This window comes from Molossus molossus, unplaced genomic scaffold (assembly GCF_014108415.1).
Source record: "Molossus molossus isolate mMolMol1 unplaced genomic scaffold, mMolMol1.p scaffold_m16_p_17, whole genome shotgun sequence".
In the NCBI taxonomy this organism is placed as follows: domain Eukaryota; kingdom Metazoa; phylum Chordata; class Mammalia; order Chiroptera; family Molossidae; genus Molossus; species Molossus molossus.
In genome coordinates, this window is record NW_023425352.1 from 16570914 (window position 1) to 16715092 (window position 144179).

The following is a 144179-nucleotide window of genomic DNA, read 5'->3' on the forward strand; positions in this document are numbered from 1 at the left end:
CCCGCTCTATCTGAAGATAAATGCAAAAATGTCCTCTGGTGAGGATAAAAAAAAAAGTTTTACTGCATCAAGACTCTTACATGTTGCCTGATGGGCACCAAGCTATTTTGTGTCCTTACAAATTTATTTTCGTCATGCAGAACACTGTGAACGTTCTCCAAATCTCATGCTACAACAAGGTAAAGTGGACAACCTCTAAAGAAGTTGCACGTGGGATCCGGGGTTCAGCCCCCGCTGTTGAGGGCTGAGGCTGACTGGCCCAGGGCAGTTCTTGCTTTTTCTCTCTCAGTCTCTCTTTTCTCCCAGGACATTGCTGCTTTGGAACCCCGGGTCATGGGAAGGAGAGGCAGAAAGATCCTCCTTTTCCTCACTGTGTCTCTTTTGGATGCAAGGTTGGGATAGAAAAACTAGAAGAATTCTGAAAAGAGGAGGTTCAGAAAAGTCAGAAAACACAGGCAATGAAGTACCTATAAAGGGGTTAAAGGATGATACAGGGGCATGAATATAATACTTACGATCTGTGCCGATCAGCACAGAAAACTAAAAACAGGAAAATGAGTCCAGCTGCTGGTTTCCAGGAAGTGGACTCAGGCGGGGCACAGTGCAATGCAACGTTGTTGCATTTTGTTATAAACTCAACTCGAATTTCATGTAACCATGTGCATGTATAACTTTGATATAAATAATTAAGGAGGAATAATAGAAATATGGCCTGGACGAAAAGGACATACGTTGAAATGGAGTGTGAGCTAAGCCCCTAACCCCTGGTTTGGGGTCCACGAATCTCCGTTTTACAGAGCTCCCCAGAAAGTAATGATAGCTAATGGGTATTGAGTTCTTACTATGTATCAGGCATTGTTTTTAGTGCTCTATGTATATCCACTTATTTAATTTTCAAGAAGCCCTTTGTTTTTTTTCTTTTTTTTATCCTCACGCGAGGACATTTTTCCATTTTTTGTTCAGGTAGAGTGGGAGGGAGAGAGAGGAAGAGAGAGAGAGAGAGAAACATCGACGTGAAAGGGACACATCAAGTGGTTGCTACACGCACAACCCAACCAGGGCCGGGGACAAACTGCAACCGAGGTACGTGCCCTTAGCGGGAACCGAACCCGGGTCTCTCTGGACCATAGGCCGATGTTCTAACTGCTGAGCCAAACCGGCCAGGGCTCAAGAAGCCCTTTGAATTAGGTTCTATCATCCCCATTTTATGGAGGAGGAGACCGGGAAACAGGCAGTGCAGTACGTTGCTCAAATTCTCACCACGAACCCCAGAGCTGGGATTCAAACCCAGCACTTGCTCACTCTGCTGCGCCGGGTGGCTCCGAGGCACACGAGGTCGAGAGCAGAGGTACAGCATGGGCTGTGGAAGCTTCTGACGCGGAAGGTCAAGGCACACGTCAGGAAACCAGAGGATATTTTTAATGGTCCTCACTTTTCCTCCTAAACTTAGACCGCCGACCCTTATATTTCCACCCAACTCCACACCCTTAGAGCCCACAACCTACTTTGCATGTCTCAAATGCAAACTTCTTAGATCAAATTCACAAAATTCTGGCTCTTCTTTTGCTTGTTTAATGAAGAGTACTGCCTTCCACGCAGCTGAGCGAGTCTGAAAACTCAGTAACCACCCCCTCTCCTTTTCCCTCATCATTTGCCATCACTTTGCAATCACCAAATAATGCCCATCACTCTTACCTGCCAAATCTCTCGCAAAAGCACACACTTGCCCCTTCCCTGGACACCCTTGGCCCTCAATCCTTCTGACCATAATCCTCCGAGGACTATCGCAACTGCCCCTCCACTGCGCTCCTCACACTACAGCCTCAGCATTTCTGCTAAACCAGCCCGGGCAGCACTGCTTGCCTGCTGGGCCTCAGCTCAGACTGCTCGCCCCCGTCCCAGGCTGCAGCCATCGGGCTGGTTCCTCCACCTGCCTGCGTTCCTTTGGCTTCAGCTGCTCACCACCTGCTGCCTGGAAGGCTCCCACCCACCTGGCTTAGGAAAACGACTTAACCACCCAGAGCCTTGGTTATCTTATCTGCCACGTGGGCATTAGAGTGCCATGGATCAGAGTTGTTAAACATATGAAACAAAAATGAATACATAATGTTCCTGGCACAAACTAGGTATTCAATACATTGGTTTCCCTAAGTATAGCCCAGAATTAAAACACAAACACTTCCTATAAGGATAAATCCGTTTGCACATGTTCTCTAATTGTGATTTCTAAAACTTCAAAGTAGAAAAGAACCTTTAAAGGTTTGTTTATCTCATTTTCGGAAGTTATTACAATCATAATGCATCTCTCAGCGAAGCGGTCATGCCGCAGTTTTTAATTGCTGTCAAGTCAGTCATATCTCTCAGAGCGGGGAGTCTATTAAATGTAGGTGTTATATGGCTTATCATTTCCAAAATTACTGCTTTGTTCTATTTAAACAGTCAGCAAAAATAATTAATAAAATGCATACACCTTTAGAGGTAATGACATGAAAAAGGATTTCAAATAAGTGAGCAAATAAAGAAAATAAATTAGCATCTAATTTGTAATTAGAGATTGTAATCCTTGATAATTGCAAAATGAGTTGAACCTTTATGTTAATGGATAAATTGGTAACACAGTCACATTTCCACTGAGATTAAATTTACTTTAATAAAAATACTATCAAATAGGGGGTGGGGAGGGACTAATAGGTGGAGCACAGAGAACTTTAAGGGCAATGAAACTTTTCTGTATGATACTATAATGATGGATCGTGTCATGCATTTGTCCAATTGAAATGACTGTGGAAATAGTATGTAATACTATTAGTATGTAATAGCTGAGAAATAATATGAGATTTTAATACACAGACACACAAACACAGTGGGGAAGAAGGTGGACCAGTTGTGGTGTACAATAGTAAAGTTCTATTTCAAGATTTTGTTTTTAAATCTATGATTATGGGTAAGTTCCACTGTATTCTCTAACAGTCAGAAATATCTGCCCTCTCTCTACTTTTTGGAGCTGCTACAAAATATATCGATTTAAACATAAATATCTAGAAACTATTTAGCCATCCGACGAAAGAGGTATATCATAAATACCAAGCAGCGTCATTGGTACTGCTGAGAGGTTTACAAAGTTGAATGAACTTTTATGGCACTTTTTGAATCAGGTAGATAAACTTTCCCCCACTTAACAGGAGAGAGTTCTTTTTTTTTTTTTTTTTTAATTTTTTTTTTTTCTTTATTGATTTTAGAGAGAGAGGAAGAGAGATAGAAACATGGATGAGAGAGAACATTGATTGGCTGCCTCCTGCATGCTCTCCACTGGGGATTGGGCCCACAACCTGGGCATGTGCCCTGACTGGGAATCGAACTGGCGACCTGTTGGTACATGGGTCGATGCTCAACCACTGAGCCACACCAGCCGGGCCAGGAGAGAGTTCTTAAGTCCTTTATCCAAAGCCACTCAGAGAAGGTCAAGAAGCTAAGACTTAAGAGTTGAGAAGAAGCCAATGAGAATGAGGACGAGCACTCCAGATAGGTGGACCAGTAGCACAAAGACCACGAGCTGGGAATAAACATGATGAAGGGTTTACAAGGCCGGTGTGGCTGGGGCATAGTGCTGCGGTGAGACAGCCATGTCAGACCAGGGCAAGACACAGCCAGGGGCCGGCTCACTCATGCCCACGGCCCATTCTTGATTTCATCTGAGTACAAGGAGAAACTGACAATGGTTATTAACCAGGAGTTGCATGATGTTTTCATGTGTTTAAAACATGTTTTTTTTTTTCTGCTTTGTAGGGAAGGGTTTCTGTACTGGTTTGATCAACTGCCTCATTGAACAGAAAGAACTTTGAGCATGTGCTTTCCACATATTTATATTTGCTCATAAATTGGGTTGCTATTCTTCAGTAATTAGACATTGGTGAAGATAAATTGCTAGCTTTCAAATACACAAATTAAGGATATATCAAAATGAATTATTTTTCCCCTTCTCCCTGCACTGTATCATTATCTGGTCCTACTGGGCACGCAAGCTCACTTTGAGTATAAATTTTGTAGACAGAGATAGGAAGGGAGGGTCTGAGAAGCAGGGACTGTAGTGTGGACCTGCTGGAGTAGAAAGGGTGAGATGTGGGAAGAGATAAGATTTATGAGTTGAGATATATTTATCATGTTTTGAGTCTTCAGACTTCTTATGGGAATTACCCATATGTACCCACTGCCTGGCTCCTGACATCAGCTCTCCTTCCTTACCTGCTGGATGGCTCAACCTGTTAGCATTCCATCAATGAAATCTGTTCAAAAACCTTAAGGAAATGCTGGATTGGAAACCACTTAATGAGATTAGTCCACCTTGCTGCCTGAGTTGGCTATTTCCTTGGCAATTTTGTTAAAGGGATGGGTCTGAGGAATTAGTGGTATTTTTATACTTCTGACTGGTGATAGAGGCCAACTGCGAGCAGTTTTATGAGTTAAAAGATAATAACCAAAAGACAAACAAAAATAACAACAATCAACAGATCAACCTTGGAACCAATTTAATCTAGATCTTCCTGGCCAAACCCTTCCTCAAATGGAAAACTAAAATTGGAGAGTAAAATAATGATCAAGCTCAGTGAATTCCTCTTAAATGGATTTCAAACATCTTCTCTCCAAGGGGATAATTGGGTAAGTTATTTCAGAAAGAAAGGAGATGTAACCTTTATGGGGAGAAAAAGGTGTTATTTTCACCAAGTTTTTGCAGAAAGTGCTTCGTGATGGAAAAATGATTTAAGGTAGTAATAGTCCTAGGTCAAAATGTAAATGCATTAAGGCAAAATTAGTATTGGCTCATAGCCTCCCAATATTCTGATTTCTTCTCTCCTACCCCTTTTCAATTTGCTTTCCCCAGTCCTATATTTGGGTAGGGATCTATTTGGTTTCTGACATTTTAATCTGCTTTCCCTCTCCTGGATGAACTCCAGCACACTTATCCAGGTTGGAAGGGAGCTTAGCAGAGCATGAAGAGAAGGCATTAAGCAAATGATCCTGCAAATCTCTGGAAACTTTCCGAGGAGAAGGGGATGGCTGACCTGGATTTCACAAAGAGCACTTGCAATCTGGGATGAGGGAGGCGCTGCACTCTCCTTCCTCCTCTCTGGAGATCTTTGTGGAGGGGGACAGAGCCAGGCTCCAAGGGTGAGCCACTAGTCAAGGGCCACATCTGGATATTTCTGGAAGGGCGTTCCAGGCTCCTTCCATGTTAGACATCTCTCAATTAAACATCGACACACTCAACTCCAGTGGCTGAGCAGACCGATCTCCTCCTGTTCCTGCTTATCTTGGAGTGGTCTTAAGACGATGACTTTGTAATCATTCTGCCATGGGAAAGTTTGTGAAAGAGAAGTTTTCTTGAACCCTATTGGAAACGTCAATGAGGAACCATTCTTATGTTGTATTCAAGGTGAGCCTGTCATAGACACAGGGATCATATTTTCAGTGATGTTACCATACAAATAGCAATGGGAAACACACACATATATATTGGAATTAGTACTACTATTTTTTTCTTGTAAAGAGCATTAATTGTTCTGGTATTCATTTACCTACATGGATATTTAGTCTTTAAATTACTATGTATAGAGAGCAGTGTCATAAAGTCTGTAAGGACTTGGGAATTTGAAGATATTTTAGCCTTTTAAAAATTTTGGCTGTTTAAGACAAACAATAATTTAAAACAAAAATTCACCCACCATATAGATCTTCATCTGAACTTTTGAAATAGCAGCTGAGGTGCTGGGCTATCATGCAAGTCAGAACGTTAGATCCCTAGGGGCTTTGTCATCCCGGTAACCCCTGCATTTTAAAACCCAGTTAGCCGAGAGGGGGACTGAGCAAGGAACCCCGACAAACTAGTGGCAGCCAGTACTCGAGCTGAAGTTGCTTCCTTTGCGTTCATTCCAAAACATACACACCAGCTTGGGCGCAGCCTGAAGGTGAAGACAATGTTGATCTCTTTTGGGGACACGCGTGTCTCATGCTCATGTCAGGAGGGTGTTGGGCACGTTTCTAGTACCAGGGCTTTAAAGGAGAGGAAACTCCCACAAGGTGCAGGATCACAGTCTGCGATTCGCATTGTTTTCTGCCCCGGCCGGGACACAGGTCTGTGCTCTGGAACCTGCCATCCGCCACGCAGTGCAGGCTTTGGGCTCCCAGAGGCAGGGGGATCCCGGGAACTGGAGGCAGAGGCCCCGGCTTTGGGTGGGGGGCCCGTGGAGGTGGTGCATTCGCTGTCTCCGCAGCGGTGCAGCGGGAGAGTGGCACAGGGAGCCCGAACCGCGGCTCCCGGGCCTGCTCCTGGGCTCTGCGGGCAGCCGCTCCGGGTCCGAGATTCCAGCGTCTGCCGTCCGGGTGGCGCCTCCCTCCGGCCCGCGCCGCCCCCGCCCGCCCCACCGCGGCCCAGCTTGGATGGAGTCGGGTCCGAGCGCCTGTGCCTGCCGGCAGCGGAGAGCCCGCGCCGCCACCTCGGTCCGCTCCCCTCCACTGCTCTCCGGCCGATGGGAACAGGTGCCCGGAGGGGCTCCCCAGCCGGCTGGGCACGCTCCTCGCCCTGGGTCCCCGCGCCCCGGCGCCTCCTGCGGAGGCTCCTGCTGGGTCTCCGGGTCCCAGGGACCCACCCGGGGGGTTTCCCTTGCCCACGGCCGCAAAGCCCAGCTCCTGCTACCCCTTGGCCTCTCTGTGTTCTCCCTGTACTGAGGGGCCACGCGGGGGCAGGAACTGCGGATTCCGAAGTTTCTGGAGCTCACCTCCCGTAGCTGGAGGAACTATCAATCAGCGTCGTATTTCCATTTGACGGGCGACCCCGCACTCGTCTCGCCTTGACCCACAGCAGCTGCAAGAGGAGAGAGGGTTGGAGGCAGGTGCGTGAAGGGTGGAAAGGGTTAGAGCCAGCTTGGCGATTTACGGAGAATGGGACCCAGGAGATGCTGCAAATTAGAGCTTGTGCCCCTCTCCCCACAGGAATGATATCTTTCTGCAAGACCGACCTTCGTGCCACCCAATCCCCATCTTCGTTTCAAACCCCAACCTTGTGACTTGTCCCCTGCCCACAGGTGAATGTGTGTGTGTGTGTGTGTGTGTGTGTGTGTTGCTGAAGACCTGACAAAGAATTGGGAGCAACAAAGTGTCAAGACTGTGGAGATGGGTTAAATTTCAGCAAGACTTTCCCTTCATTTGCTAGACTTTGTAATAGGCTCAGGTGAGATTAAAAAAAGAAAAAGGCTGTGTTTGTAGGGTAATTTCTATGGGGAGTCCACTATTTATCTCTTCTTCCCTCAGAGAATGGCAATGGACGACCTGTCCTTAGAAGATCTCCTGTTCCTGGTACTCACCACAAGCATTGCAGGGAGAGAACTCTGCAGACTTTTCTCAGCCCTGGAGACAGTGGTCAGACCTGGATCCTTCCAGCCTGTGGATGAGCCATTGTTCTCTGGTGTAAGCAGTGGTAGGAAGATAAGATGTTCCAGCCGTAGCATCGCCTCTAGGCCCCATTGCTTGACTTCCTCCAGTGCAGCCCCCAAGAGCACACAGGAAGATGTGGTCCTTTTCGCACTTTGTGAAGGTAGGGGAGGGACTGCTCTGGGCTTTTGCTAGATACAGAGCAGGTGGAAGCCAGTGATCTTCGGCCTTTTCAGGATGGAGGGGTTAGGTTTTTGACAAAATTCTGCATCTTTTAAATCTGAAAGAACTGTTGCAATTTAAACTGATCCTGGAAACTTCAACTTTCTGGAAACAAAACAAAAGAAAACACAACACAACTTGGGTACAATAGCTAAAGATGGATTTAAAATGTTCTCCAGGCACTGAGAACATTAACAGCAAAGAAAGGCACCTTTCATGGTGTTTTCTGTTGTCAGTCGCCAGAAACATACCCAGAGAGGTGTCACTTTTACGCTCATTGTCAACTGACAATGAAATTTGTGACCATTAAACATATGGGTTTGCTTCTTCTGACTCTTTTTGGTATAGAATGCATGAAAACAAATCATAATAGCAGTTCTTACATCATCGGTTAATTTTGCTTATTTTTGAATTCAGGTACATATGTGCTATTTTGGATTTGGCCTCTTTTGCTCAAGATTATGTTTGTGAGATTTACTTGCAACTGTCTTTTTAGCAAGCACATACTTGCTAAAGAGTAACATAATCTTATGAATATCTTAGTTTGTCTTTAACATGTTGGTATGGTATAACAGAAATAAAATGCCAGACATATTTTACCAAACCCCTGCTTTAAAGCTTGGCTTTGTGCTGGCACTGGGGAGACAGAGAAGTCAGACTCAGGGAAACTGTTCTCCAGGGATTATCAGTTGAATATGAGAGCCTTATTAACCAAAGACCATTATGTAAGGAATCGGAGGCGCCGCCGAATAAAACAGAGAAGAGACTGGAGAGCCAATCAGCCGAATAAACAGGGATCAGGCTTTATTGGGTGCACTCCGGGCGGGTTCACAGACTCCGGGGGTCGAGTCCTAGAAGCCGCACTCAATGTAGGGGCTTGTGTCTTTTATATCTGCCGGTTGTAGCTGGAATTTGTCTCTTAGAGTTTGGCCCTGCGGGGGTTATGCATGGAGCCTATGGAATATGAATAGATAAGATGGGAGTTAATCTATAGCCTCGAGGCAGGCCATTCAGGGTGGGAGACAAGGCTGAGCAAGGAGACAATGGTCGAGCACTTTGCCTGGTGCCAGTTCCCCAGGCCATCGGACATTCCCGACTCTGTGATAATGACAAAGGGGCGCAGATGTCTTTCTGGCTGCTTCGAGCTGGACAGGGGCGGCGTAAGGGGAGGGGGCCCATGTCGGCATGATCCGGGCCTGAGGATCTGGTGAGAGGTTGATAATGGCTTAGCATCATGATCTCGTGCACCGTCTGGCTGGTGAAGGCCTTCAGTCGGTTTTGTAGTAGGGAGGAGAGTAGTCGCAGGAGACAGGGTCCGAAGGCTAGGGCTAGAAAAAGGAGAGTTAGGGGACCCATAAGCGGCAAAACCCAGTGTGCCCAGTTGGAATCGAACCAGGTGCTCCAAGATTGACCTCGCCTTTCCCGAATGTGTTGTGCTCTTTATCAGGGTGACGTCGGGAACAGGCAGGGAGGCGTCCTGGGGGACTATATTGATGTTGGGAGTGAGATATACCAAGGTGCAGGTGCCGGTCCAGTTAGTGGGGAGACACATATAGGTGGTGGAACCACACATATGGCAGAGTAGGCTGAGGAGGACAGGGATAGGCAGACCCAACAGTCAGGCGCAAATGTGGAGTTGGCCTTATAGAGGAGGCGTTGGGTCAAATTCAGGGTACGGAACAGATGGGAGGATTCCAGAAGCAAAGGAGAGAAGGTGGCAAGAATGAGTGGGCAACCAGGGGCGAGGCCCAGAGTCAGAAAGATGTATAGCAGAATCATAATGACTTATCGTGGATGATCCAATTAGGGCGTCTTGTGTATTCTGATTTTCGTCGGCCCTAATGGAGTGCAGGTGAGGCAAGGCTCCAGGACTGGTTGCTCTTCTGGAATCGGGGCTTTCTTTATCCTAGAGAGATGGATCCAGGCAGAGATCCCCAACACCTTAACTGCAGAGGGAGTAGTCAGAACCACGGTGTACAGTCCCTCCCATTTAGGGTGTAGGGGTCGGGGAGAGAGGGTCCTGATTAGTACCCGGTCTCCGGGTGAAATGGGTTGGGAGAGCTCTGATCCCAGGTCAGGTCCAGGTTTAGGAAGGGTACGGTTAGCATGTTCTCGGAGGAAGGAGCGAAGGAGGGAGAGGTAGGGCAGGTATGAGGCCAGAGGGGGTGGGGAGTCTATAGACGGAGTAGGAAGGAGGAAGGGTCTTCCATATAGAAGTTCAAATGGACTGAGGTGAGAGGGTCCCCGAGGCGCGGCTCGAAGACGGGTAAGGGCCATGGGTAGCAGGTCAGGCCAGGACTGTCGGAGTTCCAGGTTGAGTTTGGTTAGATGTTCCTTGATGAGGCCGTTGGCCCGCTCAACCTTACCCGAGGACTGGGGGTGATAGGCCGCATGTAGTTTCCATCTGATGTCAGGAGAGACCGAGACCACTTCAGTGACCTTGGAGATGAAAGCTGGCCCGTTGTCTGATTGTATGGAGTTTGGCAGCCCAAAGCGAGGGATGATGTCTTTCAGTAGGTGAGTGGCTACGGTTTCTGCAGTCTCTGAGGCGGTTGGGAGGGCCTCGATCCAACCTGAAAAAGTATCAACCATGGTTAAAAGATATTTTAGTTGTTTGTGTTTAGGCATATGAGTGAAGTCCATCTGCCAGTCTTGTCCTGGCAGGTGACCCCGCATTTGGTGTAGGGGCCTGCGCACATGGCAGGCTCCTTGGCTGTTGGACCTGGAACAGACAGAACATGAGGCATGTGCAGCCTGGATAGCCGGCCGGAGTTTGTCGGGGTGGAGGATTGGGGATAAGAATCGGTGAAGGGCGTCGGGGCCTATGTGGAGAGACTTGTGGATCTCCGACAGTATTTGCAGTCTTTGGGCGTCTGGAAGAATTAGGAGGTCGTCTTGAAAGGCCCATCCATCCTTGAAGTGGACCCCGGGAGAAGACTGGAGAGACTTTAATTCTGTGGCTGAGTATTGGGGAATATAGGAGCCTGAAAGAAAACAGATAGCAGGAGCCCGCCCCAGGCGAGCGGTGGATCGGGCCGTTTTATCAGCGAAAGCATTTCCCTTAGCTACAGGAGAGTTCGAAGTCTGGTGGCCCCGGCAGTGAATAACAGCTACCTGCAGGGGGAGCTGGATGGCTCGGATGAGTTTTTCGATGAGTTTTCCATTTAGGACCGGGGTGCCTTTGGTGGTGAGGAAGCCTCGTTCCTTCCAGATCATACAGTGGGAATGTGCGATCAGAAAGGAATATTTGGAATCAGTGTAGATGTTGACTATTTTATCTTTAGCCCATATGAGAGCACGGGTTAAAGCAATCAATTCAGCCTGTTGTGAGGTGGTCCCCGTGGGGAGCTGTCGGGCATCAATGATGTTAGAGTCAGTAACTACAGCATAGGCCGCCTGTCTGGTCCTGGAGGGGTCCAGGATGGAACTGCCATCAATATAGAGAGTGTGGTGGGCGTTAGGCAAGGGATGGTCAGCCAGGTCAGGCCGGGGAGACTGATGATGTTCCAGGATTTCTAAGCAGGAGTGTGTGGGGACTTGCTGGTCTGAGGCAGGCAGAAGGGTTGCTGGGTTGAGGGAGCCACAGCTTGAAAGAGAGACTGAAGGGTTTTCTATAAAGAGGAGATGGTATAATTGAAGTCTAGAGGGCCCAAGGTGGGCCAGGGCCTGATGCGAGAGGAGGTCGGTAAGGCGGTGGGGGGAGAAAACCTGGAGAGGCTGTTGCAGGTTGATCTTCAGAGCCTCCGTGGTGAGTTCTGCCGCTGCTGCGAGGGCCCGGAGGCAAGGCTGCCATCCACGAACAGTGGGGTCCAGCTGCTTTGAGAGGTAAGCAACAGGGATCAGGGTGGGGCCCAGTGGCTGAACCAGGACCCCTATGGCTAAGTGATGTTTTTCGTCTGTATAGAGGAGAAAAGTCCTTGGGGATTGGGGAGAGCAAGAGCTGAGGCAGAGCACAAAGCCTCAAGGAGGGTCTGGAAAGCCCAGCAGACCTCCTTAGGGGAGGTCAGGGGTCCCTCGGGGGTGTCTCTGGCTGCCTGGTAGAGTGGTCTGGCTAGGAGGGCAAAATTGGGGATCCAGTGCCTGAAGAACCCCATAAGCCCAAGAAAGGACTGAATTTCCATTGCCGAGGTTGGGGGTTGTAAGTCCCTAAGGGCCTGCAACCTGTCGGAGGTGATTGCCCGGTGTGTCGGAGTGACAAGGAGCCCTAAATAGGTCACCGAGGGAGTCGCGATCTGGGCTTTCTGTGCAGACACCCGGTAAACCTTGGTGTAAAGAAAATTGAGGAGAGTGGTGGTGGCTGAGATATTATCTCCTTCAGAGGGGGAGCAGATGAGAAGATCGTCTACATATTGGAGAAGAGTGCATGGGGACAGATCACATTCCCTTAAGTCCTGAGCAAGAGCCTGACCAAAGAGGTGCGGACTGTCTCGGAATCCTTGAGGGAGGACAGTCCATGTTAACTGTTGGGAAATATTGGAGACCGGATCTTCCCAGGTAAAAGCAAAGAGAAAATAGGAATCAGGATGTAGCGGGATGGTAAAGAAAGCATCCTTTAGGTCAAGAACCGAGAAATGAGTAGTATGGGGGGGAATATGAGAGAGGAGGGTGTAGGGGTTTGGGACTACAGGGGAGATGGGTATGACTGCTGAATTAATTATGCGAAGGTCTTGGACAAGGCGGTACTGCCCCGAGGGTTTCTTAACAGGCAGAATGGGGGAGTTACAGGGGGAGTTGGTAGGAATGAGGAGGCCCTGGCTTCTGAGTTTAGATATAATGGGGTGGAGTCCTAGTCGGTGAGCCTGAGAGATGGGAAATTGGGGGCGATTGGGGTAAGATGATGGGTTTTTTAATTTGATGAGGATGGGGGCGTGATGTGAGGCAACCGAGGGGGTGTTTGTGTCCCAGACCCCAGGGTGGACTGCCGGTAAGAGCTGGACCGCGGAAGCTGAGGCAGTAGCCTGGGTAGGGCCAGAGAGTAAAGCTATTAAATGGGGCTGCTGGGGGAGGAAAGAGATGGTAGTATGGAGTTTAGATAAGATATCTCTCCCCAAGAGTGGAACTGGGCAGGCAGGCATTACTAAAAAGGAATGGGAGAACGGGTAGCCTTCGAAGATGCAGTTAAGTAGGGCCGTTCGTTTGGGGGTTGTAGGGAGCCCATCAATTCCCATAACCGAGACCTGGGAAGGAAAAGTGAGGCCCAAATGGGAGGGGAGGACAGAGTAGGTAGCCCCCGTGTCTATTAAGAAGGAAATAGACTTACCCGCTACCTGGAGCGTGACCCTGGGCTCGGCGAGGGTGACCGGAGTCGCAGAACCAGGGCCGCCTCAGTCGTCCATGAGCCCTAGTAGCTCCAATGCTGGGAAATCCTGGGTCTCATTTCCCCCGCATTGAGGTGCTGAGGATTGAGCCAGGGTCGGGCAGTCCGACTTCCAGTGTCCCATTTGTTTGCATTGGGGGCAGGGCTTGGTAGGTGGTCTGGGCTGTGGGCAGGCTTTGGCCCAGTGGCCTTCCTTGCCGCATTTGAAACAGGCGCCTGGAGGCGAGCGAGGTCCCCCTTTTGGGGCCTGGTGTCTTTTCGGGTTCCCTGCCGGCCGTAGGGCAGCTACCAGAGCCTGGGTTTGGAGGCTTACCTTCTGCTGGAGCCTCGCCTGGCGGGCTGCTTCAGCCGTCTCCTCCCGGGCATTAAAAACCTTAAAGGCCATTTTTACCAGGTCTTGGATGGGAGTTTCAGGGCCCTCCTCAACTTTCTTGAGCTTTTTTCTGATATCAGGGGCGGACTGGGAGATGAAGTGGGAGGCAAGGACAGTGGCCCCGTGGGTGTGTGGGACCAGGTGTGGGCAGCGACAGGGGAACTGAGGGACTGAGGAAATTATCTGGAGGGGAGGGGCGGAGTGCATCCAACAAAGCCTGAATATAAGGGACTACAGAATCTTTTCTGGTGCCTTGTGTAGACTCTGAGAATATCCCAATTTGGAAAAATTTTCGAGGAGACACCTGAGAGGGGTCTTATGGTTAAGTCTGGATTCGGAATTGCCCATGGCGACAGATTAGAGGGGCTTTGAGTGTCGGGAGTGTGGACATACAAAAGGCGTCCCTTTTGAATGCCCGTCCCTGGACGGATGTCTGTCCTGGATGGACAGGGTGGTCGTGAAGAAGCCTCAGGCGTCCCTCGAAGCAGCTTCAGACCGGGAGTTCCTGGAACTCTGGCGGAGAGGCGGGGGCGTCCTGACTTGGCCAAGGTTTGGACGGGAGACCGGAGCCCCGGACGGACGACAGATCAAAACCCCAGAAAAAAGCGAAACGGTTTTGGAGCCTGGCTCCGATGGGTTTGGAGACTGGCTCTGAAAACCCTAGAGAAGGAGTGAAATGACTTACGGTTTGGGAGCCTGGCTCCGAAGTCGGTGCTGGGTGATTTCTCTCATGTTATCATAGTTGACTACCTTGTTGGAAACCGTGTCCATGCCTCGAAGGAGATATCGGAGCATGAGGTTCCGGCGCGGGATGTTAGACCCAGGGCCGGCCTGATAATTCCAGGCAGGATCGTCCTGGGGAACCGCTTCATTGCCAAGGGGGACAGTATTGTCCACCAGGTGGTCCCTATCTGCCTGCTGCCGGGCCGCCGCAGAAATGCGCTCATATTCCTCAGGAGTTAGGGTGGAGGCGCAAATGACCCGAATATCATGCCAGGTCAGGTCATATGTCTGGGTGAGATAGCGGAATTCACGGATGTAAAGGGAAGGTTCCGCCGAAAAAGAGCCCAGGCGCCTCTCGATTTGGGAAAGGTCTTGCAAGGAAAAGGGAACGTGAACCCGTACAAGGCCCTCAGCGCCCGCGACTTCTCGAAGAGGGGCAAGGAGAGAGGGCCCTTGGGAGCGAGTATGAGCGGAGACAGGGGACCCAAGGGGATCCTCGGGAAGAGGGGCTGTGGGAGAGGAGGGAGGTGGGTCCTGAGGAGGCTGGCGAACCGGGGGCGGCGCTAGGTGATCTGGGAGATCATCAGGAGGGGGGTAGGGAGGAGAATCAGTGGGGGTAGTTTTAGATGAATGAGGGGCTGTCTGAGCCAGGAGGATCTGCAGGGTACCACAGGTCGGGGCGGGAACGGAGGTCCCAAAAGGCCTGAATATAAGGGATCTCAGAGCCCTTCTTTGTGCGCCGGCAAAAGTCATCTAAGTCACGAAGGACATTGAAATCAAAGGTGCCCATCGGGGGCCATCGCGACTGATTGTCTAGAGTATATTGGGGCCAGGCGACCTGGGATAGGAAGATTAATTTTTTCTTCCGGAGAGTCTGAGTATATCCCAATTTGGCGAAATTTTGGAGTAGACATCCCAGAGGGGTCTTGGGGTCAGGCTTGGATTCGGAATTACCCATGAGGCAAATTTAGTAGGGGGACTGATTCTCGGGGAGCAGACGTTTGTAAGGCGTCCCTGACAAACGTTCGTTCCCGGACGGAATCGGGTGAGAAGCAACCCTATGGGCGTCCCCAAGGGAAGCTTCTACCCTGGGACGAAGGAGTCCCGGAGAGAAGCCGGGGTCGTCCTGGCTTGGCCAAGTCTAGGACAGGAGACCCGGAGAGGAGAACCAGTACCCTTAGAGAGCCAAAAATGACTTACAGTCTGTTGTATTCAGAGGGCAACTCCGGATTCGAGCCTGGAAATCGGTGGCGGCGCTGGGAGAGGAGGGGGACTCTCGGCCCTGGGGTGGGCCGGGTCGCCAATTCCTCCTCCCGGGTTTCGGCACCAGATGTAAGGAATCGGGGGTGCCGCCGAATAAAACAGAGAAGAGACTGGAGAGCCAATCAGCCGAATAAACAGGGATCAGGCTTTATTGGGTGCACTCCGGGCGGGTTCACAGACTCCGGGGGTCGAGTCCTAGAAGCCGCACTCAATGTAGGGGCTTGTGTCTTTTATATCTGCCGGTTGTAGCTGGAATTTGTCTCTTAGAGTTTGGCCCTGCGGGGGTTATGCATGGAGCCTATGGAATATGAATAGATAAGATGGGAGTTAATCTATAGCCTCGAGGCAGGCCATTCAGGGTGGGAGACAAGGCTGAGCAAGGAGACAATGGTCGAGCACTTTGCCTGGTGCCAGTTCCCCAGGCCATCGGACACATTACATTGTTTTTTATTTTGATATTGTCCCACTTTTTATTTTTTTAATTTTTACTTACGTTGCCTATGCTTTTGGTGTCAAATCCAAAACAGTCATTGCCAAGACCAGTGTCAAGGACCTTACAGCCTATGTGTTTCTAGGTGTTTCATAATTTCTGGTCTCACATGTAAGTCTTTAATCCATTTGGTGTTCATTGGTGTGTGTGTTTCAGTCTGCTGTCTGTGCAGTGTCCTGCAGTGCTAGCCTGCCAAGAACTGACTGTTACAGTCTCATGGGATCCAGAAACACACCTGCCCTGGCCCCAGAGCCAATCAAGGGGCATCCCCTGGGCAGCAGCCGCAAAGACTGCTGCACCAGACACTTGGAAAAACTCCCTTCTGGGAGGTACAGGGACTCTGGAGAGTAGCAGAGGAGAGCACGCAGACAGCACCAGCCCTCTGAAGTCTCAGGAAGGACAGCCAGCCTTTACACACGTGTTTAATTAGAAGCCTGCCCCTCAGGCTCAGCTGTGATAATAAGCTAATAGGCCTTTTTGTAGAAAGACTGACCTGCTGGGTCTGTTGCCTCTTGCTGTGACCTGGAGGTGGCGGGCACTCTTTCTTCCTTGGATAGAGTCCTGTGGGGCCTGGAGCACAAGCCTTGCTGGCCACCAGAGCCAAGTGATATAGAGGTGTCCTTGGTGGCAGGCACAGAGCTGGGCAGTATCTGCGTGTACAAGCTCCCCTCGGGGGTGGTACTGATGATCCGGACCTCAGCAGAGGGGGACTGTGAGGATGGTGTCCAGTGGAAGGAAGGAAGAAAGGAAGGGAGGGAGGGAAAGGAGGAAAGTCTCCTAGAGTTTAGAAAAAGAAGGTGCCTGCTGGCTGGAGAAGGCACAGGAAAAGCCCAAGGACGGTGCCTGCCAGTCGCTGTCCCGGGGGATTGACATACACGTGTGTCAATCAGATGCCTGACCCCCAGGTCAAAGCTCCAAGATAAGCAGATGAACCCCTCCGCCACCAAGTCCGGTGATCCTGGATCGGCCCCTTCCACGCGGCCCTGGGCCTGGAGGTAAGTCGCAGCCCTTCAAGCGTCTCTTCTCAGATGGAAGAGCCTGTGGGTCTCCTGGACCCGAGCCGCGCTGGCTTTATAAACTAGATGCTCTGGGGCTTGTCTCTAGGAGCTGGTCTTAAAAGTCGTGGTGCTCGATGTGGGGTTTAAACCCTTCCCTCCCTGGGGAGCCCTGGCTTTTCATCCCCCTCAGGGCCGGGGTCAGCGCACACGTGGTGGGGTTTAAGGGACTCTGTCCCGGCCTGTCCTGGCTGCTCCAATGTGGCTGTTGTTGAAGTAGGAGTTGCTCAGCCGGTTTTTCGTTTTCCCCCCACAGGAAGTTGTCCACACGTAGCTGTGGATTCTGTGTGATCGTGGGGGGAAGTGGGTTCAGGGTTCTCGCAGATCATCTTCAGCTGAAACTGATTAGGCTTTTAATTTAACTTGATATTGAATCCTTGCTTAAAGTTTGTCCGAAATGTGCCTTTGAAATGGCCAAGGGAGCTTGGGAGTTGGCCTGCTTTTGATAGTTATGTTTCAGGGTCTCCCTCCTTCCCTGTCAGCGATGCTTCTCTCTTCATGTGTGTTTTGGTGGTGCCCATGTGACATGAGGGCGTGTGTGCCCCCTGTGTTCTCTGGGGGTCCCAGCAGTGAGGGGTGGAGAATGGTGCTCTGAGCTCCAACCAGCTGGGTGAGTAGCACAATTTACCTCTTGCTAGGGCAAAGGCCAGATGAGGCAGTGAGGAGCATCGCATGGGATTTGAAGTCCTTCAGACAGACCTGTGTTCACACCCCGGCTTACTGACAAGCCAGGTTTCCTGGAGAAGCCCTTAAACCCCTGTGAAGTAAGAGGTGGAAGGAACAGGGGAAGCTTTTTGCAAGAGCTGAGTGTATGTGAAGATGACTATGAGTGAGCAGAGAGAGAAGAAGTAGATTTTCAAATGCCACGTTAATGAGCTGGTAGGATGGATCCAGGTGGCATGGATGCTCTGAGATGGGGAAAAACAGCTAGGAAGGTTGGTCACCTTAGTGGTGAGAACGGAATTCAAATTCTTGCCATATTTGCCTTCCTAACACGTGTCCCCTGGACTTCTACCAGTTCCAGGGGGCTTTAGCCATGTGTGACTGTCCAGTTTGCCCCCAGAGCCCAATACCAGGTTGAGGGAGATGACCCCTGGGAGGAGGCAAAGGAGGGAAGACAAAGAAAGTAGTTCTGAGTGAGCACTTGGATTATATGTCCCTGGAGGAAAGAGACGCATATGAAATTTTCCATACTGGAGTCTGAGCTCTGAAACTCAGTCGCACTAGGCTGCCTACTGTTAGAACTATAGAAAAATGTGGCTGAGCCCAAAGAGGGAGGTTTGTGTTCGACTGACATGGGCCAGACCTTGTTGTTTGTTGGAAAACGTACCAGCTTTGATGACGTGTCTGGTGCCTCGGTGTACATTGCTGTTTCTGTTCAAAGAACATCAGACTGTGTCTTCCAAAGGATCATTGCAGCGTTGAGAAAACCCTTAGGGACCAGGACATTCTGTGGTAATCACTTCTGAACCCAACTTTTACTCATGGATATACCATGATTGTCTCTCTCCCTATGCGAACAGATGATAGCGGTAGGACTGTGGAAAGGGAAGTTAGTATATTCAGAAAAGAGCATGGTTTCTGTCCACTAGCACGCTGGGCCTCCCCAGGTTGGGATCAGTGTCACTGAGCTCCCTGACATGTGTCTTTCTGACTGTAGTTTCATGCCTCAGCTTGCAAGGACACTAGATGGTGGGATCAAGAAGGGAGGTAGGAGGAGAGTCAGACGGCTGGAAAGACATTCTTCCCATCCCTCTAACTCCATGCTCTTTTTCTTTCTGAAAACCATTTTCATAACCAAAACTTGGATAAGAACCTGATTAAAGTCGCTTCAATGAAAGCTTTCATCGGAATAATCACAACCTGAATTGGCACTGTTCACTTCTCAACAATCTCTCTAGATCTTACTGAGTAATGTTATTTTCGCTTCTTTATAGTTGAAGGTGCCAGTGGCTTTGTGTTCAGTTTTGACTCTGCACGGTTGCATTCTGCATTCTTGTGAACTGAATAGGATTGAAGATGGCTCACTTTCTCCAGCTTGATTCATAACTTGGTTGGTCTTAGAGAAGGAGAAAAGTAATAAGTACTTTAATTAGCAGCACAGTTATCAGTGAGCTGAACTATCTGCAGTATAATCAGAATATCTCTTCTTAGAAAAGTAATAAGTCCATTTTCTAGGGTAATGGAGATACTATAATTGACTTGACAACCTTAATCAAAGTGTATACTGTAGGATATTGCTAGATGTTACATAAAGTTATATATAACTATATATGTATATTTACCTATAGATATACATCTATATCTATCTATCGTGGTGGTGGTTTGGACAAAATGAGTTAAACAATGCTTATTTACTGCATTACTTATCATAGTCTTTAGTATTCCAATGCTCATTGAGAGTTCTCAAATGTGTATGAAAACATGAGCTTTCCCCCCATACCATCTAGGCAGACTGTCTTCTGGGAAACCCATTTGGAAAGGTCCCTGGGTGTTAAATTAACAGGTGATATGGGAAACAGTGTTTACTTTTAGAGGCAGACATCATGGAGGGCCATCACTCAATCTTAAAAATTTCACTTCTGTAGCTCTGACAGAGACATTTTCGGTATGTCTGGTTCAAGGGACAGATTGAAGGGTGACTGTCCTGTTGGCATTGCTAGTTGCTGTCCCAGCAGGGAATCTCTGTCTCAGCTCCCCTTCTCCTTGCTGTTATTTATTTATTTATTTTTTTGAGTGGGGAGTGGGGAGTGGGGAGTGGGGAGTGGGGAGTGGGGAGTGGAGAGTGAGGACTGGAGTTATGGTAACAACTTTGTTGTTCCTTGTCAGCTATTTATTTTCCCAGCTTTCCTTGCAGCTAAGGGTGGCCTTGTACCCAAGTGGCCAATGAGAAAAAAGAAGAGCTCTAGGGGTGGGGGTTGGGGGTAGAGGAGACAGGAATTTTCTGGATAATATTTGGAAAAGCTACCTAGTAGTTTACAGATATGAATGAACTATCCTTTAGTTGACCTTAAGACTAGAGACATTTGTTAGGTCCATAGATGGTTTTATTGTCCTTTCATCTTGAGTTTGGAGCTTTGGACGCCATCTTTTGATGGTGAAGGCACAATCCTAAGAATGAAAGGCCAGTACTCCGAGGATGGTGGAACAGGTACAAAGGACTTAGATTGTGCAGATCTTAATTGAGTTGCTGCACTGAATTGCCCATCTTCAAACTCCTTGTTCAGTAAACCATGCATGTCATTATTATCTCAGCCTCTGTTAATAAGTTTTTAAAAAGTTAACTTGCTGTTGAACACACCCTAATTGACACGTGTTTTGTTCTTTTGAAATGGGCTTTTATCTTATTTTCTTAATCCAATGTCTGATCGTGAGACTATGTGTAGCTCAAGGGAAGCAAGAACCTATCTGAGTATTTTGAACCGCATCTGATTATGCTAATAACTTTTTATTGGTTGCAAAACTAATATGTTGGTCTGTTTTGAGTCAATTTTACCTTCTCTTGATTTAGTCAAACAGGACAGGAGCTTCTATGAAAATATTCCCTGATCCTCAGTGGCATCTGAGGTGAACCTGTGTTTATAATTAAAAAAGGGGGGGTATATTCTGTCAAATACCGTTAATAAATTAGGACAGTTCTTCACTATACAAAAGTAATCACTGCTGGGTTAAACTGTGAGCTTCCTGGGAGAACTTCAAATAGGATTTTAGTAGCAAAAATGAAGTAACTCTGAGCCTTTGAGGAAGTGTCATTTGAATTGATAGAGGTCCTTCCTTTTTCTCTTTGCTGCCGATCTCTGTTCACAAATAGCTGGGCAGCTCAACTGGTAAGAGAGTCCCTAGGAGCTGGATTTCAGGCTCCCTGGGAAGGTAGTTAACAGAATCTCTATGAAGAATCAAAGTGCCTGCACAGTGATGGGTAATTAAGGATTCTGACAATGAAGAACTGAGATGTGCAGTGTGTCAGGGTGTGAGATTTCAAATGCTTTCAATTTATCGACTCTTAGTGCACAGTGGCTGGTGTTCTCCTTTCTGCTTTCTACTAGAGTTAACCTATTAAATCTCAGGTTCCCAAACCTCAACATGTCATAGTGTAGCCCTTTCTGATTTTGTGGTTGTGTTTCAGTGTATTGTCATCTAGGAGTTTAAGAAACTCGGAAAATGGAAAATGCAAACAGGTCCACTGGTAAATTTTTTCTACCTACCTAACTCTTCTACTTAGCTACCCTACATATCTGTTCACCTACATACATGCACATCCTCCCAAGGTTCTCAACACTTTTAAACTGCCCACTTTGCCTAATCTGCATTCTTAACATAGTTACCCACTGACCATCTTTTCAAAACATAAAGAATCCTAGCAATGACATGCTTCATTTTATGATTTTGCTTAATGTTATCTGGAACTTGAGTTGAAAGGCTTTAGCTCACATTAATGGATTCTTTTGTTGTTTTTGTTTTATTTAGAAAATAGTCTTTACTGTGCTACTCATGAGGAAGACAGGTAGATGTGATTTTGTCAGAATCTTTCATAGATGATTATGACAATGATAGCGAATTGATTATGAAGAGGTTTAAGAAATTGTCTCTGAGGTTATGGAGATTTTAAAATTAGCCCCATAGAGAATGATTCATTTATTTATCTCTTTTTAATTTATATGTTTTTCCTCTATCCCTGACATTTTTCTTCTCTCTGTTACTTATCAAATGTTCACTAAATGTCAATATGTACTAAGCCCTATGGGAGGTGATACGATAAAAGGAATGTTTGGATTCCAAAGAAATAAAGTTATAGTCCATAATGACAGCACCTTGATCTTTGTCTCAACAAAAGGAAGAAACTTCTAAAATATTGTAGAGGGTTGAATAGTGTACCCTATATTCATGTCTATCTGGAACCTGTGAATGTGACCTTATTGGGAAATAAAGTCTTTCCAGATGTAATTAAGATGAAGTCACACCATATGGGAAGGCAATCTGGGCACAGGCAGAGAGCGAAGAAGTCTTCTGACACAGAAGTAGAGACTGGAGTGGCCCAGCGGTGAGCCCAGCATGCCAAAGATCGCCAGCCAGCCCTAGGACCTAGGAAGAGGCAGGGAGGATTTCCCCCTCGGACCTCCAGAGGGAGCACAGCCCCAGTTGGCAGCTTAATTTCAAACTTCTGGACTCCAGACTGTGAGAGAATACATTTCTGCAGTTTTAAGGGATCCTCCTACCACATACGCAAATGCTAAAGCCTCTCTTTCCCAACCTTCCTTAAAGCTTATGAACAGTCAGACACGCTCACCTGAGACCTGAACCGGAAGCTGCTGATGGGAGGATGCAGGGACTGCACTGGGGGCAGCCATGGGATGTTCAGGACAGATGCACCCAGGCTCTGGAGGCGGTGGTGCTGGTGACTCTGGGTCCAAGCGCCTCGACCTGCAGGGCTGGTAGCTTCAGGGCCAGAGCCTGGTTTTCTGGGTCCCAGTAAAATATCTAATGTTGTTCTCATATAATTTTTTTGGGGTAGAATTGACCAGAGCAGATTCCTAGTGCTTATTAGGAAATTCTGGCTGATAGAGCATTTTGCTTTTTAAATTTAACATTATATTGTAAGCAAACTCCATCATGTTATACGTCTCTGACCATCCTTTACAATGGCTGGATAATATGCAGTTGTGTTGGTGTACAATGATAGACATAGTGATTCTTCTGTTAGAAAAGTAGGTCATTTCCAAACAAACCGCAATGGATATGTTTGTGTGTATAGCTTGTTTTGCCCTTGTATTATTTGTTAATGAAAACTCTAAGAAATATGTCTAGTGGGTCAAAGAGTGTAACTCTGTATATCACTGTGCCTTCCTGTGAAGTAATCACCATTCATACTGCCACCAGCAGGATAGGAAAATGATAATTTTATTGCACCTTTATTTTCATGAAGGAGTATTATCAATGATAAGTAATTTCTACTATCTTCCTGGGTGAAAAATAGTACCTCGAGGTTTAAAATTTTAATTCTCGGATTACTAGTGAGAACAACATTGTTCTCTTATTCTTTTTACTAGTTGGCATTTCCACTGACCTTTCTGTTAACCATGCAGGAACTTGAAACAGACACATGTAAGCATGGGATGAGCATCTCAGCAAGGTTACAAGTCCAAAATCACTACGCCTGTTTGAGCAGAGCGGAAAACTTGATGAGGTTGTGATGGGGTGGGAGGTAAAAGAGGTACAGATACAAACAAGTCTTTCAATCCTGAGATTTAAAAATTAAAAAAAATTCTTTTATTTTATTTTTTTATCCTCACCCAAGGACATTTTTCCTTTTTTTGTTCAGGTAGAGTGGGAGGGAGAGAGAGGAACAGAGAGAGAGAGAGAAACATCGATGTGAAGGGACACATTGAATGGCTGCCACCGCACGACCAACCAGGGTCGGGGACAAACTGCAACTGAGGTACGTGCCCTTAGCGGGAACCGAACCCTACGGTCTCTCAGGACCGTAGGCCGACGCTCTAACCGCTGAGCCAAACCGGCCAGGGCATAAGTTCTCTGGTGTATCTCTGAGATTTAAAATTTCTTTTTGGGAGAAAAGAAATGCAGAAGCATGCTATGCCTGCAAGTGCTAAATTCAGAGTGGCAGAATCATCAAGGAGAAAATCTTTCTCTTTTAGGTTTTGCCCCAATGTCCTTGCTGCTTCTTTTTCAAAAAATATATTTTCTTTTTACCATCCTAGGGAACTAAAATCTTTGTACCATTTTTCTAATGGTCACTTTCTGATTAGCCTCTTTGAAGAACTGCCAAGTTTTAACCTGACATTTTCTTTCTTTCATCTCAAAGGTCTTAAGATCCAACCTTGTATTTTGTGGTTTCTCAAAATTGATTCCTCACCAGTGGGTGGCAACCTATTGCTTTCAAGAGAAGTAGCTACAAGTGTCTGTCTGTGGAGGACCAGTAGGGGGAGTATGATGTGTAAGACAGAACTGGAGTTCTGGGGCAGATAAAGGGCTATTGAATCTACTCCATAGCAGGATCAATTTGGCAGTTTGCTTGAACAACTTCGAATAAAGAGTAATGTATAAAACCATGTATTGCATAAACTTTAGGATTATTTCTGGGAAGTTCTGGGGGACACCCTACAGAAAAAAGTGTTGGCTTGATAAGTATTTTTTGTTTGTTTGCTTCCAAACTGTCACAAAGAGATTTGATTTCATTAGAGAATACGCGCACTTGCCCCTCCCCCACAACTTCCCCAGGAGTCTAGCACCCTGAGTCAGAGGGTGCATAATAATGGGGTCATCTCAGACTCTTCTTGCTAAGGATACTATTTGCATAATGCTTGTGACCATTGCACTCATGTTCTAAATAGTGGGTCTGGGTAAGAGGAGGGGGTTCTTCTTAATTTTTGAAGGAAAATTAATTTTGATCACTCTATTAAAAAGTGTTGGTGAATCGGGGAAGCAGAAGCCCCAGGGCTATGATATTCCATACACTGGTTAGTGAGATCAGCCAGTTTGTCTTTAACCCCAAACAGCTCAAGCTGGGAGGTAGGGAGCCGAGAGCATGGACAGAGCAGCAGATGATGGGAAAACAAGCTGGGTTCTCGCTGCTCACAATCTGTCCCTCCTTAGCTGAGGGGTTGGATGCCTGCCTTAAGGCCTTGGGTGGCAGTTTTTTAACTACAGAATGAAAGGGCTGGACCAGACAGCCACAGGGGCCATTCCGGTCTCCACAATTCTGGGAGGCTTCTCTTTCCTGTTTTAAACTTCTCCAGGCAATCTAAACCCACATCTTTTAAAACGAATCTTTTTTTTGAAATGGACTTAGGATACATAATGTGCTTTGTAGTTTCTTCACATTTCTCTCACTGGGTACACCAGCATATTCCTTACCTGGATCCCTCTCCCTGAGTGTTTTGCTACACAGGAGGGTATCCCTCATGAGAGTGCCCATGACCTCAGAAAGTACCCTCATCGACATTTGTGTTTCTTTTACTTGGCTGAGGGAGCCCTCGAAGCTGCCTGCGTAGGTCCATCAGATTGCTAAAAGGCAACGCATTCATTCAATAAATATTCCGTGAGCACCTGCTGAGTTCCAGGTTCGCTGCCAGGTGCACCGGCGCTTTCCAAGGACTATCTGAGAATCGACCTTTCTCTTGCCTACGAGTCTGTCTGCGCAGGTGGCAGGTGCCAGAGTCTCAGAACTTCTCTAGAGGCGTGAGTTGCAAGTTGGGAATAACCCGTCCCTCCTTAGAACTTTCCCCACAGACTCCCGCTTTAGGTGGCAGGATGTTACATCAGTGGCACCCTGCTCCAAGGGTGAGTGGGGACACCTCCCGAGCCCCGATTCGCACAAAAGCATCCTATGGGATGTGGTGCCTGCTTCCCAGGGTCGAAGCGGAGGAGGTTTGTTTCTTCCCCTCCCCCTCCTTGGCTTCCTTCTGCTTTCATCTTTAGATCACTACTCCCCCAAATGAGAGATTTCCCCCTCATTCTGGACTTCTCCTCTTTTAATTTTCTCCTTTGTAAAGAAAGCTCAAAATGCATTAAATTTTTATGAAGCACTTGGTTTATTATACTAATAAATCCTCTTTTGGTTCGCGAGACGTTTGCAGTGAATGTGATGAGTTTATATGGAAATTAAGGGAGCACTGCATCTTTTTAATTAGACAGACATGTATGTAAAAGGAAACAAATGTCTGCTGGCGTGGAAGAAGGATCGGGCTTGGAGAGTTTCTCCTCCGCTGTTTTCACAGGTTAATTCAGACACTGTCGGCTCACAGGATCCATCGTAGTACTGTGCCTCCCTCTTCAGAAAGGAAGAGGAAGGTCTGTCCTTTTCTGCATCACGTCACTTATTTATTTATCTTCAGATAGAGCGGGAGGGAGAGAGGAAGGAAGAGAGAGAGAAACATCGACGTGAGAGACACATTGAGTGGTTGCCACCTACACGCAGGGGACAATCTGCAACCGAGGTACGAGCCCTTAGTGGGAACCGAACCCGGGACTCTCCGGTCCGTGGGCTGAGGCTCTAACCGCTGAGCCAAATCGGCCAGGGCCACGTCATTTATTCAAAATTCCTCCTTCTCCTACTGATATTATCGATGTCATGGGCCGGGAAAGCAGTTTGTGGCTTTCTAAGAATAGCAGACATTGCCTGGCGTAGTCATTCTCAACCATCATACACGGAGACATGCCTGGGTGCTTTAGGTGTGCTCTCCACTGCAGAGTGATACATGGCAACTCTAATCTCTGCCAGGAGAGGTGCGGCATCAGTATTTCTTCATAAGCTGCCTAGAAGCTGCGCTTGAGAACAAATGGCCTGTGTCTTTCAAGGGTTATAGCACAGAGTAACTTAGGAGCATTGATGGGTCAGATCGAAGTCGCTCCGTTCTGTCCCTGGTCACACAAACACACATGCCTGTGGCTTATCTAGTATGGGATACAAGGAAGGAGTTTCACGGACAGGCACAATCCAGAGAGAACACTGGTACACACACAATCCTGACTAGAGACACATCACAGAGGCATGTGCACACACACATACACACACACACCCCCATAGTTAGAGATTAGGGCTCCTGACACACATATAGATGTATGTCTGGCAAAGAGACATACTCCTAGAACTTCACAGAAACAGGCAACAGGCACAGACATAAATATAAGTCCATGGAGAGATGTACACAGGAGCTCACATGTACAGATGTTGCCCAGGCTACACACACACACACAGAGGCTGACACAGAGACCTATGTTTACAAAGACATGAAGAGGCACTTAGGGGCACATTTGAACCCCCTGCAGTGAATTGTACTCTGAGGAACTTGTGGGAGTTGTTGTAAGATCTCGAAGCACCGTTGAGCATCTGCTTCCTTGGCCTATTTTCCAGTCGCATGAGGCGTGGCGGGTGAAGGCTGTGTAGCCTCAGAGGAGGAGACACATTGGCAGAAATAGATGCTGCTGAGAAATGTTCCTTGGCATGGCCCCGCAATCTTGGGGAAGGAACAAGAACAACACAACAATGGGGTCCACCACTTTGGGGTGCTGACAGTTCTGGAGACTGGAACAAAAGATCCTGTAATAATGACACCTGATAGTCTACTCATTTCTCTCCTGCCCATGACTTCAGACCTTCCATTTGTAGTGAGCTTTACATGTATAATGTCTCTTGATCTTCAGGAGAATTCTGTGGGCTAAGTGCTACTATTCATCCTCATTTTGTAGGTGTGGAAACTCAGGCACACAGAGGCGAGTTAAGTAACTTTCTCTGGGTCACTGAGCTAGTAGGTCCCATTTCAGGTCGGTCTGGAGTCCGATCCTGCTCCTTCTCCCACCGAGCGGGGCTTACAACCTGTCTGTTCTCGCAGATGAGAAGACAGAGGGTCAGAGACGCTAAGCACTCCACCTAGGCTCTTCAGGGATATGCTCAGGCTTTGAATCTGAGTGTCTGGTCCTGGGCCAAGCCTGCCTTCACTACCAGACAGACCTCTGTTCACTCCCTAGGCTGCATGTGAACTTGACGGTGTGGGGCTGGCGATTCTGAGAGCAAGGACCCAGGACTGCGAATAAACAACAGCGGCCATGCCACAGCTTTCTTCAGTGTCAGCGTCTTATTCTCCTACAAGATGTGGGCGTTGGAGGCCCTTTACTCCTGTTTGCTTCTGAGGGCTGGGCATGTGCTCTTTGTACTACACAGGCCACTGGCACTTCAAACACTCTGGAATTGAAATTGGTCTTGGCAGAGTTTCCAAAATATATCCTGGCACCTCACCCCTGGGGAGGAATGACCTCAGCTTTGGGAGGATTATTTTCTGTGTGTGTGTGCCTCACTGGGATGACCAGTGCTCCCTGGATGGGCAGCCGTCTTGGTCACAGAGCCTCGCTGTGGGACCTTCTCCCTAGCACCTGACTGCGCAGCGGACAGTGGCCCAGCGTGTGCATGTGCTGTCTCCTGTCACTCAAGGGCTGTTTGAGCATGTATCAACAGTCACTCAAGGGCTGTTTGAGCATGTATCACAGGCTTCTCCCTGTGACAGCTGCTGAGTGGGTACAGAGGTGGTGTTTCTGTCCTCAAGGTTTTGTTTTGTTTTGTTTTTTTTTAACTGAGGAGACAAACTGATCAACTGATGAGAAACAAACCAGAGGCTAGAGATTGGAAGCGGCATGGACTGAATCTGACCAGGAGATAAGTCCTGCCATCTCCCACCCCAAACACATATACACAATGCTTTAAACATATCTCTAAACGAGTTGGAACTACTTAAATGTAAGACTATTTCACATAACAATCTTGAATTTTCTGTGGTTCTACAGGGAGACTCTGAGCGTAGGTACATAGGATGTGCCATTCCAGTCCCCACCCTCTGGTAGTCTTCAGTCCTGGCCCCTCTAATGTATTAAGATCATCTGCCCGAGTGCTGCAGCTCTCTCATCCACTACCATGCACAGGCATAAATTAGTATCAAAGTTCAGGGATGAATGTCTTGGGAAGTTGAGGAGGGAAGGCATTGCGGGCTGGAGTGGCCAAGCCCCGTGAAGGAGATGGTAACAAAGCTGAACTATGGAAAAGTCAAGGTCGAGGTGAGGGGATGGAGGGTTGCAGTGTGATTGTGTGTAAGGTACACATAAAAGGAGCAAAAGGGAGTACATTACATTCTGAATGGATTAAAGGTCTAAATGTGAAAAGTAAAATCTTTGAACATTTGGAAGACAATACATAGACTGTTTATTTTATCAGAAATAGGGAGAATTTATCTTAATGACCTAAATAGCCCAACCCATAAAGAAAAATATTCAGAAGTTTGACTTCACTAAATTTAAAAAACAAACCAAAAAATACACACTTGTTTCTATAAAAACACAGGAAATGGAATCAAAAGCAAGCTGAAAATAGGGAGGATATTTGCAATGCATAAAATGGAAGCGAAATAGCCAGAGTTTGTGATATAAAAACTCCAACAAATCCACAAGAAAAAGACAGACAACTGAATGGAAAAATGTATAAAAATATAGGAACATTCAATTGATAGAAAGGAAACAAAATGGCCAATAAATCATGAAAAGAGGTTCAGCCTCAAACATTTTATCTGTGAAATGCAAAGTAAAAGACTCCTAATAAATATAAACAATCATTTCATAAATACTACGCTGGCACAAATTTAAAAATGTGGCAGTTGCAAGGGGTTGGTAAGGATGGTGACATTGTCATGTTCATATACTATTTACAGGAGGACTTTGCACAAAGCTTGGGGAGAATATGCCTTGCATTAAATTGTTAAAATGAACAACAGAATAAAGGACTAAGAAAGGAATGGAAGTATGTGGTCAAAAGTTCTCATGTTACACATGAAGAAGTATGATATTATTTGAAGATAGATCATAAGTTAAAGATGCAGATTTTAACCACAGAGCAACCACTAACAAACAAAATAAGAATGTAGAGTTAAGGAGTCAAAGGGGGGCTATAATGAAATATAATAGTATTCTATTCATCCAAAGAAAGGCAAGAAAAAAGGGACAAAGACAAGATTAAATGTGTAGAAAATGAAAAGCAAGATAGTATATTTAAACATAAATGACCTAAATACACAGTTAAAAGTAGAAATGGTAAAACTGGATTTAAAAAGAAGATCCAGCCCTGGCCAGTTTGGCTCAGTAGTTAGAACGTTGGCCCATGGACCAGAAAGTCCTGGGTTCGGTTCCCGCTAAGGGCATGTACCTCGGTTGTGGTTTGTCCCTGGCCCCGGCTGGGGTCGTGTAGGTGGCAGCCAGTCAATGTGTCTCTCTCACATCGATGTTTCTCTCTCTCTCTTCCTCCCTTCCTCCCTCCTGCTCTATCTGAAAATAAATGAAAAAATGTCCTCAGGTGAGGATAAAAAAAAAAAGATTCAGTTATATTGAATTTATAAGAAATACATTATAAATAAAAGACAGAGATAAGTTTAATGAAAAGAACTGAAAATACATTAAAAATATATTTAGTTCAATGAGTAATCATGAAAGAGCTAAAGTAGCCATGTAATACAAAAAAATAGTCTTCTTAACAAGGAAGATTTCAAGGAATAAAGAGGAAAATTCCATAATGACAAAAGGGTCGGTTCATGAACAAAACATAACAACCCTAGATGGGCCTGCACAGTAACATCGTTTCAAAATGCATAAAGCAAAATTTGGCATTACTGAAGGGAGAAATAGATAAACCTATAATTATAATTGGAGATTTCAAAACATTGCTCTAAAATTTGATTTAATAATTGCCACAGAAAAACAGTAATACTATGGAAGGCTCGCGCAGCACTGCTAACCACCTGGAACTAATTGGCGTTTATAGAACACAGCATCAGCGAGAGCAGAAAACAATTCTTTCAAGTGCTCACGGAACACTCAAGATGACCACATGCTGAGCCATGAAACAATTTCCAGTAAATTATGAAGATTGCAGTCATACAGAATGTGTTCTGTGACCACCACAGACACCAATAAAGGAAGATGACTTGGAAAGTCCTGAAACTTGGAACTGAATAACACAAATAAATGGGTCTAGGAGGAAATCACCAGGGAAAAGAGTGTTAACGGAATGAAAATGACAGAAAACTTCAAAATCTGTGGCTTGCAAACAGATGTGAGCTCGGCTATGTCTCAGGGGACCCACATCTTCCCACTGTGCTGTGCTATTTCCCTGTGATAATTTCTGGAGAAACACTTGTCTTAGTTAAGCACACCCATAGTACACAGCCACTCAAATGTGCCACCTCTTGTCCATCCACAAGGAGCAGGGCAAGTGAGGAAGCCAGGAATCCCACTCTCTTGTCTTAGAATGAGTATTCCTGTTCTACACCTTGGGCATTTGTGAATATTTTAGTACTGCTGCGTATGTGAGCCTTGGGTGATACTTATCAATACAACGTACTCAGCATAACGTATCTGTATTACAAGAGTTCAAAGTGGGGGTATATGTTAGACTTGATCTCCAGTGGGTATCTCAGCAGGAACCAAGTTGCTCTGATGGCACAGCCCAAGAAAAGAAGATCTACCAAGTTCATCTGAGGAGGTCTCCACCCTTCCTATGATCTGGTTATTGAACTATTTCTTGGAGTTTATAGAATACCCTGGTATTTTTTTCTATTTGCTTAAGTTGGTTTTTGTGACTCCAGAGCAAAAGAACCTGGTATCTGCAATCAAGCTTACCCAGGTAATAGAAGGCTGTTGGGGATTCAAATACAGATCGGATGAACTCTAGCACAAGCAGCTGTTTATATTCATGTTCAATAGCACAGATGGTAATTGCTGTCCGATAAGAAATTTTAATCTATAGATATTTGGTGTTTGAAGAATAAAATGAACATTTGAGTAACTTTTCCCTCCTTCATATTTGATTTAAGTGATTTTTCTTTTTTTTCTCCCCTAAATCACATTTAGCTTATTTTTAATGATAAATAAGAGCGACATCTTATTCATTTAGGAATGGTTGCTTCTCCCCTTCTCCACTTTCCTATTGCGCGTTCCTTCTGGTTCCCTCACAGGGAACGGAGCTGGTTCTCACACGTAATCAGTTCCACTGCGTCCAGGGATGCTGCAGAGGAGACTGACAACAGGAAGATTTTCTGCGTTGCAGAAGATCATGCACCCTGGGAACTGAAACCACGAGTCCCAGCTCCCCTGCAACATCTGCTCTTCATCGATAGCACCGTCGGGTGCTCATTTCAGCTCCTCGCTCTGTTGTGAAAGCATCTTTGTAGCTCCTTTCTGAAGCTGTTTATTTCCAAATGACATGCTGGAAGCAAAGGCCAACCGTCGGTTTGCTGAAAGCTGTAAGTTAATTTGGTGGGTTTTCTGTGTTTGAATGAACTTTTTGATACCGCCACCTTGTCATGGTCTGAAGCGTATCAGTTCATTACATTCAGAAAAAATACATATTCATGTGTTCAGGAAGTACTGTGTTTATGTTATTGCGCCAAAAGCCAATGGGCATGCACTTCCTGACCTGAATAATTGAGTTAGAGGTGGGTGATTATGATCACAGAGCTTGGACTACATCTGTCCCGGGCACTGCTGCACGGCTTGAAGTAGTAGTTATTTCGAAGACATCCATACCCTTTGCCTTGTTCAATTTTTAGCCCCTTGAGTTATTGATTTGATAGTTTACTTTGCAATGGTGTCATCCGGGTCAGCTTCCTGGGCATGCAACCTGTGCTGTTACTTAGAAGGGCCCACACTCGGGTTAATCTCAGTTGCTATGTGAAAAAAAATTTTGAACAAGGAGCTCTGACTTTTTCTTTTGCATTAGTCCCCACAGATATATAGCCAGACACAGGTGTGATTGAACCACAGAAACTGAAGTGGGCCAGTCAGAGTTAACTCATGAAATGAGCACAGAGCTTGGCCACTGGTTAGCTGTGTGGCCTGCAGTAAGTTTGTCCTTGGTTTTCTCACTGGAAATGAATAGGTAAATAAATAAATAAATACGTAACATACCCACTTACTCCCAAATAATTGTGATGCTTAAAATGAAAGGATGCTTGTGAAGAGACAATGTATATAGTAGTATTATCTATTTATTTACTTTTTCTTTAGAGAACTGAAGACTTTGATTAACACTGAAGTCTTTGTGACTGGGACACATCTGTTTAGGGCAAGTTGTTTCACCCCAGCTTACCTGCTAGAAATTTTCACACTCACACTTTCATAATATGTGTATTTTCAGTATTTGGGACACGCAATAGCTGTTGTTTCAGTTCAGGTCTCCTCCTTGGCTGCATGACATCCTAAATCAAGGTATCAAAGGCCAGACCTGAACCGAAAAAGAACCTGAAGAGAAACTCAGAATTTTACATTTGCTTTGTTTTGAGTAGAAAGAGCTTTGGTGTCAGATAGACTTGGCTGTGCCCAGTTTGCTAACTTAGAAAATGGGGGGAAAAATAGGTGGGAACTTTCGAAGTCTTTGTGAAGCTGCAAAATCACTTTTGAAAAGTGCCGAGATTTGTGGGGCCTCAATAGGTGGTGACTATTATTATTTATTTTTCATCTTTCATTTGTACTCATTTCATGAATGTTGTGTGTGTGTGTGTGTGTGTGTGTGTGTGTACGTGCATGCGCACAACTGGATTGTAACATCTTTGAGTCTTTTTAATCTTCTATAACTTCTAGTACAGTGCTGAACATTTTGCAAATAGGTTCATAAAATGATTTTTTGATGGAAATATAATTAAAAATCAACTCAGGTCTGTCAAATGCATTTAAAAACACCAAACTTGCATTCTGGCAGACTTACCACAATGAAGTTAATTAACACATTTGTCTCCTCACATAGTTACCTTTTTTATCTTTCTTTCTTTTTTTTTTTTGTGATGGAAACACTTAAGAGCTACTCTTTTAGGAAATTTTAAGTATACACTACAGCATTATTAACTATAGTCACCACGTAATACATTAGGTACCCAGAACTTATTTCTCTTGGAATTGAAGGTTGGTACCCTTTGCTTAAGCTCTCCCATTCCTCTCCCTCAGACCCTGGGAACCACTGTTCTACGCTCTGATTCTATGAGTCTGACATTTTTAGATTTCGCATATAAATAAAATCACACAGCATTTGTCTTTCTCTGTCTGGCTTATTTCACTTAGCACAATGTCCTCCAGAATCATATATGTTGCAAATGGCAGGATTTCCTTCTTCTTTCATAACTGAAATAAATATCTATATCTATATCTATATCTATATCTATATCTATATCTATATCTATACCTATACCTATACCTATACCTATACCTATACCTATACCTATACCTATACCTATACCTATACCTATATCTATATATAAATTGAAGGTACAAACAACTGCCATAAGCAATATTGTTTTATTTTTGTTACTGTAGTTTAGTTCTGCTGTGATCAGAGAACATCTTTCTTTCATACTTTTCAGGGTTTGAAGTCACATTTCACCCAAGACACTTGATGTTTATGCTCTCCTGGCATCTCAGCTACTTAGCATCCCTTTTCCCTCTCTCATAATTGTCCCTGTTTGGATGATAAAACGTTAGGCCATACTATACAGAAGGAACAGACTGTTTGCTATTCTCATGCACAATCCCAAAAAGCCCAGAGCAAATTGATGCTTCAACCTTCCAGAAAGAGATTTGGCTAATAAGAAAACATCATTGAACTTTTGCAAACTTTGGTTCTCTTATTTGGAAATGGGGAAATGATTTTCCTTGCTTCACTACGTTTTCAGAGGAATAAAGGAGAAAATGTTTGAGATATAGTAGTTTCTTAATTAATTAATTTTTATTACAGATGTTTCTCCTTTTTACCCCATTGACACCCTCCTTCCCCTCTCTCCCTGCCCTATCTCCAGTTTTGTTGTCCATGTCCATTGTTCATGCATACATGTGTATAAGTTCTGTGGTTTATCTCTCCCCCACCCCTCTTCTGGGGATTGTCAGTCTGTACCCTACTTCCACGTCTCTGGGACTACCCTGTTCCTCAGACTGTTATGTTCACTATATTCCACAAATAGGTGAGATCATATGATATTTGTCTTTCTCTGCTTGGCTTGTTTCGCCTAGAATAATGCTTTCTAGGTCCTTCCATGTCGTCTCAAAGGATAAGAGATCTTTCTTTCTTACAGCTGCATAGTACTCTATTGTGTAAATGTACCACTGTTTCTTTATCCATTCGTCTACTGATGGACATTTGGGCTGTTTCCAGATCTTAGCTATTGCAAATAGTGCTGCTACAAACATGGGGGTATATATATTCTTTCTAATTGGTGTTTCAGGTTTCTTAGGGCATATTCCTAGAAGTGGGATCACTAGGTCAAATGGCAGTTGAATTTTTAATTTTTTGAGGTAACACCATATTGTTTTCCATAGTGGCTGCACCAGTCTGCATTCCCTCCAGCAGTGCATTAGAGTCCCCTTTCCTCCACACCCTCACCAACACTTTTTGTTTGATGATTTGTTGATGGTGGCCATTCTGACAGGTGTGAGGTGATACCTCATTGTTGTTTTAATTTGCATCTCTCTGATGATTAGTGGATGTTGAGCATTTCTTCATATTCTCTTGGCCATTGGTATGTCCTGTTTGGAGAGGTGTCTATTTAGCTCCTCTGCCCATTTTTAATTTTTGTTTGATCCTGGGAGATCGTCTCTGTAGCTTCCATTCACTTCGCCACCATTTTCCCAACTTCCACCCCCTCTGCCCATTTTTAAATTGGGTTCTTTGTCTTCCTTTTGTTGAGTTGTATGAGCACTCTATATATTTTGGAAATTAACCCCTTATCTGATGTATCATTGGCAATTATGCTCTCCTATACAGTGGGTTGCCTTTCTATTTTGATGGTTGTTTCTTTTGCTGTGCAGAAGCTTTTGAGTTTGATATAGTCCCATGTGTTCATTTTTTCCTTTGTTTTTGTTCCTTTAGGTAAAAATTCTGCTGGGTATAATGTGCGAAATTTTGTTGCCTACATTTTCTTCTAGGATTTTTATGGATTCACGAGTCACATTTAGGTCTTTTATTTATTTTGAGTTTATTCTTGTGTATGGTGTAAGTTGATGGTCTAGTCTTATTTTTTTGCATATAGCTATCTAATTTTCCCAACACCATTTATTAAAGAGGCTGTCTTGACTCCATTGTATGCTTTTGCCACCTTTGTTGAATATTAATTAAGCATAATGTTTTGAGTCAATTTCTGGGTTCTCAGTTCTGTTCTATTGATCTATGTACCTGTTCTTGTGCCAGCTCTAGGCTGTTTTGATTATAGTAGCTTTGTAGTATAACCTGATATCCGGTATTGTGATTCCTCCTACTTTGTCCTTTTCTTCAAGATTGCTGTGGCTATTCGAGGTCTTCTTTGCTTCCATATGAACTTTTGAAGTATTTGTTCTAGTTCTGTGAAGAATGTCGTTGGTATTTTGATGGGGATTGCATTGAATCTATAGACTGCTTTGGGTAGTATGGATATTTTAATGATGTTAATTCTTCCAATCGATGAACAAGGTATATGCTTCCACTCTTTTATATCTTCCTCTATTTCTTTTTTCAATGTCCTGCAGTTTTTTGCAAATAGATCCGTTACTTCTTTGGTTAAGTTTATTCCTAGGTATCTTAATTTTTTTGTTGTGATGGTAAATGGGATTGTTTTTTAGTTTCTCTTTCTGTGATTTTATCAGTGGTGTATAAGAATGCCAATTTCTTTATGTTAATTTTGTATCCTGCTACTTTGCCAAATTCATTTATTAAGGCTAGTAGATTTTTGATTGAGTCTTTGGGATTTTCTATGTATAGTATCATGCTATCTGCGAATAATGACAGTTTCACGTTCTCCTTTCCAATTTGGATCCCTTTTATTTTTTCTTCCTGTCTGATTGCTGTGGCTAAGACTTCCAGTACTATGTTAAATAAGAGTGGCGAAAGTGGGCATCCCTGTCTTGTTCCTGTTCTTAAGGGAAATGCTTTTAGTTTCTGCCCATTGAGTATGATGTTGGCTGTAAGTCTTTCATATATGGCCTTTATTATGTCAAAATATGATCCCTCTATTCCCACATTGCTGAGCATTTTTATCAGAAATGGATGCTGAACTTTGTTGAAGGCTTTTTCGGCATCTATTGATATGATCATGTGGTTTTTATTCTTCATTTTATTCATGTGGTGTATCACATTTATGGATTTGTGAATATTGTACCAGCCTTGCATCCCTGGGATGAATCCCACTTGGTCATGGTGAATAATTTTTTTGATGTATTGCTGGATCTGATTTGCTAGTATTTTGTTCAGGATTTTGGCGTCTATGTTCATCAGAAATATTGGCCTATAGTTTTCTTTCTTTGTAGTGTCTTTTTCTGGTTTTGGAATTAGGATTATGCTGGCCTCATAAAACAAGTTTGGAAGTCTTCCTTCTTCTTGAATCTTTTGGAATAGTTTGAGGAGAATGGGTGTTAGTTCTTCTTTGAATGTTCGGTAAAACTCCCCTATGAAGCCATCCGGGCCTGGGCTTTTGTTTGCTGGGAGAGTCTTGATTACATCTTCAGTTTCTTTTGTTGTTATTGGTCTGTTCAAGTTTTCTATTTCTTCCCGGTTCAGTTTTGGGAGACTATGTGTTTCTAGAAATTAGTCCATTTCACTTAGATTGTTCAATTTGTTGCTGTATAATTGTTCATAGTATTTGTTAATGATTTTTTGTATTTCTGTGGTGTCAGTTATTACTTCTCCTCTTTCATTTCTGATTTTGTGTGTTTTGGGTTCTCTCTCTTTGTTTCTTGGTGCGTCTAGCTAAGGGTCCATCGATCTTGTTTATCTTTTCAAAAAAGTAGCTTTGTTTCATTGATCCTTTGAATTGTTTCTTTGGTCTCCATGTTGTTTATTTCTGTTCTGATCTTTACTATTCCCTTCCTTCTACTTGCTCTAGGGTTTTCTTTTTGTTTGCTTTCTAGTTCTTTAAGTTGTGAGGTTAGGTAGTCAATTAGAAATTTTTCTGGTTTCTTGAGGTGGGTCTGTAATGCCATGAACTTTCCTCTCAGAACTGGTTTTGCTGCATCCCATAGATTTTGTGTTGTGTGTTTATTTTCATTGATATCCAGGAAGTTTTTAATTTCTTTATTGATATCCATGGTAACCCATTTATTGTTCAATAACATGCTATTTAGCCTCCATGTTTTCAAATGTCTTTGCATGTTCTTGTTGCAGTTGATTTCTAGTTACATGCCATTGTGATCTGAGAAGATGCTTGATATGACTCCAATCTTCTTGAACTTGTACAGACTTAGTTTGTGCCCTAACATGTGGTCTATTTTTGAGAATGTCCCATGTGCACTTGAGAAGAATGTGAATTCTACAGTTTTGGGGTGTAATTAATTCTCTGTAGATATCTATTAAATCCATTTGCTCTAATGCTTTATTTAGAATCTCTGTTTCCTTGTTAATTTTTTGTGTAGAAGATCTATTCAGTGATGTCAGCAGGGTGTTGAAGTCCCCTGCTATGATTGTATTGCTGTCGATTTCTCCTCTGAAGTCCTCCAAAAGATTTTAAATATATTTTGGTGCTTCTATATTGGGTGCATATATGTTTACCAAGGTTATATCTTTCTATTGGATAGATTCTTTCAATATTATGTAATAGCCTTCTTTGTCTCTAGTTACGGCCTTCATTTTGAAATCTAATTTATCAGATATGAGTATTGTTCCCCCAACTTTTTTTTCCTTTTTGTTTGCTTGGAAGATTTTTTTCCATCCCTTTACTTTCAACCTATGTGAGTCTTTTGTTGTGAGGTGGGTCTCTTGTAAACAACATTTATGTGAGTCATACTTTCTTATCCAGTCAGCTAGTCTGTGTCTTTTTATTAGAGCAGTCAGTCCATTTAAATTTAAGGTGATAATTGATATTTATTGCCATTTTTGTTTAGTGTGGTTATATTTTTATTGCTATTTTTGTTCTACTAATTACAGCAGTCCTTTTGACTTTTCTTGCAGTGCTGGTTTGGTGTTAACATATTTCCTTAGCCTTGTTTTGTGTGGAAATCTCTTCATTTGACTTTCTATTTTGAATGATAGCCTTGCTGGATAGAGTAGTCTTGGATTCAGATCCTTGTTTTTCATGACCGTGATTACTTCATGCCAATCCCTTCTGGCTTGTAGTGTTTCTGTTGAGAAGTCAGCTCAGAGCCTTATGGGGGTTCCTTTGTAGGTAACCTGTTGCTTGTCTCTTGCTGCCTTTAGGATTCTCTCTTTGTCTTTAATTTTTGTCATTTTAATTATTAGGTGTCTTGATGTGGGCCTGTTTGGGTTCTTCTTACTTGGGGCTCTCTGTGCTTCTTGAACTTGAATGCCTCCTTCCTTCATCAAGTTAGGAAAGTTTTCTGTCACTATTTCTTCAAATATATTCTCTAACCCTTTCTTATTTTTTATTCCCCTTTGGAGACTCCTATGATGCAAATGTTATTACGTTTCCAGTTGTCCCGCAGTTCTCTTAAGCTGTCTTCTGTTTTTTTAATTGTTTTTTTTTCTTCTAGTTTTCTGATTGGTTGATTTTTTTTTTCTACCCTGTGTTCTATTTCACTGATCCAGTCCTCAGCTTTTTCTACTCTTCTGGTTCGTCCTTCCAATGTGTTCTTTATTTCTGCTATGTCATTCTTCATTTCCACTTGGTTGGTTTTCAATGTTTCTATATCTTTATTCATGGTGCTTATGTCCTTACTCATGCTGTTGAGCTTCCTCAAGAGCATAGCTCAGAACTCTACCTCTGATAATTTGCTTAACTGCATTTCATTTATCTCATTTTTGATAGAGTTCTCTTGTCCTTTTATTTGGGATTTGTATCTTTATTTCACCATTTTGGCTACCTCAGTGGGTTTTGGGGCCTGCCAAATTTTCCCTGTGGGTGCTGGTGTTCTGCTGTTTGTGGCTCCCTCTACTGGGTTTGGATGAGCATGGGAGGGCCCACGTTGAACACTACTGTCAAGTCTTACTTTCCTGGGTAGATTTGCAAGCCCAGGAAAGGTTCAGTTATCCTCTTGCTTTTTGCTTGGATGCTATTAGTCTCAGTTACTCAGGGCCTTGGGATGTAGCCCTCAGGTGTTCTGCGTCAGAGAATTTCCAGAAGTCGGGCAGATACTGGTTGTTAATGAGCCTCAATTTGCATCTTTGGCTCACCTGGGTGGAGTTGAATCTCTGAGGGAAAGGCTGCTGTTTTTCTTCTCAGCTCTAGGAAGGAGCTAGCTGGCCACCGTCCTTTGTTGCCTGACTCAGCACAAACTCTGAGCGCCCTCCAAATCCCCACAGAGTTCCAGTCCAGTCTGCCCTCCCTCTACTGGAGCCCAAGGTGAGTGGCTATAGCCAATCTAGCGCTCTGTCCCGACCCTCTGTGCTATAGAGCCAGCTTGGGATTTTAACCCAGAGGGCGCTGCTGTCAGCTAATAACACTGCTGTCTGTAGGCTCCCTGCCCACCACTCTCTCACACCTCCGCAGATCCTACCAGTGTCCCTGGTTATATGGTCCTTTCCCGCTGCTTTTCTGTTGCTTTTTTCTGATGATTTGTCTTTATTTTAGTTGTAATTCCTGTTTGGTCCTGGGAGATTGTCTGGGTAGCTTTCATTCACTCTGTTGCCATTTTTTCTCCTATAGTAGTTTCTTAATAAAATCTAGCTAATATCATTAATGTTTAAGCTTTTCTTCCTAGAAACTGTACCAACACTTGCCTATACTACCTTATTCAATCTTTTGGATATTGTAGGACGTCTAATTATCTCAGTTGTATTAGAGGAGGAAACTGATGATTCACAGAAGTTGTACTTGTCCAAGGCCACATACTGAGTAAATAACAGAAATTAACTACATGGTTTGACTCATTCCAAAATCTATGTTGTTTTTGCTTTTTTCCCCATCATATGTTACATTGCATCTAAAATAAATTAAGTTTATAAGCTATACACATTTATAATAACTCAAATTATACCTGCTTAATAAACAGAGACTGGTATTTGTAGAAATTTGAATGAACAGGACAAATTAGGCAAGAATCTGGCAATTGAATAGACTTAATTCAGATTCTCCAAAGGTGATTTCACACACTGCACACACACACACACACACACACACTGAGACTAAAAACTGAGAAGTTTTATGGACAAAGAGCCTCATATTTACTTCTGTTCCAATTGTCCTTCCTTATAAGATGCCACAGAGATGCTGGTGTTTCTTGGATTCTGCTTTTGCCTTGACATTGACTATCTAAACCATTTGGGAGCATTTTCCCACCTTCTGTTACAGGTAGCCATACCTATCTAGAAGCTGGACAATTCCTCTCCAACCTTTTTAAAACTCTTACAAGTAAAGATGGTGACTTTTCATTTTTATGATTTGGCATAACACTCAAGAAGAAACTGGCTGAAAGCTTGTTGCCTGAGGATTTCCGTTGACTCAGGAGTCTCTAAATTCCCAATGACGATCCTCTACGCTTCTTTTTTATTCTCCAAAAGGTCCCACAAACATTTGGCTGATGTGAAGACTGGTGTGCACTTTCTTTCCTGTAATATTTGCTAACTTGCTCAAAGGGTTTGTGAAACCTCCTTGGGCAATCGTTTCCATGGTTGTTCACTCTGCGTGCTGTGTGAAGTACCTCAGCTGAGGCTGCTGCTGATCTTCACTTCTTTTCTGGCTTTTATTCTGGCATTTGCTTCTTTTTATACAAAGTTGGTTTTATGGGAATATACTCTATTTCAGAACTTTTCTTCTGCCCTCTTCTACCTTTTTAAGACAAGACGTATCGAAACCTCCTCCTCCCAGCCTACTGCTGAGTAGGTTTGGGTCATAGCAGGAACTTAGGTTTACTTAAGAAACTAATGTTGCCCTGGCCGGTTTGGCTCAGCAGTTAGAGTGTCGGCCTGCGGTCCAGAGAGACCCGGGTTCGGTTCCCGCTAAGGGCATGTACTTCGGTTGCAGTTTTTCCCCGGCCCTGGTTGGGTCGTGCGGGTGGCAGCCACTCGATGTGTCCCTTTCATGTCGATGTTTCTCTCTCTCTCCCTCCCGCTCTATCTGAATAAAAAATGGAAAAAAGTCCTCGGATGAGGATAAATAACGAAAGAAAGAAAGAAACTAATGTTTTCCTCCATAGGGATGGCTGAAATATACACACACCAGGCAGTGTCCCCAGTGGCCACCAGGTCATTGGAACAATGCCCTCACTTGCTTACACAATCTGGTGTCTCATTTATGTGTAGGGCTTGCCACTGATGGGGGAAGTAATAACAGAGAATAGAAAGAATCAAGATTATTTAGCAGTCCCCCTTTTCATCCCTTACACACCTTCATTTTATAAGATAGACTTTCTTTGAACTTGTATAAACATGAAAATTTCCCACTAAAATTACACACACTCCAACAATGTATTCCAAGTCCCCCTGCAGTTCCCTATCAGAACTTTTTCTGGATGGGCGTCTGTTGACTCTTCTGTCACTCTTGCCTGGAGGTGGGTGTGGATGAGAATATTTACGCTGCTAAGACAATGACTTTGTGGAGATGATTTGTCACCAAGGGCATCCTAACATGGGATCATGACTGTGGAGATTTACTGACTAGTGTCCGAGTCTCTGCTGTGGTTTCTGCTCATAAAATAAAAATCATGCCATTAACATCTGGATGAAATGGTATATTTGTAATGGTCTTGAAAGGCCTTGAAGGTGAACAGCCTTTGAAAAAGGGGAAAAAGGCATTTTGAGTTAATAAGGAGTATTCAGTACACCTTTGCTGAATACAGAAAAGGAAAATTATTTTCATCAAAGACACTGAAGACAGGTCCTTTAAAAAGGCAGGTCACGTAGTATATGCAAGCTCCTGCTAACAAAGTTACAGTTAATAGATTATTGATCCATTTAGTGTTTAGTAGCAAGCTAATTTTTTTCACCAGCTATGCGACTGGGCATTTGTCTGTTTTAGAGGCCAATCCAATAAACTTCTTTCATTTGGTATTACTTTCTAATGTCGAGTATCATATGCCTTGGAGGCACTAAGCCCTGTCCATTGCTACACTCACCCTGGGCCTTGGTATTCCTGCCGTTGGGAGTATTTCTTCCCTGAGGCTTACTTTTCTTGCCTGCAGGAGGTGGTAAATCCTTTCTGGCCTGGAAAGGCTGGGCTTCAGGCCTGGAGATCAGGATGGAATCTGATTGTATCATCTTTCACTAACACCTGCTCCACTTGACTAAGGCTCCTATTATGTGGGATTTTAGTTGATACTGTGATGAGAAATTTGAAATCATACATTGCTAGCTATCTCCCAGGGGTCCAGGAAGTTCTAATCTTTGAAAAATAACAAAAGGGTAATTGTGACAGTATTCAAGGCCTGTAGTTCCTGAGTTTTGAAGAAGGTACTAGACTTTCAAAAGAACAGATATCAAATTTGTAGTTGTGATGTGTGTGTATGTGTGTGTGTGTGTGTGTGTGTGTGTGTGTGATTGTGTGTGTTTAATTTTCCAGGCCTTTGTGAAACTGGAGCCATGTGATTTTTTTTCTGATTTATGTAATAAGGAAATAAAAACCATTTTAGTAAATGCAATAAAGATGTGTAGCTAGCTCCACCTCTTGTGGAGATGCAATGCACATGGATGATGCAGCAGAGGGCAGAGGTCCAGAGTATAAGCCTTGCAGTCAGGTGGCCTGTGTTCAAATCCCATCTCTACCACTGAGTAGCTGTGCGACCTCTGAAAAGACACCAGATAACTTTGTGCTCTTTTCTAGGAAAAAAATTCCTTCATGGACTTTTTAGAGAATTAAATGAGGTAATATGTGTGAAATGCTAAACAATGCCAGACTGAACACCTTGGGAAAATGCCTGGCTTTGCTTCTGGGACTATATGTTTCCATTGTTTCCAGACTAATATTTACTATTTTTAAATTAATAAGCTTTTTTTTTAGTCTCACAGCAAAATTGAGCAGAAAGTATAAGTTTCTATATATGTCCTCCCCCCCCCCCTCCCTAGTCTCTCTCTCTACTGACATCCAGCACAGTGGGATGTTTGTTATGATTGACGAACTTACACTGACACATTATTATCACCCAAAGACATTTAATTTTTTTAAAAAAATGTATCCTCTTGATTTAAATGATTTTTACCAGTTTCTTGTTCCAAACTTACTGTTTCTTGCCTTGGGAACAGGTGATTGTTACCCTAATCATTTAGCAGAAAAGAATGAAGACAGTTACAAGAGGAAACTGTCCCTCTAGTTTCTATGGTAGGTAGGGTACTTTTATTTACTTATTTATTAAATATATTTTTATTAATTGTTTAGAGGGAGAGGCAGGGAGAGAGAGAAACATCAATGTGAGAGAGAAACATTTATCAGCTGCCTCCTGCACACCCCCTACTGGGGATTGAACTTGCAATCCGGGCATGTGCCCTGACCAGGAATTGAACCAGGACCTCTCAGTCCATGGACGACGCTCAATCCACTGAGCCGCACAGGCTGGGCTAGGTGTACATTTTAAAATGTTGATTCAATTGTTAGATATTCATTTAACATTTAATGGATTCTTCTGGGTGCTAAATATTGTTTTCTGTTTGGGGATATAAGGGTGAATGACACAACCTTTAAATTCAAAGTGTTTATAAAGTAGTTTGAGAAATAGTGCTGGTATGTTACCACCCAGAGGCTTTGGGGACAAATAGGGCCAGATAAATGTTTCATGTTGAAATCACGGTGAAGGCTAACACCTACTTTCTTGCTAGCCTTCAGCCCTCAGTCCAGTCCCCAAACATCTCAGTTAATTTTAGAAGTTCAGATGGGGTCCATCCAATGTTCATCTACTTATTTTTGCATTTCTAACTACTCTCTCTCCACTGAATCATTCAAGGAATGATTTCTTGTTTTATCCAAACAATATACACTCAGAATGTAGGATACATTGACTTTAAATAGCGATGCTCATGATGGATGCTCTCTAACCTGCTATGACAAGGACTCCTAATACTTCTGCCTAGATCTCTCTCTTCCCTAATTTGTTTCTCTTTTCTTTTCTTCCTTTTTTTTAATCCTCACCCGAGGACATTTTTGCATTTTTCTTCAGACAGAGCGGGAGGGAAAAAGGGAGAAAGAGAGAGAGAGAAACATCAATGTGAGAGAGACACATTGAGTGGTCGCCACCCACATGACTCCAATCGGGCTGGGGACAAACTGCAACCAAGGTACGTGCCCCTAGTGGGTACCGAACCCAGGACTCTTCCTTCTGCGGGCTGACATTCTAACTGCTGAGCCAAACCTGCCAGGGCTGTTTCTCTTTTCTTTATGTGTCTGCTGAAGTGCCGAGGCGGGCAGTATCTGTTTATTACATACAGAGGGCAGTGGTCCCTGGAGTTTTGAGAGAGCAAGAGCGTGAGATCAACAGCAGTCCACAGAATCAAGAGAACCCAGATGATCCTCCCCGGAGGTGGCAACATAAAGTGTTAAATACATAAAAACGTCAAGGAAAAAGCCCTGACCATTGCTGGCACTGATGCAATCAATCCCACTGGTAGGTACTATACCATGTTGCAATATTTTTATCTCGTGCCCATCTGACTTTCATTCTCCCTGTGACTTAATTGGAGTAATGCAGTAGTGTCACAATTAGGATATGAATTATGACACTGAATCTCAGACATTAATTTACATCTGGAACACAACACATAGATGTCTATTTCCTGCTCAAGATGCAGCAGTCTTCTCTACAGATGAGACTCCAGGAGAGGTACTTACCTGAGTAATGCCAGGGTATACATATCCCCTTGAAGCAGTCCATGCAATTCACTTCCATGTTTTTCCATTTCCTTTATATTTTCTTAGGCTCCCTGTGGGATAAAGTGTATTTTACCAAATGCCAGATGAGTTGGGGCTTAAAAAGTACATGATGATGGGCAAAGACTTGACTTGGGGTAGTGAACACAAAATACAATATACACATGATGTGTATAGAATTATGCACCTGAAACCGATGCCATTTTATTTACCATTGTCACCACAGTAAATTCAATAAAAAAGTGCATGCTGAGTTCTCTAGGAGCAGGAGAAGACTAGAACTTGGTCTTTTGGGTGTGCTAGACAGTCTAAGCCCCTCTGGACCACCGCTCAGCCCTTTACCCATTCTTCCTATCACACAGCTGTACTCTTCTTTAATAGAGATTTTTATTACCACCTAGGCCACCTGATTTTCCTCTGTTTGTGTGCTGAGTTCTTTGTAACAAAATGCAGGTAGAGAATCCCCCTTCTCCCCAAATCAAGAGCTCCGCAAGATGGGTTGCCCTTTGGTTTTCAGAAATTGCCAGTGGGTTTCAGTGTGTTGCATAATGATCTTACTTTAAAAAATTATATTAGTTTTTCCTTGCTTTTTTATATTATATGTTTAAAAGGCAGTATCTTTTGTACTGTGAATTCACAGAGGATGCATAATGCACTTCTTTTATTTTACTTTTGTTGATGTGTGCTCTATATAGTCTGTGTGCTTCTTGAAATGAAAATACACTTAAAAAAATATGTTTTCTTAATTGATTTCAGAGAGAGAGGAAGGGAGAGGGAAAAGCACATTGATTGGTTGCCTCCCTTAAGCACCCCAACGGGGGACTGCAACCTGGGCATGTGCCCTGAATGGGAATTGAACCTGCAACCTTTTGGTGCACAGGACGATGCTCAACCAACTGAGCCAGGTCGCCCAGGGCCAAACTTTTTCTGTATTTTAAAAAAAGTGCATTATATAACCTTGCTCCCAACTTTTTATCACCTAGGATCTGTGAGCAACTCTTCCCCAAGCCTAGTGGTCCTAACATACTGCTTTCATTTATATCTTTAAGGGAAGATAAATGGGTAGGCAGACTAGTAATTACTACCATTAGGAAATAGGCTTTCAAGCTAAAAATAAGGGAAGAGGGTTATTAGAACTGTGCATTTTTCTGGGTATCCATTTCAGATCAATCTGGATAAAGCCCTGCAGACATTACTGTATGGAACAATATCACATTATTTCTAGGGCTGGATCAGGTGACCTGTCTGTAATGGGCCTTTTTCCTCTTCTGTACTCACTTCAAAAATCCTATTGTGATGGAAATGGCCTGGCCAAATTCACTTCAATTGCATCCAGACTTCAAAAGTCATTTCACAACTGCTTTTAATATAGCTATTTAAAGGTATAACCTCCAGATAAAATTTTCCATCTATCTCCCTTATAGAAATAGCAGTTATTAATAAGAAAGAGATATTTATTTCAATATATTCCTGATCACTTAGCATTTTGAAATCATACCTACCTGGGTATTTTAAATACATTGTGCATGTTTCCACAATTACAAATGTACTCCTGCCTCTTTCTTCCCACTAAAATAAAATCTTTTGGAAAGCACTTGTTGATGGTTTATACTCAAATGTGCAAATAATAATCTGCTTAGATAACATTAAAACATCACTAATAGGGTGACAATTTATTTCCTTTTCAGCTACGTAGGATGGAAAACTTCAATGGCCGAATTGCTTAATATTCACCATGAGGGATACAATTCCACACTAATGTCATTCTAAAGTATTGCGTTGCTTGTATATTTCATAGGAAGGATGGACAGGACCACACTTTAAAAAGTAGGCCTAGGCTCAGTAACACATGGGGGATTATTAGATCATCAGCTCACATGAAACATTTTTTTTTTCTTTGAGAATTGGCAGAAAACCAAGATCCTCCTCTTCTCCTAGAGCTAATATATATTATTTCTGTAACATAATGTGTGTCTTTGAAAATTTCACCCAAAAGCTCACTCAATTGAAGGGCCAGTGGGACTTTGGATTTTGGATAGAGCCGTATGTCTCTGACCATCTGGGTCCGTATGTCAAAGTTCAGCGGTCTAGAGATGTGTTAGCCAGGTAGTGAGTTCGCACGAGTCCCGGAGGTGATAGACCTGGCTCTGGCTCTTTCTCAGCTGGGCTTGAGAGTCTAGTGTGGAAGCATCCAACTACCTTAGTACCATGTAGAGCAGCTCAGAATCTTCTCTTTGGAAGAAGTAAGGGTTACTCTTGTACAGAATAATGGAAACAGGTCAAAACAGTCCTGGGTTCCACCAATTTAATGAAAGTAATGGAGGGATCCAGGGAATATTGAGCACATCTTGATCATGTTTACTCTTGAACCTGTAGTGTGATTATCTCTACTGCTTGTCTTAGATGGGAGAGTTTTTGTTTTGTTTTGTTTTGCACTATGCACTATTGCTGATAAGGAACATTTTAGATGAATAATGCTAAATAAGAAAGGGTTCTACCCTCCATTATGAAATTCTTTAAGGCCCAGGTTCATGCTTTGGTTATTAAACCTTATATTAAATATGCATAATTTCTTTATTACAGTTGCTGATGATACTGTGAATGTCTGTTGATACTCAGGGGTTGGATTATTCTGTTTAATTATTGTTATTTTATGCTAACACAACACTTTTCATCCCAAGTTACTAAGCATGGAAAAAACTTTAGCCCCATCAGTATTTATGAATCTCTTCAATTGTTAAGTGAGAAGGCAGTCTGAGATAAATTACCCTGGGTAATTTTAATCAAGAGCTTAATTTTAATGATCACCTGCTGCACAAATAAAGAGAAGCAGTGAAACTATCATTATCAAGGTAAGTCGTATGTGTCTCTGAGGAATGTTATTTTTAGCAATGTTCATTAAGAATTTCTGTAAACCCTGAATGGAATAAACAGGATGTAGACCCAAACTACAAAAATAACAAAGATGTAATAAAGTAATATGAAGCAGCTTACTTTACACTTGTTGACGATGGCTGTGGGATATTTCTTTTGTTGTTTAACATGTATGTGTCTAGTTCTACAGCTGGGTTCAATGTGGGCAATGCAATGTCCATACTGTCCCAATGATTTGAATTTCTCCATGAGTGACCAAAACTTAATCCAAGTTCAAAACTAGCTCTTGTTTGGTTAGACATTTAAGAGAATAGACAAAACCAGATTGAACTAGTGGGAAGGGTCATAAAGGAATAAAATGTATGAAAAGATATGATGAGTTATTGGTACATTCCCACCCCCAAAACTGATTTTGGCTCTCTGAATAAGCATAAAAGACAATAGTCTACCATATCTTAGGAGTAAGGAAATAATACATTTCAAAGACCCGTGTCCATGTATTTCCCTCCTTACTTAGTTTCTATTGATGTCAGTTGTTCTGGATTTCATGGCAGTTCTATTGAATATAACTTATTATTATGTTCAATAGATAAATTAAGAACTGTTTCTTGGGCCCGGCCGGTGTGGCTCAGTGGTTAAGCATTGACCCATGCACCAAGAGGTCATTGGTCTGATTCCCTGTCAGGGCACATACCCAGTAGAGGATGTGCAATTGATGTTTCTCTCTTATCAATGTTTCTATCTTTCTCTCCTTCTCCATCCCTCTCTATCTAGAAATCAATAAAAATATATACATAAAAAATAAATGTTTCTTGGTACCAAATAGGGTCTTCTCCATTGTTTCTGTACAGTTGAACTGATTTTATCCAGACATACCTTCCTTCCTTCCTTCCTTCCTTCCTTCCTTCCTTCCTGCCTGCCTGCCTGCCTGCCTGCCTTCCTTCCTGCCTTCCTTCCTGCCTTCCTTCCTTCCTGCCTGCCTTCCTTCCTGCCTTCCTTCCTGCCTGCCTTCCTGCCTGCCTGCCTTCCTGCCTTCCTGCCTTCTTTCCTGCCTTCTTTCCTGCCTTCCTGCCTTCTCCTCTCTCCCTCTCTCCTTCTCTTGCTCCCTTCCTTTTTGCTTTCTTCTTCTTCCCCCCTCCCTTCTCTACTCTTTCTTTATTGACAGCACAAAGCAACGTGTCTTTCTGTATGATATGAAATTTGTCTAATACTATTAAAGACTTTATTTGGCCAAGTTCAAGTGATAGATTGAGAATAGTATTCAAAAATATTTGTAGCTTCCTTTTTTATTGTTTTCACAAACGTTTCATGACTCCTCATACTCATAAATACCATCTTGCTTTGACTTCTTGGACCTATTGACTGGGGAAGGCATACATTTTTGGTAGGATGAGAGCAAAAGAAAACCTAGACTTCCAGATCCTCTAAGCTTGGAGTTTGCTGAAAGCTCTTCTTAGTGATGGAGTTACTTTTCCATATAATGCAGAAGACACTGAACCTATGGTCCTTTCTAGTTGTCTGCATTGACTCTGGTGCAGACAATCAGTGCAGGAGAACTGGAGAATATGAAATGTCCAGCTAGCTGCTAATAAAATATGAAGATGCAGTTCTAGAGAACACAGGGTAGACTCACCCTTGGTAATAGTTCTCACCTTTGCCCCCGGGGTTTACTGCTGAGGGGCTTAGTAACTTATCACCTGGGTTTCAAATCTTGGTGTCACTGGTTACTACAGAAAATGGTGAGATGAAATAGTAGGAAAGACTGTAAAAACTGGGGAGCAGGAAAGGGAAACTTAATCTATTTCCATCACCACTAGTCAAATAGCTGTGAAGACTGAGCTAAACCTCCTGATGGTATAACTAGTCATAACTGCTACTTCTGAATGCTGGTCTGTGCTTGACTGGCCAGGCTATGAACACCTACTAAGTACCAAGTATGTGTTAGGACTGGGGGCTGTGAAAGGTTTGGGAATGGTAGGTGAAAATTTGATTTCATCATTAAAAGTTTTGAAGTTAGAGAAACTTCTCAATCATCTCAGACACTTACCAGCAGTTTAATCACTTAATTGTTCTTCATCTCAGTTTCCCTTAACTATGAAAAGGAATAATAATGTCTAAAAATGATGTAATATTTAGTAAATAAAAGTTACACTTAAAGTACTTCGTAGCCCAGCCAGTGTGGCTCAGTGGATTGAGTGTCATCCCATGGACTGAGAGGTCCCAGTTTGATTCCTGGTCAGGGTACATGCCTGGGTTGCAGGCTTGATCCCCAGTGTGGGGTGTGCAGGAGGCAGCCGATCAATGAATCTCTCTCACATCGATGTTTCTATCTCTCTCTCTCCAAAAATCAACAAGAAAAAACATTATAAAAAATAAAACACTTGATAGAGTCTTCAATGTTTGAGGATCATTCACTGCTGTTATTATTATTGTTATATTAATGAATGTCAACCATGTACTATGCCCATTGGTAAGGTAGAGTTACAGAGTTGAATAAATACTGATCTTTCATTTTAAGAGCATCATTGTGTAATGAGAGTGACTTGAAAAGGAAATATTTTCATAGGACAAGTGCCATAAGAGAAATGTCTACATAGTCCTGTGGAAACACAGGAACATATATAAATACCTTTTGATGGCTTAATGGATAAACTGCAGGGAGTTTGGTATGTCTGGACATCCTTGTCTGATTCAGGGGACAATAAGCTCTCTTTGGATCAGAATGGATATTACAGGGGAGGGAAGGGGTACAGGTAAAAATTGAGCTTGTTTGACATCATGGCAAAGTCACAGAATCCAGGATCAATGAGGCTCCTTTGCCAAATAAGATCCTTTATCCTGGACAACTCAGTCTTCATAGGTTGGTCTGTCTCCTGATGTGAATTTGCAAGGTCTCCAAAGGTTTCTCAGAGGAGAGGGGTTTGTCTGACCTGCAGGAGATTTCAGGTGTGTTTTTCCAGGGAGTATTGACTTCATCAAGTGAATGTAGGATTCCAGCATTTCCTCAGTAGCTCTGTTGGGTCAGACTAAAAACAGAATTAGTGATATTTACCAGATGCTGCTGCCCAGGGCTTTGTGCAGGAGACACAAATATGAATAGGATGTGGCATCTAATTTCAAGGGATTCAAAGTACAGAGAGGTATTCTATCAGGTATGCAGATAGGTATTCTCACATGAATTAGAATTCCACAAATCAATGAGCACTGGAGGGAAAGAGTTCCAAGTGTTACTCTTTAGACCCATGGTTCCAATTGGGCATTTTGTAAAGCCATTCACGATGAGGAAGTTTTATATCCTGGCTCTGCAATTGACCAGTTATGTGACAGTAAGCAATTTAGAATCTCTGAACCTTGGTGTTCTCATCTATAAAATGATAGTAATGATGGTATATCCTCATAGGGTTATTGTGAGGTGATGAGATTAAAACGGTGTCAAGTGCTTATCACAGTGTCTTGTCTGATAGTTATTCAGTGAATAATATCTATTAATTTTAGAGGAAATCAACTGGCAATCTATGATAAACATAGCAGGGCGTTTTAAAGAATTTCTTTAAAGATTGTGAGGGAAGAAGTTAAATAGTAAATACAAAAAGCTTCTAGATATTAATGGGACAAATCTCAGTTTTCAAGCTTGTCTGATGATTCCCATTTTGCATACTGGAGAGTAGCTGTCTCTGTTGTTGACCAGATGACCCTTTTACCCGTTGGCTTTCCTTCTCTTTTATATGTCACTTTCACATTAAAGCCGACATCCTGAATAAAGGCAACTTGCTTCTGTAGTTTTATTTTTTATATTTGTCACACACAAGGTTCACCTGTGTACTTTCCTTCCATCCTTCCTCTTTTCTGACCTCCACCTACCCCTGCCTTCCCCTCCCTTGGCCTTCATCACACTCTGGTCTATGTCCATGGGGTACATATGTATGTTCTTTAGTTCATCTCTTCAACTTCTTTATCTAATTACTCCCATCCCCCTCCCCTCTGGCAGCTGCAAGCTACTTGCTTTTTACTACATTTGCTTCTAACTTTATTTCTGTAATCCCTACTGCCCTCTTAAAGCAAATAATTATAAATTGTTTAAAATGATGCAAGATTGAATAATGTGAGGCCATTAACTTCTCCATACTATATGTTCCTATGATCTAGGTAGTAAATGCAAACAGTAATGTCATATAATTAATTAAGAGAAAGGCCAATATCTTTCATGATTTTATAAGCCTAGGACCATCTGCCACTCCCTCCAAGAACAAGACTGTTTTTTTTTTCTTGCTCCCCTCTCTACTAAAAAATCAAATCGAAAACCATTGATAAATTTTTGTTCCTCAACGGAAACTGTTTCTGTTGTTAAATGTTAAACACTGTCACCCTTTTGAAGGTGACTGCTGTGTGATTAAGAGCCCAAGGGTACACCAGGCTAATTATGCTGTTGGTTTTGTTCCAAAAAAATGACTTATTCCCTCAACTTACTAGAAAGTTTATTGGATTGCTAAATCACAAGTATATTGAAACAAACTGTGATTTTCCTTAGCTTTGCCAAAGCACTTGGGTTTTAGAATAAGGTGCTTAAGGTCATTAAAGGCTAAAATATTTGTAGGCTTGATGTTTATTAAGCAAAGCTAATTTGGTTTAGAAGTAGCCAAGCATTTATTTTACACAGGGAACTCTTAGCAAATTAACTCTCATTCTGTGTGAAAGGGTGTCCTGGGTTTGAAAGAAAACTCAGATCTTGATTTTGGGTGAGAAGATGGGAAATGTGAGGAAATAGTGTTATGTCTAAATGGCACAGAAAGGGGTTGGTTCTTGTTTCGTAGACCCTGGCACTGAGAGGACAGTTATCTGTATCAGTCGAGGTGAAACTTTGCCTCCTTGTTTCCCATGGGTTTCCAATGACTTAAAAACTTTAGGAAAGTCTTCATTACTAATGAGGGAGGAACATCAGAATCTGAATCAGTGTGTGTTTTTGAAATGTGAAATTGCTTTTCCCTTACTTTTGAAGATCCGCCATTCCTCTCACCTACTCAAATTTGAAGACCCTGCTCAGTCCCCTTGGCCTCTGTGACTACACGGAATCTCAGTCAATTCCCAAAGTAATTACTCCATTGAGCATTTGATTCTCTGCTAACCCATGGTGTCACTTCCTTTCTCATAGTAAAAGTTTGTTCTCCTAAAGGAATTTCAAACTCCTTCAAAGTGGCGACAGGGATGCCTTCAGGTGGTTTGAGTAGGTTTTCATGGAAAGACCAGGTAAACTTGGAACTGTCCAAGAAACCATTCTCTTTTGGGGCCCCCCTTTTCACCACTGGTGCACATAAGCAATACGTTGGGTGGCTGGATTCGTGTTATTTCCTAGGTCGTGGGGCCATGGCCAGACTGGGTTGAACCATTTTGCAATTGAATTTAAGATTTTAACCTCACTGGTGTTGCATGCTAATTAAGTGAGCTAACTAGCTCGAGATTTAAGAGAGCAAAGATGGAGTTAATGGGATGAAACAACAGCAAGGAAAATAGAATTGCTCTTTCATTTTATTGTTAGGAGTGGGGGGATGCTGAAAGGGAGTAGAGAGCCGGGGGTGGGGCAAGCCGACTTGAGAGGATTCATGCATGCCTCCCTAATGGTGGCATGCTCTGCCAAGAATTTAGTTGCTTGGGACCTAAAGCAGCTCTTGAGAGAGAATCTGTTTAAGGGAAGAATTGTCTGGTGATGAAGAAATCTTCCATTGTTGGAGGTGAGTGGCAATTCTGTATATAGAGTAGAGTCCATTACTTATGTTTCCTTGTCTTTTGAGCCAACCCTTGAAGGAGTTATCTGTAAGGTGAGTGTAATACAGGGGTGTGAAGCAGAAGGAAACATTTCAAGGACATTGTGCCCAGGAGCATTCTTTGGGTGTCACCATAATAGGGTATGACCCAAAGGGAGACAAAAATCCTTCCATTTATCACAGTAGTAACTTACCACTTACTACTTGATTCTAGTGTCTCTGCTACAGTAGGAAACAGAAGACTTGGTAGTTCCTAGTGGACACCAGCTGGAAACAGAAACATCTGAAGGGTATAGAGAAAATTGAAGGACTTCTTCAGAATTTCTGCTCACAATTATCCTTTGAAATATATCTGTACTTGCCAGCTTAGGCAAAATATCTCCTTTTATGTTTTTGATGGATCACTCAAGATAACTGTAAAATCCAAGCACATTATAATTTACTGTCCTCTCAAATTACCTTGAACACAGAAGACTTAGTTTTAGACAAACAACTGAAGAGAGTTAACAAAGGGAAATATAAGTAGAATATGGATAAGTACATTTTTTTCTGCTCAATGTCTTCCCCTGTTGTTCACCCTAACTTCCTTGTCTTTAAGGATATTTATGTACTAACAGGAAATGCTGTTCCTTCTCTGAGGAATATATGTTTTACAGTCAAAATGGAGGATTGAGTTTTCCTGGGGCCATGCTCAGTTCATGCTAGCGGGGCTTAGCCCACTCTAAGAGAAGTGGAGTCTTAAAATATCATGAGCTGGTATGTTTAGATGAGCCATATGTAAATATGGTGTTCACAGAATTGGGCTCTTAAGAAGCAAAGGAAATTGTCCCCTTATACAAAGCTGTCTCTGGTAGAAGGCAGGGGTTTCTTTTGTTGTAACCAGCAAGAGAAATGAGAATGAAAATAGAGAGAGTTGTTATTGAAATGTTTGAATAAGAGCTGGACATTGTTTCTGGATAGGAATATATTCATACCAAGGCTAAACATTTAAAAAGTCAAACAGGAAAAGAACTCAGGAATAAAATGAAGACCTTGTATGTTAGTTGAAGAGGAAGGGGCTTGTGCTTTTTCAGAGATTGGTGTTTTCTCCCTCTCTATACAGAGAAAAGCCAGGCTTGAACCTAGATGATATGGAGGTAATTGGAAAATGGGGACATCTGCTGAGTTTAAGTGATGGAAAGGGGAAAGTCACCAGGTGGTGAAGACATGGATATGCTCGTTCGGGTGAATTCTGAGCAGTGCAAGTTGTGTGGTTATGGGTGGGTAGAATAAGCTAAATAAAGGGAAGTCACAGAGCAAAAAATTAGACTCTTTAGGCACTTATCAATGGTTTCTAGTGAAGCTCAGCGAAAGCTGAGAACCCTCCCTCACCAACCTGGACAGTAAAGTGGTAAAAATAGATATTATTCAGGATGACTTTAGAAGGGGAGATGAGACTTCAGTCTCGGCAGAACTGGGCTCACGTTCAGATATTTGGGCAAGTGGGAATTTATAGTTCAGGAGCACGGTGAGGATCAGTGGATAGAAAATTACGAAAGGGAAACATCAGGGATAAGGAGAATTCTGGCTAAGCTGACCAAACAGAATTCTTGCTGAAGACAGGCGAGGGTGATCAGACATCACCTGGGGGATGGTGGAGGATGATGAACCTGATTAGATAGCAAGAGTGATCAGATATAGAAGATGGGGGATTCTTATTAAACTCACTCAGTAAGGTTCTTGCTAAAACTAGATTTTATGAGGAAGTGCACAGACAGACCTAGGAGAAAGTTCAGGAGCCTGAATCAGTTTAGTCAAACAAAGAGTCTTTGTCAAAGCTTTATGTAAATGAGCACCTCTGTGTAAATGGCTGGGCTAAGAAAATGATACTCTGGTAATGGATGCCACCAACTCCATTGTTGGAATTGAAAATGGAGTTAAAAGGGAGTGGAGTATTCAAGTGTGGGTTTGTCATGGTCAAAATTTGTTATTGCTGATATTGAACCAGGACGGGGTTGAGGTATTTCTTAAGCTGAATATGCCATAGAAAACTGTTTCCTTCTTTTAAATATACCTCCTCAGAAGCAGTCACCCTGCAAATGCTTTTTATATATTTTCTGAGGATCTCTAAGACCAAAAGCTGGGCTGGTGTTGGAGACTGGGGTCTGAGGAAGTTTCTCTGTGGTGGCAGAGTCTGATTGCTCTTCCTCATAAAAGTCATGCTTAGACATATACATGCTTTAATATGCTACTTCCAAACTTGTTCATGAAATCTAGGTACTAATTGTGCCTCATCTGACACCATAGTTTAAAACTCTCCCACAATCCATCAGTAAGTGTGCTTGACAGAGGACATTCACTGTTTTCTATGAACAACCATGTGCAAGCTGAATCATATATGAAAGTGTTGTAATGAGTTTCACTAATTAAGGACTATTATCATTATTCTTGAATAAATGTGGATATTGGTTAGCTTTAGCTAAAGTAAGAACCATAGTACTATATAGAAATAATAATAGTGATAATTATTATATTGTCAATAATAAGAGTTAGCATATCTATTATCTACAAGTCATTGTGCTAAATAATACATAATCTGTTGTAAATACAATGTTACTTCTTTTCCTCCAATTGTTATGCCTTTTATTTCTTTATCTTGCTTTATTGCATAGGCTAGAAGTACCAGTAAAATGTTGAATAGCAGTGATTATAGTGGACATACTCGTCTTATTCCAGATATTAGGAGAAAACGATACAATAGTTTACCTTTTGGTATCTGTAAGTCTATTGCAGATACCCTTTATCAGGTGACATACATTCCTACCTTTTGCTAGTGTGCTAGTATATTATCATAAATATATAATGAAATTGATCAAATACTGTTTCATCAATAACTATTCCTGCTCATCTCTTGTAATATTTTTACTTTAAAGTCTACTTTGCTGATGTAGCCAAAAATTTTTCTAGTGTTTACATGGTTTATCTTTTGTAATAATTTTATTATCAACCTATCTGTGTCATATATAGAAATAGCATAGAACTGGATCTAATTTATCCCAATGTGATAACCTTTGTCTTTAAATTGGACTGTTTACTCTATTTACACAACATATTTGGGGTTAAATGCACCATCTTGCTATTCATTTTCTATTTACCTCACTGGTTATTTGATCTTCCTTTCCTACTTTCTTTTATGTTGATCTTTTCCCTTGTTAATTCATTTTATATCTTTTATAAGATTTTTTCATCATTTATTAAATGTTATTATTTTGTTGGTTACCATAGAAGTAAAAAATAAATAACTCTAATTTTTTTTTTTACTCTGTAACTTTAAATAGTACCATTCAGTTTTTAGTCTTGGTGGTACTTAAATCTTTATTTCTATATATTGTTTCTCATCGTAAGGACCTAAGTCTCTTTAGATTGGCTTATTTCAGGTCATCCATTTCTGCATATCTTATCTTTCATGTCATATAGATATAGATACAGGTCTAGATATATATATATAGATATAGACGTAGACGTAGACATAGACGTAGATGTAGATATAGATATAGACATAGACGTAGATGTAGATATAGATATAGATATAGTCTTTAGAGCACCAGTGCAGTCCAATTCTCTAACATTTAATTCATAAAAAATGTAGCTGTAGACAATAGGAAGAATCTATTTCATGACAGAAGATGTTCTTTACAACTATGTCCAATTATGGAAGCAGAAATTTCCTAAGAAATATGAAATTCAAAATGAGAGAAACCATATCCTTTCAGAGATCTCTCTAATTTAATTGCAAAATGCCTACTATGCGTTTTCTCTGAGGTATCAAGACAGGAGCACGTCCTGCTCTGTTTACTGAAAGAAAAAAGATTTTCTATAATAAAATTGAACCCCAAATGGGACTAAAGCTGACGAGTTACTACCCTGAAACAGTATCAATCATAATCCCTGAAGTTTAACTTTCCAATTCTCCCGTATTTTTAAAGAAAAAATTAATTTTACCCAAAGACAAAGGTGTTACTGTTTAGTAAAACAAAGCCAGATGATTGGTGAAAAAATAAAGAATTTACATAGAGCCCTTCTCTATTTGAATAGGACCACTGAAATGAATAGTGTTTACTCCCAGACCTGAAAGGTAATGTGGAAGAGAGAAAAATTTTTTACTCAAGAAATATGTAGCTACTGAACTATAAAATATCCAGTGAATCTGTGTTAGCAAGAGACCAAACTCTTGTTCTTAGAATGGTTATCTTTGCAGCCACTGATGGACTGTAAACATACATTATACCAAGTAATGCAGGAATGTGACAGTATTATATAGTAATTTATCTACCAAAACGCCACTAAAGCCATGGAGCATATAATGCAACAAATTGGTTTTTCCTATGTTGATCCTCCTGGGTAATGGTTCCCGAGTGAGCACATGACTCAAACCAGTAGAATTAGGGTTGGGCCTGACATTTGTGCTAAAAAAATAATAAAATAAAAAGGAAAGCAGTGTTTTTAGTAATCAGAATAGACCAGACTCTGCTGCAGAAACAAATAATCCCTGACAGCTTAATTTCTTGTTCACATCAAGTCCAATTCAGGTTGGGCAGCCCTCTGCTATGTTTAGATCCTCCTGAAACCTGGGGCTTCTAACAGAATGCGGGCCTTTCTGTATTTTATGAACACCCTTCCAACAAGATGACTTATTGAGCTGTTCTGCAGGATTTTGTCATTTACCAACACCCCTGCCAGCTGCAGTGTCTTTTTTTGACAAGTTCAGGCTGTTTTCCCTTATTGCAGCAAACTCTGGGTCCAGATATTTTTATACAGATTAGTCTTGTCATATCAACGCGACTGAACATTATCTGAAAATAGAGTCCTGTATCCCCACAGACATAAGTACAATTTAGAGGACGTAATAGTTTCTCAGACAAGATTTCCTGGTTTTTTGATTCATCAGTTCTCGGAGGTATCTGGTGTTGCAGCTCTTTTCGTTTTATGGACTCAGACATTTTATACAAAAGGAACAACAAAACTCTTGAATTCTGTCTATAAGTCTTCCTATTCTTTTCATCTTTGTTACTAGCCAGGAAAGGGGCTAAGTTGTCATGTTTCAAGATACCACAATTCATCTAGGTATCTTCCAGAGTCTCATCCTGCCGGCTCACAGTACCGCTGGTAACACACACGGTGTTGACTCTGTTACACTTTGTTACATTTCCACTCACAGGAGGCTGAGTGCTGGTGTGCCCAGCCGTGTGTCTAAGAACGGTCTCTTGTTCTAGTGCCCCCAGCTGAGATCTAAGGCTTTCAGGAGACAGGGAGCTGCTTCCTGGAACCGAACCTGCTAACTGAGCAACATCAGTAAGCAAATAAATTGCAGTGAACTATTATGTAAAAACCAATTTTGCTCTACTTGGCATGCCTCGTAGAACCATTTTTTCCCCCAGCAAGGAATTTCTAATCTATATTGTATTTGCACCTAAAATAAATGAAAATGGAGATTTATGGACCAATCTGGGTAAGAGAAGAATTGACTCAAAATAATATTTACTCTTTCACCAGACGTGTGCTCTCTAATTCAGTATAGTTTTATTGGATTTCCCTAATTTTCAAGGAATCTTATCATTGGGCATCCTGATAACATAAAAAAGCAGCCAAAGGGTGATGTTTCTTCTACTGAGTCATGGAAGTAGCCCCTGGAGGTGTTTGTCCTGAGTTCTGGGCAAAGAAAAACCTGGTTTTGAGAGGCTGTTATGTGAAGTTGAGGTCTGTTCAGCCTGGCACAAATGATGTCCTGAAGTGCACTCACAAGTGGGTCCAACGAGGGCAGCCTCGCCTTTCCAGAGAAATGTTCCGTAGGCGCAGCCTAGGAGACGGGGCTAATGAGAAGCAGGGGTTCTTCAAGGTCAAGGTCTCTTGGAAAGAGGAAAACTAGTTGGCTGAAAGGGTTCTGAGTAAGACTTCTCTTCAAACTCACTCACACTTTCTCACTCACATAATAAATAAATTGACTCAACCAAGACATGTGGAATCACATGTTAAATTTCCCAGGACTTTCCAGGTCCTTCTCCTTTGCCCAAGCCCAGCCGTCCTGTCCTGCAGTCAGCCCAGCGCTGTCCTTCACCCAGGCCCTCGAGCTGCAGCACTGATGCTGTCCTTGTCACTGCTGCTTGGTCTTCCTGGGAGCTAGAGGTACTCCCGTTAATTTCAGAATGCAGGTACCTGACACAATCTGTTAGTCTTGGAGTCACACGTTCTTCCGGTTTGGCCTGCCTCCAAAGTCAAGGTCAGGAGGAACTCAGGTATGAGGGTCGGAAAATGAGGAGGGAGGAAAAGTGGGAGATGACGAGGAGGAGAAGGACACCCCCTAAAGCTGAAAAGCAGAGCAGACAGGTGAGGAGCTTAAGACCAGAGTAGATTGGAATTGAAGTGTGAAGAAATGTCAAGAAACACAGGCTTACCATGCTGTTTAATCCAAAGAACTGTTCTGGCCCAGGAAAGGATGATGATGATGACGGTGATAATGACAACAACAATTAATATTTATTGAGTAGTTGTTAGAGTCAAGGCACAGTTGAAAATTGTTTTATGTGTATTTCTAATCTCCTTATAATAAGCTTATGAAGTATAAGCTATTATCCCGTTTCACATGAGGAAAATGAAGTTCAGAAATGAGAAGCAGCTTGCCTAAGGCCACCTCGGTAATAAGCATAGAGCTAAGAGTCAAACTTAATTCTAATTCACTTGTGGTTTGTGTCTTATTTTTTCTCAGTTGCTTTAAATGTTGGAGCAGACACCGTAGGTGCTCTGCTATGATACCCTCTGATCACCTTTATCAGCTCTTTGTAGATAGCTATTAACATCTGTGTGTTTCTCCTAAGAACTCACACCTGCAACTTTCTTTAGAGGACTATCCTTGGGCCACCGGAGACTCTTCTACCACAGAAGGCAGTGCTAGTAGTTTGTAGTCCCCTGCATACCACAAACCAGTGACCAACTGGTGTGGCAGTACGAAAGCCCCACATGTTCATGACAGTACTTAAGCCTGCATCACAGCTGAGCTCCAGAGATCAAGATGAGGCTGGGATTTCACCTAAAATCACACTTTTGCTTGGCCTCCTCCTCCCCATCCTGCAACTCCCATTTCATTACCAGTTTCTTCTCATAGTGTTTATTAGTAAATCACTGGTGCACCAATTCTTGTCTCAATGTGTTTCTGGGGAGTCTAAATGAAGACAAATTTGACTTGGAAGAAAAACAGTTTTAGTAACAGGGGTTATGTCATTTTAATTGTCAACATCTAATGACAAAACCTTAGAAATTATCTCAACAGTTTGTATTGACACCCTAGGTACCCTGGCTCATTCATTCATTCATTTATTCATAATTCATTCATTCATTCATTGGTCAACCAAGCACCTGGCATCTTCCTAGATACTCACAAATGCACTTCATGTAGTGGGGAAAAGAGCAACCTCCTTTGCATGTGCTAATAGAACATCTGATGAGAGACGGGGAAGGGACAAAGAAGATTCAGTGAAATGAACTTCTTCAAGCCCCTGTGCTACCTTTTTATTACGCCCCGTCTGGTTTTTTCCAGGCTCTGAATTTGGAGGTCAGAGTTCTTTTTCATGGCGGAATTGGTGAGGGAGTTTGGGGCTGCGAGTGGTGTCGACAGGATTCAGGGTAAAAACTGACATTCACTGAAAGTTGGTTGAATGTGTTACATATAATAATTCTTGAACCACCCACTAGATTCTGTCATTTTGGGAGATGATAATGGGAGAGAGGAAAGGTCTTAGAAGCAAAATATCCCATCAGTGCTAATGCATCTGGGTTGGAATGCCTTTGTAAATGAGACAGAATGGAATTCATAGAGAAAAGTGCACGATGCGTCCGTGACTTTGAACTTAGGTTTCTTCAGGCTTGATGGGTTGCCCATGAGCATTGTTCCTGTTCAGTTACTTTTGTTCTTCCCCATCTTCTCAGTTTGTCTCACTTCTCCATTTTCTCCTTACATAAAGATGTTTATTATCTGCATGTTCTATCACTTATAATCTCTCTCATTTAATAACACTGATCTGTTTTCCAGGTGTACAGAGGTAGTCCTGACTTTAGCTGTATGTGCTGTTCTTTATTCTAATGATATTCATTTTTAAATCTAGAATAGGAACATATGCAGTGTTTCACCAGGAATATGAAAGCAAATTTCCAAACAATTACATCACTGTGTTAACTTAAATACAGCATCAAACATGGTTTTGGTTATTTATTTATTTATTCTCACCCGAGGACATTTTTTCCATTTTTTGTTCAGCTAGAGTGGAAGGGGGAGAGAGAGAGAAAGATTGATGTGAAAGGGACACATCGAGTGGTTGCCACCCACACGACCAACCAAGGCCGGGGACAAACTGCAACCGAGGTACATGCCCTTAGCGGGAACCGAACCCGTGTCTCTCTGGACCACAGGCTGACGCTCTAACCGCTGAGCCAAACCAGCCAGGGCCTTTTTCTTTTAATTTTTAAGAACCAATGTAAAAAAGAAGAACTCAAATTTTCTGTGTAAGGAAGTGTTTTAACTTTTGTAGAAATAAATCTGAACGGCCACCATTTAGAACTAGTACATGCCGTGTCCGCCGTGGGTCCCTGCACACAGGACAGAATAAAAGTACAGAAGAACTTCCAGCCGAGAAGACTCACAGATTCGGATCCTTTGCTCTAAAATAAATAGTTGTGTGGGTTTGCTCTGTCTTTCTCTGGTAGAAAAGCTGGGAATTTTATTTCTTTTTATTTCAGTGACTAACAAAACAAAACAAAACAGACAGTAACTTTTGCAAATAGGTTTGAACTGTCAAAAGTACATTAAATCCAGCTACATATATTATGAAACAGCAATTGTCATGGTTCTATTTGTCCCGTGATTGTGTAGAAAATCATAATCTTCACAGCGTAACTATAATAATGAATAAAGGCGATAAAGGCCCTCTCGAGAAGAGAAACCATTTCAAGGTATTATTCCCCACATCGAATCAAATATAATTCACATACTATACGATTAATCTACTTAAAGTGCACAAATTAGTGCTTTTCAGTGTATTCACAGGATTGTGTAACCATTGCCACAATGTGAGTTTATAACATTTTTGTCCCCTTTAAAAGAAACCTCACACCCATTAGCAGTCAATTTCCATTCTTCTCTACAATAGTCTCCCAATCCCTTAGCAACCACTAATATAATGTGTGTCTCTAAAATATGCTTATTCCTATTTCATATAAATCAAATCCAGAATATGTCTTTTGTGATTGGTTTCTTTTACTTCTTTCACTTAGCACAATGTTTTCAAGGTTCATCGATGTTGCATATATATATATATATATATATATATATATATATATCTCGGTATTTCTTTCTTTTTGATTGCCAAATAGTATTCTGTCATATGGATAAACTGTATTTTGTTTATCTATCCATCAGTTGATGGACACTTGTGTTTCGGCTTTTTGGAAATTATGAGTAATGCTGCTCTGAACATTCATGTACAGGATTTTGTGTGGACATGTTTTTGGGTATACACATTTCTTTTGGGTATATGCATGGGAGTGGAGTTGCTGCTGGGCCATATGTAACACTTTTGAACATGTTTGAGTGACTGTCAAATTATTTTCCAGCATAGCTGTGCCATTTTGCATTTCCACAAGTAATGCAGGAGGAAATGTGCTCATTTCTCCACATCCTCACCAGCTCTTGCTATTGACTCTCTTTCTTATGATAGTGTCCTAATGGTTGTGAACTGGTATCGCTGTGGTTTGGATTTGTATTCTCCTAATAATTCATGATGTTCAATTGTTTTCATTAGGTTATTGGCCATTTATATATCTTCTTTGGAGAAATAACTATTCAAATTTCTTGTTTATTTTTAAATTGGGTTATTTGCCTCTTTATTGTTGAGTTGGGAGAGTTTTTTTAATGTATTCTGAAAACAAGTCTCTTGTCAGATATGTGATTTGAAAATATTTCCCCATATTTTGTGGGTTGGATTTTCACTTTCTTGATGGCATTGTTTGCTAAAATGTCCCCTAAGGTGTTTCTGGTGTCCATAAGGGAGTTTCATCTGTACTTGAAAACAGGTCTTAGAAGATGCCACGTAATGTTCACTGATCCAGCAGTCACTACTGTGGCTTCCTCGGAATGATTCAGTCTCACCGGGCATCAGTCCTGATAGTCTGGATCCTTAGAGCTTCGTGGATGGCCCAGGAGGTGCCATCTGTGAGTTCTCTTCCAGGAATTCTTGTTCTAGCTCACCTTTCCAGCAGACTTTGAAAAAACCTGTGATTCTCGTTAGCAGACCAAGACACTTGTGAAAGAAGAAATCAAGTACCAGAGAGTTTGTGGGATTAGATGCAATGAGCTGAATCAGCACTGAGGAGCTCAGATCCAACACTTCCCCCTCCACAGCATGATGGTTGCTCAGCTCCATAACGAGCTTGCTTTGCTTCCATGTCTCGCTGGGAAAGATGGAAAAGAATTAAATGCTGAGATTATCAGAGCAAAAATTATGCATCTTCCAGAGAAAGAAGTTACGCTTCTTTCAGATGTGACTCAGGTTTTATTTCAACCTGAGAGCTGTTGCTCATTTTCCAGATTTCAGGGGCAATTCAGGGGGAAAAAAAAAAAGAAATAGGTTTATTCTAGATGTGGGTGAACAGCACCAATGGGCAAGAAGAGAGGTGAGGTTAATGGGTGCTTCAATGCTTGAAGGCTTGTTGATCACTTTCCAGGACAAACCTGTAGGCAGATACTAAATTCACCTTCGTTGTTTGGAGAGCTAGCAGACAGATCATAAAGAGCGTATAGGACAGAGCATGAAGTTTACCGTTCATTCTAAGTCAGGGAAGCTGGATGACATGATCAGTGTCTTAAAGTTTACTCTGGATGTTGTATGGTGAGCTGGGAGGTCACAGCACCTGATGCCGAGAAAGCTCCCTGCCGCCATAGACCTTTGGAACCAGGTGTTGTGTATATATATGGTGGTTTGGGGTGGAGGGTCTATTTAATGAAATTGATGCAGGAGCCTTCATCCCAGTGGCTAGAAAGAACTGGACTCTAATAGTGCTGTAGTATTAAAAGAATCAGCAGCCTGGCTGGTGTGGCTCACTGGTTGAGCATTGACACATGCCCAGGTTGTGGGCCCAAACCCCAGTGGGGGGCATATAGGAGGCGGCCGATCAATGTTCTCTCTCATCGATGTTTCTCTTTCTCTCTCTTCTTTCCTCTTTTTCTAAAATCAATAAAGAAAATATATTTTTAAAAAAAGAATCAACAGTTAACTTTGGTTCTTCCTATTGTAGTGGTTCTCAACCTGTGGGTTGCCACCCCTTTGGGGGTCGAACAACCCTTTCACAGAGTCGCCTAAGACCACCAGAAAACACATATTTTTGATGGCGATTCATAACAGTAGCAAAATTACACTTATGAAGTAGCAACAAAAATAATTTTATGGTTGGGGGTCACCACAACATGTGGAACTGTATTAAAGGGTTGTGGCATCAGGTAGGTTGAGAACCACTGCTCTGTTGAATTAAAGCCTCATATAACAAGGCCATACCATGCCAAAGGCAATGAGGTCCACTGTGCCATTTGGCAGAGTTGGGAGGAGAAGTTGTTTGAAGCGATCACCTTTAAGAGTGTTCTCCTGAAGTGGCTTACTTAAGTGATCCAAGAAGAAAGACTGGGAGACTATGTGACATTATCACTCTACTCAGCACTCAGATGCCTTCCAATGATATAGAAATATGCCCCCCTTACCCATGAGGGCTGTAGACAGCATGATGACATTGCCTTCAGGAGCTTTGACTTCTGAAGATCAGCATAGACATTGGTATACATTTTTTTTGTTTGTTTTTTTGCTATAGCCAAAATAACATTCCAAGAAAAAATGGGACATGCAGTCACAGAGTCCTTTGAGTGACATAGCATTTGGGCTACTCTTATAATGTAGCTGGAGCTACAACCTTCTCTTTATTCAATAAAAGAAGGGACGGCATTTGAATTTTTACCATGTTATCTACCAGCTCATGAGCTGAGAGATAGCTAGATGTAAAATAAAAATGGAGAGCTACATCTTTTGAAATAAGGAAACCCTAGAGGGAAAGCAAATGATCTGAAAGAGAACCAATATTGAAAAAGCACAAAACCATACTGGGGCTGAAAAATTCATGGATTTAGGAGAAGAGAACAATGAATATGTGAGTAGTTTTATATTTTGCACATATACGAAATCTCCAACCTCTTTTTGTTCTCATGCAAACCCCAGGGATTCGTGTCAGAGTGGACAAAAAAGTGATAAAGAATGTCCTTAGGGGAAAAACAAAGTGGGAAAAAGAGGGTAAGTGATGCTGGGCACATTTTCCTGTGCAAGAGGATGAGTTTTCCTGTGGAATGTTGATTAGCAGATGGAGGGACTTGATGTCAGAATCAAGTCACAGAAGAACAGAAACTAACAACCATGCAACATCCTGCTGCTGGTGGTTGAAGTCTGGTAGGTTGTGTTTTGCACTGCCTTGTATGACACAACTTCTCCCAGGCTACGTGGACACATTCACAAAGGACATGATTATTGGAATGATTCATGGCCTGTCATGTGTGGAGAGATAGGGGTGCCTGAACTCACATCTGAAATCTCTTTCCAGTGATTTTTACAAGTAGGTATCATTGTGGCACAATATTTTAAAAATATGTATTTACTCAATACTGTAATTAATAAATACAGCCCTCTTCAAATGAAATCAGAGGAGGTTTTAGGTAGAGACACTTTTATAGATTCTATAAGGACACCATCATATAGGTAGTAAATGTTTATATTTTTATAGAAATATTGATCAATATGCTATAATCATTTTTATATTCACAACCTCATCTCATTTCTTTATCCCCAAAACAAATTTTTTACAGCTTTTCCTCAATGTTATGCTCCTTCGGCCATTTAAAAAGACTTTAATTTTCTTCAGTGTTATCAAACAGATCAATACTCCTAAGTTTATGACTCCAAAGTTTCTTTGTATGGTGCAATCTCGTACTTTCTGAGTGGTAAGGAATTTTTAAGTACTGCTATTTTCTGAGCAGGCTTTTATCAGTGGGGATCCCAGTACGAAAAGTAAAGGAAGATGAGTTACAAAGCATCTCCAGGGAGGCAGGGGTCGGATTTGATTTTACGTGACCAGAAATATCTTCATTCTTATGCTGTCTATCTAATTCTTAGGGAGTTAGAGTTAATAATTGCCTCTGGCATTTCTAGAGTGAAAACTTCATGCAGGACCAGGTAGTAGCATTCCAGTCTCCTCGCTGTCAACAGTGACAGCTCCTACCATGAACCAAACATGCTCCCAGTGGACCCTGGCTTTGAAATTTAGAGATGTGTGCAACAGTGAGAGAGCCAGGGACAAGAGACAAGGAGCAGTTTTGATACAGAAAGGGAGAGAGAGTGTTATACAGGGGACTCTGTTAATGTCTCTCGTGTGAGGCTGAACACATGCAGCATCCAGAACCCTGCACTGTAATGAATGATGGGCAGCGCTCATCCATTTTCTTCTTTTGTCATGTTTATGCCCAGGGATTAAATATTTGATCATTTTTCTTTTAATGGACTTAAATAAATGGACAAGCTATTGAGAGCTACAATACCTGCAGGTGTAAAATTAAGAAAAAAAACAACAACCCCGAAACAAAACAGAGTGAGATTAAGTTAGGGGTCTGGAGATATTTTTCTGCTTTTTCCAGGCATGCTATGTCATCCAAGTCAATTTGGTGGCAAAAGAATTGATTTATGGTTGAGGACAAGGAAATCTGTCAGAAAAGTCAATGCAGCCCACAAATCTATCTTGGCAAAAGAAAGGCAGGAGGAGGAGAGAGTCCTAAAGAAAGCCCTTTCAGAGTGCGTGGTTGTAAGTCAGCCGGAGTGTTTGGTCCAGGTTCATCCAGCAGACACGTAATTGATTTTCACAGAACTCTCTTCTTTAAAGATGCTGTTGTGGAAATCTTTGGGTGGTGGGGAAGGATGTACGGATCACAGTTCCTATGTTGTCTTCAGGGCAGGTGGAGACTCTGAAGGCTCTTGCAGTACAGACTCTGCACCAGGTGTTGGGCTCTCACCCCCCAGCCCAGCCCTGTTCCGCAGGTGCGCAGCGACCAGACGCTGTGGCCCAGCTAAGTGTTGGGCTCTCCGATTAATTTATTAAGCTTGACTCCTACCCCCTAAAACACGAGGAAGCCTCACCCAAGGACTCCACTCCACATGCCCTCAGTTGCCTGCTTAGTTAAGTTCAGAAAAGTATATTAGGCATCCATTTCCAACCGTCATGTCAAAGGCATTCAGGTTACCTTCCATGTTAGAAATCCTGGCCGCAGCAGGAGACTAAGGGGAACATTTGATCATTTCACTTATTAGAGGTGGATGTGGGGATAGAGGAGGAGGATGAAGAAAAGACGAGGCTTGTAAACCCGCGCGCGGGTGCGCACACACACACACACACACACACACACACACACACACACACAGAGGTACCTGTAAACACATGCATATTCGCATATCCAGTTGTTAAAGTTTCTAGTGGGCTGTTTCCTCCTCAGAGGATATAGCCTGCATCTAAGGAGAGCTGAAGGCTGGAACCCTGTACAATCTGGATTGGTTCCCTATCTCCCAAACCTCTCCAGTCTTCTGAAATTGGGTGTGATGACCTTGTATCCCATCATGAGCATCAGCATCCTCCACCCTGAGATGGTGAACTATCCCAGGGGCCACAGTCAACCAAACACACCAGCACTGCCTACAGACTAACCCAGCTCACCCTCGGCCTCTAATCACCTTTCAGGGTGCTGGGCACGCCCCCTCCAGCCTAGCTGTGCTGAGAAGGTGTGGACCACCGGCAGAGCGCTGTCAGGGAAATGAATGCAAGTGCACATTCCTGGCTTTACCACGGAGATTCTGACTCAGCCCAGGAATCTTTTAAAAATAAGAGTCCCAAGGGCTTCTGACTCAAGTGCTTTGATACCGCATCTGAGCATCCGGAAAAACACCATTCCCCTCAAAGTGTGGCCTGAAGCCTTCTCATAAATGTTTCCATTAAAAAAAAAATTACACACAGAGAGTATTGTAGTGTTTTATAAACGATCAAACTGAAGGGACCTTTAACCATTCTGTTCTCTTGTATCCTTTCTAAATATCATATTTTACCTTCTAGGTTTAGTCTTCTGCCTTGTGCATTTTTTCCTCCTTGTAGTTCTATGTGCCTTGGGTGTTGACACTGTTTGTCTTTTTAAAGCATATTCATGCCCTGTTTTTACCACTGGGTCTTTGCGAGATCTGAACTCATAGAGCTTGTCTTCAGCTGAGGAAACTGAGGCACAGAGACAGGAGGCGACTAGTCTAAGTGACTATGGTCAGAGCCATTTATCTCAGTTTTGATACTCAGAGGTACTTCTAGGCCTGATTTATGACACTGTTTGCCTTAAAGCTTAGTCATATTTGTCCATGGTGGATGGGGACCTTTGGAAGCCACCTAGAACTTTCTCCTGCTCCCAGGGCATCTAAACTAGGCCAGCGGAAGGAGGGTGTCACTGGTTAGGTGCCTTGAAAAGAGGTCTTATAGTCAGGTGGCCTTCAGAGACATTACTCTGCAAGGGACCAGCAACTGTTCTCTGACATCTCCAGCCAAATCTAGGGTGGCTCAGGTTTGGGGCAGGGTTCTCTGAGGTCCTTTTAGAGCAACTGGATTTCTCTCCATGGTGTAATTAATTGCTCCATTCCCTGTGCAGGCTGGCCTGGATTTCCATCCTCTGCTGGGTGCAAGGTCACACTTGCGATCAGCAAGAGATAGAGATTGAGCCAGGATATACATCTCTTGAGTTATCCTATGGGGTGGAAAGAACCCTCGGAGGAGTCAGAAGACCTGGCTTTGCATTCTGCACCGAGCTTTGTGACCTTAGATAAGTGGCTTAACCTCTCTGAGGTTTCTTCAACTGTGAAATGCAGATAACAGTGCTTAACTCATGGGACAGTTAGTTATACTAAAGGTATCTGTGGTGAAGCAGTATCTGACCTTGTTGATCACGTGCGTGTTCCGGGAATGCTGGTTTCCCATACTCTCTGTCTCATTTGGGGGGCATGGCTCTTCTCAGGTGCAATCTGACAACAAAGACCCTCTCTATAACTGCTGTGATGCAACATCTCTTTAGAGAGGGTAACAGCTGTAAGGTAGCATTCTGCCGCTGAATCTTTGACATCGGCAAGCAATTTCTGTTTTAATTGCAAGGACATCTCTAATATCAGTAAGAGCTTTCTGGAATACCTTCCTAGGCACCCAGAGGAACGGCGATATCACACCCAGCCACAACCTTTGGTGCTGAGATCTCTCCTGCTGCCCCTCGTTGTCCCAGACTCAGCTCTCAGAAGCCGGAAGAAGATTCTGTACCATCTCCTGGGCACGGCAGTCACCCTGGGCCAGATCCAGCTTGAGCCTCAAAGACTTGGTTCCTCCTTCAAGGAGGTACCCCTGACTCTGGAGAGAACTTCTGGGGCCCATCAACAAAATCCAAGAGGGTTCTGATGCTGCCCCAAAGGGAACTTCTCAGCTGTTGATGGCGGTGATGCCAAGTCCATGTGGCCTACTTGGGCTGCTGAGCCTTTTCTCAAGGGATAGCCTTTCAGCCAAAATCAAAGAAGAAGGGCAGGTACTGTTTTACTTACATTTCAGAAAGCTCTTAATGGACATATCCTTACAGTGAAAACAGAATTGACTGCTAATGTCTAAGATGAAACTCCATCTCTGGTGAAACTCTGAAATAGAAGCTATTTGATTCTGCTTTTAAGATCAGTATAGATTGCAGCATCTCTGTGGGTGTTTGCTTTTCTTGAGACTTTTTGAGTCTGAGAAGGTTATTAATAGCAGCACTTTACAGTAAAATCCTTTGCTTCCTATCACTCAAAAATAGGACTGGAGGAAACTAAAATATCATATTATTGTTCTGTGTTTCAAAACAGAGCAGAAAACTATTCAAAGACTAGAAAGGCTAGTGTGAGAATCAGTTGCAGAAAGTAAAAGGCAGGGGCTGATCATTGGGTGTGGCTCCTCCCACCCCTGCAGCAGGAGACTGCAGTCCCCAACTGTCCCTCAGTCTAGGGAGGGGACATGTACAACTACAAAGGCAGCCTGGAGCCCGTCCAAGGGCAGAAATCCCGAGCAGGACACTCGTGCTGCTGCATATTCATGGATGCAGATCAGGCTCCAGGACTACAGCTCTTGACTCTGAGATTGTAGATCTGTGAATTATCTGAGTTTTCTGCAAATTCCTGCAGATTATATTAGCTAAGACGGCAAACAGAGAGTGAACACCTGTAGGTTCTTTCTTCATCCGTGTTTGAGGGATGGATACTTCTTAGAGAGAAGGCCCCACGCTGAGTCCTTTGGTCTGGGCTGGGACAGGGCTTCAGCAGCAGAAGGGACTGGGTGCCCTGTGACACAGAGTCTTGGTGAGTCACTCACACCCTTGGATGGTCATAGCTGAAGTAGGGCGATTTTAGTCATTACTGTATCTTTAGACACTAGCACAGTGACTGGCACATACCACAGGATCAGTAAATATATACTGTTGGGTGGTTTCCTGAACGGGCTCATTAGTTTATTAGCTTTGTCCCTACAACTGTTCTATAAACTTTCCAAAGGCAGGGGCAGATAAAAATATTAATAATAGGAGTTACTATTTATTGATTGCATACTCCAGGTAACAGGATCCATGGGAGGCATACCTCAGACACAATTTCATTCACTCATCCCCATAGCTCTTTGAAATTATTGCCTTTTAGCAGATTAAGAACCAGTTTCAGAGAAGTTAAGCAACTCAGCCGTGGTCACACAACCCATCCAAGGCAGAGCTTAAATTCCTATCTATGGCTGTTTGAGGCCAAAGCACAGGTTTGTAATTCCAAGGCACATTCATGACTGTTTTCTAGTTCATGCAGTGGTTTGCAGACAGTTAAAATGTTGTGAGTGTTAGATATCAGCGATGCTTGGCAGGGCTGACTTAAGTAAAGACTTGGAGGAAGTTGCTTCTCCCCCAACTGACCCCTATTTTTATTTAAAACATCCGTAGTGCTGTTCTAAGGCTATCTCACTGCCCGCTGCCAAACCCCATCCATGTCTGTCCATCCCAGGAAGTGGTCCACTCCTGTTTGTCCCCAGACATCATCACAAAAACTTGTTTTAGTTTTGTTGTTGTCAGTTGACATTTTAAAAGCTTTTGATGAGCCAAATTCCACACTGAGCTCTTGCGATAGGCTGTTTTACAATCCTAACATTGACCCTATGAGTTAGGTTCTATCGTTAGCCTCATTTTAATGATGTGGAAACTGAGTCTTTGGAAGGCTAAGTTACAGGTAACATGGCCAAGGTCTTGGATGGGACCTATCTCACTGTGATCATCCACTTGCTCTTTGCTCCTGAGACAATGACTAAATGGACTGTGGTCCCACCCAGACCTTCCAGGCATTGGTTTCAAAGCTGCCCCTCATCATTTGTCCTTCATCAACTACTTGCAGACAGCAGACCCTAAGGCTCAAAAAGCCCCCAGTGACCACTTCCTGAAGTAGACTTCCGAGCAGGGACCTGGTCTCCTGACTCCTAGACAACTGCTCTCTTCATTGCAACAGATTAACCTTCACGAGCAACACATTTACTCTGAACAGGCACCTTTCACCAGGGAGACTCCGTTGTAGGATCCCAAGGGGTTCTTTGGGGCAGAAAGACTGTTTTTGTATTCCCTGGACTTTCTGCTAAGGCTGCCTGCCCTCTTTAGCTGGAAACTGACTTCTCTTTAATCCATGTGATTCCTACAGGGGCCTAGAGGCATGTCAGAGGGGCACAGAACGGGCAGTGTTGTAGGGACCTTGGATATAGAAACTCATCTTTCTTCTTGTAGAGAAGCATTCTTTGGAGGTTCAACATTTACTTTAGTTTCATTTTTGTATACTGTGTAAAATTAAATTCAGGGTTGTTTTTTTGTTTGTTTGTTTTTGTTTTTGCTTAATCCTCAATAGAAAAATAGGATGTTTTTCTATTGATTTTTAGGCAGAGTGAGGGAGGGAGGAAGAAAAAAAAAATCTATGTGAGAGAGACACATTGATTGTTTGCCTCCTGCACACACCCAAACCAGGGCTGGGGATCGAACCTGCAACCCAGGTACGTGCCCTTGACCGGAAATTGAACCCAAGACTCTTTGGACCAAGGGCTGATGTTCTAACTGCTGAGCCAAACCGGCCAGGGCTAAAATTTAGCTTTTTTAATGAAAATGGTTAGTGTAGTATGATTTCTTCTAGTGTAGTATGGTTATTTTGTCTTTCTAGCCCTTCCCCCATTTATCTATTTTTCAAGTACATAAATGTGGAAAAAAATGATTTCTACCAAATAATGATACTATTCTTTCCCCCCATACTCCCCTCCCCCCAAGTGGTGATATAGTCAGAATTTTTTTGTTGTTTTTTGGTACTTTTATGTTTTGCTTACTTTTATATTAATAGTTTTAATATATATTTTTAAATGTCATGCTTTCTTTTTTAAAGGGGTAAAAATTGGCTGGCTTTCAAAGGGAGAAGGACGCAGTGCTAGGCCATTTCCTGCTTCTTGGGAGGGTTCCCAAAATGTGGAGCCGGCTGGACCCCCTGCGTCAGAAGCTGTCCTGCACTCAGGCGGACCCTCTGTCATGTTTGTGGGGGCAGTCCCCGCGTGGGCCCTGCTCACAGTGTAATCAGTGCTAGTGCTTTCTGTCACCAGGGTTTGAACAATGAATCCCATGGTCACTCTGCCTACACCGGGGCGCATGGCCCCCAGCAACGGCTCCGGCCTCCTGCTGTTCGCTGATAAACACGTGGAGCCTGGGCGCAGAGCCTCTTTGGGGATAAGTGTGCACCCCGCGTGGGCACAGCATCGAGAGAGAAGCTGCCTGTCAGCATAATTGCCTATGGCTGCTAGGAAGGAATCGCAGTGCTGCCCCCAGAGGGTAGGTGTGGGCAGAACGGCGGATGACAGTCACTCAGCTGCACTAGGTCCTCGGCTGTAGCCTCCCCCTCTGACCAGGATTGCAATTTCAGAGCGAGGATGCAGTGGTCCCAAAGGCATGTTCTCTGTTGGGAGCCTAGCAACGAGACAAAGCCAGCATCGTCCTCTCTCTCGGTTCTTCACACATGCTCGCACTACTCCCCATCACCCTCGTGGAAAAGCCAAGGCTGTCACTGCTGCTCACAGACCCCAGGTCTGGCTCCATTCAGGTTCCCAGCTTAGCTGCTGCTGAACCTTTCAGTGACCCAGCATGAGGACAGACTCTGGGGGAGACCCTGCGCTCTGGAAGGGCTTCTCTAGCAGGCCTCCCTCAAGTTCTCTGAGCAAAGCTCTGACTCTTCAGGGAGTCCTCTCTCTTTTCCTCCCTCCCTCCCTCCCTCCCTCCTCCCTCCCTCCCTCCCTCCCTTTCTCCTTTCCTCCCTTCTTCCCTCCCTCCCTCCTTCCCTCTCTCCCTTCTTTCCTCCCTCCTTCCCTCCCTTCCTCCCTCCCTCTTTCCCTCTCTCCCTTCTTCCCTCTCTCCCTTCTTTCCTCTCTCCCTTCTTTCCTCTCTCCCCCCCTCCTTTCCTCCCTCCCTTCCTACTTCCCTCCCTCCCTTCCTACTTCCCTCCCTCCCTTCCTTCCACCTTCCCTCCTTCCCTCCCTCCCTTTCTTCCTTCCTTCCTCCCTCCCTTCCTTCCTTCCCTCTTTCTCTCCCTTTTTCTTTCCAGTCACCTATTATTAATATTATCCAAGTAATCCTTAGAGTACTTCTTGCTTCCCCATCCGTGTTAGAGATAAGGAAAACCAGCCTATAAGACAGTAGCTGATGCAGAAACCTCAGATGTTGGCAGAGCTGGGATGTACATGCAGGTCTGTCTGACCCTGGAGTCACTAAATCATATACTAGTATGTGCCACTGTTTCTCATGAGCAAGAGTGTGGAAGACTGAAACTGCGTCACCTTGCGGAGCAGGTTGTGGCACAGGGTCACAGTCTTGTCCACTGGCACATGGTAAAAGCTGACTGAGCTGTCCTGGGCGAATTGGAACATGGATACTTTAGGGAAAGAGACATTAAGGGACCAGGGTTACTAAGTGGTCCTTGTAATGTTTGAGTTAAACAACTCAAAAACTGTCCATGTGGGTATATTAACCATTTCTTTCCCAAGTAGATCATTCAGTATTCAAAGTAAAGTTCAGGGGCAAAAAGTGCTATTTGACAAGCCACATTATAGCTATGGCGAGAAATGATTCCCCTTCGTCATCAATTTCAGTACTTTTCTTCAGGACCTTAATTTGGATTTAGGGTTTTCCCATTAGCTATATAAATGGGATTAATGACATGATTCCAGCAGAGAACATAAGGTACTTAGGGAACTGTTTCAGCCAGATGATGCATTATTATTATTAGTGAGAGGTAGAAATATTAGCATTTATATGGGTCTTTATTTGCAGAGACGATCCTGCTGGCTTATTCACACACATGTTATAATCCTAATGGTCATTTGGCATTCTTCCGTTTGTCATGCTCGTATATACTCACAACATTAACATTTTTATAGTACTAAGGACAACTACGGTCCACGGAAGCCTGCAACTGCCTGTGTTGTGTGGTTCATAAAACGTTAGTCTCCCCTGCAGAGGATCCTGAAGGGGGTTGTCCACCCTACAAGGCCTCTCCTGGGACATGTGGGTACAGGGACTCTAAAGTCAGTCTTCTGGGGGTTCCAAAATGGTGGCAGAGTGAATGGAAGCTACACAGACCATCTCCAAGGACCAAACTTGAATTACAACAAAAATAAAGACAAATCGTCAGGAAAAAGCAACAGAAAAGCAGTTTGCGAAGACCATATAACCAAGGGCACTTACTCAATCCTGGAGTCCCCAAAGAAGAAGAAAATAAGCAAGGGTTAGAGAATATATGTGAAGAAATAGTGACAGAAAACTTCCCTAATTTGGTGAAGGAAGAAGGCATTCAAGTTCAAGAAGCACAGAGAGCCCCAAGTAAGAAGAACCCAAACAGGCCCACACCAAGACATAGTAATCAAAATGCCAAAAATTAAAGACAAAGAGAGAATTCTAAAAGCACAAGAGAGAAGCAACAGATTACCTACAAAGGAACCCCCATAAGACTCTCAGCTGACTTCTCAACAGAAACACTAAAGGCCAAAAGGGAATGGCATGAGGTATTCAAGGTCATAAAAACAAGGATCTGATTCAAAGACTACACTACCCAGCAAGGCTATCATTCAAAATAGAAGGTCAAATAAAGAGCTTCCCAGACAAAAAAACATCAAACCAGCACTGCAAGAAATGTTGAAAGGACCACTGTAATGAACAGGGGAAATAGGAAGAAAAATATAACCACACTAAACAAAAATGGCAATAAACAAGTACATATCAATAATCACCTTAAATGTAAATGGACTGAATGCTCAGATAAAAAGACACAGAGTAGCTGATTGGATAAGAAAGCATGACTTATCTACATGTAGTTTACAAGAGACCCACCTCACAACAAAAGACTCACATAGGTTGAAAGTGAAGGGATGGAAAAAAATCTTCCAAGCAAATGGAAAGGAAAAAAAAGCTGGGGTAGCAATACTCAAATTGATAAAATAGATTTCAAAATGAAGGCCATAACTAGAGACAAAGAAGGCCACTACATAATATTGAAAGGATCTATTCAACAGGATGATATAACCTTGATAAACATATATGCACCCAATATAGGAGCACAAAAATATATTAAAAATCTTCTGGAAGACTTCAAAGGAGAAATCAACAGCAATACAATCATAGCAGGGAACTTCAACACCCCGCTGACATCACTGGATAGATCCTCTAGACAAAAAATCAGCAAGGAAACAGAGACTCTAAATGAAGCACTAGACCAAATGGATTTAATAGATATCTACAAGTTCAAGAAGATTGGAATCATATCAAATATCTTCTCAGATCACAATGGCATGAAACTAGAAATCAATTGGAACAAGAACATGCAAAGACATTTGAACACATGGAGGCTAAATAGCATGTTATTAAACAACAAATGGGTTACTGAGGAGATCAAGGAAGAAATTAAAAACTTCCTGGAACCCAATTAAAACGAACACACAACAACACAAAACCTATGTGATACAGCGAAAGCAGTTCTGAGAGGGAAGTTCATAGCACTACACACCTACCTCAAGAAGCAAGAAAAATCTCTAATAGACTATCTAACCTCACAAATTAAAGAACTAGAAAGCAAACAAAAAGAAAACCCCAGAGCAAGTAGAAAGAAGGTAATAGTAAAGATCAGAGCAGAAATAAATGACATAGAGACCAAAAAAAAACCCAAAACAAAACAAAACAATTCAAAGGATCAATGATACAAAGAGCTGGGTTTTTTTTGGAAAAGATAAACAAGATTTATGGACCTTTAGCTAGTCTCACCAAGAAAGAGAGAGAGAGAACCCAAATGCACAAAATCAGAAATGAAAGAGAAGTAACAATTGATACCACAGACATACAGAAGATCATTAACAGCTACTATGAACAATTATATGGCAACAAATTCGACAATCTAAGAGAAATGGACAAATTTCTAGAAACACATAGTCTCCCAAAAATGGACCGGGAAGAGATAGAAAACTTGAACAGACCAATAACAACAGAAGAAACTGAAGATGTAATCAAGACTCTCAGCAACTCATGAAGCCATAAAAATCCTAGAAGAAACTGTAGGCAACAAAATTTCAGACATCATACGCAGCAGAATTTTCACTGATACATCACCTAAGGCAATAGAAACAAAGGAGAAAATGAACACATGGGACTACATCAAACTCAAAATTTCTGCACAGCAAAAGATACAATCATCAAAATGGAAAGACAACCCACTCTATGGGAGAGCATAATTACCAATGATACATCAGATAAGGGGTTAATTTCCAATATATATAGAGTGCTCATATAGCTCAACAAAAGTAAGACAGAGAACTCGAAAAATGGGCAGAGGAACTAAATAGACACCTCTCCAAACAGGACATACCAATGACTAAGAGACATATGAAGAAATGCTCAATATCAATAATCATCAGAGAGATGCAAATTAAAACAACAATGAGGTATCACCTCACACCTGTCAGAATGGCCACCATTGATAAATCATCAAACAACCAGTGTTGGCGAGGGTGTGGAGAAAAGGGGACTCTGATAAACTGCTGGTGGGAATGCAGACTGGTGCAGCCACTATGGAAAACAATATGGTGTTACCTCAAAAAATTAAAAATTGCACTTCCATTTGTCCCAGTGATCCCACTTCTAGGAATATACCCTAAGAAGCCTGAAACACCAATCAGAAAGAATACATGTACCCCCATGTTCGTAGTAGCATTATTTATAATAGCTAAGATCTGGAAACAGCCCAAGTGTCCATCAGTAGATGTATGGATAAAAAAGCTGTGGTACATATACACAGTGGAGTACTATGCAGCTGTAAGAAAGAAATATCTCTTATCCTTTGAGACTACATGGAGGGACCTGGAAAGTATCATCCTAAGTGAAACAAGCCGAACAGAGAAAGACAAGTTTCATATGATCTCACTTATTTGTGGAATATAATGAACATAACAGTCTGAGGAAGGGGGTAGTCCCAGAGATATGGAAGTGGGGTACAGACTGACAATCCCCAGAAGAGGGGGTGGGGGGAGAGATAAACCACAGAACTTATATGCATGTGTGCATGAACAATGGACAAGGACGGGGACAGGATGGGGTGGGTGGGGGAGGTAGAATCAGTGGGGGAAAAAGAGTAACATCTGTAACACAAATAAATAAATTAATTAATAAAATTAAAATCAGTCTTCTGGCCCTGGTTGGTTTGGCTCAGCAGTTAGAGCTTCGGCCTGCAGACCGGAGAGTCCTGGGTTCAGTTCCTGCTAAGGGCACGTACCTCAGTTGTAGTTTGTCCCCGGCCCCGGTTGGGGCTGTGTGAGTGACAACCACTCGATGTGTCTCTCTCACATCAATATTTTTCTCTCTCACTTCCTCCTTCTCTCCCTCCCACGCTATCTGAAGATAAATGCAAAAAAAAAAAAAAAAAATCAGTCTTCTGTTGGTAGAAAGTTCACTGATGCTTTTCCTAGCTCACTAGAGACATTCTGTGTGGGGCAGCTTCCCCACTGAGCAGCAGGGAGTCGGGGAGTTAGGGTGGTGGTGATCTTTAACTTCTAGTCACACATTTTTAAATACTATATTTGCTCTATTTCTCTAGTTTTTAATTAATTAAAACAGACTTAGCTTTTTTTTTGAGGTGTTTTATCTTCAATTGACCAGAGCAGTAGAGTTTATCTGGGGAACACGGGATAGAAGTGGGTTTGCTATGGATAATGTTTTATATCACTTCACATTATATGTCATTTCTAAGACCTCTATTTCTTGTTTTACAAGTTAGAAGACAATGATAACAAGAACAACACTAATAAGACACTTATCACAAAATTATTCACTCTATCTCCCTTCACCATTTTCACGTCTCCAACCACCTCCTTCTCCTCTGGCAACCATCAGTTTGATCTTTGTTTCTACGAGTCTGTTTTTGTTAAAGAATGAAGTCTTGCCATTTGCGACAGCATGGATGGACCTAGAGGGTACTATGCTAAGTGAAATAAGTCAGATGAAGGAAGACAAATATCATATGATTTCATATATATATATATATATATACACACACACACACACACACACATATGTACACACACACACACACACGTGTATATATATCAAAACAAACAAAAGAAACCTTACTTTCAAACAAATGTTCATTCATTCATTCTAAATAAGGATGTGACTAATAAAACTCTCCTGCCAAACATATTTGCCTTTGCCCCTTCCCTCTGGACAATCAGTAATTATTTCTTTTATTCAGGTACCAACACTTATTACTTGGAACTTCATTATAGGGTAATTTTATTCTGCCATAAGTAGTTACTTATAATTTTTATATTCCCACTCAATTGCAAGCTCTTTAAAAAAGAAACATGTTATTTTTTTATTTCATACAACTCTAGATTTTTATCACAATACTAAGCATAGAATGTGTTCTAGATAAATGTGTATGTTCAACTGAATTGCATTGGAATCATTTTTTAAATTATGGAGGTTATACATGCCATTGTAAAAAAATTTTTTTGGAAAAATAGAACAAATGAAAATAATTTATAATATATTCACTAAAGGTAATTATTTTTAATATTATAAACAGCTTTAGTAAGGTATACCATATACCATATAGAGAGTATGTGTAAAATTCAATGGATTTTATTAAGTTTATACAATTTTAAAATAATCACCACAATTTGGTTTCAGGACATACCTGCCTTCCCCCTACCCCCATTCCCTTGTACTCATTTAAATCATATTGTAATAAATATATTTAAGACATATAGCTGGCTATCAAATTCTATGTAGAATTATATAGTTAAGAAAAGAAAATTATTTTCTAATATAAATATCTCCCCAGTGTAATTAGGAACATAAAATGTAGTCATTTGAATCTCTGCTTTATAGTCTGCTAATAATGTGCTCCAAGTCACTTTATTCACTCTAATTTCATTCCAAAATAAACTATAATGGAATAGACAGATTTGTGTATAATTTTCGGAAGTAAAAAAAAAAAGCAGTAATATTTATTTTCATTAGTAGAATCACTGGATTTTGACATATTGCATATCATGTGATGGTTTTTGAAATATTTACAACTTTGTTTCCCCAAAACAGCATATGAGTGATTATTAACACCTTTGAATTTACAAGATTTTTGTAATTAAATAAAACGATACAAAGTTTTGCAAATCTGAAGGGTGACTCTGGAGAATGTGGTTGTTTATCGGGATCTGATTGGTCGTTTTGGGCAGGTGGCGTGCTCCTGCAAGAGAGTGAGCTTGGGGCTGAGATCAGCCTAGGACGAGCCAATCAAGCCCCACACCTGGGGCTGCCCCTGCCCAGGGCTCTCCTTTCCCACATCTTGCAACGTTGAACCCTGCTAACTCTGCTCCCTGTAGCCCAGCTGGGATTTGATTGGGGTTTTCAGAACAAGACACTTGCAATCCAAGCATTTGCTTGATTTTTTTTTTTTTGTATTTTGGTACGTGCCCCTAGTGGGAACTGAACCCGGGACTCTCTGGTCCGCAGGCTGATTCTCCACCCGCTGAGCCAAACTGGCCAGGGCATTTTGCTTGATTTTTAAATAATACTTTCTGGAAGTAGCGAAACTCAAATGAATGTAGAGGCTAGGCTGTAGAAGGTAAACAGAGCCACCTGTTTGGGGAGCTTGGAGGGTTTTTAACTTAATAGTCAACATTCTCTGCAATGGACCTGTTCAGCCTTCTCTCTCACGGCACTTCATTTAGGTTCTTCCCTCCTGTCACCCCAAATCTACTGCCACCTTCCTGCTGAATCTCCTCCCTCTACTGCCATCCATATACTCCTCATCCTTTAGAACTTGGCTTACCAAGTTCGTATGATGTGCATTTTCTCTTGTTGCTACACTTCTTCACCATCTTTGGTGCACAGTAATCCTAATTAATTATCCTAGCTTTCCCTCCATTGAATGCATAGCATTTTTTTGTCATTATATAATATGGTAGTGGAGTGGGCATGCTCTGAAGTTGGCTGGGCTTGAAGTTGGCTGGCTCTGTTACTTCACCGAGGCGTCTTACAATGTTTCTGAATTGCTCTGAACCTCATTTTCTCTTGTGTGTAAAATAGAATTAATCATAATGCCTACCTCTTTGAGTTGTTATGAAGACCAACAAGTCGATACTATTTTTTTTTTTTTTGAGCAAAACCTAGCAAATGGTTATTTATCTTTTACATGAATTACTTTGTTTTACCCAATGTCTCATAAATTGTTTGAGAGTAGCAATTGTATCTTCCATATCTTTGTATTCTCAGAGGCAGAAAGTAAGTAAGTTATTGTTGGTACTTCCCAGGCAAACAAAAGTGACTTCAGAGAGGCTGTGGCTCACTAGCTGTGGAGCTGACTTAGGATGCAGCTCTGTGTTCCTTCAACTTTTACCATTTTGTCTGACATCAATAGTATTATTTTTCCTAATGTAATAGTAATAATATTGATAGTCATAACATAGATGTCTTCAAGGTGTGTTATGCACAATATATATATGTGCAAAAAAGCCTGCTTATATATGCAATGTTAAGCATTTTATATTATGACCTAGATAATTTTCTTCCCCTTTCCCCCCAGGCATCCTATCCCACTGCATGAAATACATTTAATTGCTGTTTTCTTAACTTTAAATGAGATACAAGAAAGAGTGTTCAATCAAAACGATTCTAATGGGCTATAAACATAATCGTAACTCCATTCCACCCACATTATTAGAAGAGCTAATTGGACCTGCAGAGCCACTAGCTAAATACATTGGTTTATGCAGTAAATTTAATTTCCTCCAAAATCAGCCCCCTGCAGGAGCAGTTGAAGGAGACAGGAAGGAGTGAGGATTCTGAGTAGAACTTCAAAAGATAAATTTGGTATCATTTATGTGCTTTTGCTCGATAGAGTTAGAAAAAGATATTATTACTTAAATTAAAAAAAACACAACGAACATAATATAATGTACACAGATAATTCTTCTCAAATGAGAAGAAATAAGAAATTTTATATCGCAGTTGAGCTCAGCCTAAAGCAATTGGGATGGAATTCCCCTCCTCCCTGTCATCTTCCTCCCAAATCCTTCATAATTATTGTCTTTAAGAGTTTGGAGAATTAGGCTTTTTTTCTTTTTTCTTTTCCTTTTCTCCTTTGCAATCCTTGCTGTATAGGCATGCCTGTCTCATAGGAAAGAACACAAAATAAAGCAAAATCATATTTATTCAGATTTAATGTGACTTAAGTATTAACAGACTTCTTAATACTTATTTAGAAGTTTATTTAGACTTTACTAACTTAGAATTTGTGCAATTCAGTCTAGTTACCTGATTTATCTTTGGCAAGTCTGGATACCTTTGCAGATCTCATCTCTTTTCACCTGTGAAAGGGGTGAAGGGTCACACAAAGATTACCTGAGAATGTGTTGCCAAACTAAAGTACTGTACAAGTATGAGAAAAGAATGGGGAATTAAATTCAAGAAACAATAATTTGCATAAATATGAAAAGGCAAATTGGTCTTATTTTATAAGACTGTTTTCAGCCAGTCTGGAAGTATTGTTTACAGCCTAACAATTAATATGCTAATATAAAATCTTCATAATGAGTTCACCAAACAAGGTGCTCTCTGTGGAATATTTTTCTTTAGCATTTAGTTAATCAGATTCTAGTTATTGTGCCTTGTAAATATGCCTCATCATTTTTGCTTTTCACAAAGTCAAAATTATGGTCATTTAGTTCATGCAAATTTGTGAGCCCTGCTTATTGCTTTCTACATCTTGGTTGTCAGCCTCCGATTGGCAAATCCGGGTTGAATTACAAACTTCCATCGCCTCAGAGGGAGAATGCTCCTTTTGGTGAGTATTCTGAACTTCCTTTTTCCTTTGGGATTTCTTTAAGCAGAGAGAAACAGAGCTCAAGTATTACATCCTCTTTCCTTACTCATTGTCAGTACAGCGTTTTATGGGGCACCAGGTGCTATCACAGATTTCGCAAACAATTGAGATCTTTCCTTCCCATGTTATTTGGTGGCTTGAGATATTTTCTTTCTTTTTTTTTTTTATCCTCACCCGAGGACATTTTTTCCATTTTTTTGTTCAGGTAGAGTGGGAGGGAGAGAGAGAGAGAGAGAGAGAGAGAGAGAGACATCGATGTGAAAGGAATACATCGAGTGGCTGCCACTCGCACGACCAACCAGGGCCGGGGACAAACTGCAACCGAGGTACATGCCCTTAGCGGGAACCGAACCCGGGTCTCTCAGGACCACAGGCCGATGCTCTAACCGCTGAGCTAAACCGGCCAGGGCAAGATATTTTCTATCATATTATTCAGTGTATGTCTCAGGAAAGAATCAGTCACCCTGCCACTCTTCTGATCAGCTTGCTGTGGGACTGTTGGTTTGCTCTGTGTGAGTAATGCTCAATTCTATCTTCCCATGGTCTGCACCTAAACATGATTGCTAAGATCACACTCAGCATCATGCTACAAGTTGCTTGGGACAGACTAAAGGAAATTTGTAATTACTAACACTGAACCTTAATTGTTATAAAATTATTTAAGGGCCTTAAAATTCCAGAAGAGGAGATGAATCATATGCATACAATAATTAACAAATAAGAGCAGGATCTGATCAAGGGTTAGGACAAGAATCAAGCTGTCAGAGGAGGCCAGAAACAGATCACTGAAGTATATGATACTTGGGGAAGGCTTCTTGAGTTTGGAATTGGACTGTGAGGTTCATCACCTCTGCTAGCTCATATGGTATTTTTTTTTTTCTTTTCAAATTAGGAAAAGGCTCTCCCTCCATCGTGACTCGTCTCCATGGGTTCAGGGATTTTTGAGAGGAGTAGGACTAGATTCCAGACCCAATTGCTTCTCAGCTAAGAGCTCTTACCCAGTAAATCTCCACAGGTATTTGTGAGACCCCTAAAGAGACCCTTGATCTTCGGCCTTAGGTATAAACCTATTTTGATTTACAGTGCTCTCTTTACCAAACTCTTTGCTGTGGCTTTGTGATCATCCGGGACAGCTCATCTTTGAATCAAGCTCTCTGCTCCTCAGGAAATGATTTTTGATCACCTCTGTTCATTAGGGCTTTTGTAATACCCCACATCCATGAGAACTCTTGTGAGGCGTGGGGGGAGGGGTGTTCAATGGATAGGGGTGAAATTGTTTATAGGGATAAAATAATATTGGGCAAAAAGGGCAAATGGTTGGCTTACATTCTGCTTTTGATTTGAGCAGGAATTTCTAAAAGAAAATTTGGTGAGTACAGTACAAAAAGAGAAAATGATAAACAAATATTATTTATGAATATTGATGCCAAAGTACTAGATAAAATATTAGCAAACATAATTCTATAGCACATTAAGAAAATGACAAGCCATGATTAGTGGAGATTCATTCAATGAATAAGTGATTTACTCAGTATAGAAATATTATTAATATAACAATCTCATATAAGTAGACCTAAGGAAAAAATATCTTGTGATTATCTCCATGTATGCTGAAAAAACTTTCAACAGAATGTAATATCATTTTCTGATTAAAAAAACTTAAGATATTATGAATTAATGAATACTTTCTTGATGCAATAAAATAAAATAATATATATATATCAGTCCTAAAGCCAGCATGTTACTTAAGATCTAGTAGACACTAGAGGCATTTCTAAGATCAGAAACATGGCAAAGATGTCCATTTATCTCTATACATCGTTTGAAAAGTACTAATTTAATTATGCATGCAAATTCAATTAAAAGCATAATAAATTATCAAGAAAGAGGAAAAAAATTAAAGAAGAGCTTAAAAATGGAGGAATATATCACTTTAATAAACTGAAAGACTCAACATTATTATAATGTCAATTCTTGCCAAAGTGTCCTAATGATTTAATGTAATTCCAATTATAATCCCAGCAGGTTTTTGCTGAAAGTTATAAGCTGTTTTTAAAATTTACACAAGATTTTGAATAAATACATACTTTTTTAAAAATAAGAAAACCAGAGAAACTAAACTGCTTAATTTCTAGTCTTTAAAGCTCCAATAATCAAGAGAATGTGTTATTGACTTAGGCATAAATGTATATAGATCCATGGAACTGAATAGAGTGTCCAGAAGCAGACTCTCACATATATGATAATTTGGTTTTACAAAGTTGTCCAGGTAATTCTTTTTTATTTTTATTTTATTGTGGTAAGATTGCTTAACATGAAATCTATCCTCTTAACACATTTTAAGTGTATAACACATTGCTGGCGACTATACAGTGTTGTACAGCAGATCTCTAAAACGTATTCATCTTCCTCAACTGAAACTTTATGTCTATGGATTTAAACTCCCCGAGTCCCCCTTCCCCTTTCTCTAGTCTGCGGGCAACCACCATGCCAGGCTTCAGGTGAGCAGCACTGTAGTCTCCAGGTGATTAATTCTTTTCAACAAATTGAAACAATTTGATCAGACCACCCTATGCAAACAAATGCAGTTAAGCCCTTTCCCTAACACTGTACACAAAAATTAACTAAAAATGGAACATAGACCTAAATATAATAGTTAAAACTATAAAATTTCCAGATGAATACTTAGGATAAACTTTTTGTGACCTTCACTGGGATAGGAAATTCCATGAATAGGACAGAAAACACATGAGACATAAAAAGATGATGAATTAGATAGATGTAATAAAAAACATTTTTTAAAAAATACAAACTGTTATACAACCGAGTAGCACAATGTGCTCAGATTTGTAGAAGATATATCTGTAAAAGGCCTTGATTCTTGGATAAAAAACGAACATTTTAAGCTCAATAATAGAAAACCAAACAACTGAATAAAAATGGGCACAAGATTTGAAAAGACATTTCATTAAAGAAGAGCTAAAAATGGCAAATAAGCACATTAAAGAAAGGTTCACCATCATTAGTCATCAGGAAAATGCAAATTAAAATCAGTGTGCTACCACTGCACACCCACTGGAATGGCCAACATTTGAAATACTGACTATATTAAGTGATAGCGAGCATGTGAGGTAAATGGATACTCATACGCAGCTGGCGGGAGGGCAAAATGGTACAGCCAGGTTGGAAAACTGTTTGGAAATTTTAAAAAAAACATTTTTTTCTTTGTTGATTTTAGAGAGAGAGAAAGGGAGAGGGAGAGAGAGATAGAAACATTGATGAGAGAGAACATCGATTGGCCGCCTCGTGCGTACACCCCACTGGGGATCGGGCCCCCAACCTGGGCATGTGTCCTGATGGGGAGTTGAACCAGCAACCTCTGGGTGCATGGGTTGACGCTCAGCCACTGAGCTCCGCCAGCAGGGCAGTTTGGAAATTTTTAATAAAGTTTAACATACATTTACCATATGGGTGCCATTTTTCCATTTCTGTGTATTTTCAGAAGGCATGAAAGTTATATGTACACATATACTTGTATGCACATGTTTATAACAGCTTTAATCATTATAGCTAATGATTGGAAATGGCTCTCTGGCAACTGATAAATGGATAGACAAATTTTAGTTTATGAAAATAAACTACTGCAATACTATACACAGCAACATGGATAAATCTCAAAAGCATGTTAATGGCAGTAAGTTAGATACCCAAGTTCACAGATTTCCATATTAAGCCAATAGAAAGTGGGTCTGTGATTGTTTGGGATTTGTGTGTAGGAAAATTACTGACCATAGGAAAGAACTTTGGGGGGCAAAGGAAATGCTCTAGGCTGTTACTGTGGTGAAGGTTACACGGCCGTGTCCATTTGCCCAAACTCATCAAACTGTACACCTAAAATGGGTGATTTTTATTAGGTATAAAGTATATGTCAAAAGCTGGTTATTGGAAACATTCTTTTTACTTCTAGAGACAAAGTAATATGCAGTAAAAAAAAAAAAAAAAAAAAAAAAAGCACAGCAGATAGAAATCCATTTTATGGCCAAATAAAATGACAGTCTCTGTAGATGTGGGATTTTATTCTAAGAAGGTGGGAAGTAGATGTGCTATTAGCAGAAAGAGTGATGACTTATCTATGTGAAGCCCACTTCAGACAGCTCATCTATCCCCTGCTCATTAGTTTGATTCAGAGACAGCAATTGCCTTTAAAAAATGTACATTTTTTTTCTTGCAACAAATTCTCTATTTTCCATCATGATACAGTCATGTGCCGCTTAAGGATGGGGATATGTACTGAGAAATGTGTCCTGAGGCAATTTCGTTGTTTGCAAACACCAGACTGCGTTTACACCAACTAGGTGGTAGAACCCACTACACACCTGGGCTGTGTGATGTCGCCAATGGCTTCTCGGCCACAAGCCTGTACAGCATGTCAGTGCACAGAACAACGTGAGATTAAATCAAGCACAGAGAAAACAATGTGATCAAGAGATGCAGTAAACACACAATGTATGAGGCTGCTGCCAGTCTGACAGGGCATACTGTTTTACAGAAATTTTTTTATAAATAGAAAGAGTATACATATACACAAGGGAATACTATGCAGCTGTAAGAAAGAAAGATCTCTTATCCTTTGAGATGTCATGGAAGGACCTGGAGAGTATTATGCTAAGCGACACAAGCCAAGCAGAGAAAGACAAATATCACATGATCTCACTTATTTGTGGAATATAATGAACTAAACGAACTGCTGAACAAAATTAACCCGGGGACATAGAGGTGGGGTACAGACTGACAAGTCTCAGAGGAGGGGTCTTTGTGGGGGAAGCGATAAACCACAGAACTTACATGCATGTATGCATGACTGATGAACATAGACAACAAAGCTGGGGAAGGGGCAGAGGGGAAGGGGAGGAGGGTGTCAATGGGGGAAAAATGAGAAACATCTGTAACAAAAACAAGTTAATAAATAAAAAATTTAAAAAATTTAAAAAAAGAAAGTGCACACTCTAAAATAACATTACAAAGTATGGTATGGTAAATACATAAACCAGTGGCATAGTCATTTAGTATCAGATATTATGTACTGTCCATAATTGTCTGCGCTATACTTTTATAGGGCTGGCAGCGCAGTAGGTGTGTTTTCATCAGCATCACCACCACCATGAGAGTAACGTGTTGTGCACGATGTTAGGAGGGCTGGGACGTTGTTTGGCAATAGGAATTGTTCAGTTCCCTTACCATCTTATGGGACCGCCATCATATATGTGGCCCTTCATTGCCTGAGATATTGTCATGTAGCACATGACTGCATTGTTATCCTGACAAAACCCCAACATCATTGCTGAGATGCCAGAGAGAAGACCTGCCATGCTGGGTCTGGGAGTGAAGGTAGACTAGATGGACAGTGATGTCGCGTCCTGAGTTAGAGTGATGAGCAGGACAGCATGGTCACCAGCACCCCCCACTCCCAACAAAATGTCCCTCAGGAGGGATACGTTAGCATGTGTGCCTTAGGGCACTCTACACAGGTCTGTTGAATTTAAATGGGCAGTTCCCACATTCTAAGCATTTCATAATTATTCTTATAATAAATTTACAATATGGCTATTATCCACTTTACATAAATAATAAGAGAGGCCCGGAGAAGTTTGATAAGTAGGCTACCTCCAACGAGATTTGACCAAGAAGGTATTTAAATTCAGTTATTTTTCTAAAGTTCTCACCGTCTCTACTGCACCAAGCTAAAAAGTACAAGAAAACATAAAAATGGGATGGGGAATGTGTCCGTGTGTGTGGCTGTTTCTCTAACCTCTCGTCTCTTCTGTTTTTTGTCTCTGTCCCTGTGTCTGTCTTGGTACCCGATTTCACCATCTCTCTGCTCCATGGAAGTCTCTCCAACTACCTGCCTTTGTGTGAAAACATAGACTGACTGCAACCAAATATAAAAAATCTTTTGGGTTATTCAACATTATTACAAGAAAATTGAAAATTGGTTTTGGGAAAAAATATGTACTTCTGGAGGGAAATTACTTATCTTTAATGTAACTATAGTAAAGTTCAGATTAAATAATACTTCTTCAGATCTATTTCTTAAAGTCATATTCAATATAAAGGCCTATATTATGTGTGATTAGAAATAAACATCACTTGGAACAGCACTGTCCAGTCTTACCACGTGGGATAAGGTCTCTGGACCGCCAACCACCAACATCCGCTTTTCAGCCTGATGCTGTCTGTGGAGGCTGGGCACGGGACATTGGCGATTCTAGAGAATTAAGGACTCCTTCCAGGCAGTAACCAAAGAAAGTTACTGTACAGACTGACAAGACACTCTAAAATAACATTTGCCCTTAAAAAAGGTACATTAGTGTGTAAGTGGCTTCTTGGTTCCCCCTCCCCCGTCCCTTCTGGGTGATAACACTCAAGAAATATATTTTACTTTGGCTTCAGACCCTTTCTGTGGAGTTACCCCCAGTGGGACCTTGCTTGAAGAGTCCCCTTTATCAGCCTCATTTTCCTACCCTCACTTTGTGTTTTGTGGGATCACCTCCCAAATAAGAATGTTCACTAGCATGCCTTTCTTAGGGTCTGTTTCTAGAAGAAACCAAACTGAGTCTTCTAAGATAGAAGAGGATGTACAGGACCTGGGGACAGAGAGGAGCTGCCTCTCACTGGGTCATTAAATTCTCCAAGTGGGGTGTGTGTGTGTGTGTGTGTGTGTGTGTGTGTGTGTGTGTGAAAACAGCGTTTGGAAATGCCTTAGGAAGTACCCTAGTGGAGATCAACATGCCTCCTCTAATTGTTCCAACACAGCCAGATTTTCTTCTTGGGTTGGGGCCAATGGCTTTATTTGTTTCTGTTTGAGAACCAGATAAAATAGTTGGCTTAATATTAGTCACCATATTGCATGAAAAATTAAAACTTTAAACACTAGAATGACACTGAGAGCTGCAAGCTTGGTGCTCCTACTGTGGGGAAGGGACTGCACAGCCAGTTCCTGTCCCTTGACCCCTGTGGGACACAGCCACTGAGCAGAATAGCAGGGAGCAGCCCTCTCACCGTTTGCACAGTTATCCAGCTCTCTCTCCCTCCGACTCTCCAGATGATTGTAGTCTGAATATGGGGTCATGTTAACTCACGCTCTCTTTATAATGGTTAGCATTAAACCATTTGCATAGCTGATTGCATTTGAATTTAGGCTCTGACTTGTCTGACACCTAATCAAGCTACTTAATCTTTCTAAGCCTCAGTTTACTTCTATGCCAAAAGGGAATAATATTAGGGAACATCCCAAATGCTTGTTATAAGAATCAGATAACAAATGTAGACTATTTAACAAGTGCCTGGCATTTTTTAAGCACCCGTGAAGGCTCACCGCTAATAATTCCCCGCCGCTGGGACCGCTCACCCTGCCCAGGCCTTTGCCCCTGGAGGTCCCCCCTCTCTCACTTCACCCTCGATATTTGTTTCCATTATTCACTTTGGCTCCCAAGGCCTGAAAGTTGACAGGCTGTGTAATAAATGATGTTCTTTCATTTATTTTAGATCAGTGATTTTCAACCTTTTTCATCTCGTGGCACCTATAAATTACTAAAATTCTGTGGCACACCAAAAAATATGTATGTTTTTGCCTATCTGCCAAAAGAAATGGTATAATTTTGATTCGTTCACAGTGGCAGCTATTGTTGTATTGACTGTCGTCATCTTTTTGACAATCTAAGAGAAAAGAAGTCAGTGCCCCTGACTAAATAGTCAGGTATTGCATGTTTTAAGCATTCTTGTGGCACACTGGTTGAAAACTGCTGGCTTAGATAGTCGGCAGTGTATTGAATTAACTTCTGCTCTAGTGTCTACAGACCGGGCTTTTAGGTAAACTGTTTGTGATCTGTGCTGGGACTTATTTTTGAGTTGGAGATATTTCTTTCCAAACTGGAGAATTGTGGTAAAAATAAAGCAAGTACTAGAGGAAATGAACATCTGAAAATCTTAAAGGTAGCCTGGAAAACCTTTATCTTGCCAAGACCTCTCTTTCTCTCAATGTGTTTTGACTCAGCTAAGGAGATTTCCTTTTTTTTTTGGTCCCTTAAAAGAAATACATCTGTAGGAAGAGTGGAGGTGACAGTAACTATAGCAGATGCTGAATGTACTGCCTTCCCTTTATGGAGATCCAGCTGCCAGGGTGGTGGGAAACTGCTTGTGTTTGGGCATGTAGATTCCCCGAAGTGCTAAAAATGCTACTTAATAAAGATACAGAACAGAGTCAAGCTTCTCCACCAGGTTTACTTTTAGAAAATATATCCTAGTTGTTGGACAATTTCAGTTACTTTTAGCAAAGTTTAATTCAGGAGTAAATTATCCTGTTCAGTGTTGTTCTGGTACTTTTAAAACATAGCTAAAGATGAAACACTGTCTATAGGAGAGAATCACATTCAGTAAGTTAATGAATTGAGGGAGATAGGAATTTATAATGAATTCTATTCTGTTTTGACTTGTGTTGTGAAAGGTAATTAATCTCTGTTTTGGATTAGTTATAGAAACATAACCTAAGTGGGTTCCTGTTGTGAAATGATAAAAGGGATGAAGTTAATGGACAAATGGGAAAAACCAACAAATTTAATTAAATAGTGTACACTTAAGATTTAATGAATGCAAACCATGTCACTAATATCAAATGGCCGGCTTTGACTGATTGTACTGTGACTAATACATTTGCTCATTGTTTTTTATACTCCAGACTTGAGAGAGTCATGGGATTCTTGCTGTGACACATATTTGTGATGCATTTGTCACCAGTCTTTGTGTTTAAGGCTGATGTTGTTGAGGGTACATATGGGTGTGTGAATATGCAGGTAGGTGTTCACACATTCTTTTTATGTTGTTGTCATGACTATTATTTTCTGTTGTCAGAGATTTTTTTAGGTTTCATGGTTATAGCTGACATTGAAGCTTGTATTCTTTTCTTTTTTTTTTTTAAATCCTCACCCAAGGACATTTATCTTCAGATAGAGTGTGTATGTGTGTGGGGGGAGGGGGAGAGAAACTTCAATGTAAGAGAGAGATACATGTAGTGGCTGCATGACCCCGAACAGGGACGGGGACCAAACTGTAACCGAGGCATTCACCCATGACTGGAATCAAACTCACGACTCTTTGGTCCATGGGCTGATGCTCTGACCGCTGAGCCAACTGACCAGGGAAAAACTTGGATACTTGATTGGCACATATGATTGTGCCATTTATACCTGATAGCTTCAAACACCTTATTTCCATCTAACTATGGTCAGCTCTTTGCTGTGTCTCCCACACCTGTCTTCCCGTGCTTCTATATTGGAATGTTGCATCAAGATATCTTTAAGGTATCCTTTTTATTTGACTGTATGGATTTATATGCAATGAGAGAAGAGAGCATGGTCCATACTGTGGTGACTTATGTCACCCAAGTGTCTTTCTTTCACTGCCTGATAGAAAGCTAAAATCAAACTGCAGCCCAACTCTCAAGAGTGTGTTATAAAGAAAACCATTCTTTATGGGATAAAGTTCAGTATTAAGAATAAATAATGAATAAAAAATAAGTTTCATGGCCCTGTGAACTCTATTGTCATATTCATTATCCATTTTGGTCATTGCATATCTCATTGGTAACACAGCATTCCCCACATCACCTCCGACACACGACAAGTCAGTAAGACACATTAGATCTAACAAATGGGACTTGTATACTTTGGAGAATTGTTCTACCTTAAGGTTCAAATTTTAATCATACATCATTCTTTAGTGACATGCCTACTTAAGTGCTCTGGATGCCTACAGGCTTTTTGGGAAACCCAGAAGATTGTTGACAGCATTCTGATGTGGCTAAGGATGGGGTAATCTGACTCCCATTTTTCTCTCCTCCCCCAACTTTTGTATTCTAAGCTTTGTTACATCAGTCTCCTTGGCCTCAAGAAAAGCTGGTCTCCCATGAGGATGTGTCTGTATTCTGGCATTGCTACCAAATGAGTGCAGGTTCAGCTGCCTGCCTTAACAAAAACCAATACTCATGAGACAGATGCTGATGAATAGGAAAGAGGTTTATTCAAGTGCTGGCAGCCTGAGAAGATGGGCAACTCTTGCCATAATGTCCATCTTAGCATCTCAGTGCAGACAGGGGATTTTATAAGGAGTGAGAGGAAAAGCAGAACAAAGAGATCAGGAGGAGGATCTGTGGACATGTAGGCAGTGTCTTTGCTGGTCCTGATATGGATCCTTAATGTCAGCATACTGAAGCTAGTCCGTGTCAGCTAAATTCATGTAGTTGGGTGATCTCATCAACTATAGTCGTGGTCAAGGCTGTTTTCTGTACAAGCAAGAACTGAAACTGCTGAAGCCTGCAATATGCTTATAAGGAAACTGGTAGTATGTGAGTTCTTTTTATTAGTTTGTTAGTACATTTTATTCTAATTCTATTTCATGGTTAGACAGAGTAGGATAAAGTTTTTATTTCCTGTTACAGCATGTCTCCTGGCCTCCCTGCTAACAATTTAGCTCAGAAAACATTCCATGCAGGTGTGAAACCAGGATAAGACATCTGATTAATGCAATTGAATTTTCATTGGGTGTGATGCTGAAAATGAACATGCATCAGATTCGGACACAGATCCTCTGGGTCTTTCTTGGCATCTGTGGTGCCCATTTGTCTTAGTCTGTCTGGGCTGCCATTAAAAAATGCCATAGACTGGGTGGTGTCGTAAACAACAGATTTTTTTCGGTTCTGGAGGCTGGGAAATCCAAGATTAAGGTGCCAGAAAGGTAATTTTATTCTGTGGCCTGTTCTTTTGGTGTGTGGCTGGCCATCATCTCACTAGGTGCTCACATGACCTCTTCTTGTGCACATGCAAGGAGAAAGAGGAGTAAGTTCTTATGTTTTGTCTTTAAAAAGTACCAATTTCATCACATGGCCCCCACTTTAATGACCTCATTTAATACTAATTAATTCCCCAGAGCTACATATCCAAATATGATCACATTTTTGCTCAGGGCTTCAACATATGAATTTTGGGGGTACATTGACATTGAGTCTGTAGCATCGTTGTTTGCTTAGTAAGCCTTTATGGGCAACTGCAGGGGCCTAAAAGCCAGAGTCTGTGGGGCTTAGATAGGGGAGAGGTGGAGGAGGGATGGGAGAGGGTCTTGGATCCTTAGTGACTCATGGAGCCTTAAAACAGTCATCTTAAACTTATTATTTTCTTCTATAAAACTCTGCTAGCCTGAAATACAGAATTCTAGAAGAAATCAGATTCCAATTAGAGAAGGTTAATAACTCATTTTGCTTTCAAAGAACAGAGCACTCACAAATGACTCTGAAAACTTCATTACCTGACAGTTCAGAGAGAAGCTAGTGAAAAGTTTAATTGCTTCATTTGTCACTCATGCCTCCCCCACCTCCTCCACTCTGTCCCCATTCTTCTTCTCCTCCTGATTTGTCTTCCCCTGACCCTTCCTCATCTCACCTTACCTGAAAGGCTCCTCATATTCCTCTCTCTTGATTTGAATTACATGCCATTGCTTTCCAGAAAGTGATGGCTGGTTTTGGTTCTAAAAGGAAACTCTACTTGGCACTTTTAATTGCTTCTGTACCTTTAGACGAAGCTCTAGTAGGCTATCCTGACTCAGCACATCCCACTGAACTCTTCCCCTTTTCTCTCAAAACTGCTTTTTCTGTATTTGTTATCTCAGTGAATAATATCACTCTCTTATTGGTCGTCTATGCCAGAGACTTTCTTTTCAGTCTCATTTTCAAAGCTCCTACATCTAATAGCTCATGAAATTATATCAATTTTAGATTCTAGTGACCTTCTCTCCCCTGGTCAAACTCACTGTTTAAGTCACCCCTCCCCCATTTTTCTTGTCAGAATTAATACAATAGCTTGTTAGCTGGTCTCCTGCCTCCAGCCTTGTCAATTTCCAATCCATCTTTTACAATTTTAATATGATTTTCTTAAAATGCAGATGTAATTGTGCTTCTCCTTTATGCATTTCTTTAGTAGTTCTTTGTCTCTCACAGAGTGAAGCTCAAACTCCCTGGGTTGGCATCCACTGGTCTCTCCATGATCTTGCCACTGTCTGCTCTCTGGCTTCATATTGTATCGCTTTACTTTTATAATTTCTGTTTTCACCATATTGAGCCACTTACATTTTCCAAGTGTCATGTTTCACCAAACTCTGTACCTTTGCACATGCTGTTCTCTTTGCCTGAAATGTTCTCTCTATATATAAATCTAGCAAACTCACATCGAGACCTTAAGGTCAGGGACAATTATCACCACCTTTTAAAAAGTTTTTTCTCTGATTATTCTCTTTCCCTTTTCTTCCTCACTCTCTTCCCTCAGTATAAGTTAACAACTCATGTGTTACTTTTTACTCTATATTATAATGTTTTGTAATCTGAAATTTTCTCGATATTTCAGCCGAATTCTGGGCTTCCCTTTTTTTTTTTTATCCCTTTTCTTGGGGACTAGCTTAGTGCTTGGTACATAGTTGGTGATAAAATATGTTTATTGAGTAAACAAATAAGTTCAGGAGTAAAAATGAAGAAAAAGTATCTCTGAACAAACTGTTACTGAATTGTTAAAATTTTCTTGTTTTATTTCTTATATTTACATGTTTATTCGGCAGCAGATTTCCCCCATGAACTTGATGTACCTTATCACTTAAAGGTTTAAAGGAGTCTGGAATGACCCCTCTGAGGCACAATGGACATTAAAAATGAAGTACTTCCTTATAGGTAAAAAAGAATAGAATCAGAGGGTCTCATGCAGGTGTTCGTATTTTTCCACTGGAAATCATAGCCTCATATAACACTGTCCTATCAGAAAAATGTGTCTTGTTTCCTGATTTGAGAGGATGGAAACATAAGTGTGTAGCTAAGAATCCGCCACCTCTGAAATTCCCTCTCCTTCGCTAGTGCATTTCCCCCCTTACTGTGAAAAACAATTTTATTGGTTTTTCTATTTGTATAATTAGCATGTGCTCTTTGGAATAATTTGAATACTGTGCAGAAATGTAAGGCAGATCCTAAAAATGCACTCAAAATCCTTGTATTTTGAGATGATGCCAAGAACCATTTGTTGACATTTAGGTACATGTCCATATACATATACTGTTTGACAGGAATGAGGTTATTTCAAGCATGCTATCTTTCTTTGGGGATCTCTTTTGAAAAACTCATTATTTTATTATTGTGCTTCCCTCTTCTCTTCTGTATGCCCTTTTATCTGCATCAAGCCTCCTTTGCATCCCAGAAGACCCATGACAACACCTTGCAGACTAGGCCCTAGTGGAAGACAGGTGGGCAGGAATGAATAATGAAGGAATAAATAAATAAAGTCATATATTTTCATAAAAATGTTTTAGAAATTTCTTTTAGTTGCCTGGCATAGCTCTAATTCCTTCTTTTACTAGTTCATTCCCTGGTGATTTGTTGTGCTTTTGTTTATTTGTTTGGCCTTTCATTGTGATTAAAAAAAAAAATCCTCATCTGAGGATATGTTTTTATTGATTTTTGGAGAGAGAGGAAAAAGGAGAGAGAGAGAGAGAGAGAGAGAGAGAGAGAGAGAGAGAGAGAAACATCAATGTGAGAGAGAAATGTTGATTAGCTGCCTCCGTACTTGCCCTGATCGGGGATCGAACCCGCAACCTTGGTATGTGCCCCAACAGGAAATCGAACCAGCAACCTTTTTGTGTATGGGACAATGCTCCAACCAACTCAGCCACTCAGCAAGGTCATTTAGCTTTCTTTTAAGGAATGATGTTGATTAGCCAATTTGTGATGGTAGTGACTCCGATTGATTTAGATGGTCCAGGCTGTTGAGCTCAAGGGTGGGGTGTCATATCCCCATGTTTATTTATTTTTTAAAATCTCCAGGTGATTCAAAGTTTACCTGGAATGAAGATGTGCTAGCTTGGTGGCTAATAGCTCAGACTTTGGACTTAAGCACCCTGGATTTAAACTCTTGCTTCACTAATTTTTTAACTATTGACCTTGGGGAAACTGTTCATCTCTTCCCGCCTCAGTTTTTATCTTCTATGAAATGGGGATAAAATCTGTATCCACCTCATAGAGTTTTTGAGTAAATTATAAAGCACTGGAATTATATATGGCACCAATGATCTATTCAATAAACATTTTCTTGTAGTGCAGGGAGGCAAGCCCCCGGGGCAGCCCTCAGCCCTGGCTCCCAGGCGACAGGAAAGTACCAGATTCAAGAATCCCAGGAGGAACAAAGATGGTGTTGGAAGGATCAAGAGCTGACTGTGAAAGGGAAACATATTCCATTTCAGTTTTTCTAAGGTCTGAAACTAGAAAGAAGAAGGTGGCCGAGGCAGCTGCATAGATGAAATAGCTTTTCCCAGCTGAAAAATGAACTTTTTTTCTTTGGCTATGGCATAGCTGGGATGTGGTCCCGAGGGAAGAGGGAAAGAGAAGATACAGAAATTTGAAGGACTGAGTTGTGGCTCTTGATGCTCTTCATTTTGCAGGCCTACAGGTCTGGCTCTCATATAGATGGTGATCTGTTTAAGGAAGTTCAAAGCCAAAAATATTTGGGAAGGTCAAGAGGATCATTGACCCCATCTGTGACAAAGCACTCTTTTTGTAAAAAAAAAAAAAAAAAAAAGCTTTTATTGATTTTTTTAGAGAAAGAGATGGAAACATCAATGTGAGAGAGAGAAAAAAACCAAACCAATCGGCTGCCTCCTGCACAGCCCCTACTGGGAATCGAGCCTGCAACCTGGGCATGTGCCCTGACGGGAATCAGACTGAAACCTCTCAGACCATGGGACTGACACTCAATCCACTGAGCCACACCAGCCCGGCTACAAAGCACTCTTCTGAACAGAGCTATCTCAAGATACACCAGACAGAAAGTGAATCCTCATTAAATTGAAACTCCTTTGTGCGGCACACAGTGTCACCTGGGCCACCATTTTTGATTCTTCAGAAATTGCTATGGTGATTTTATAGGATGCTCCCTCCCTGCAAATTTTCCACTGAAGTTAAAGGCTTCCCTTGAGAATTTGTATTCCCATCCCACCCTACCTTTTCAGGGTTTGCAAAGCCTCACATACAAGAAGAATGAACCTGCCCTTAATAATACCTAGCATTTATTGAGCATTTTTAAGGCGCCAGACCCTATATATAGTACTTCACATGCTTTATCACATTGAATTCTTATAATCCCTATCTCAAATCATTCTGAGAATTTATTGCACAAAACCCAGCTTTTATAAATAATTTTTAAAATCCCAGGTCCCCAAATTTAACTATTCCCTATAATTATTTCGTTACATTTTCCCAAGACAGCCTCTTAATTCTTCCTAAATTCAAAAAGAACAGTTTTTCTTCCCTGACAGCCTTAGCATACCAATGAGATAGTGAAAATTATTTAAGACTCATGTACACCAGTGAGCAAGGCAAAGGAGGAAGTAGGAGGTTTCCAGCCACCCCAACTTTCATATTTTTTTCTCTATTACATTTATTAATGCATTTCTCAAAACTGTGTTAGAGAAAAAGAGAGAGAATGATAGGGTAGCTTGTAGGCGATGCCACTCAAGGTGAATGAAAAGAGCATGAAGATAATAAGAGCAGGGATTTGGCTGGCTCCCTTGAGAAAGCCCAATTTCTACTTCTGAAGGTTACACAGGAGCGGAAAATCATCCCAGAAATGTCTCTCTTTCTCTCTCTCTCTCTCTCTCTCGCTCTCTCTCTCTCTCTCGCTCTCTCTCTCTCTCTCTCTCTCCGTAAATGCTTAACAACTCTACGTGTATAAAATACATTTAGCAAAAAGCTACCTTGGATTTCAGAATCTGTAATACTGAAAAGTAGCAATTAAGACTTCCTGTGACTCATAACATATGCAACAAGGTGTTTTGAGAAAGACTGAAAATAGGGAAAATTTGTGTTCTTTGTAGGGAAAATATTGCTGACATATTTAATAATAATGAAACATAATAACTCCTTGGGGGAAAACTTAAATTTATTGTGCAGTGAAAGAATAGATCCGTTTAATTTGTTTAGGTTTCTTTGTTCATTTTGTGTTTCTTAATAAATCAGTTTAAGATTATGACTGGTATTACCAGTGTCTGAATATTGACGGGAGGCATGGTACACAGAACTGAACTTCCTGATCAGATTTTGAAAGGTTAGGTGTTTATGTGAAAATAACTTCTCCACCTTTGCTGTAAGAATGTACTTTTGTTTACTGTTCAAAAGATCAATAGGAAAAGACTTTATTTTATATAATCTACATTGCCTTAGATATCCATAATTTTAAGGGCCTAGTTCTGTTTCTGGCCTTAATGGTTTAGGTTTATATATTCCTACGTTTTTGTTTTATTCTCAAGGAAGTTGTCATCACATGGACCCCTAATTTGAACATTTCATGATGTTCAGGTAAAATGCAGGATCCCGGTTAAATTTGAATTTCAGATTAATTGCATACAGTTTTTTTTTTTTTACTTTTTTTTTTATCCTCACCTGAGGATATTTTTTTTCCATTTTTTGTACAGATAGAGTGGGAGGGAGAGAGAGGAAGGGAGAGAGAGAGAGAAACATTGACGTGAAGGGACACATCAAGTGGCTGCCACCCGCACGACCAACCAGGGCCAGGGACAAACTGCAACCGAAGTACGTGCCCTTAGCGGGAACCGAACCCGGGTCTCTCCGGACCGCAGGCCGACGCTCTAACCGCTGAGCCAAACTGGCCAGGGCGCATACAGTTTTTTAGTATAAATATAATTATGTGTCATGCAATAGGTGGGTCATACCAAAAATATATTTGCTGTTTATTTGAAATTCAAATTTAACTGGGCATCATATTTTCTTATTAGCTTAATCTGGCTGTTCTAATTATTGGTCATCCTTGTGCAGAGAGAGATGGGGACACAGGGCAATGACTGCTGGTAAGTCCAGGTTCCATAAGTCAAGCTGTAAACTTGAAGAAACACACTATTACCTGACCTTCAGTTGGCTTTAAAATAATGCAACTTTAATGGTGCTTTTAAAAGCCCTTAATGTGAAATTTAAAAATTGTCTGCTTGTATGGACACCGAGGTAAAGCTGGGTATGAATGATGATGACAGAATACTCAGTGTTTGCTGGGTTCTGGAATAATTTTTTTATTTCCAGAATATTTTCTACTCTATATAACTTATTTACATATTTATGAACGTTATTACAACATAGTTTCAGCTTTAAATAAGTTTGTTGAACCTGGGTTCTTTAAAATTTAAATATATGTGGTTCGTAGCAGGAATGCTGGGATCTATATTAATTAAAATACATTGAGACTTTCTAAGGAATGGAGAGTTTGTGTATCCCTGCTTCCCCAAGGTTATTTAATTACAGCCTCCTCACCTCTTTTATCTGAGGTTCTTTTCTTGAGATGTGATTTTCACAGAATACTCTGTGTGCATGCTGGGATAGATAGATTTGGGAAAGTCTTATTTGGAGCTCATCATCTTGTTTACAAGACTCGGTTTTTCTCATCCAAGAGTCCACACAGAGTTCCCCAAACCCTCCTCAGGTGTCCAGGAGTCTTCTGTGTCAAGGAAGGTACCCTACCCTGCAAGGGAGGGTGGTGCTTGTGTTAATGGTGATGCCCAACTGTCTCTCCACTCATCTGGTCAGTGAATTAGGCTGTGAAAACCAAACTTCCCAGTAATAGGTACGCTTTTTCTAATCATCCGACTAATTACAGGGAAGAGGAAGACACTAAAAAGTATTAAGACTGCTGCCCTGGCTGGTTTGGCTCAGCGGTTAGAGCTTTGCCCAAGGACCCACGGGTCGTGGGCTTGGTTCCCAGTCAAGGGCCTGTACCTGGGTGGCAGATTCGATCCCCGGCCCCTGTCAGGGTTCTGCAAGAGGCAACCAGTTGATGTGTCTCTCTCACATCACATGGATGTATTTTCTTTCTCTCTCCCTCTCTCCTTTCCAATCTATCTAAAACTTAATGGAAAAATAGCCTCAGGTGAGGATTAACAACAACAAAAAGTACTAACATTGCTACTAAACCACAACATCAGTTAAACAGGGATTTACATCTCATAAAGAAGATGGAGGGTGGTGAATGTGAAAGGTGTCTCAGTTACCAAGACTTTAAACACTTTAGTAGGACAGGACATGCTGGGTATTCCCTCGTCCTCCCAGTCGGGCTGGTATTTACGGAGCACCTACTGCTTGACAGGCTGCGTGCTAGGTGCATCCAGGGCTGGTGTCTCAGTCAGTCCTTTGACAGCCCTGGGAGGTAGCACTTGAAATCCCGAACCCCATTTTTTTTACTGAGCCATCTGAAGCCTAGGAAAATAAGCAAACACTGTGGCTGTGGAGTTTGTAAATGGCAGTGATGGGAGCGACACACACGACCTCCCATTCCAATCAGCGTCCTCCAACCTTCCCACCACACCCTGACCAAGTTCACCCGCCTGTCTCTGTAGCTGGATGGAGGGACCTCAGAGAGACACACAGAAAAATAGTTGCATAGATAGATAGATAGATAGATAGATAGATAGATAGATAGATACATTGATTCACGGAATCACTCTTTGCCCTCTGGAGTCAGAAAGTCTGACTTCTAGGATTCCATCATTAAATAGACAATAATTAGTTTATCCGATCACCTCTTGATAGAAATTTTTGTTTATTTGTTCTTGGTTGTTAAGAAGAAGGCTGCAGTGGACATTCGTGTCCACACCTTGTAAAGAAACTGCCAGATTGTGTTTCAAAGTGATTGTACCTTTTACATTTCCACCAAAAGCCTGTGACAGTAGCAGTTGTGGTTAAGGGGTGGGGCCGGGGTGGGGCCAGGGTGAGAGTTCCCACATGTGGGCGGGGCTTGCATGGTTTGAAGGGACAACCCTGGTGAAGGAGAACCCCAACCCTGCTTTCCTATCAGCTGCCCAGGTGTGGAGCCGACTGGAAAGGGGGTGGTGAGGGTTAAAAGTTGTAAGCAAGCAAATATCAAGCAAATCGAGTTGGACTCTTGGTATCATTCTCCCCTGATGTTGGATGACTGAAACATGTCACGTTTCATTTAATTGGATTTTAATGTAAGTAAACCAGTAATGTGTTCCCTACTGAATCCTGTAAGGAAGATGGATGTTTTCTTTTCTTTTCAATTATTTTATATTCTATTTTCTTCATTTTTTTCAGTGTCCGGGAATTAAGTATGTAAATCTAAAAAATTAAACATTGCCAACAGAGACATTTAAATGGAGAATCATATCCCTCACATTTTTATTTTTAGGATACTTCTTTTTGTTTTTAAATTTAATTTCATTAAACATTTTTTTGACCTGGTACTTGGATGGTTCAGAAAGTTTTTAAACAAGAGAAGACTTCATAGCATGGAAGAAGTAAAATTCAACTATTTGAAAAGCATAAGTGAAATTATTGTGGCTTTTCCCTGTACTGACATATGCTATATCATTTTAGGATTATTATGACTTGTGTTAAAAATAAATAAATTGGTACAATTATGTTTAAATGGTTCCAACGTCTGTTGTTTATTTCAGCCTTCACCTCTGAATAATATTCACAGGAAAAATTAGTCTTGTGGTACAATCTATATGAAATAGTCCCTTCTTCTTCACTCACCCACACCTGGGAACCACCTCTTGGAACACTGATTAGATTATTTTTGCTTATTTTTGGTATCATGTTCACCTTTGCCTGCAGGACCCTAATGTAGAGAAATTTTGGTAGTATTGGCATCAAAAAGCAAAATCTGTTAGTAATAGACATAGTTCTGTATAGTCATTAGGTTTGAGTGTGTTAGCAGAGCCCCAGAATGTTGTATTGTCAAAACTGTATTAAAGCCCTGGCCGGTTTGGCTCAGAGGTTAGAGCGTCAGCCCACAGACCGGAGAGTCCCGGTTCGGTTCCCGCTGAGGGCATGTACCTCAGCTGCAGTTTGCCCCCAGCCCCAGTTGGGGTTGTGTGAGTAGCAACCAATCGATGTGTCTCTCTCACATCTATGTTTCTCTCTCTCTCTCCCTCCCACTCTATCTGAAGATGAATGCACAAATGTCTTCAGGTGAGGATAAAACAAACAAACAAACAAACAAACAAACAAACGCCAAGCTGTATTACAAGTCCCATGTTTCTATATGGACTTAAAAAAATCTGTAATTAGTGTAAGTAATGCTGATTGTTTTTGAATACCATTGGTACACAGGACAGAGGAATAGTTGGTGGAAGGAATATGGATTATTTAATTGATTTCTCAAAGCTGATACTTTGGGTAGAGAAAGCTGCATCTCTCCTGTTTTACTTTATGATTCACTTTACAGCTCTGTTTGTTGTTTTAATAAGTCAATGAGTTATCTCATTAGGTCAGCAGTTTTATAAATATAGCAATGTAAGTTATTTATATCCATCCACAACATGTATGCCCCAAACGGAACCCCAAAAACAAGATGCTTTAAATCCAAAGAAGCTGCCCTGGCTGGTTTGCCTCAGTGGTTAGAGTTTTGGCCCAGGGACTGAAGAGTCTTGGGTTCAATTCCTCGTCAAGGGCATGTACCTCGGTTGCAGCTTGGATCCCCAGCCTGGGTCAGGGTCATTCAGGAGGCAACCAAGCAATGTATCTCTCACAATTGATGTCTCTCTCTCTCTCTCTCTGTCTCTCCCTCTCCCTCCCTCTATTTCTAAAAATTAATGGGAAAAAAAATACTCAGGTGAAGGATTAACACAATAAAAATAAATAAATAAATCCAGTTGTGGAGTGGAGGCTGCAGGTGTCATGAGGTGTCACAGCAAAAAGCAACACGGTGCCTTTAATGCAGGGCTAGCGATGTGCCAACGCCTTTTTCTTCCTCTGAGTCCTTCTAATAATAAAGCTACTCAGAAGCATATGGTTGTTTCCCAGCAATACATGTGTATGGCAAACTACCATCAGATTGCAAGTGGGTAATAAGTTTATTGCATCCCACGTTAGACCCTCTCTTCGGCTCACAGTGCCACAGAGACTGAGAAGGAGAGACCTGAGCTAACCTCGGGTATTGTCATTCAAGTTTTGAAAGCTTTAATCTTCGAATTAGGGAAGAGTGACCTTTATTCTGAAGCAAATGGCTGTTCTAGTAGCATCTCCGTCAGAAGGGGTGGTGGTGGATACAGAGTGAATCAATCAATCAATAACCAATCAGTTAACCTGTACTTATTGAACACCTGCTATTGTCCCTGGCTTCAAATCCCACCTTGTTATCTATAAGACTTTAGTGAAGAAGAAGATGTTGCATCTGAGCAAAATAGGAAGGAAAAAATATCGGCCACACATAATAGGCTGAGAAGCGAAAAATTGAACCTGCTCTTTTCTGCTTCAAAGTGTTTCAAAGAAGAAAGCAAGAAAGAGATTTAGTTTATGCAAATACTAGGCTTTTTGGTGTGGATTTTAAAATTGCTTTGCTTGTAAGTGAGTAACTTTAATGGTTGCACAAGAAGTTCAATGTATGCACTGGCTCATTTTCCATGTGACTTCTCTTTGTGACAACTGCCATTTACTGAACACTTACTAAATTCATTGTCTCCTTTTAAACCTTTGGGAGGAGATGCATTAGCCTCATTGTATGAACAAGCAGGAAGAAATAAACCATTTACTTTCAGGATACTGAGGGAGTAAGTGAATAACTGGAAATTGAACCCAAATCTGTCTGACTCCAAAACTTGTTTGGATATTTGAATGTCCTAATGCTGGATTTCGCTGTTTGGATATGGCTTTCCGCTCATTTGAGTCTGCTCCAGGAAATCTCTGCAATACTCTCTCTCTGTGCATGGCCTATTTCACACTCCCTATTGTCTCTCAGCGTTTGAGAAAAGCAGCCGATTACTACAGCGTGTGGCCATTTACCACAAACCGTGCTGTGGCTCTTTGAATGGAAGGGCACTACTGCCATCGATTTCTGTGACTGAAGTTGTGATTCACCCTGGCCCAAGATCAGGTTCCTGCTGGCTTGTGATGAGGCAATAGCACAACGAGGGACCTATTATGACTGCGCTGTGGCAAGTCCTTCCTTCAATCAGGTGTGAGGCAAGGTGGCAAATCCAGTTTGGAATGATCGCAGGGGTTATGAGATCCCCTCTCTGGAGCAGTGCTGGTATAAAAACAGAGAGGCATGCTTCATCCTGAGCACGGGCAGTAGGACTCCATTTAGGAAGGAAAATACATATATGGGAAATCAAATGTTTGGTGCAAAGCATGGGACCCGAGGACCTCAGAAATAAGGCCCAAGTACCTCTTCCTCGATGCAGAGAGGACTTGGTGGCTCTAGGCAGAAAAAAGACGAACAAGAGAAGAAATAGGAGAGTTAAAAGGGGAAATGGATTTTGAGGTTGCCAAAAAGTGCTTTGGAGAGGAAAGCAGACCATTATGTTTTCTCTGTGATGTGTGATATGACACCCACTCTATGAAGTCATGCATGTTTTGTGTGAGTTGGGAGTGTGGGTGTGAGGTTGATGAGAAATCTATGAAGGGACTGATTTTAAGTCATGTAATCATCAGGGAACCTTAAATGAGAACAGTAGTCAGTCCCCTAGATGTTCTTGGAAATACTGAGGAGGGCGTTGGACTCCCACAAGTCATAGAATTGCATACACACATATGTGTGTGTGTGTGCGCGCGCGTGCATCCACTGCTGGCTGTGTCATGCACAGATGATATTTTTGTCTCCTGACAAGTGATATGCAGACAGATATGCTGCTTGCTCCAAGGCTCTCAGAAGGACAGCCTGTGCGCGCTCTGGGCTCAGAGTTCCACTTGGTGAGTTTGACTAGTTAGTTCATTACCGCCTGACCTCTGCTCAGGACGTTGTTGGGTGAATGATGGTGCCGGCAGGATGTGGGCATGGGCATGCTGTTCTCCTGGAACACATGTGGAAGGCAGGACTGGATGCAGGGCAGTGAAGGGTGTGTGGATTCCTTTGAAAATGCCCAGTTAGTGAGTCTTGTAAGGGAGTGTTTTAGCCAATTTGGGCTGCTGTAACAAATTACTATAGACTGGGTTCTTATAAATAGCAGACATTTATTTTTCATGCATGTAGAGGCTGAAAGTCCAAGATCAGGGGCCAGTATCGCGGAACTTTGCTGAGGGCCCCTTCCAGGTTGTAGACTGCACACTTCTCATTGTATCTTCACAGGCAGAGGGCAGAGGGCAGAGGGCAGAGTGAGGAAGTGAGCTCTCTTGTGACCATTGTAAGACGTTAATTTCATTTATGAGGTCTCTACTCTCATGACCTCATCTAAACCTCACTACCTCCCAAAGACCCAACTCCCAAGACCATCGCACTGGGGAATAAGGTTTCAGAATATGAATTCTGGGGAGACACAAACATTCAGTTCACAATAGGCAGTAACTGGCAGAGTGACTGAGGAAGCAGTCTCAGAAATTTGCATCCTAGGCTTAGGTCATATGAATTGCAACGGAGAATGGTCTTCAGGCTGTTGATACTTCCCTGCAGGGGTTACATTTCTTAAGAATGTTTGTCTCTGAGCCTGCTCCTGGCATAAAACAGCCCACCTCAACCATACAGAGCAAGACCAGACCATGTCTTTGCTACATCCAGCTCTGCTTACCCACCACAGCACTTGTCAGAATCTAGAAAGCTATGCTGTTTCTGTCATTATTTGACAGTCTGTTTTCCCTGTTAGATGTTCCCTTTCTATGAGGGCAGGGCTGGGTCTGTGTTTCTCTCCGTTATATGCCAAATACCATTCCCGTCACTTAATGATTATTTACCAAATGAGTGTGAAATAAAGAGATCCCCATAATCTGAATGAGTGTCTGATGGGAACTAGCTTATTTCTAAGGGAGCTGCGTCATGCTTTTTAGTTTACAATGAGCCTGACTGCATTGGCCCTCTCATGCCCCCTCCTGACTGGCAGGAAGGATTGGAGCGATGACATGTAGGTCCAGAAAGGAGGTATCATTATTGATGTTAACCTCCAAATCAGAGGATATGTAAACCTGCCTGAACCAGTTAATTGAAGTATGAAGAATGTTTTTTATTGAGGAGTGGGATTAAGATCTGAGGGCTGGAGGTGAAGAGGTAATAGTGTTTTGCTAAGTGTAAAGTACGATGCTAATACCCACCAACAGGGTGGTTTGTAAGAAGGTAAAATTAGCTCATTTTGGAAATCTGTTTGCTTGAGTCAGGTAACAGTCCACTGTGGTCAGCGGTCAAGGGTCAAGGTGATGAACATGGCTACTAGACCCTAGTCCTCGGAATCAATGAGCCAGTGCCAGTGAAGAGATCTGAACAAAAGAAATGAGAACTATATACAGGGACAGAAGGTGCAGTGGACCTTCCCAATGCTTAAAGAACTGTCAGCACCTCCCACGAGTTTCCCCACTTACTGTCTCAGATCAAGTGAAATGAACATATCACCTGCTTCCTAGCATCGGTAGGAGAATTTCTTCTCATTTGATCAACCTTCCCTGCTCAATTGTATCTATATCCACTGTGTCTTCTCCCATCTCTGTGCAGATCCTCCAAAATAACACTACCTTTCTGGAAAGTACAATGGGGTCATTATGTCGCACATTTCTGCTTACTCCAAATTGCTCCGACCAGCCGATCGAGGAGGGTTAGAAACGAAGAAATAAGATGGCCTCTAGGCATGCCGTTCTACTGCTTTTTCTAAGCCTTGTGCTGCCAAGCCCTGGGAGTCTGTGAATTCAACTTTTTAATGTTGCAACTCACACAATTGAATGTTGAATGTGATTTTCAGTGAAATAAGAGATTCTTTTAGGGATGTGTGAGAGATTTCTTGTTCTTTGTCAACTGAGCTAAGATTTTGAGCCCTGAGTATGTCCCTTACCTTCTGTGTGCTCTCCAGCAAAATGAGATGTCCTGCTCCATATGTATCAAGAGCAGGTACTTGGTTCCACAGTGTCTTTAGAGACTTATTCACCATCAAGCACAGATGACAATTTAGTGAGTCACAATGCACGGTATGCCAAGAATTACTCATTTCTCGTTTCCCATTGGAGAGGAGCTCAGCACATTGTTCAAGGCCAAAGATATAACTAAACCAATCTATGATTATGAGGGTTTGCTTCCTGGGATTATTATTGGTACCAATATATCAGATTCAGGGTCCAGTTAGGAACAAAGAACTCGTATTAAATATGGCAACAGAAAGAATTGAGTACATTGGATTGAATGAAGAGGTGTTAGAGAATGGAGAAATCAAAACAAAACACTAAGGTACAACAGAATTATGCCCCTAAGGCTGAAGGCAAGAAAAGAGGGGTTAGGGCTTTCAGAGTCTGGAAACTTAGAGAAGATGCCCTAGAGAATTGAGACTCAGGCCTTTGAGAAGGGGGTACCATGTCCTGCAGCCAATCGCACAGGACCTTAGAGATGGGACTTTGCAGAGATCAGCTCCATCCTCTGACAAGGAACCACTGCTTGGCTACCATTGGTACCCCAGAAGATCAGAGGTTGAATAACAGAGAGCTTGGGTCCAGACCTCTGGGAATGGGCCATCTCCCAATAAGGGCTAGTCCTTCTGAAGGTCTAGGGATGTTTCTTGGAGAACCAAAATTACCAAGGACTGGGCTGACTGTGTCTGAAGGGCCATTGCCTGAGTGAGGCTGGAGAGATGCTGACAGGGAGAGCGGGCACACAGGGACAAGTCTTTCCTTTCTTCTTCCTGCCTTCCCGTGTTCACCTAGCACCCCACTGGTGGGACTTAGAAGGAAGCCATCTGAAAAAATGCCAACTGTAATTTTGGGAATTTCAGCCACATTGTTATAAAGCACAGTATAGATGGATTGATTAGAGATGAGTGATATACTTAGAATGGACTTAATGTAGCTTTTAAATGATGTTTGTATATAAAATGGAAAAGGAGTTGGCCAGTTCAAACTCAGGGAAAGTATAAGGTTGAGATATGGAGCAGATTGGGAATGACCTTCAAATAATAATATGCTATATTAATATGTAAGATGGAAGTAAGAGTTATATGTCAGACAATGTTTAATATTCTACGAACCTAGTTAAGGAAAATCTGTGTGTGTGTGTGTGTGTGTGTGTGTGTGTGTGTGTCTAGGTTTTTTACCTCTCCCAACTAGGACTTAGGTATAAATAGTTCCACTTATATTTACCTTAAATTGCCTGTATTCCTGCTTTTCTGAAAATTACTTTTATTAAGTGTAATATCCTGTAATACAGCAAATCATCATAAATGAAGATATCAAATCTAACATAAAAGTAAGACATAAACTTTGAGGTAATAAGAGCTTATGGAGAAATCCTTATGACAGCTTTCTCTTTTTCTAGGAGGGTTCATCATCTATAATAAAACAGTGTATTAGCACCCAAATGTAATAGCTATTAAATCTGTCTTTGAAAGAATAAAAGAGGAGAGTAGTTTGAAATTTCTAACTTGGTGTGTTTTTGCTTTTAGAGGGTAGGACCATCAAGAAATCATGGTAATGGTAAATCTTTTTGCATAAAGATTAGGTTAATCCTCCCTTTACAGGAAGTAAAAGGCAACAGAGATGCCCTGTTTGAGTTAAGTATTGTGGATCACCAATGTATCTGGAATTAAGTAGAAGGTGGAAGAGGGTCATTTCGGACATGGTTTGAGAAAGATGAATGTAAACGAAGAATGCGGAAAAGCTAGGTTTTGAGAACCAACTAAACATTGACAGGACCAGTTCTGAGTTTTGCCCAAGCTATTGTGTTGCTAGATAGTTGCATCCGTTATTGCCTAGTAATCCCGAGGAATCAGGAGAAATGGCCATTACAATGGACTGGGCGGAAAAGCAATGCATTTTGTAAATGACCCTTGGTAGACTGAGGAATTTCTGCTGAAAGATTGGGAAGCTGTGCATATCTTTTAAATTTAGCCCCTCAGGTTCAGGGCATCCTGCTATGACATAGCAGAGAGAGGAAAACAACTTTCTCTGTAAGAGGAACTGAGCTGTAAAATTGAAATAGTTCTTTGAGATTAGAGAGAATGATCTTTCTAGAAAGAGCAAAGTGGCCAAAGCAATATGACACTCTAGATGGAAAAATGGGAACTGGGCCTCACTTTGATGTTTGTCATTTTTGGAAAGGGAGAAAAATTGGAAGTTCAAAAACAAACCAACAAATAAACGGAATTTTTTTACATCTTCTTGATTTTGGTGACAGTACTTCTCAGGTTTGCTTTAAAGGCTCGCTTCTTGGTGGCAAGCTTTTTTAAACAAACAAATGAGCCTTTGGCACTTGTCTGCCCTGTCAGGATGACTCAAGAAAGAAAGAATGTGAAACCACCGAAGGGGTTAGAATCAGTCAGCTTCCATTGGTGTGATTTGGGGCTTGGCTGCAGCCAACACTTAATTGGATCCCGAGTCAGCAGTGGGCACTTGCTTTATGAGTTCTTATGTCAATCAATGCTCAACTGCCAAAATATAACTTCCAGCTACTGATTTGGATGTCAATTGAGAGAGTAACATCTATCAAGCCAACAGAGTGACAAAGCCTTGGCAACCTCCCTGTCGATGGGCACTCGTCCTGGTGTCCCCTGGAGCTGGCTGCTGACTGTCCGTAACCTCCCGTGAGAAGCTCACATACACTGAAAGTGGACAAGACGCTGGCTCCACAGAGTAAAGAGGAATGAGGCCCAGCTCCTGTCCTCAAGGTGTTCACAGTCTTCCGAGGGGAGACAGAAGACAGTGTAATGAAGGAGGATCTAGAACGATAAAGGCATCCCCAGGTCATGGAGGGAGGCCAGTGGACATCTGAGGGTGTGTTGGGATGTGAGAAGGCAAGTCAGAAAATATTCCTGAAGACGTGTGGTCTGAGTTCCGAAATATGAATAGGGGCTTGTGAAGTCGACAAAGGAGGAGTAATAAGATTGATATCGAGAACCGATGGGTGTGAGCGCTTACTAGTGGCAGAGCAGCTAGTCAGGTGGTTTGTGAACCGTACCATGGTACTGCCTCAGCATCGATGCGAGGTGGATATTAGCATTACTATCCCCATTTCATGGACGAGGAGCAGAATATTCAGATGTTTTCTGTGAGGAGCCAGGTGATAAACAGTTTTGGTGTGAGGGATAATAGGTCCTCTGTGACAAGTACTCAAGTCTGCCATAGCAGCGTGAAAGCAGTCATGGAGCCTGTAAATGAATGAGCGCAGCTGCACTCAAATAAAACTTTATGTGCACAAACAGTCAGGGGACAAAATCTGGTGAGTCTCCAAGTAGAGATTCCCAACAGACTATGTGGGTCTGGGGGTCAGATGAGAGACGGAATGGACTTTGCAAGAGATAATGAGGTCTTTAATGTTAGCCAAAGTTCCCTGTTGGAGATGGTGGAGAGGAGATGTTCCCACCAGTGGGGCAGCCAGATTAGATGCCGTGAATATTGCTGTGCATGGTTCCAAGGGTTCAGTAGTGTGGAAGGTTAATGGATCTCATCATTCTTTTACATGATGATGATGATGATGATACATGGGAAAATGAACAATGAGTACTTCTTCAGTATAACACTATGTTGTTGAAAGTGCCATAAAAATTCAGAGAGAGAAAAAAAATCATAAGAGAATATGATACGAGGCACTTGTAGGAATTTAAATTATATATGCATTTATAAGTACATACAGTTTTTTGTGCATTATTATGCATATAGGTATGTTAAAGTACTTATTCACTGTCCCAGGTTTGGTCTGGTCCGTGTGCAGAAGGAGTGTCATTTCTAGTTTCTCTAATTCTGGATTACTAGGAAGCCATTTGCTGGAATCTGAAACTATGGCCACTTAGCAAAAGCAGTGACCAGTCAGAGCCATGTCGCCACTGCTTGTCTCCAGAATTAGCTTTCGCATGTCCAGGCCTGGGTGACAAGAGACATAAAGGTAAATGGAACATAGATGGTCCATGCAGTCCTGGGGCTACAGCCTAGTGATGGAGGTGGGACCAGCCAGTTACTCACGGCATTGGGTGTATATTCATAACCGTTATTTATATGACAAAGGGGAAGTTCATGGTTTTATGAGAGCTTGTAAAGTGGGAATTTCACCCATGAAAGGCCAGGGGTTGGGAAAGCGCACATCAATTCAGGTAGCAGCGGCAACTTCCGTGAACCAGCCCAGTGAACACCTGTGCCTCACATGAAACCTTGCTCTTTGAGGTCTCATCCTCCCCTTGCAGCTAAGGATGCGGGTCATGCACAGGGAGAGGCAGGCCCATTACCAGGGGCTCATCTGCAACCAGCTCCAATGCCAGCTGTCTAACCTCTTCTGTGTTAGCATTGGCAGGAATTTATTGTATCTTTGGGACAGAGAATAAGTCAGCCCATATATTAGGATTTGGAAATAGGCAGTATTTTCTGCTTTGCTCAGCTTACACTGACTAATGGGAACCTTAATAGCTTCAGATCATTTCCTCAAAGTGAAAACCTAGGAAAATTTCTATTACATGAGTTGAATATGGGAACTCTCCTGCTATTAAGGTTACTGGACGTTTTCATAATGAGCTCTTCATTTCCCTCAGTGAGCTGTAGAAAACGAGGCCTGTTTTAGTATAAATCTTATGTGGATGGCAATAATATAAAATAAAAGTTATAGAAAAATTTTTTTTTCTCTGAGTTGAAAGTTGCTCTACAAATATATTTGGATTCTAGACATGTGCACAATATATCAGATGAGACAGTTTTCCTAAAAGTACTTTTCTTATGTTCACGATTCTTCCATGTTATGGGCTAAATTGTGTCCCTTTTCAATGCACATGTTAAAGTCCTAACCCCTACTATTCCCAGTATCCTCAACTGTGCATGTATTTGAAGATAACATCTTTAAAGAAGTAGTTATGTTAAAATGAATTCATTAGGGTGGAGTCTCATCCAGTATGACCGGTTGCCCTTGTAAGAAGAGGAAATTTGAACATGAACAGTTACAGAAAGAAAACCATGTGAAGACATATAAAGAGAGCAGCCATCTATAAGATGAGAGAGAGAGAGAGAGAGAGAGAGAGAGATTTCGGAAGAAGTCCACACTGACGATGCCTTGATCTCGGAATTCTAGCCTCCAGAACTGAGACAAAGAAGGAATTTCTGCCGTCACCCCGGCTGCAGTCCTTCCCTGTGACAAGTAGCAAGGGAATACATTCCATGAGAAGCAAACAATTGAAGACTAAGCCGGCATTACAAGGACGGTGAATTCAGGAGCTCACTTAGACGAGGTGCAACGTTGCGTGTGTGTCCTCGAGGTGTTTCCCGGGTGCGGGCACCCTGCTCCGCTCCTGTGGACTCGGGGACTCCTCACGACAGGACGGCTTCTGCTTTGCTGTCAGTGCGGCACGTCGTGTGGTAACGAGATCTGACGATCCTTCCGTTTTCTCTGGACGTAATCTGGAAAAGGACATTTGCCACGTCTAATATTCAGCCTGATATTATGAGGGATGTCAGCCTCGAGGACTGAATTTCAGGAGCAACATGCTGACCACGAAACAAAACTGATGGTTCCCATAGGAAATGAAGAGCCACTTGCATGAGCATGAGCAGAACTGCTCTGAGGAGAAACCATAGGAAACACCAACTTAACATGCAAATCTGCACTGGTGCTCATTCTGCGACATCTTTCTGAGGCCATGGCTATTTCCAGAATGAGTAACGTCTCCAGAAGATGTAGATTAGTGAGGGTGATCCTGGGGTCTAAAAAGACCCCAACACCACCAGGAATGTGTTTGAAGTTTTAGTGTTTAATTTTCCTTGTTGGGTTGTCATTCTCTAAAAATGATGGAGAACACTCCCCATCAAATGTTGTGCACCCTTCAGGTGGTACCATCTCTCCACAAAGGTCAGGGGCGAGGGAGGAGCTCTCACAGTCTGGCCTGCCATTGCTTAAAGAGCTGAATTTGAGGTTAAAACCTATGCATTCAATACTTCATCTTTTTTTTTTTTTTAAATATCTTTTATTTACTGATTTTAGAGAGGAGGGGAGACAGAGACAAAGAGACAGAGAGAGAGAGAACATGGATGAGAGAGAGCATGCCGCCCACTGGGGATTTGGCCCACAACCCAGGCATGTGCCCTGACCAGGAATCAAACCGGCGACCTCTTGGTGCATGGGTCGATGCTCAACCACTGAGCCACACCAGCTGAGCAACACTTTATCTTTTCATTTCTATTAATATAAAAGAAGTACCAAACAACTTTCCTTTAGAGTCTCTAAGGAAAGTATGGCTTTGTTTCATATGGTGATTAAAAAATTGAAACAAAATCACATCTTGCCGTCTCTGCCTTATTGGCAAACTGCAATTCAATTTATTATCATATTTATCTGAGGCCATCAAGTGCTGATCTTTCGGGCACGCGGAAGGCAGGGATCGTCAGTGCTCAAAGGTCCCTGACTTTGCCTCAGTTTCAGCAGATTGTGGTCACACAGGGCTCCACCTTCAGAAAGGAGCCCCACCCGTGGGGCTTAATACTCTCCAATTATTGTCTTAAAATTTATTTAAAAAAATTTTTTATTGACTTTAGAGAGAGAGGAAAAAAGAGAGAGATAGAAACATCGATGAGAAAGAACATCAACTGGCTGCCTCCTGCATGCCCCCCACTGGGATCGGGCCCACAACATGGGCATGTGCCCTGACCGGGAATCGAACTGTCGACCTCCTGGTGCATGGGTCGATGCTCACCACTGAGCTCACCTGCTGGACTGTCATAAAATTCTTAATTTTACCTTTTACTCTATGTTTTGTAAGTGGAATCTGATGGGACAATGGAGCATGCACTGGGGACCAGGAGCCTTGTTCATACACTGATGTCTGCCTCTCAGCCCAGTCCTCTGCCCTGGGCAGTGGTTCCCAGCCCAGTCCTCTGCCCCTGTGCAGTGGTTCCCAGCCCAGTCCTCTGCCCTGTGCAGTGGTTCCCAGCCCAGTCCTCTGCCCTGGGCAGTGGTTCCCAGCCCAGTCCTCTGCCCTGGGCAGTGGCTCCCAGCCCAGTCCTCTGCCCTGGGCAGTGGCTCCCAGCCCAGTCCTCTGCCCTGGGCAGTGGCTCCCAGCCCAGTCCTCTGCCCTGGGCAGTGGTTCCCAGCCCAGTCCTCTGCCCTGGGCAGTGGCTCCCAGCCCAGTCCTCTGCCCTGGGCAGTGGCTCCCAGCCCAGTCCTCTGCCCTGGGCAGTGGCTCCCAGCCCAGTCCTCTGCCCTGGGCAGTGGCTCCCAGCCCAGTCCTCTGCCCTGGGCAGTGGCTCCCAGCCCAGTCCTCTGCCCTGGGCAGTGGCTCCCAGCCCAGTCCTCTGCCCTGGGCAGTGGCTCCCAGCCCAGTCCTCTGCCCTGGGCAGTGGCTCCCAGCCCAGTCCTCTGCCCTGGGCAGTGGCTCCCAGCCCAGTCCTCTGCCCTGGGCAGTGGCTCCCAGCCCAGTCCTCTGCCCTGGGCAGTGGCTCCAGCCCAGTCCTCTGCCCTGGGCAGTGGCTCCCAGCCCAGTCCTCTGCCCTGGGCAGTGGCTCCCAGCCCAGTCCTCTGCCCTGGGCAGTGGCTCCCAGCCCAGTCCTCTGCCCTGGGCAGTGGCTCCCAGCCCAGTCCTCTGCCCTGGGCAGTGGCTCCCAGCCCAGTCCTCTGCCCTGGGCAGTGGCTCCCAGCCCAGTCCTCTGCCCTGGCAGTGGCTCCCAGCCCAGTCCTCTGCCCTGGTCCAGCCAGCCTCTGCCTGGCAGGCTCCCAGCCCAGTCCTCTGCCCTGGGCAGTGGATCCCAGCCCAGTCCTCTGCCCTGGGCAGTGGCTCCCAGCCCAGTCCTCTGCCCTGGGCAGTGGTTCCCAGCCCAGTCCTCTGCCCTGGGCAGTGGCTCCCAGCCCAGTCCTCTGCCCTGTGGAGTGGTTCCCAGCCCAGTCCTCTGCCCTGGGCAGTGGTTCCCAGCCCAGTCCTCTGCCCTGGGCAGTGGTTCCAGCCCAGTCCTCTGCCCTGGGAGTGGTTCCCAGCCCAGTCCTCTGCCCTGGGCAGTGGCTCCCAGCCCAGTCCTCTGCCCTGTGGAGTGGTTCCCAGCCCAGTCCTCTGACCCCGGGCAGTGGTTCTCAGCCCAGTCCTCTGCCCCGGGCAGTGCTTACCAGCCCAGTCCTCTGCCCTGGGCAGTGGTTCCCAGCCCAGTCCTCTGCCCTGGGCAGTGGATCCCAGCCCAGTCCTCTGCCCTGGGCAGTGGTTCCCAGCCCAGTCCTCTGCCCTGGGCAGTGGTCCCAGCCCAGTCCTCTGCCCTGGGCAGTGGTTCCCAGCCCAGTCCTCTGCCCTGTGCAGTGGTACCCAGCCCAGTCCTCTGCCCTGGGCAGTGGTTCCCAGCCCAGTCCTCTGCCCCTGTGCAGTGGTTCTCAGCCCAGTCCTCTGCCCTGTGCAGTGGTTCCCAGCCCAGTCCTCTGCCCTGGGCAGTGGTTCCCAGCCCAGTCCTCTGCCCTGGGCAGTGGTTCCCAGTCCAGTTCTCTGCCCCTGTGCAGTGGTTCTCAGCCCAGTCCTCTGCCCTGGGCAGTGGTTCCCAGCCCAGTTCTCTGCCCCTGTGCAGTGGTTCCCAGCCCTGTCCTCTGCCCCTCTGCAATGACGGCTGACACCCACCATCCCCAGCAGGGGCCTGGGCAGCATGGATCTGCCCTTAATCTGAAAATGTCCCCATGGCCAAGGTTGTGCAACATTAATCAGCAAAGGAAAAAAATAAAACACCACAACAGGTCGAGAAAATGACTGTGGAAGAAAAGAACAATCATTTTTTTCCTTTTGCTCTTTGAACAAGAGATCCCACATTTTAATTTTGTACAGGGCCTGGTCCTGACCCAGCAATAAATAAATTATCTGTGTCCCTTGATATTTTCAGCAAACGAAAGCCTCTTTCAGCTGCGTCTCCTCTGGTCTCATGGGCTTTGTATCTGCCTGTCTGTCAGTTCCTTCTCCCTGCCCTGGCCCAGTTCTGCAAAGACTACCTGCTCCATGCTGTCATCTCCCTCCACGGGGGATCACTGTCAACTGTTGCTGCCCCTAAGAAATTTACAGTGGATGTGGGAAGAAGAGACACCAATTTATGCCTAGGAATGTGAAAAAAAATAAAACAAGGAAGTTTTAATTAATGTGATGGGGGAAAATGACATGTCTCAGCACAAAGGCAGCTTAGTTGAAAGCAGCTCGCCAGGGGGATAATCCACACTGGGCCACTTGGTGTTTCTAATTATGTGTCCTAACCTGAAAAAAATCGGAACAAACACAAGACTGTATTATAGGGATTAAGGAAGATAAAATGCTTCCCTGCATGTAAAACAGTCATGTAATTCTTGGCATCCCACAATGATAAAAAATTAAAAAATAAATATGTGTGGGTGTAAGAATAATATATTTAGTAGAGGAAGGTAGTGAAACCTTGAAAATTAGGTAGATAGTAGCCAGAGAGTCACTTTTTTCTCTCTCATGATTGATGTCAACTGTTTTCCCACATTTCCCTCCACTGAAGCCCTTTCTTCAAGTTTTCCAAACCACAGAGCAACTGGGACAAGCTCTGAGCATCCCTAAGTGAGCATCGGCGGTGCACTTTCTACACTCTGAATCCCCAGGAAGATGCTGGCGTCTGCCCCTACCAAGCACTCATGAAGCTCAGTTATGGGAAACTTCACTTTGCAGACGCTGATCAAGGAGACGTGGGAGTTAGATGAAATAGAAGAGTGCTATAGATCCCTATCCCTCCCGAGAGTGAAATGATGCACGATGGATTTGTCAGCAAGTGGATTCGGTCCTTCCAGGGGGCAGGATCTATACAGTGCATTCATATCCTTCAGCGATGTGGACAGGTATCTCTTCAATCCAAGCAGCCGTCCTTTATGCTGAAAGTCATTAGCCTGGGGGGAAGGGGAGGAGGGTGTCAATGGGGGAAAAATGAGAAACATCTGTAACAAAAACAAATTAATGAATAAAAAATTAAAAAAAAAAAGATTTAAAAAAAGGCATTAGCCCAACAAAGACAGAGCTAAGACCGGGACCCAGGCCTCCTGGATTACCATTATTCCATAAATCCACAACTATTCCTGCTCACCAGCTGGTGTAACTCTGAGGATATACCAGAGAACACAGCGGGGTATTTTCCTGCCACCGTGAAGCTGTCACTCTGGGACAGGATGCACATTAATAAAATAACGACACATGTAGATTCAATTATAACACTCAGAGGACTGTTGCATGATGAGATTACAATACAAAATATTAACATTTTCTGGAAGGTTGGGTGAGAGAACTTGAGGGGTGTCATGCAGACCCGGACATGGGGTGAGTGTTAGTGAGTACCAGTCAATGAGGAGGTGACCGGGGAAGGGAAAGAAGAGTGGATCAGGGAGACGCTCCAGTGGCCGAAGGGGGTGTGGCAGTTGTGGGAGGCACTTAGCAGGTGCAGGTGGTGTGCTTGAAGCGAAGAGCAGCGTAGGGGGAATGTGGTGCGAGATGAGGCTGGAAAGATAGACAGTGGCTGAATTACTCAGGGTCCTGGGAATCGTGCTAATTTTTCTTTCATGAGCCATGGGAAACCATTGAAGTGTTCATTTTAAGCTGGGGGACTAGAGATAAGATGTCATATTTTCTTTAAAAAAAGAAAACTCTTTGTTTTACTACGATCCTGGCCATGATGAATGTGGAACTCCTTTGAGACTGCATGTTGATGGACCCCTGGCTGAGGGAGACCATAGCTCCGCGGGAGGTCTGTGGTCACTGCACACAGCTGGCAGCTGGCCACGGGTGTGATGAGTTCCCTCAGGAGAGTGCAAAGCACAAGAAAAGAATGGACACGGGCTGATCACCACCAGCATTTAATGATTGAAGTTATAGGAAGATGAATCTAAAAAGGAATCTGATAAAGAATAGCAAGAGAAAAAAGGAAGAAGAGCCTGGCCGGTGTGGCTCAGTGGTTGAGCGTTGACCCAGGCACCAAGAGGTCGCTGGTTCGATTCCCAGTCAGGGCACATGCCCAGGTTGTGGGCCTGATCCCCAGTGGGGGGCATGCAGGAGGCGATGTTCTCTCTCATGGATGTTTCTATCCCTCTTTCCCTCTCACTTCCTCTCTCTTTCTAATATCAATAAAGAAAACACACACACACACACACACACACACACACACACACACAAAGGAAGAAGAAAGCTAGTGCAACATTGGTTGTGGAAACCAAGAGACAGGATGTTCTAAGAAGTAGAGTTGAACCCAGTGGGATATTCTTCTGATTTGTCTAAGTAGAGATGACCACAACCTATGCCTTGGTTTAGTGACCTGGAGATCACTATTGACTCCGGTGAGAGAGCTGGGGTTGAGTGATGGGGTGGTAGGTAGCAGGAGTGGTCAGAGAAGTGAAGAAGGTAAAAATGCTTGAGAAGCGTGGCTGTGAAGACATGGGGTGAGAGGGGGATATAGCTGGGTGAACTTCCCACCACCACCTAGATTCCAGATGTCTATTTCTGAATTCCCAGCTTTACAAAAACACGTGGGGTTAGGCCTCAGGTTGTTACAGAGACATCTGTGGTTCAGCTCCGAGCATTGTTTCAGGTTCTAAGATGCCGATGAATTCCCACATCAGCAAATCATCTTGTGAAATTGCCCCCACTCCCCTCACGTGCCACAGTCGGGCTGCGGTTGGAAGAGCTTCAAAGAGGAAATGATAACATCTCACAACCCACAGAAGGGCTTTATTTTGATAAACAAATCTACAGCTCTGGGAACTATATTAACAGAAATGTTTCTGTTGCTATAGCTGCGTTCAAGCGATGAGAAGAGTTCTATTTTCCTAATAGCCTGTTTCATTAACTAAAGTCAAATTCTTAGCATGAACTCACGGATTCTGACACATTAGGATAAACAGACTGCATAAAATACATATTTATTTATGGTTCCTCCAAACCCTTCTTCTCTAAGTCTTCTTTTATTTTTTTATTAAACATTTTTTTTCTTTATTGGTTTTAGAGAGAGAGGAAGGGAGAGGGGGAGGGAGATAGAAACATTGATGAGAGAGAACACCAATTGGCCACCTCCTGCATGCCCCTCACTGGGAATTTGGCCCACAACCTGGGCATGTGCCCTGACTGGGAGTTGAACCAGGGACCTCTTGGTGCATGGGTTGACGCTCAACCACTGAGCCACATCAGCTGGGCAGGCTTCTTTTATTTTTATTGAGTGAGCTTAATGCTGCTGAAATGCTGCAGTCACCTGCACTTTTTGGGAGCAGTAATTTAGCAGCTAATGAAGGAAATTCATAGGTTGCTGAGAAATGCAAGTAGTTAGCAGCTGGTGCTGGGGATACATGTGGAACTTCCTGACCAGGCTACACTCTTCAACATGCCCTGGGTGAGGAAATAAATAAATGTAGGGAGTTTTCAAGGAAAAATAGTGATGGATATTGAAAACACTAGAGAGGGACACTGTTATGGTAGCAAAATTAATTAAATACTTATAATGGATTAGAAACTTTTATTGATCAACTATTGCAAAATTATGAGGTCATAGGCTGTGCTGTGGTTTTTGTAAGCTTATCTCATTTAACCACAGTAACAAGTCTGTGAGGTGGGCAAATTGCTGAACTTCCCTGAACTTCAGTTTAAAAGCCTGTGATATGGAAATAATGATGATGATTAAGTTTATAACACCAGGTTTAAAGTGAGAGAAACAAGTTTGAAAACTAGGTCCGGATTTCTACTTTCAGTTAAGATAGAGTGAGCAGAACATATTTACTCTCTGACCTGAAATGAGCAGAAATACAATATCGGGGGATGCTGTGGTTTCAACAACAGTTTTCAGGAGACTGATAGGGTGACTGACCATCCCAATTTAAAAACCACTAAGCCCTGGTTGGTGTTTCTCAGTGGTTAGAGAGTTGGCCTGTGGACCAGAGAATCCCAGGTTCGGTTCCCGCTAAGGGCATGTACCTTGGTTGCAGTTTGTCCCCTGCCCTGGTTGGGGTTGTGTGAGTGGCAACGAGTCAATGCGTCTCTCTCACATCGATCTTTCTCTTTCTTTCTTCCCTCCTGCTCTATCTAAAGATAAATGCAAAAAATGTCCTTGGGTAAGGATAAAAAAAAAAAAAAAAGATGTATCAGCCCAGCTGATGTGGCTCAGTGGTTGAGTGTCAACCCATGAACCAAGAGGTTGCCAGTTCAATTCGCTGTCAGGGCACATGCCCAGGTTGTGGCCAATCCCCAATGAGGGGCATGCAGGAGGCAGCCAGTCCATGTTCTCTCTCATCAATGTTTCTCTCTCTCTCCTTTCCTCTCTAAAATCAATAAAGAAAAAATATTAAAAATAATAAAAGGATGTATCAGTTGAGAGCGGGTAGAATTTTCAACAAATGAAGCCGGAGCAAGTGGATACCCATATGCACAAAAATCAGTACTGGTCCCTTCCTTCCACCATATAGAAAAATGAGCTGAAACTTGGCCATAAACATAAATGTAAAAGTTAAAACTATAAAACATCCCGAAGAAAACACAGGAGGAAAGATTCATTTGGAATAGTAAACTATTTTTTTATATCCAACACTAAAAGCATTATCCATGAAAACAGTTGCTCAATTGTACTTCATAAAAACTGGAAAATAATTTTGCTTTTAAAAGATACTGTCCAGAGAATGGAAAGACAAATGGTAGTTTGCATTTTTTAAGAGGTTTTTATAATCACACTGTAGTGTGTATTTTTTTTTTTTTGGTCTGGTTTCTTTCACTCATTACAACTATTTTGAGATGTGTCTATGTTGTTGCGTGTTTTAACAGTGAAGCCATTTTTCTTACTGAGTAGTATCCCATTGTACAGATATACCACAGATTGTTTATACATTGACCTATTGATGGACATTCAAGTTGTTTCTGGTGTTGGCTATTACAAACAAAGCTGCTATAAACGTTCATTTATACATCTTTATGTAGATATATGCTTTCTTTGTTCTTAGGAATATACTTAGGAATGAGATGGTTGGATCATATGGTAGGGGTGTGCTTAACTTTTTAAGAAACAGCCAAACTACGTGCTAAAGTGGTTATACCATTTCTCATAGAAGTGTGTGAGCATTCTAGTTCCCCCACATCCTTGCCAATATTTAGAATCTTAGCAGTTCTAATAAATGTGTATAGAGAACAACAAAAGAAATTGAAGATGTAATCAAGACTCTCCCAGCAAACAAAAGCCCAGGCACAGACGGCTTCACGGGGGAATTTTACCGAACATTCAAAGAAGAACTAACACCCATTCTCCTCAAGCTATTTCAAAAAATTTAAGAAGAAGGAAGACTTCCAAACTCGTTTTATGAGGCCAGGATACTTCTAATTTCAAAACAAAAAAAGACACTACAAAGAAAGAAAACTACAGACCAATATCCCTGATGAACATAGATGCCAAAATCCTGAACAAAACACTAGCAAATCGAATCCAGCAATACATCAAAAAAATTATTCACCATGACCAAGTAGGATTCATCCCAGGGATGCAAGGCTGGTACAATATTTGCAAATCAATAAATGTGATACACCACATAAACAAAATGAAGAATAAAAACCACATGATCATATCAATAGATGCTGAAAAAGCATTTGACAAAATCCAGCACCCATTTCTGATAAAAATACTCAGCAATCTGGGAATAGAGGGATCATATCTCGACATAATAAAGGCCATATATGAAATACTTACAGCCAACATTATACTCAATGGGTAAAAAATTAAAAGCATTTCCCTTAAGAACAGGAACAAGGCAAGGATGCCCACTTTCGCCACTCTTATTTAACATAGTACTGGAAGTCTTAGCCACAGCAATCAGACAGGAAGAAAAAACAAAAGGCATCCAAATTGGAAAGGAGGAAGTGAAACTGTCATTATTCGCAGATGACATGATACTATATGTAGAAAACCCCAAAGACTCCATAAAAAATTTACTAGACTTAATAAATGAATTTGGCAAAGTAGCAGGATACAAAATTAATGTCAAGAAATCGATGGCATTCTTATACACCAATGATGAACTCACAGAAAGAGAAACTAAAAAATCAATCCCATTTATCTTTGCGGCAAAAAAATTAAGATACCTAGAAATAAACTTAACCAAAGAAATAAAGGACCTATTCGCAGAAAACTACAGGTCATTGAAAAAAGAAATAGAGGAAGATATAAAAAAGTGGAAGCACATACCTTGTTCATGGATTGGAAGAATTAACATCATTAAAATGTCCATATTACCCAAAGCAATCTATAGATTCAATGCAATCCCCATCAAAATACTAACGACATACTTCATAGAACTAGAACAAATACTTCAAAAGTTCATATAGAACCAAAAAAGACCTCAAATAACCACAGCAACCTTTAAAGAGAAGAGCAAAGTTGGAGGGATCACATTACCAGATTTCAGGTTATACTACAAAGCCACTGTAATCAAAACAGCTTGGTACTGGCACAAGAACAGGCATATAGACCAGTGGAACAGAACAGAGAACCCGGAAATGGACCCAAGGCGATATGCTTAGTTAATATTTGACAAAGTTGGCAAGAGCATACAGTGGAGTAAAGACAGCCTCTTTAATAAATGGTGTTGGGGAAATTGGACAGCTACATGCAAAAAAATGAAACTAGACCATCAACTTTCACCATACACAAGAATAAACTAAAAAAAAATAAAATAAAAAAATAAATGTGTACAGAGAGCTCACTGGGTAACAAGGATGATCACCTTTGCATATGCATTTTGTCATTCATATATCTTCTTTGAGGAAGTGCTTATTGAATTTTTTTGCCCAGTTTATTGGATTGTTTGTTTCGTTAGTATTGAGTTCTGAGTGTTCTCTTTCTGTCTGGATACAAGTTCTTTATCAGAGGTTTGCTTTGAAAATGTTTTCTCCTGTCTACTTAAATTTGCACATCAGTTTTCTTTCCTGTGCATCTTTAAACACTCTGCTCTCTCTGCCCATGACACTGTGCTCCCCACTATTCATCTGTCACACTACTAATCTGTATTGAAGTTTCCCCGAATGCCTTGGCCAGGTTTTCTATCCAACTTTTTTTGTCCATACTAGAATGCATTCTCATAGCTACAGAGGTCATGCAGTTAGTTAGTGGTGTAGTTAAGATTCAGATCTCAAAAAGCTGATGCTGAAGCCTAGGCTTTTCGGCACCCAGTCTGCTGACCACTCACTGGCCCATCCAATCATATTCAATGCACCACTAACAGGATTACATTTAAAAGCACAAGCCAAGCTTAGACCTCAAACACATGCACTCGGAACACAGGGACTTTTGATGGGCTTGCTTCCTGCACAAAGCTTCAGAGCCAAAAGACACTCCATAGGATTATATATTATTTACATGAGTGCAAATAAACATTTGGGGGGTTAGAGAGAATAGAAACTGACCAGCCAGTCCTACACAAGGAGAGAATACAGCATCAACTATAATTTTTGTTCCTAAGCTCTAGACCGTTATCTGCCTCTAATGAATTATGTGTGAAATTGGAGAAGTTTTAAGGGGAAGCCACACACAGATCTTGAAGCAGCCATGAAGGATTCTTAATGCACGCTGCGTATTTTTGTGCACGAGGAAGCAAACCACAGAAAATTGGACAAAAGCGGTCAAAATTACATTCTCTGAAGGGGAATTCCTTTAGGACTGAGGTCACGAGCAAACTCTCTTGGATCTTCCCCTGAGTAAATAAGTCACTGGTTCTTACACAATTTTAGACATTTGAATTGTACCTCAAGGTTCTATAAACCATTGACGGGGAAGGGGGTTCAGTTTCACTGGCTCACAGCCACTCTCTCCATTGGGCATATAATTCCCCACATAGGTGAATCCACGCATTTTGCACCCTTTTGAAAAGGAGTACCACAGCTATATACCCTATAAAACTGGCTGTCATGGTGCAATTAGAGAAATAAATCTCACCTTCCGGATGACAGCCTGTACACCTGAGATGCAGAGAGTTCTGAGAGAAGGGAATCTTCTTTTAACAGGGGGATTATTACTTTCTGTCAAGTTATATGTTTTTTTCTACAAAATCATTTCTTACTCTTCATGCAGATATTAATTTTGGCATAAAATATCACAGGAAAATATTAACAATGTAGGAACTTTTATATTAAAATTAGCTGAAATGGCTGATTTAACAAATGCATGAAATGTTATATCCATATAGCCTTTTCATTCAGAAAGATTTGTGCGGTTGCTTCGGTCTCAGTTAGTGTAGGACATTGGAGAGACCAATGGGATTCAACTAGTAAGGAAGTCGGATTTAGAAGAGTGTGGGATTTGGGGAAAACAGCGGCATTGGCAGTGGTTCATGAGGGCACCATGACTTTTCTCTTAAACAGAAGATTTTCCTCTCATCAATTTTAACTTCTACTTTATGTATTTATTTTTATTTTTTTTAATCCTCACCAGAGGACATTTTTCCATTTTTTGTACAGATAGAGTGGGAGGGAGAGAGAGGAAGAGAGAGAGAGAGAAACATCGATGTGAAAGGGATACATCGAGTGGCTGCCACCCGCACGACCAACTAGGGCCGGGGACAAACTGCAACCGAGGTATGTGCCCTTAGCGGGAACCGAACCCGGGTCTCTCGGGACCGCAGGCCGACGCTCCAACCACTGAGCCAAACCAGCCAGGGCTACTTTATGTATTTTTAACCCTTAAATAAAAACTCATTTTTGAAAGACTAATATTTGGCTGAGGTTCACTAATCAGGGAAAAATGTATTTTTGATACAACGACGATAATATGGCCATTGACATTTAATGAGCGCTCACTATGCACCACGCTCTGTCCTTGGTTTATTTCCCTTAACTACCATGTGAGATAAGTAATATCATTATCCCTATTCTACAGATTTGAAAACTGAGGCATGGGTTAACTAAGCTAAATCACTTCATTAAGGTCACACAGCTCATAAGAGATATTACCATCATAACCACTGCGTCTTACCACTTCCCATTTATAGCTACCAATCACTGAGCGTGTGCCATGGGGTCTCATAGAAATATTTTTTTCATTTGACTTTTACCAAAAAAGAGAAAAAAAAAAGAGTAGATCTCATTTTATAGGTAACATGAGTGAGGCTTATGGAAATTAAGCATGTTGTATACAGTCACTATGTTCATGTTAACCTAAGTTTAAACCTAGTAATGAAATGTAAATCTCTTGGTTATTTCTCTGCATGTCAATTTTGTCTTGCTGTCTCCAATGACACTGCATTTCCAAATCATCTTAGCATACACAATACCTTGGGCAGGTGGAAGGATTTGTTGGGCACTGGTGGAGGGTTTCCCAGTTCTTAGGATTAGATACAGACATATATTTAGCACAAAAGGAAACTTGTTTCTATCTTGGTTTATCTCCATAATGAAACAAACTCCCCTGTCCTGAATCTAACTGCATAAAATCGATGTGAAAAGTGCTCTTTTTGTGTGTTTTATCTTCAAGTTGTTCTTCAGGAATTTACATCTTTATTCCAATAGGAAGATAAAAATAAATTTCGGTGTTAGATTGCTTATTTTAATGCCTTATCTTGATCACTGTAGACTTGGAAACTTTTCTTCCAACAAAGATGTCTGCAGGAAAGATTTGGTTGTATTTTTCAAGTGTATTTATAGCAGTGATCATGTTCTTGGCTCTTGTTCTTTAGCACCGTATGTGAGTATTTTAATTACCCCTTACTGTCCTCTGGACATAGGTAGTGCATCCCTTTTACTAAGGCACAGAGAATAAGAAGAAATTGGGAGGTCATACGGTTAGAACTATGACTGCCATAGGTCACATAGTCAGGAAAGGACAGACCCATAGACACCAGAGGCACTGCTTACTGGGCAGAGCAATTACATCATTGAAATTATGATGACCCGACGGGTGACTCAAAGGACATGCTAGAAGCGCAAGCCGTGGGTGGAAGATTGAGGGGTTCCTAGTTGTTGTCACATGAGGACGTGATCAAATAAATACAAGGCGTGTGCATGTGTGTGTGTGTGGAGAGAGAGAGATGGGAATCTCTTTGGCTTAAAAAGACAGATGCTGAGAGAGGACATGAGCCATGGCAAAGAAGACCTTTTAAAGGTACAAAATGTTTTCCATATGGAAAGCCTGTGAGATTTACACTGAAATGTTTTTGCCATAATAGAAAACTGTATGAAGCTGAATTCCATCTGTGAACTAGGATTCGATAAGTTGTCTAATAGGGATGACATACTGTCCTAGCATCACTGTGAGTTGTTTGTGAGAAAATGTAGATACGACCCTTACATACCTTTGATAAATCACTTACAATATTATGTTGTTCTGAGTAAAAAGGAACAAAAAAAAAAATGATATGAAGGAATCAGGAGAGCAGAGTAATGATTAATATTTAAATACACTAATGAGAGAGTAGAATTAAATATTATTTTGGGGTACTGGTCTATAGCAACAAATTGCAGTAGATTGGCATTTGTTTAGATAAATTATAAGATTATTTATACTCTGCAGGGTGTATAATAATAACATATCTATATCAAGAGAAAATAAACTCTCTACTAATTCCCTATCCTTAGGCCCAAGACCACTTTCTTTTAGGCACATGTGTAGCAAATTTTAAAAAATACCTAATTTTATATAACAGGAGCTTTGCCTAAGGAACTATGTCTTATCAAACATGTTTTTGAAAGCCCTCTGGAGCCCCTTCTAATACTTGTCACCATAAGTAATAGTACATGTGAAAACTATGGATCTCTTTAAAATCATTCTTACTAAGAGCTTGAAAGATGTTATATTGCAATTCATGTTTATTTGTATGTCTCCCCTTCTAGGGTAGGAATCTGTAAATGTTTCCTGTAGAGGGCCAAATGTTTTCTGTAAATGTTTTATGCTTCATGGAGAGTTTGTGTTAACTACTTAACTCTGCTGCTGGAGCAGCCATAGACAATATGAAAATGAATGAATATGGCTGTATTCCAGTAAAACTTTAAGACAGTGAGCCCACAGGCTGCAGTTTGTCAGTCCTTGTATTACAGTTTGAGCTCCCTGAGGGCAGTGTATCTGTCATGTTTCTCGGTTGCAAGCAATAGTAGTCACCTCTGCATAATTTGGGCAGAAAATGAATTTATTAAAGAATATTGGCAGTTTGCAGAGTCTCCTGGAGAACTAGGATGGAATGCCACAGATAAAAAACATCACTCCAATCACGCTTCAGAATGGATCCCAGGCACCTAAATGTGCTACCAGAACTGTGACTCTCACTGCCTCTGAATCCTGCGTGTGGCTCTCTCTGTTCCTGTTCCCATCAGCCTCGTCAGAATAGAATATGCGTTGACCCTGCTTCTTTGCTTCATCAACTGTGGAATCCAAGTGGGGGTGTCTCTCATTGACACAGCCCAGGTCAGATGCCTGCGTCCTAGCTGTGACGAAGGCTGGAGATGTGGGTATCCAGCATTTTCACCTTACATGGTTGATATATGAATGGAGATTTCCCTAAACCTAAGATGGAGGTTCAGTTGCTGGGCAGTAACATAGATCGACAAATATCTACTCTGAAGACTGAGTTTTCTTTACATTGGTCTCTGCATTGCCTAGCATGTTGCCCAGTGTATAAGAGATTGCCAAGAAAAATTGGTTTAATTAACAAAAAATAGAAAGGAGAAGAGTGACTAAAAGAGTGACTAACTTTTAAAGGTGACATCAGGGTTGGCTATTCTCTTCCCACACTATATACCTGAGCTCTTACAGACAGGGATGTATAGTAGGAAGGCAATGTCATTACCTTCATGAGAAGACAATGGTCTTCCCATTTCCTCATTCACTCATTCATTCATTCTCCCAATCATTTATTTACCCATCTACTCAATCATTTATTTACTTACCTACTCATTTATTCACTCATTCATTCATTCATTATTGTCGAATGTTCTTCTGTGCCAGGCAACACAGTAGGTGGAGGAGACAGAATGATTAGCATAAACAGAAGTGAGCATGTCCTGATGGGGTTCCTCCTCTAGGTGAGAAGAAAGACATTAGTAAAAGAGGAGATGATATAAAATTGCAAGTTACTTAGTTGCTACAAATAGTGTCCAGAACATATAAAGAAATCTTACAACTCAATAAAAAAGAAAACAACTGCTCAATTAAAAAAGGGACAAAGGACTTGAATAGATGTTTCTACAAAGACGATATGCAATTGGCCAATATGCACATAAAATGATGCTCAACATCATTAGTCATTAGGTAAATGCAAACCAAACACACAATGAAATTCCACTTCATACCCACAATAACAATATAATGATAATCAGAAAATAACACGTGTTGGCAGACATGTGAAGAAATTGGAACCCTTGTCCATTGCTGGTGGGAAAGTAAAATGGGGAGGTGGTTGTCCAAAATAGTTCCTCAGAAAAATTAAACATAGAATTACCTCATATCCTCGAAATTCCACTCCTAGGTATATGTCCAAACAATTGAAATTTGAATATTCATATCAGCACTATTCTCAATAGTGAAAAGGTGGATCCCTTGGAATCCAAATGTCTATCAACAAATGAATAGATAAGCGAATTTTAGTATATACTTAGTATAGAATACTATTCACCCATAAAAAGAAATAAAGTACTTATACATGATACAACATAGATAAACTCTAAAAACATTATGATAAATGCAAGAAGCCAGACACTAAAAGTCACATTTTGCATGATTCCATTTATGTGAAATTTCCAGAAGAGGTGAATCCACAGAGACAGGAAGCAGACGGGTGGCTGCCAGGAGCTAGCGGGGAGAGGGAATGGAGACTGACTTCTTGATGGGCTGGGGCTTTTTTAGAACGATGAAAATGTTGGAACTTGATGTGGGTGGTGGTTGCACAGCATTATAAATATCCTAATGCCACTGATTTGTACACTTTCAAATGGTTATTTTACGTTATGTGAATTTTATCTCAATACAAAGCAAACAGGACAAACTTAAAATATGAGTGGATGTGGGAACTAACTGGGAGGCTGTTAGATGAATTCAGACGTGAGATTAGAGTGTCTTTGACTAGGTTGGAGATGGAGATGGGGAGAAGCAAATCATCAATGACAAACTGAAGGTGGGGTTGATGCCAGAGGAAAAGGAGAGACACCAGCAGACACGGGTTTTGATTTGGTTCACAGCCAACTTCTTGCTGCAAAGGGATATTAATGAGAGTTCAGTCAGTTCAGACCTTCCCCCAAACTCATTACCTGACCCTTTTAAAAATGGACTTACAGACTCGTAAAACTGATGCTGGTTAGGGCCATTTATCCCTTTCCAATAAAATGTGAAGCTTTCATTTGATCCAGTAAAATTCTTAATACCATCTTTTTATCTCTCTCTTTAAAAAGCCATTTTTACATGTTCTAAGCGTTATAATTATCTACTTGACAAATGTGTTTCTAATTACACAATTACTTTATTATATAGTATCAGCTTATAAATGCCTCAAGTCTGAGATCTGTCTGGGAAAGAAATTATTTTATTTAATGTATAATGTAATTTCCTCTCAAATAATTATTTAAGGGTTGGAGGAGAAAATGAGTTGGGTTGAAAAGCTCTAGTGTATAACTTTAGAATTGATACGCCCGACAGAAATCGGGTAGAAGTAGGAACGGAGGCAAGATTAACTAGGGTTCCTGGCTCAGTCCTTGTTTGTTGTGAAGTGTGAATGTACATCTACATGTGTGCACATGTTCTTGTGTTTGTGAGTGTGCATGTGTGTGTGCATAAGTGTGTGTGCGCATAAGTGTAAGTGTGCTTAATGTAGTAAGAGAAAGTGTCTTTGCCACGAAGTTGCCTTGTTTTCTGTCTCAGTGGTGAGAAGCTGAAAATAATTGTCTGTCAGTGTGGCATGAATGCCATCCCACCCAAACTCCAGAATATTTCTCTTCATGTCTTTCTAACAGTGGCTGTAATCCATAGATGTTAAAGGGAAATGTAGAGAGGTGAGATAGGACTCTTTGATCAGCTATTAAAAACTCAATGGAAAAATAATGATCAGATCTATTATATTCTCCAGCAGCTTAGAATAAATTATAAGAGCAATAGGAGTTTTAATGGAAAGTGTGTTGAAACCATCAATTGGGGGCCTCAGGCACATCTGGGAACTCTGATGGACAAATGGAGTCTGACAGTTGGGGAAATGGTGATCAAAGGCCAGCTTTTCTCATTTGACAGTTTTGCAGAGGTCATTATCAACCTTTAATGAGTTTTGCTTATATGGAAAGTCTTTTCCAAGGATTATCTTGGCTCCCTCAACTGACCTAGAAGTTGGTTGTTCTCTGGCTTAGTAATGTGACCAAACCCTGGACAATTTTTCCTTAACAACTCTCAAGTCCTGATAATTCCCTTGGAGACACTGGACAATTCAGTAGAGACCCCACTATTACCCTCAGACTATTTAGGTTACACTGGAGTGGAGTCATTGCCCTGAACTATTTATATTTATATTCCATTTATATTTATCTCCTAAATTAACTTTCTCTCTGTCTTTCTCTCTCTCTCTCTTTTCCATACTTCCTCTCTCCCTCTCTCAGTTACCTTACATGAGAAAGTAAACACATCAAGATCTCGTCTATTTTTCTCTTGCCTTTCTCCAACCCATTTTGTCAGGCTCAATGTTAATGTTATTTTCTGTGGAAAGTCTCATGTGTGTGTGTGTGTAGAAGAGAGGAGGGGTGAGAAGTGGACAGAGAGCATGCAATTTCCACTCCATATGTGGAAGAAACCAAGTTCCACAGTTCCAGGAGAAGGGAGGAGGGAACCCAGTCATTGTACAAATTGGACAATCATGACCTCCCTAATAGAGAGGAATGTGTCATCGTTCAATGGGTCCCTGAATCTCTTGCTATTTTTTCAGTGGAAAAGAAATCCATGGCAGCATGGCACAGGCAGAAAGGGTTGTGATGGGGCATCAAGGGGCCAGGTTCCAGCCCTAGTCCTTGCACTGGCTCTATGTAGCTTTGGGTGAGTCGTTTATTTGATCATTGGACCTTACTGAACTCATCTTTCAAAGGAGCAGTTAAATGTAGATAATACATTGCATCATCTAATTTAAAACAAACACAAACAGTCTGGCTGGTGTGGCTCAGTGGTTGAGCATTGACCCATGCACCGAGAGGTCACCAGTTTGATTCCTGGTCAGGATACATGCCCAGGTTGTAGGCCCAGTCCCCAGTGGGGGGCATGCAGGAGGTGGCCAATCGATGTTCTCCTTCATCGATGTTTTTATCTCTCTCTCCCTCTAATTCCCTCTCTATCTAATATCAATAAAAAGGAAAAAAAAAATTAAGCAAACAAAAAAACCCAAACACAGATAGTGGTTACCCTGAGGCAGGGATGGGATAACCAGAGGGGGATACAGGACAATTTATGAGGTTCTGAAATTCTATTTTATGATCTGCGTGCTGGTTACAGGGGTTGTTCAATCATTCCATATACGTTTTATTAGTGCTCTCTTTTATAAGCATTTTATTTTCCCAGAAAACTTTATAATAAAAGTATATGAACCCAAAACATTCTAGTTGCCTAAAATTATTATTTAGAAACAAAATCAAGAATAAACACATCAAAAACAACACAAAAATGATTTTAAAACTTCTAAGGTATCTAATCTCGTTTGAGGGATGGCAGCTTCCCAAGGAGCCTGATGGTGAATAATCACAGGGAGAGAAAGTACCAGTAGTAACATGGCAACAGTTTAGGAAGCACTACTCTGGGCAGTAAGTCTCCATCACAGAAGTGATCCTCTGTCACAGATTTCTATTTAATACGGCTGGCCACTACACAGTCTGATTTGTTTTAATAAACTGTAGTCTGATTTATTTTAATAAACTGCATTCTGTAGTATGACAGTATTTAATCAATTTCAGGAAGGAGGCAGTAGATTGAATCTGATGTTGAAACTCAGCAGTGATGTTGTTGCCCTGGGATGCTATGATCCCATAACGCAATGTAACAGGTTATTAATGTAGTCAGAACACAGGGAAACCAGGAGCTTATGAATAGGATTGCAATCCCACTAACACAGATCACATGTAGATAAATGCATATCTTCCTTTGCCATTGAAGATGACTTGAAATTACTGTGGGAATCTGTATTTAAAATAGAAGGGCTCTAGCAGTTGAGAGTTAGAAGAAAAAAACTCATCTCTCAAGCACCGATCAATCACTGTGGCTTGTGGTCATGACACTGTGGTGGAGAAGTGGGATCCATTAATATCACCATGGGCTGGTGTCCCTGCCTTTGAATAAATACTAGCATATCTCAGAAGCTTTAAGACAAGGTCCTTGGTAAGCTTGGCAGCAAAGAGTACTCTTTCTTGAAGATAGTGCCCAAATGCATAGAAGTTGGTGTTGCAAAACTGAAATCTTACAAAATGTAGATTTGAGAGAATAAAAATTGGTACAACCTTTTAGAGAGTTATCCATGATCCCTAGTATAATGGAGAATGTACATTCCTTATGAACCTACCACTCTACTCCTAAGGATGTACCTGATAAAAATGTACTCATATATACGCACAGAGACATGGATAAAAATGTTCATAACAGTTTTGTGTGGAATAGTGAGAAACTGGAAAAAAGCCTAAATTCCATTCACGTGAGAAAGATAAGTTATGGTATATTCATACAATGAAATACAATTCAGAGTCGAAATTTATTGAATTAGAATATTACATATCAACATGAACTTTCCTCATTATATTCTTGATTATAAATGCAATTTGCAGATAAATACAAAAAATATAATAATATTTTATAAATTTTACCAATATGCAAAAATAATACTAGAAAATACTTAGGGACTCACACATACTTCCTAAAGGAGTGAAGAGATGGATGGGAATGATAAACCCCAAATTTAGTATAGTGGGCACCTCTGAGGAGTGAGGGCATGTGACCAGGGAGGGGCTCAGGAATTCACTATGTGGGTCTTTGTGGTGGTTTGATAGTCATTTGTTACACTGAATGGCTGAAATAATTTATAAGACAACTTAAAAATTAATCTAAAAATGAGATTAGAGTTTATCTACTCATCTATGTATCAATCTATTTTTCATCTAATGAATGTCTCCCGACCTCCTGCTTTATGGAGGTACTCTTTTAGGAGCTGTGAGAGAAATAGGAGAAGTAAAGGGCATCGTCCGGGACTCCAAGGGACTAATTGTACAGTTGGGAAGACAGGACACAGGAAAATTTAGGCCAGACTATAATAAAGGAGAAATCTAAAAGGAGGGTTCAACTTGAAGCAATGGTACACACACAGCCTGGTTCCCAGGAATGTACCAGGTAGGGGACATCATGGATATGAGACTAAATCAACTCATGGAACTTAAATCCACCCACTGAATTCCTGGCCCTTCTTTACAGGTTGCACTAGAATGCATTAACTTGGCAAGCGCTCCCACTCAGGACTGGGTTGTTTGAAACACTTCTTACCATCATTCGAGCTCCATGCAGATGGTGGTTTCCCTGCTATGCGCTGTGAGCTCTCCTCCAGGAGGTGTAACAGTGCAGGGCTATCTCCATTAGTCATCCTGACGCCTCAAGTCAATAGAGCTCTTTGTGACTTCGTTTAACCCAAGGAACATACAAGAACATATTGGGTCGGACCAGAGCAGTTTCACCCGCCTACCAAGGATGAAATACAGAAAGGAGGGCTCTGTTGTCCTGTTGACAACCATTCATGTGGGACCCGGTGAGGGATGTAATGGGAAAACCTAGATGATCTGAAAGGCCCTCCTCGGCTGTGATATTTTCTGCTGCAGCTTCCAAATGTAAAGAACCCTTGAGTTCACAGATGCCTCTAACCCGCTTCTAACCTGTATTTCATTAGTTACTGAACTAGATGCTCTTGAAAATAACAAGCTTCATGAAATTATTTTCATTGATGGTTTATTTTCATCTCTTCTGAAATTGTCTGTTCTGAGATTTAAAGTGGACCTTAACTCTCTAGTACTTCCTAGGGAGCCAAGTTAAGTTCACCCAGACTTTCCACGTGTTTTACAGCACTAAGCTTAGTTCTTCACTCCACCGTTATTTTCCTGGAATAAAGAGCTATTAACTTTCTTCCATATTTTCTATGTATTATTTTATTTCGAAAATTGTCATATCCTCCAAAAGTAAATGACCCGTCCTGCAGGTCGAACAACGAGGACTCTAGAGGGGGAGTGAGGATGAGGAGGGACAAGAGACACGAGAAATGGAGACAAGACAGGAGTCTGATCAAGTCTCAACTTTATTGCAGATAGGTAACAGATTATATACTTGTGGGAAAAGTCAGGCAGGAAGGGAGGAAAAGGGTGCATGAGCAGAGAAAACAACTTTTAATCATCAAAGGCATTTACTGCTTTGACACTAACCAGGGGCCTTATCTCAGGAATGCTCCTCAAGGCGATACTTCAAGGACCTTCAGGCAATAAACTGCAAGCAGGCAAACAAGTTCTGCACGTATAGCCAACTTATTCTTAAAAAAGGGCCCTTGCTTGACCCCAACAGGTCCCCCTTTTTTATTTTATTGATGTTGTTACGGGGTTGTGCCTGTCTTAGGTCGGAGAGATCTCACTGTGGTACGTTGAAGGTCTCTTACCCGTCATGGGATAACAAGGCAGCGAAAGGCCTTGCTCCTGTCTTAGGCGAGCCTATGTACCTCTCAGTGTCTCTCAGTTGCCCGTCATTGGCTAACCAACCCAGCGTAATTTAGGCCATCGTATCAAAGTACAGAATGCCTTGCTCAGCCTGTTCTAGGCGATGATAATGGACCTGTATTTGTTGTATTTTTATTGCCTCAATTTGCTGCTTGATGAAAGCCATCACCTTATTGAAGAGGAAGGGTCTTAGTGACACAATCAGTAAAAGGCCAAGTAAGGGGCCCAACAGAGGGAGAAGATACACCCCATTTAGCCCTCTCCAAAGGGGGTTATTGAAAAGTTCTTTTAAGCAGCAGCATTCCTGCAAGGCAGTCGCATGGGGGGCCAAACAAGGCCCTCAGGAGCTCGTCAGGGTGTGGAGGAGGCCCCAAACCTCCTTCCACAAGCAGGCAAAGATGCAGTAGTATCCCTAGCAGTAAGATTTCAGCCTTCCGGTCCATTCCTGAAAAGAAAAAAACAGGAAAAGCCTCTCAGGGCGAATTTTCATCCCTGGAGTTATCTATATGGTTATCTGTTATTCCTTTAACTTGATCAATCTGTTTAACCAAACGCTCTGGTAGCCATCTGGCAGATTTCATTTTCTTAGAGTAAATGCATACAGAACCTCGGCCCCAGATGAGGACTGGGTCTGGGCCATGCCAAGAGTTATCTAGTGGGTCTTTCCACAGTACGGAGGCATATTGTTTTTGTGTGGAGGATTGCCAAAATCTTTGTGCTGCGGAAAGTCCTTGAGCATCCAAAGTTAAAAAATTTAAAATAAATAGTGTATGAGATAGTAAATTTCTGGGTGTCCCTTTAGTAGGGTACCATTCCCCCTTTTTTATTTTATTGATTGTGCATTTTATGGTTTGATTAGCTCTTTCTACTATACCTTGTCCCTGTGGATTATAAGGGATGCCTGTAATATGTTTAATGTGCAATTTTGTACAAAAATCTGCAAACCGAGAACTAGTGTATCCAGGCCCATTATCTGTTTTTAGGGAATCTGGCTTCCCCATAGAAGAAAGGGCACTTAACATGTGTGCAATAACATGTTTTGTAGCTTCTCCTGTTTGTAGAGAGGCAAAAATATAACCACTGAATGTATCTATGGAGACATGTATATACTTTAAATTGCCAAACTCAGGGAAATGTGTTACATCCATTTGCCACAAAGCGTTAGGTACTAGTCCTTTAGGATTAACTCCCAGATGAGGTGTAGGTGTAGTCTGTAAGCACTGAGAGCAACTTTTAACTATTTGTCTAGCCTGTTCCTTGGTTATGTTATGCAGGAGTCTCAAAGTTCTGGCATTAAGATGATGCAACTGATGAGTTTGTTGAGCTGCAGAAATTCCTTTTTGTTGTATTATGGCAAGGAACAAGTCTTGTGTGGCTGCATCAGCTTTTGCATTACCTTCTGATAATGGGCCAGGGAGACCAGTATGGGCCCTTAAATGTCCTATAAAAAAATGGTTGTTGTCTTTGGTGAATTAAGGTCTGCAATTGTCTAAATAAGTCACTAGCAGTAGAGACAGTTTTAATGTGTCCTACTGTTTCCAGTAGTGGAACTGATTGTGCAATATAGGCACTGTCTGTGTATATGTTTAGAGCTTGATCAGGAAAAGTGGCAAATACTGCAATAACTGCTTGTAATTCTATAAGTTGAGCAGATGAGCACTGTGTATGGAATTGAGTTACCAAGTCACCAACAACATAGGCTGCAGTCCCATTAGAGGACCCATCGGTAAACACTAATAAAGCATTAGTTAGAGGCCTATGAGATGTTTTGACAGGGAAGATAAATTCATGTCGGTTAGCAAAATCTAAAAGCTTTTTAGGCGGGTAGTGATTATCAAGTTGCCCACAGTATGAGGCTAAAGAAATGGGCCATTCTTCAGTACTCTGCATTAGCCAGTTAATTTGTTGATGAGTATAGGGCAAAATTATTTTATCAGGCTCTTTTCCAAAATAACATTTACCTTGATCTCTTCCTAGCATTATTAATTGAGAAATAGCTACGTAATATGGTTCTAGAATCCTTTTTGGAGATGCAGGGAGATGTCTGCCAAAATACGGCTGTAGGAGATTGTTTAGTAGCACAGATTATAAACTTTAATGGCAGTTGGTAATCTATAAATGTGGTGCTCTGATTTTGTATGGCCTGTTCTACTATTTTCAATGACTGCCGTGCATTTGGGGTAAGTTGTCTAGGGGAGTTAGGGTCAGTATCTCCCTGTAAAATGTCATACAGGGGTCTCAATTCGTATTTACTAAGTTTTAAATAGGGAACTAGCCAATTAATATCCCCGAGTAACTTTTGGAAATCATTAAGTGTATGTAATTTGTCTAATCTTAATTCTATTTTCTGGGATGAAATACGAGTTCCTTGTAGCTGAAATCCTAAATATGTATATGGGTCAGTTACTTGCACTTTTTCAGGGGCGACAATTAAGCCATAAAATTGTAAAGCCTTTTGCATTTCTGCGTAACATCGCAGAACCTGAGATTCCTGTTCACCTGCAATGAGGATATCATCCATGTAATGAATAATATACATCTGTGCCCAATCATTCCTGATTTGTTGAAGGGCAGTAGCAACATATGACTGGCATAGGGTAGGGCTATTAGCCATGCCTTGGGGGAGAACTTTCCATTGATATCTTTTCATAGGTTCTCTGAAATTAATAGATGGTAAACTAAATGCAAATCTTTTTTGATCCTCCGGATGTAGTGGTATAGTGAAAAAACAATCCTTTAAGTCTATTATTATCTTATAATATCCCAAAAGGATGGCTGCTGGGGAAGGGAGGCCTGGTTGAAGCGCTCCCATCAGAACCATAGTCTTGTTAACAGCCCTTAAGTCTTGTATCAACCTCCATTTTCCTGATTTTTTCTTGATGACAAATATAGGAGTATTCCATGGGGAATTACTTTCTGTTATATGTCCAGCTGCCAACTGTACCAATTGATGTGCAGCCTGCAATTTTTCAGCACTCAGAGGCCACTGATCAACCCACACAGGACTATCGATAACCAACTTATTTTGTCTGCATGGGTTACAGGAGAATCAGCAGCCCCTAGGAGAAATACCCTAATCCTGTTCTCTGAGTGTTTTCTGTAGGGATTAAAGGTTCAATTATGCCTTGGCTGACTTTACCCAGACCCCTTCCTGGTACATGTCCTTGATTCAACATTTGAGCCGTAATAACAGTGTTTGGACTTCCCATGATCATTCCCATTTGAGATAATAGATCACGACCCCAAAGATTAATAGGAAGGCCTGCTATGACAAATGGCTGGACGGTTCCCTGATGCCCTTCCGAATTCTTCCAAGTTAGGAGTTTGGAACTTCTTTCTGGGTTGGTGCTTTGCCCAATACCTTTTAAGTGAGTAAGAGTTTCTTCTAATGGCCAGGAGGACGGCCAACATTCTTTCTTAATTATAGTTACATCCGCACCTGTATCAATGAGCCCAGAAAATTCCTTTCCATCTAACCATAGGGTCATTATAGGTTTTTGAGGAGTGATGGTCTCAGCCCAATAAACATTGGACGATCCAAACCCTCCAGATCCTCTTTGTCCTCCAACAACCTTGTTAGTAGTGGGCAACATAGGTAAAAGCAGGAGTTGAGCAAAGCGCTGGCCAGAATTAATGGTATTGATGTTTCGAGGAGAAGCAACCATAACCCTAATCTCTCCAGTATAATCATTATTAATTATTCCTGGAAATACTTGTAGCCCTTGCAATGTAACACTGCTACGACCTAGAATGAGCCCAAAAGTATTTTCAGGCAGAGGTCCATAAATTCCTGTTGATAATGCCTGAACTCCCATTTCAGGGGTTAATACTGAGTAGGCGGAGGAACAGAGGTCCAATCCTGCACTACCTGTTGTGGCTCGGCAGAGGTCTGAAATGGATTGTTGTTGTTGTTTGGAGGAACAAAACTCATTGCCCCATAGATTTGTTTGGGTTTTGGGGCCTGGGGCTGGCCCCACTTCCCGTTTCCCTGAAGCGGAGGCAATGGATTCCCTTGTATATCTTTCTTTGATTTACATTCATTAGCCCAGTGATATCCCCTTTTACAGCGAGGACATAACCCAGGGGCTTGTTTGGTACTGGGTGTAAAATCCCTTTTTCCTCTGCAATTTCGAGCGAAGTGTCCTGTTTCCCCACAATTAAAACATTTCCCTTTCCCTTGTTGCTGTGCCAGAAACTGCTTAACTGTAAAACCTTGCATGGCAGCCGCCATGGCTAATCCCTGCTGATAAGATGAGCCTATGTCAGAGCATAAGCGAATATAGCCACTTAAATCTGTCTTCTTTTTGTAAGGTCTAATGGCAGCCTGACAGGCAGCGTTAGCATTTTCAAATGCCAATTGTTTAACAAAATCAGCTCCGGCATCTGCACTGCCGAAAATCCTACCAGCAGCTGTAATTAATCTGTGGACGAAATCAGCAAAAGGCTCGTCTGGGCCCTGTTTAATGTTAGTAAGCGAAGCACTCATGTCTCCTTTTGTAGGGAGCTTTCTCCAGGCTCTAGTGCCTGCAGATTGTATTTGAGAAAATAATCCGGGGTCATACTGCATTTGATTATCACTCAGGGCATAATTGCCCTCTCCTATGAGCATATCAAAGTTCCATCCATTATTAGCCTGTGCATTCCGTCGGGCCATGTCGCGACAGACCTCGACATATTCAGACTTCCATAATAGGTAGTCTCCACCTGACAGAGTAGCTCGAGCCAAAGTCTGCCAGTCACTGGGTGTAAGCCACTGATCAGTTACGGACTCAAGTATAGCCATAGTATAAGGAGCGGTAGCACCATATTGAGCCACAGCAGTTTTTAACTCTTTGATAACTTTAAAGTCAAATCCAGTATGATGCCTCCAAGCCTGGCCTTGTGCGTCTGTTGTCTCTGGTACAGGATACGCTTCAGGCTCCTCATTTAAGAGTGGTAAAAGAGGCGCAGGGGGAGTTTTAAGTGGCTTTTGTTTATTATTCCCTTTAGCTGGCCTGTTAAGATTGTTCAAAGGTGGAGCAGGCTTCCCAGTTTTTAGCCTTTCTAATTGTCCAATTAAATCTTGATGTTCCTTTTCTAATTTTATTTGTTCTTTTAAGTACTCTATTTTATCTCTCAACTGTTTCTGAGGATCAATGATAGGGAAAGCGGCAGGGGCCGAAGGCAGGGCAGCTGCATAAGGGGGCGGCCAGTAGTCTTTGTTATGATATCTGGCAGCCTGATCAGCCAAATCATTCCAGCCAACCTCTCGAGGGTCGGCCTTGGGTGTGTCATCTTTACTCTTATTTTCGTCGTCACTCTCTTCCTCACTGGAGATGTGCTGTTCAACCTCTAATTCAGTAAGGGATGGATAAATTTTAGGGTTAGTTCCGGCCACCAATTCCTTTGCCTTTTTCTTTTTTGGGGTTTTCTTTTTTTTAACTTTTACCCTTGCTGCTGCTACTGCATCCTCCTCTTCCTCCTCACTTTCCAGTGAAGAAATTAAATCTTCCTGTTCCTTACTGTCTTTAGGTGGCTCTGGGGTTAATTTTGTCTCCTGTAATATAGTTTGTCCTTTTTCTACGACATTTGCTACCACAGGATCAGATTGCCTTTGAGACAATAGCTCATTTATGAGGTTCCAATATGAAAATGCTGTGACAGGGACCTTCTCCGGCCCAAAGGTATTATAAAAATCTTGTAAGGCATCTCCTACCCTTTTCCATCTCTTTAGATCAATAGTTCCTTCGGTAGGAAACCAAGGGCAGAGATCTTTGATATAATCAGAATATTTACATAAATGTTTTACTTTCACCTTTACTCCTCGTGCCTTTAATGCATGACCTAACTGTTCCACAAATAATTCATGCTTACTCATTTCTTGCCCCATAATCGCCGTTCACTTACCCGAGGGGTGCAGACGCAGCAGGTTCCCACGTCGATCCCTCTTTTCTTTTCCTTTCTGCCGGCCACTCGAACGGCGTCCTTCACTGGATCCCCCGTGCTCGAGCCCCACGTTGGGCGCCACTTGACCCGTCCTGCAGGTCGAGCAACGAGGACTCTAGAGGGGGAGTGAGGATGAGGAGGGACAAGAGACACGAGAAATGGAGACAAGACAGGAGTCTGATCAAGTCTCAACTTTATTGCAGATAGGTAACAGATTATATACTTGTGGGAAAAGTCAGGCAGGAAGGGAGGAAAAGGGTGCATGAGCAGAGAAAACAACTTTTCATCATCAAAGGCATTTACTGCTTTGACACTAACCAGGGGCCTTATCTCAGGAATACTCCTCAAGGCGATACTTCAAGGACCTTCAGGCAATAAACTGCAAGCAGGCAAACAAGTTCTGCACATACAGCCAACTTATTCTTAAAGGGCCCTTGCTTGACCCCAACAAGTAAACCGAACATGTTCTATTGATTCGTGTGTGTGTGTGTGTGTGTGTGTGTGGTGGCTTTATATAGAAATATTAAGGGAATTGGATTTTATGCCATACCACCTCAGTTATATCTTGTGATAGATTATGGCAGAGGAATTAGGGGAGAAAACCAGAATCAAGATTTATGAATTCTGGGTCATAAATTAGGAAGTTTTACACAGCATCTTCGCCGTATTTCTAATCCATGGACAGATCTGTCTGTCAAAATTTTATAAATATTGAAGCTTAAAAGACCCCTCAGAGAGCATCATGTTTGAGGGTTCCCAAAGTGAGTCCAGAGATTGTTACTGCTGAGGTGTCATTATAAACCGCCTTTACTCAGAAATCAAGGATTCATGATCAATTGTTTCTGGGATAAACTGGGAGAATTAAAGTTCGGCAGCATTCTGTTCTGTAGCACATTCTAGAGCCTTTCCGATACTGGTGTGTGGGTGAGCCTCTGAGGAGGAATAGATTCTGTAGCATTTTCTGAAGATTGTTGTTCACAGAATTTTTTGTTATTGTACACTGTCGCTTATAAGAAGTGTTTTGGGAAACACGGGTCTAACTCAACTTTATTATATTATCCAACCAAAAATGAAAGCATGGAGATGTAAAACGAAGTTACTGAAGTCATACAATTGGTCAGCACGGAAACTGAGCAGAGAGAGAGGGAGAGGAGGCCTTACTGAATAACGTTTTCCCAAACAGGTGTGGAGAGCATGCAGAGACATCATTTGCAGTCTGTGTAATGCTAATGAGAGAAATGTACTTGCCTTTGAACTAAACAGGGAGTGATGTACCATACATATCATTGAGTCATATTGCCAAACAGGCTCCTTATCAGAAAAGCAGAAATAGTTTACAGCAGCAACAACACTCATGAATTAAATACTTATTATAGCATCCAAGATAACAGGAATAGGCAACTTAACACTACCAGCAGCATTACCCATCATAATATATATAGAATCAATAATATATATATGGATGGATATATATATAGGCTTTAGTAATATATATTCATGTGCTAATGTATATTTTTATAGGTTAATAGCTTATTTAAAAAAGGATGGAGCTTCAGGATCTTAAAACTTAACTCTTTTGGCTTTTAGACGAGGACACTGAAGCCCAATGGATTAAACAATACGGTCACACACCTTGTTTGTGAGAGACCTGGGGTGAGAGTCAGGTTGTCCCTCTTCTCAGAGGGTAAGGTGTTTCCAGTCCCTCTGCATGTCGCCGCAATGCCAAATTATTGGAGATAGCTCCCTCCTACTACATTTTGTTCTCGTTTAAACTTTCAATTTTTTTTTGCAGGTTAAAGCATGGTTCTAAAATAAAATGACTTATTCCTGGGTGACTAGATCTCCTGTTCACTGAAGTCAGAGAATGAAGAATTCTCTGAAGAATGAGAAGCAACTATTTGTGGAAGGCAGCGTTTCCTGGTCAAGAGACTCCCTGTTTAGAGATACTTCATGTCCACTCCTCTTCGAGGTGGGGTAGCTCTTCTTTCTCATGTATAAATGCCCTCTGGGCTGCAAACATAAAGAAGAGCAGTAAAGTGGGCATGTAGTTTGTCGAGCTCAGAACAAAACAGCAACAGCCCTCTGTATGCACCGTCTAGGCATCACGAGGTCGTGGTGTGCTATTACAATTTTTTACTGTGGAGGAAAGGATGATCTGAGTTTGCTCTTCCCCAGGCTGGGACCGTGGCTCTTCAGACATGCTTGTGTCATCACAATAGGATACCATTCTCACTGTCATGTCTTTCCATTGCTCTCTGGTCGGTCTGAACACTGGTGCTGTTGTCTGACTTTCTGAGGTCCAAGAAA